Source organism: Salvia splendens, chromosome 15 (genome assembly GCF_004379255.2).
Source record: "Salvia splendens isolate huo1 chromosome 15, SspV2, whole genome shotgun sequence".
In the NCBI taxonomy this organism is placed as follows: Eukaryota; Viridiplantae; Streptophyta; class Magnoliopsida; order Lamiales; family Lamiaceae; genus Salvia; species Salvia splendens.
Window position 1 is genome coordinate 26,954,881 of NC_056046.1, and position 144,179 is coordinate 27,099,059.

Here is a 144,179-nt window from a genome sequence, read left to right on the forward strand (position 1 = left end):
GTGCGGGGTCAGATCACAAATGAATCTGTGATTATTTTTTTAATAACATGAGGGTGCATATCAGACAGATAATCAGATCACCCATGAGGGTGCATATCAGACAGATCAGATGATAGATAATAGACGATCCTCGCTTCGGTTATCCAGAAGACGAGCGATCACAAATAATGTAGTGTTGTTGTCCTATGGCATGCCAATTGTACCCACAGAACACACTCAAACACGGAGCATAACACATCAACACATACATATCACACATAGATCAGACATCGTCATCTCGCTCATTTCCACATTTATCTCATCAAATTTACATCCACAATCATTTTCATTTTCTTATCAAATTTATATACTAATTTATCACACAAACATGTATATTATTACCTTTCATAACAAATTATTTCTAATCTCATCATATACTCATACTTATACCATTTCTCGACAGAACATCCATATTGGATTAATGAATATCATATCAGTCAAACCATTCACATTACAGTTATGATTAAACATAGGTGAATTCATATTTATTCACAATTTAACATACATTATCTCAACTAAAAAGGCTAAAGGCTATAGAGAGGGTACGCTACCTCATTAGCTTATAAACATAAGCCTATTTCATCTTTCGATGCTTCGCTATCTTCTAGCTCCATTCCTTTCTGCACGACTCGCACTACAAGCTTCTCTACCTTATACTATAAATATAGTAAAAATATCAGTAACTTATACTACTTATTTAGTCAATTTCATTCTACTATAGCTTTTCTTTCTTTGAGTCTTTTATTTCTCATTCTTTAATTCTCTACCTTCCGATAATCACTCGATAATCCCCTTTATACTCAATTAGCATTATGCAATTAAGGATTTAATCCCAAATATCTAACTTGACTCATAATTTATATAAGCTGTTACTATTCACAACTTATAATTATCATCTTTATAATTTCATTAGAAATGCTAAATGACCATAATTAATTCCCAAATTAATCATATGCCGCCCTTATACTATTGTTTACTTCATATATTTATTTCTTGCCAATTTTAGCTCATTGAGTCTTCCAAATAAAATCACTACTAAAGTATTCTGATACTGTTCACGGAATACTATTCACGGAATACTATTCACAGAGACTATATACTCATTTAATTAGTGTATTAAAATTGCTAATCTTACTTAGAGAGTTCCCAACAATTTACATCTAACACTCATATTCATTCCAAATCACAAATCCATGATCAAACATTTAAAATAAATTCATTAGCCGTATGAATTCAACCTCCCGTTCGACTATAACTTATTACTAATTATCAAATTATACTTGAGTTATCATTTCTAATCTTATTTATTTCCATGCTTAACAACATCCTAATATCACGTATTAACCAAAATAGCAAGAATCAATCACATGCATAACTCACCCTCATAAGCTTCAAAAATTCCAACATATATAGCTCAACATTTAATCTTTTTTTTAGCTATAAAAAAAAATAGTATAGGATTCTAGAGCTACCTCGATAACCCTTCAATTACGCAATTACTGTTGGTTTCTCGGGATTACAAGAGATAAAAAGCGGGCGTAATACAACCCAAAAGAAGGAATACAGAATGGAAACTGAACTAAATGAAATTACAACTGAAATTCGAAACAGATTAACCGTGAAACAGTTGTTTAGCCGAGTCGAGGAGGCCTCTTCCCGCAAGACAAGATACGCCCCGGTAGTGCTCTCGGTTTGGCGTGTCGTCCCCAAAGGTAAAACGGCTACGTCTCTTTTGATGCAGCACCGCAATCAACAGAGCTTCGGCGAACGGGATGGAGGAGAGGGCATAGCTTCGACAGAAAGACAATGCAGAGAGGGAGAGAGCTTATGATACAGATGCTTGTGAATGTTGTAGTCTAGATGCATGGAGTGGCTAGTCTATTTATAGGCTCAGTCCACTGCTGTGGGTCAACAGCCATGAAGGCTCATCATGGCAGAGTCGTAACCGCCGACGGTTACGAGCGTGTGGCAGGAGTGTGCCTTTCGCGTGCGGAGCGTGTGCTTTTCTCACGTGGCAGCTCTGACTGTGCCATGCTTGACGACGTGTCAAGCCACTTGGATTGCTGACTCTGCGGTGGTATAAAAAGATTAAGTTTGGGCTAGGGACAAGCCCAAGCACCAAGCCCAAAGACCACCCAAAGACCAATTGCCAAGATCCAAGTCCAACTCCAAGTCCAAGATCAAGATCAAGATCAAGATCGAGATCGAGATCGGGATCGGGACCGGGACCGGGCCCTAGGCCCGCGGCCCGCGACCGCGACCACGTGCACGTGCACTGGCTCGGGCTCGGGCGGGCGGGCGGCAGCAGCGGCACGCGCGTGTGGGCTCTTTCACCCATCTTGGTCCACTATAATTATTAAGTAACATAAAGTCACTTAATTTAAACACATTAAAAGATGTGTTAATCCTCCAATGTGGGATAATTAACACTAGTTAATTATTCCCTAAGCTCCAACTCCAAGCTTTAATTAAAAGCTAATTATGCCCAACTTTAATCCACTATTTCTCACTCACCGGAAATCGGATTTGAGAAAGTGAATATACTACATTTATCTACGTAAAATTTAGATCGACGCTATGTCATTTAATTTCACAAAATTAAATGTCTCGTCACATTTATTATTTGATCAAAATCCATTGACCGGGCATATTTAATCCATGATTTTTACAATCCCCCACATGAGTGGAAATAGCCGAATGCATATGCATGCATACACAAGCTCAACCCTCGAGAGGTATATAAGCATAAGGATAGGTAGTTTTTGGCTTTGAACCTTCCATAGTCGACACCATCGGATACACAGGCGGCTTAGTAGCGCGATGCTTTGAACTAATCCCCCACGGTGTGCACCGAGACAATGGTGTTAACGCTTAAACACCTCAACCTCATCCGTTCTCACGTTTTGTGTCCTTGGACACCACTTTGGATTCATAAGTGTATTTTATGAAGCGACCACACTTCGCACTTACATAGGTGATTCTTAGTCAAGTACCTTGCCATACTTGGTCTCTTTGAGAACTCCATCTCTTTGAGATCCTTAAGAACCATTAAAAGTCATAGACTTAGCCTTTACTACTAGGCAAGTTCTCCAACACTCTATTGCTCTCTAGGGAATAGATATAGTTGAGTGTTTCTCATGAACTCTCATAGCTTAGTTGTCCCTTTTGAACCAAGTTCTTGGGATCTCCAGTCATCATGGTTGGGTTACCACTATGATAATTCTTTAGTTTGTGGATTTCAAACTCATTCCCTCTAGCAACTTGTTCATTTGATCACGGTTTAACCCTTTGGTTAGCGGATCCGCTAGATTATCTATTGACTTCACATAGTCAATTGTAATCACCCCTGTTGTGATCAAATGTCTCACGGTGTTATGTCGTCGACGTATATGTCGAGACTTACCATTATAGAAGCCATTGTTTGCCCTTCCAATACCAACATGGAATATCTTCAAGGAAGTTCTTAAGCCACTCGGCTTCCTCTCCCGCCTTATCTAAGGCAATGAACTCCGATTCCATTATTGATCGGGCTATACATGTCTGATTTGTGGATTTCCACGATACAGCACCACCCCCAATAGTGAAGACGTATCCACTTGTTGAAAGTGAGTCTCTATTATCAGATATCCAGTTCGCATCACAGTACCCTTCAAGTACCGGGGGTATCTCGAGAAGTGTAGCCCAAGATTTTGAGTATGTTTTAAATATCTCAAAACCCTCACAAGAGCTCTCCAATGCTCTTTGCTTGGATTGCTCGTGTAACGACTCAACTTGTTCACGGCACAAGCAATGTCAGGTCGAGTGCAATTAGTCAAGTACATAATGCACCCGATGACCCGTGCATATTCTTCTTGTGCAACGGGCTCGCCTTTGTTTTTGCTCAAGTGAACGTCGAGTTCAATTGGAGTCTTAACCGGCGCGCCTTCATAGGCTTTGAATTTATTCAATATCTTCTCAACATAATGTGATTGTGTTAAGATGATTCCATCGGACGTTCTTAGAATCTTCATTCCAAGAATTACATCGGCTAGACCCATGTCTTTCATGTCAAAGTTTCTCTTTAACATGGCCTTTGTATCGTTAATTACTTGAGTGTTACTACCCAAGATTAACATATCATCAATGTATAGACATACTATAACATGGTCGTTATTAGTGCTCTTGATGTAGACACATTTGTCACACTCGTTGATTTTAAACCCATTTGATAACATCACATTATCAAACTTCAAGTGCCACTGCAATGGCGCTTGTTTCAATCCATATAGAGACTTTACGAGCTTGCATACCTTTTTCTCTTGTCCAGGTACTACAAACCCTTCGGGTTGCTCCATATATATTTCATCTTCTAATTCACCATTTAGAAACGCGGTCTTTACATCCATTTGATGAATCTCAAGATTGTGCAATGCAGCAATAGCGAGAAGCACTCGGATAGATGTAATGCTTGTTACAGGTGAATATGTATCGAAGAAGTCATGTCCTTCCTTTTGTTTAAAGCCCTTTACTACTAATCGGGCTTTATACTTATCAACTGTTCCATCGGCCTTAAACTTTCTTTTAAGGACCCATTTGCATCCTAAAGGTTTAGCACCTTCGGGCAAATCAACCAACACCCACGTGTGGTTTAGCAAAATTGAATCAATTTCGCTTTGAACAGCTTCTCTCCAATGCAGCCCGTCTGGGCCAGCAAAGGCTACTTTTATCGATGTTGGTTCTTCATCCAACATGAAAGCAATGTAGTCAGGACCAAATGTTTTTTGTGTTCTGACTCTATTACCACGTCTTAGTACTGTATCTTTTGGATCGGGCCTTGCACGCTTGCGCGATTCAGGTTCCGCATCCGCTGATTTAGAACTAGTGGCTTCTTCTTCCACTGGTTTAGAACTAGTGGCTTCTTCAATTCTTGTTTCAGAATTGGTTGAGACTTTTTCCTTGTCTTTGCAAGGAAATGTATTTTCTAGAAATACAGCATTCCTCGACTCAATTGTTGTTCCTACTGTGATAGTCGATATTTCAGACTTGTGAACAACAAATCGATATGCACTACTGTTAAGTGCATATCCAATGAAGATGCAATCAACCGTTTTAGGTCCGATTGTAACTTCTTTGGGTGGAGGAACCATCACCTTTGCCAAACACCCTCACACTTTGAGGTATTTGTAGGATGGCTTGCTTCCTTTCCACCGCTCATAAGGAGTAACATCTTTTCCTTTGAGAGGAATCTTATTCAAGATATAGTTGGCCGTCAAAACAGCTTCTCCCCACATGTTATGTGGTAATCCTGAAGTCAGAAGCAGTGCATTCATCATCTCTTTTAGAGTTTGATTTTTGCGTTCTGCTACACCATTAGATTGTAGTGAATATGGTGCAGTCGTTTGATGGATTATACCACTTGCGTTGCATAATTCCTCAAACGGGGCTACATATTCGCCTCCTCTATCGCTTCGAATCGATTTGATTTTACAACCAAGTTGATTCTCAACTTCGTTCTTATAATTTTTGAACGCTTCTATTGCTTCATCTTTACTTCTTAAAAGATAAATGTAACAATACCTTGTGCAATCATCTATGAAAGTGATAAAGTACTTTTTACCACCTCTAGTTTGCACCATCTTTAAATCACATACGTCCGTGTTAATTAATTCAAGGGGTTTTGTGCTTCGTTCAACCGAGTGAAACGGCAACTTAGTCATTTTTGCTTCAAGACAAATTTCACATTTATCTTGGATATCCAATTCATTAGCTTTTAGTAAATCTAAATTTACTAATCTTTTAATGGCTTTTGAATTTACATGTCCCAATCTACAATGCCACAAATTTGAACACTCAGTCAAGTAAGAGGAAGTAGATGTTTTATTCTTATTAGCCAAAGGCTTAGCAACACTGCGAGTCGTCACACTAAGTTTGAAAAGCCCATCGGTTACATAACATTTTCCGAGGGATTTTCCAAACTTATACAAAGCAAACCTATCAGACTCAAATACAAGTTTAAACCCCTTATTAACTAGTATTGATCCTGACACTAGGTTCTTGCGGATGTGCGGGACATGCATGAGGATCACATTTCTGATGCCAAGGACTTCGGAGGATGCTTGATTCCCCATGTTGATCTTCCTTCCTTCAACAGCAGTGTAGGAGGCAAACTTGCTCCTATCTGAGCAGACATGAGCAGTAGCGCCGGTGTCGATGTACCAGCCACCCTTGTTATCAACAAGGTTAACCTCTTCAGTGACCACAACAATGAGGTCGTTCTCGTCCCAGTCTTTGAACTCCTTCTCAACGACGTGGGCAGCCGGCTTCTTCTTCTTGTTGCGGCAGTCTTTAGCAAAGTGGCCTTGTTTGCCACATTTGTAGCAGTCGCCTTCGAACTTCTTTGAAGGCTGCTTTCCCTTCCCTTTTTCACTTGGACGGTTTGGGCGAGGGCGTTTGTTGGAGGGACCGCCCCGCTCCAACAGATTGGCTTTGGCTTCAAGTGGGGTGAACCCCTTAGCCTTTTGGTCACTTTTGCGCACATCAGCCTCAATGCGCAACTTCACGATCAAGTCTTCAAGGGTCATCTGCTTTCGCTTGTGCTTGAGATAGCTCTTGAAGTCCTTCCAACTGGGAGGAAGTTTGTCAATGATCGTGCACCTTAGGAATTTGTCGGGCAAGGTCATCCCTTCAGCCACTAATGCGTGGATGATCATTTGGAGCTCTTGGACTTGCTCCATGATGGGTCGAGAGTCGACCATCTTGTAGTCCATAAATTTGGATGCTACAACTTGTTCAGTCCCTGCAGCATTATCTATGCTATATTTCTTTTCTAGGCTTTCCCACATTTGTTTAGATGTGGTTACATTGGAGTATACATTAAACAAACTATCATCTAAAGCACTTAGAATGAAATTTTTACAAAGATAATCTCCTTTCCTCCAAGCCTCATAGTCCGCCATGACTTCGAGCCTAGTCTCCTGGTCGCTTGGCACGGGCGGCTCGTTCTCCCTGACGAAGTTGGCGACGCCCAATGTTGTCGAGTAGAACATCTTTTGGTACCACCTCTTGAAGTCAGATCCTCCAAACTTGGGTGGTTTCTCGGCAGGTGGCATCATTCTTGGTGCCAAAGGTGCCGAACTTGGTCCATGGAAGGAACCAATTACGTTGCCCCCGAAGGAGCCAACAATGTGGTTGGGCATAGAGCCCCCACCATTCATGTTGGGCATAGAGCCCGCCATGGTCATGTTGGGCATAGAGCCCGCCATGGTCGTACCAGCCCCGAAGGGACTAGCACCCGCATGAGACCCGAAGGCCCCAGCATTCGTGTGAGACCCGAAGGCCCCAACATTCGTGTGAGACCCGAAGGCCCCAGCACTCGATCCATTAAAGGATCCGAAGGAACCACTAAAAGTGGAACCAACCGAACCACCAAAGGTGGAACCAGTGGACGCCCCGAAAGGGTTGTCCCAAACCCATGGGACAGTTGAAGAAGCGGCTGGGAAGCAGGGGTTAGCATCATCGAGGGGATCGATGAAGTGTTGACGGGTCCAGTGGTCGCCATGGTAGAGGAAATGACGGTGGTGGTGGTGGCAGCAGCGGTGTTAGATTCAGTCGACATCTCCAGCAAAGGTGTTTAAAGTTTCGAAAGTTTTAGTTCAGTTTAATGGTCCAAATTCCTTCAAAGGCAAGTTATCTCGTCTTGTGATTGTTGGTTTCTCGGGATTACAAGAGATAAAAAGCGGACATAATTCAACCCAAAAGAAGGAATACAGAATGGAAACTGAACTAAATGAAATTACAACTGAAATTCGGAACAGATTAACCGTGAAACAGTTGTTTAGCCGAGTCGAGGAGGCCTCTTCCCGCAAGACGAGATATGCTCCGGTAGTGCTCTCGGTTTGGCGTGTCGTCCCCAAAGGTAAAACGGCTACGTCTCTTTTGATGCAGCACCGCAATCAGCAAAGCTCCGGCGAACGGGATGGAGGAGAGGGCAGAGCTTCGACAGAAAGACAATGCAGAGATGGAGAGAGCTTATAATGCAGATGCTTGTGAATGTTGTAGTCTAGATGCATGGAGTGGCTAGCCTATTTATAGGCGCAGTCCACTGTTGTGGGTCAACAGCCATGAAGGCTCATCATGGCAGATTCGTAACCGCCGACGGTTACGAGCGTGTGGCAGGAGTGTACCTTTCGCGTGCGGAGCATGTGCTTTTCTCACGTGGCAGCTCTGACTGTGCCACGCTTGACGACGTGTCAAGCCACTTGGATTGCTGACTCTGCGGTGGTATAAAAAGATTAAGTTTGGGTTAGGGACAAGCCCAAAGACCACCCAAAGACCAATTGCCGAGATCGAGATCGGGACCGGGGCCCGCGACCGCGACTGCGAGCACGGGAACGGGCTCGGGCGGGAGGGCGGCAGCGGCGGCGCGCCCGTGTGCGCGCGTGTGGGCTTTTTCACCCATCTTGGTCCACTATAATTATTAAGTAACATAAAGTCACTTAATTTAAACATATTAAAAGATGTGTTAATTCTCCAATGTGGGATAATTAACACTAGTTAATTATTCCCTAAGCTCCAACTCCAAGCTTTAATTAAAAGCTAATTATGCCCAACTTTAATCCACTATTTCTCACTCACCGGAAATCGGATTTGAGAAAGTGAATATACTACATTTATCTACGTAAAATGTAGATCGACGCTATGTCATTTAATTTCACAAAATTAAATGTCTCGTCACATTTATTATTTGGTCAAAATCCATTGACCGGGTATATTTAATCCATGATTTTTACAATTACCAAATTATTCGCCGATGAACTTAAGAAATATTGTAGAAGAAATGGCCATGGAGCCTTTCTAGTGGGGCTGCCGATTTTTTTTGATATACATATTTTCATGCCTTATGTTTTATGGTAGAAAGAATCAAATTTAATTCATGTGGAAAGATGAAAATTCTCATACCGGATTCTTTATGTGAACACCAATTAAATTGAAATTCTCGTTCAATATTACTCAAATTAGACTTGTAATAATTCCAACACTTACTTTTAATAATTTCCTAACTATATACTTAAATATTTTTCTTCGTTTTACGCACGAATTCTAAAAAAATTTGCTCTAAATCGACATATCTTCACATTGGAAATTACTTCCTGATTAAGCTCTATTTTGGGATGTTACAATTTATATATTCAAAAAATATTTATTGGAAACCCTATAATCATAAATAGATATCCATTTAATTTTGATATGCTGTTCAGAACGGAATACCGAAGTTCGGTAAAAAAAAACCGAAATTTTTATACGGTAACGGTATAGATATTATCCATACCAAAATTTCGGTATACTGAAATTTTCGATACGGTAACGATATGAAATTCTTTCATATCAATATTTTTGATACAACAACGATATAGAATTTTTGATACAATATACTGTATCGACCCGACCCTAACTGCAACAACCTAGAACGTTTTTTACCCTTTCTACGGCTTGGCAAGGGATAGTTTGTCCTAAACCAAGTTGACCAATTCTATAAAACCCAAAATATATACTCTATGGCATAGTTTGATAGGTTGATAAAAATGGAGCAGAGGTAGTGCTCCACCGGCTTGGCTCAGGTGGTATTCTCTGTACACTCTGGTACACTCTTCTACCTACTTTCCATAGTCGGCTAAGGGGCGTGAGTATGTCGTCTTACTTAAAAGAGATTGTTAAAGAGTCTTCAGAAATTATGCCATTTTGCATTGATGCCGCAAACACTGACAATCTCGTCAGGTTCATCAACCAATCATAAATAAATATCCATTTAATTTATTTATATATTCAAAAATATTTATTGGAAACCCTATAATCATAAATAGATATCCATTTAATTTTGATATACTGTTCAGAACGGTATACCGAAGTTCAATACAATATACTGAAATGTTTATACCGTAACGGTATAGATATTATCCATATCGAAATTCCGGTATACTGAAACTTTTGATACGGTAACGACATGAAATTCTTTCATATCGATATTTTTGATACGATAACGATATAAAATTTCGATACAATATACCGTATCGACCCAGCCCTAACTGCAACAGCCTAGAACGGTTTTGACTCATTCTACGGCTTGGCTTGTGATAGTTTTTCCTAAACCAAGCTGACCAATTTTATAAAACCCAAAATATGTACTCTATGACATAATTTGATAGGTTAATGAAGATGGAGCAGAGGTGGTACTCCACGGGCTTGGCTCGGGTGATATTCTCAGTACACTCTTCTGCCAACTTTCCATAGTCGGCTAAGGGATGTAAGTGTGTCGTCTTACTTAAAAGAGATTGTTAAAGAGTAGAAACTTAATTATCTCTACTTTACTCCATTTCTCTTACTTTATTCTCTCAACCATTACACAAAATAGAACTTCATAAAATCTCTTGTCACTGAAGGAAGGGTTCATCTTCCTTGGGAGAATACATGTTTATTATTGTGCTACTATTTGGGCTTTATTGATGATAATTATAATTGGGCCAATTTGAAAGAATAAGATGGTCTTATTCAAACTCCGTTGATATGGGCCGATACTATATTCGTCATTGCATACAAAGCCCATATAACTGTCACTCAGTTTTCACCGCCGCTCCCGCCGCCGGCGCCATGGTGGCACTGGCCACCCTCCTCCGTGCTGCCTCATCAACCAGAAAGACCCTCCTTACATTCCCAAAACTCCCCTCCCCTTCGCTTTTCTCCACCGCCTGCAGGAAAACCCAATGTCCACCGCCGCCGGTGGCCAAGAAGGTTCCTTTCTCGGCAACAGTGCACGGAGTGACGTGGAAGGACCCCTACCATTGGATGTCAAACACCAGCGACCCTGATTTTATCCGCTACATCAACCAAGAGAACTCCTACGCCGATGCATTCATGCGAGAAACCCTAGAATTGCAGAACACACTTTATTCCGAGATGCTTTCCAGATTGCCCCCCGATATCACCACCCCTCCCCATCGTTGGGGGCCCTGGTTCGTTAACCTACCTAAATTGATTCGAATTTCAGTTTTTCACGGTTTTAGGGTTCGTCGATTTTACCAAATTTGTTTCTTAATTCGCTTAATCATTATATTTGTAGCCTAATTTAATGTTTAAATGCAGTAATTGTAGCCTAGCCTTAGCTCATACTGTAACTAATTTGAGCAATCATCTGCCTTAAGAGCGACTGACTGTGCGAAGTAAACTTTAAACTAAATTTTAGTTGGATTATTGATTGGATCAAAATTAAATAGGTTGTATTATCAGTGCATTCCAGAGGGGAAGGAGTATCCCATCTTATATAGGAAGCCGGCAGTTGAGAGAAAGGGTTGGGTAGCATCAATTTTCACTTCTTCCGGAGGTGGATTTGGCAGGGAACAAGTGTTGCTCGACTGGAATGATATCGCAGAAAAACACGGCAAGTGCTTCCAACTCATCATTTCCGAATTCCAATCCATCTTTGTCTCTGGAAATTCCATTCTAGCTGCAGTTTGACCTTATGCTGAACTTCTCTATCTTTAGAAGAACCGTTCTTGCTTGGTATAATGAGACTTTCAGATAAAATGAAAGTTTCGATTTTGAATCATCTTCGACTCTCTTTATATGACCATTACCTAGTATTTGCAATGTATGATTTTATTCATCTTGCATTACCAGCAAACAGGGGCGGAGCCAGGATTTCAATTCAACAGGGGCAAAAATATATCTAAGAAGAAATTTTAAAAGTTTGAGGTGGGGCATTTATAAAGGAAATCAAAAAAATTTAAAAATTACTCCATGAAATAATACTACATGAAATATATTGAGGAGGGGCAAATGCCCCTTATCCCCTCCAGCCCCTGCCAGCAAATATTCCCGTATGTATGTAAATGCGACATAAAATTTGAGATTTTATTTTTGTAGGATATGTCCATGTGAATACTTGCAGAGTATCACCAGACCACAGGTTTCTTGCATATACAGTTGACACCAAAGGTGACGAACAATTTCAGCTTCAAATAAAGGACATTGCGGATGATTCTGTTCTTTCCCAACCGAAAGTTACCGGTGTTGTTAGTTTGGCTTGGGCTCAGGATAGCTCTACTCTATTTTATACATTATGCGACCAAAACCTACGGCCTTACAGGCAGATTCTCTAAACCACTTGCATGTTTATTTCCATAGGAAATCCCAAATAGTTTCTCACATGTATACAATCGTATCAGGGTAATGTGCACCAAATTGGGATCACATTCTGGGGATGATGCTGTGATACTTACAGAAGATGATTCCTGCTTCTGTTTAGATATTGCAAGTACGAAAGATGGGAAGTTTATAACAGTGAATTCTAATTCAAGGACATCATCTGAGGAAAGAACTATTGTTTCCATATTCTAGTTCAAGGACATAATCTGAAGATGGATTCCGCTCGTATTTTCATGTTAGTTCTCTGGCTGCACTGCAGGTTTGGTTCATAAATGCTAGCAACCCGCGTGCTGGGCTGCAGAGATTTTGTCATCGTGTCTCTGGAGTTCAGTACTTTTTGGAACATCATCGTGGCATTTTTTACGTCCTTACTAATGCTCCTACATGTAAAGATAAGAAGTTTTCAGGCATTGGATTATATTTAGCCAGATGCAGAGTTGAGGATGCACAGTCAAATAATTTGGAAGTAATCTCTCATCTGTACTAATTTGGTATCTAAAAGTATTTTTCTCTTTCTGGTTACTCGATTATGTAATTACCTCTTGTATCAATTTCAATCTTTGTTATCTACTTGTTTAGTGGCAATTTGTTTTAAGATATTTCTAGAACTACTTTTTACCTATATATGCTTTCTGTTTCGTAGGATTTCTTCATTCCTAGTGATGATATGTGTTTATGGGATATGGATATTTTCAACGAGCATCTGGTCCTCTTCCTTACCAAAAACGGCTCGGCTTCAACATGCTCTATCAACATGCCAATTGATTTTGACAATGAGGTGCAGACATCTTCAATTAATACAGCTTGTTAATGTATTAAGCCTTGTTTGGTTCGAACTGCAGAATGAAATGGAGATTGATAGTCTCGATCCTTGGTTTTTTCCTCTGCCCTCTGACATGTGTATAATCAAACCTGGTCCGAATGAAGACTTCATGAACACTGTATACCATGCTGTCCTGTCATCTCCTGTGGTATGGTTTCGGATAACATCGTTGATAAAATTTGGCTCTTAACGCTAACATGTCTTTGGCATGATGAATTTGCGCTGGAACCTTGGTTATTCATTTGCAGATACCTGATTTTACGGTTGACTATGATATGTCGACTAGAACCTTCTCCATTGCTCACCAGGAAGATGTGAGAAACATTTCAGCAGGTATACTTGAGTATTACTCATAAAATTATGACTATAGCATTGCTAAGCTTCTAGACAATTCGTGCTGTAAACAGATGTCCAGGGCGATAGGAGTGTTGGGTGGAAGGAGTGGAAGGATATCTATGAGAAATATTCTCTTAATGACGAGGAAGTGACGAACACAGATATGCATAAAAATGAAAGTGTTTGGTGGAAGGATTATTCTGAGAAATATTATTGCACAACGAAGGAAGTGATTTCCCACGATGGTGTCAGAATCCCGATGACCATCCTTCACTCTCGGGCTGCATATCGAGAGGGTCAATCTCCTGGGCTTCTTCATGGATATGGTGCCTATGGTGACGATTTGGATAAAAGCTGGTGTCCTGACCAGTTAAGCTTACTTGACCGAGGTTGGCTCTTGGCATTCGCTGATGTAAGGTGTGTTTCGAGTCATCAACCAACTATTAACCTTAATCAAGTATGGAACAATTAATGAGGAATAGTCTAACTAGTATTAATAAATCCTAATTGGGGTACTAAGTTTTTGTGGGATCACAGACAGATGACTTCTTGTAAGTTGACGTGATCTTTGTTCATTTTTGTGATATCTTGTGGGGTTAGGGGTGGTGCTGGTCCAGATTTTTCATGGCATGAACGTGGTCGTGGATTGAACAAATTGAATTCCATACACGATTTTGTCTCATGCGCTCAATCTCTAATCGATGATGGACTAATCCATAAAGACCGGTTGAGTGCTTTGGGTGTGAGTGCTGGGTGTTTACTTGTTGGGGCAGCTGCCAACATGCATCCGCAACTGTTTCGTGCTACCATTTTGAAGGTTTGCAAATTACTCGTCTCTTTGAGAAAACCAATATTTGCATCAAAGAATGATGCTGGAGCTCTTATATGTATGCTACTTTCTTTGTTCGTTTCTCTTTATTATGATGATGATAGGTCCCTTTCCTTGATGTTCTTAACTCACTACTGGATCCAAGTTTACCTCTTACGACACTGGATTACGAAGAATTTGGAAATCCTCAGAATCAATCTTGCTTCGAATACATTCTCAAGTACTCTCCTTATGAAAATATTCCCGAGGGAGCATGCTGTGCTTCAATGCTCGTCTCAGCTGCGTTCAATGATTCCCGGTAATTCTTCCATTCATTTGTTTGATGAGAGTAGCTACAAATAGCAATGCTTATTTTCACAATTGACTAGGGTTGGTGTTTGGGAAGCTGCAAAATGGGTGGCTAAGGTGCGCGACACGACATGTCCGAGCTGCTCGTCTGCGGTCATTCTACGAACAAGCATGGACGAAGGGCATTTTGGCGGGGGTGGCCGTTTCGCTAGTTGCCGGGAAAAAGCGTTTGATTATGCTTTTCTAATTAAGAATACCGATTTGCAGAAATTTTGAACCTTAGCTGAATGAAAGAATTTGCAGAAAGCTCGGATCTTATGTTTTTAATTTAACTATTTAGGCATACTCGTAAATAGCAGTAGCCAAGAAAAAAGCTTACGCCACTTTGATTTATCAATAGGTGCTTCTAGTAACCCGATATCTTGGATAGTGGTAATGAATAAATATCTAAAGATGTTGGAGTCTCCTCTGATAATATTTTCAAGAAGAGTTTAAGAAAATGTTTTATTATTTAAAAATCTGGCATGTTGAAATTATTCTATGAATAATAAATTTTGTTTTGAACTGGACCTCTCTTGGATAGGATATTAATTAATTAAAGTCCACAGTAGATTTAAATTAACTAATGAATATTTTTATCTTAAACACGAGAAATATAGTATTAATTAAAGAGGATGTTCGGATTACTTATAACTTAGGATTGGACAATCAACATTATTTTCTATATTAGTACAAAATTACATTCCCTCCATCTCTGAATAGGAGTACTATTTAGTTATGTCACGAGTTTTAAAAAATGTAAAGAAAAGTGAATTGAATAAGTTAGTAGAATATGAGTTTCACTCATATATATTAGTTTATAACCAAATGTGAGTAGAATAAGTTGGTGGAATATGGGGTCTAACTACCATTTATGGTAAAAATGAAATAGGACTCTTATTGTGAGATAGTCTGAAAGACAAAACATGACTCTTATTGTGAGACAGAGGAAGTATTATGTTCAACTTGAATTAAATTAAGAGCTTCAATTTAATTAGTAAAAGTCTATGCATTATAGATCCAGTCCAACCTCCAGAGATTCTATACTAGCTCATTATAATAATTCTATAAATAGGAGACTAAATGAGATATTACGAAAAGAAGAATCATACATCAGAAACCCATGCCTCCATACACTTAATTTTTGTACCCATAATATTGGGATAAAAAAATTGTTTTCTTCACAAGTCAGATTTATGTCTTATTCTAGATCAAATCTTATAATCTTTGATAAGTTTTGTCCATACAAAATATTGAAATTTGAGTTCGAGAGTAGGTCATAAGATCCGTGGTAAAGTACGAACACAATACATGGAGATGTAGCGAGCCACATGTAGTAATTCATGATGATAGGATTTAATATCCTTTACGTGAACTAAATGCGCGTGCGTTCCATGCAATTTGAGTTCTAAGCACGACCTGAAACATCCTCTAGAATTCATCCCTTCAGAATAAAATGTGAACTTTAATTAGATACTCGTAGAATGAATCTACACCTTTACAAGAAATTGGTTTAGAAACGCGTATAGAAATGACGTTTTGATATGCAATGTTTTTCTCATAAAAGGTGATGTGTGTGTTTTGATGTATCCAAATATTGGTTGGCCAAAAACCATACCAGCTCCAGTTCCATAAGAAAACTCTATCCATTCCTCAATTTTAACATAAACTTGGAAGATAAATAAATAAAATATGATAAAAATACACATTTTAGGTTATTTTTTCTCATATAATTCCAACATAGATGACTTATCTACTTTCCAAGCATGAAACGTTCCCACGGGATTTAAAGAGCTCCTTATGGTCTATAACTTGCGTAGGCTTAAAACAATAGACTCGATCTTGGGTCACGAGTTAAATGTGACAATGCCCCGATTTCAAGAATTAGAGAACCTAGAACCAAACAAATGAAATTAACATCAACATGATATCATGCAAGCACATATTTGAAAGGATTTCTCTAAGGACTGAGGGAGTTTATACCACAATCATATGTGCTTGTTTCTGTTATCTCGTTCTTCACTCACAATTTCATTGGTGTACAATATGAGAAACAATGTAAGTGCAAATGTGTGCAACATAAATTTACTAACATGCTATATAAGTACTATCAACATTAAAGAATAACCTTCTTATTTTAAAAAACATACAGAATTTAAACCATTTGCATGTTCATGATTCATACACTTCTAAACTCAAAGTTGTATTATCCTGAGAAGGTTCACAAATACCATCCTTCAAAGTAATTTCCTCCAATCTATTTCCCCGCTGGAAGATCTATGATTCGATAGCAAATTAGAAAGTAGATATTGTATAGGCATTTAATCATTCAGTACTCCTTTCGTCTCACTCAAGATGACCATATTTTCTTTTTAATTTGTTTTATTCAAGATGTCAACTTTCTATATTTGAAAACAAATCTTTCTATCATCTCTCCTCTCACTTCACTAAAATATTTAACTATTTTTTTCTCTACTTACTCTAAGTCTCTACCTAATAACTTCTAAAATTGTGTGCCATTAAAAAATGTGGACATCTGAAGTGAGACGGAGAGAATAATAAAAAAAAGAGTGAATATATGACGACAACAAATATGGTGTAGAGAAGATAGAATTGGACAAAAATGTCCTAAAACGGAAGGACTAAAATTGTGATTACCTCCATCCGTCCCAACTTAAATGATTGATTTCTTTTTGGCAGTTGTTTTGCGAAGATGATAATAAAGTGTTAAATTAGAGAGAAAGTAAAATAAAAAAGAGAATAATATAGAAGAAAGTCGTATCTACATTATTATCTAACTTACTTTATTTTTTCGCCACTTTAACTACTTACTATTATTTTCTCCAAACACGTACTGAAAATTAGTCAATCACTTAAAATAAAATGGAGAGAATATAAATAAGTGAGATCCTTATTCTACTAAATTTTTTCCATTCACTTTTCTTAAGTATTTATTAAAATTCATATACGGAAGAATTGAGACTCCGACGAAGGGATTAGTTATGAGCCAGTGAGTAACTAGGGATGTCAGTGTAGCTCGCAACCCGCGGGCTGGCCCGAACAGCCCGCCAAATTTATAAGGTTAGGGTTGGAAATTCTAGCCCGATAAAATTAAAACCCGATTAGCCCGCAACCCGTTAGGGCCAAACCCGATGGGCTGGCCCGAAAACCCGATAAAATTTCTATTATTCTATTTTTTACTCATAATTCGACACTTCATTGATTAATTTTATAGTATAGATAACTAAGAAAAATAACTTTCAATTTTATACTCCCTCCATCCCATAAAAATAGCTGCAATGGGTATGACACGGAAATTAAGACATAATTGGTAAAGTAAGAGAGAGAGAAGAATGATATGGTAAAGTAAGAGAGATGGGGAGAATAATAGTTAGGCTTCGTTTGATTGTACAGATAAGATAGTTCAAGAAAACTAGATAGAGATAATGTTTTTGGGCCGAAAATATGATAGTGTCAATATAGTCTTTTTAAAATGTTGTTTGATACACAAAATAGGTTTATTGATATAAAATTGTAACGACAAAAATACCTTCATATATTCAATTTCTTTTATAGATCCTAAATGTATATAATTTTTAATTAATTTAATTATATTATTGGTTAATTAAATAAATTCAATGACTCACGATTGATTGGTAAATATTATTATTAATTACAGCAAAATTGATTTAATTATTCTTCATTAAGGTACATAATTAAAGCTTAATTATATTAATCTTCTTCTTCTCTAAATCCTAATAATTCCATCCTAGATCATATTCAAAATATCATAAAAAAATAAAGAAGATTTGTAAGACAACACAAACCCATAGAATTTTATCGATAGAACACACAACAAATCGAGAGGCTCCCACCCCAATCCACGAGAAATCGATGGGTTGCGAAAAATAAAAAAACTAATGTAGTTAGAAAAATTCTCATCTACGGTGGATGAAGAAATCTTCTACAGGTGGAGGAAGAAATCTGTGGACGGGCTAGAAACTACAATCCAACAGCGGCGAGGCTTTGAAATTGTTTGGTTCTCGTCACTTCTCCCTTAGAAGAACACAAAAGAGGCTCAAATCAACAAAATCGGTCGCGGGGTGGTGGATGTATCTGACAGCAGCTCGCAAAAGCTGTTACTACTACTACTGGGAGAGAAGATGGAAGCACTGTGGTCTTCTTGGTAGAGTAGAGAGAGGGTGAGAGGAAGAGGGAATTGCACAAGAGAGATATGGTAAAGTTGAGTTGCAGAAGAGAGTGAAAGTGGGTGAGAGAAGAATGTTGCAGAGAGAAAGGAGGGCAATTATGACTGTCATGAACAAAAAGCCTACTATCGGAGGATTTAGTGAGAAAGTGTATTCCCAAACTTCTGGTTAGTCCACCGGGCCTAGGCGGGCTTTTTACTTTTTTCGGGCTTAGAGATAGGAATATCACGACAACCAAACAAGATAAACACATGGATACGAGAGACTATCTAACCCTATCATGGCAATCAAACACCAACAATTAGTGTTCGTGGATATTGAGACTTACATTATTAAATTGATATAAATTTTCAAAAATGAAATGCATATATTTTTGTGGGACGAACGAAAAATGGAAAATGCACATATTTTTATGGGACGGAAGGAGTATTAAATATACAAATTATATAGTGAATTTTTATTAATATAAGAATTGATAAATAAATTAAAAACTTTAAATTCACTAAAAAAATATTTAAATTTATAAAACATGCATTAAAATTTCACGGAATATCTCAAACATTAGTATTTGATCATGTTTATGATTAAATTTAAGCATATATCTCAAATTCATCATAATTAAATATTTTACATTTTATGAATATAACTAATTTTCTTCATTATTTATTGGATTGATCGCATGTTAATCTTATCGGTAGCAAGCCGATTAACCTGCTAAGCTAGCCCGAAACCTGAGCTTTTAGGGTTATGATTGAACTTTTATAACCCGAAAGATATCAAAATCTGATTAGCTCGCACCTGATTGAACCGCAATCCGAGTAGACTAGAGATGCCCACCGGTTCCGGTTCCGAACCGGAACCGTGGCCATTTTCCTGAACCGGAACCGTCGGAATTCGGGTCGCGGTCCGGTTCAGGTTCAAAATATTTCGAACCGGAACCGTCACCAAACCGGCGGTTCCGGACGGTTCGGAACCGGCGGTTAACCAGCGGAACCGTCGGTTCGGGCGCGTATATCAAGGCATGGGGATGGGGCCGACGGCGGCAGCTTTTTAGCTGAAAAACCGGCGGTTTTTGGGACGTGAACCGGCGGTTAACCGGCGGTTAACAGTGAAAACCGGCGGTTAACCGGCGGTTCAGTGGTATCCGGTTGCGGCGCGAGACACGAGGAGACATTGCGCAGCTTTTGCAGACGGTTTCGTTGACCGAACCGGCGGTTTTGTCCCGGAAACCAGCGATTTTGCCCGGAAACCGGCGGTTCCGGCGGTTTTCCGCAAAAAACCGCCGGTTTTCCGAAAATTCAAAATTTTTTTTTTTTCAAATTTCAAATTCGAATTCTTCCATTTCCCCCCCTCCCCATTTTTATCTATAAATACCCCCATCTATCCTCATTTACATTCACCCCACTCTTGTGTTAATAAGAGTTTCTCTCTTCAATCTCCCAATTCTCTCTCTTTGTCTCCAATTTCTCATTTGTGCTATTGTGCTTCCATTTAATTACGCAAGTGCTACTCTTATTACGCATTGTTATACACTTATACTTGTTCCCGTAGTTCTATAAGTTGTCTTCCTTTCTCAATTGCTAAAACAAAAAAAAATATATTATTCCATATTTCTACATTTCTACATAGCAATATGTCTTCATCCCGAGAAGGTCGTGTTGATAAGGGAAAGGGAAAGGCCAAGAGGCCATCTCGGAGATCCGTTATTGATGAAATTTCTCAAATGAACATGGATGTGTGGTAGGTTAATATTTATTATCTACTAATTTAATTAATTTTGAATTACATTACATTATTGTTCATAATTTTATTTTGTATTTACAATACAAATATTATTTTGTAGGCTCGAGAAGAGCAAGATGTGGCACATGCTATTGCTCTCTCTCGCTCTCAATACCAAGGCGATGCTTATGTTGGTACCGGTAGTGGTGCTCCCGGTCGCGGTGTCTATTCACAACAAAGTCCAACCCCTGTGAATGTTGATGAAGACGATGATGATGATGACGACGAGGAGGAGGGGGAGGAGGTAGAAGAGGTTCAAGAAATGCCACCCCCACCACCACCAAGGAGTCGGCGTGGTGACCGTGGTCGTAGTCGTGGTCGAGGACAACCTCCTCAACCTCTTAGACCAGCTGAAAGGTCTTTAACCTCAAACATCATGGTGAAACATTTCAAGAAGGTACAAGATAGTAACGATCCTAACACTTATAATGTGTATTGCAACTATTGCGAAAACGTATACACATTCCGAAGGGGTGGAGGATACGGTACATTTACCCATCACATGGAGAAAGCGCATCCGGTCGAGTTTGGTATCACTCCAACCCAAACTCAACTCAACTTTCAACATGGAGTCGGGACCGGGAGTGGGACGGGTTCATCCCAAACATCAGGTACGTGTAGCAATACTCTTTTGAAATATGATCACAAAAATGCTCTTAATGTGATGTCTAGATTTGCCGTTATGAAACATTTTCCATTCATTGCTTTTGATAACGATGCTTTTGAGTCGAGTATGCGGCAAGTTTATAATGCCGCTGCAAGAAAATTGAGTCGAACTTCAATGACTCGAGCCGTTGTTCGACAATGCATGGAAAAGAAGGCGCAATTAGGTACGTTTATTATTAACTTAGGGCATAAAGTTTCTATTTGTTCTGATGTGTGGACTGATTATTTTTGTAAAAATTTGTATATGGGCATCACTGTGCATTTCGTTGATCACAGTTGGACTTTAAACAAACGTTTGATTGCATTTCGGGAATTTCCCGCACCACACACTGCACAAGCAATTGCTCAATTGATCATTCAAGTTTTGAATGAATTTCAATTGATCAATAAAATTTTTTCAATTGGTTTTGACAATGCTAGCGCTAACACTGCTAGCATAGATGAACTAATCAGTGCATGTTCTCCTGTTATTGATGGCAAATATTTTCATGTGCGATGTATTGCCCATATTTTGAATTTGTATGTTCAAGATGCGATCGATTTGTGGCAAAAGTATGTTGATCCTATTAGAACTGCTGTGAAGTTGATTCATAACAAAGCTCCTATTGGTAGAGCTTGGAAGAGATATTGTCATAGTAAGCAATGCAGGTACACCAACTTTCGTTTGGATGTTTCAACTCGTTGGAACTCGACATATGATATGTTGGAGTCTACTTTGAACCACATTGAGTATTTATGTGATTTTTTTAGAAGTTGTCCTCATGTTCCTTCTGATTTGATTTTGATACCCGCTTGTTGGGACCACAGCATGGATTTATTTCGATTATTCCGCGCTTTCAAAAATGCCACTGTTGAGTTATCCGGTGTTTATTATCCTACTTCTGTGCGCGTTTTGGAGCATTGCATGTATGTGGCAATTGGTTTTAAAACTTGTGTGAAAAATACTCAATTCATTGAGTTGAGGGCAATTTTATTTTATATGGTTGAAAAATGGTTAAAATATTTTTCACGTATTCCAAATGTGTTTTTGATTGCAAAATGCTTGGATCCAAAGTGGAAGTTGCATGGTGTTTATAAAATTTTAGACATGTACTATGGTTGTTTGCACGATTTGGATTTTTCTCGACTCCGCGAAATGGGCTTGACAAGAGGAGAATGCTTCGAACTAAGTATTCCGGATGTTGATGAAATCAAACTAAGGTTAGATAGTGCACTTCGTGCTCTCTATGCGGAATATGAAATGCGCTACAACACCGCTCACCAGGTACGTGCTCCTCCTAGTCCTTCCACATTTGATTTTGGTGGCGAGGAGTTTAGCAATGTCATGATTGATCCAGACGTAGTATCACAATTGCAAGATCTATACGGTACTACAACCAATAGGACTAGAGCGACTAGTGAGTTAGATATATATTTGGAATCGCGCTCTATTTTTCAAGATGCAGGTCCTCATACGCAACAAATTGACGTCCTTAATTGGTGGGGAACACATGACAAAGAGTTTCCGATACTATCCATCATGGCTAAGGAGATTTTCGCCGTTCCCGCTTCCACCGTCGCCGTTGAGCAAGCTTTTAGTGTCGGCGGTTGTGTCCTAGACGATAAAAGGAGCAATCTCTCCGCCAAGAACATGGAAGCCACTATGCTACTTGATGATTGGGTAAAGGCGGACATGAGAGCACAAGAGCCGGATTTCGACTTCCGTGTAGAGAGTGATGGTGAAGAATTTTCCTCCGATGGCGATGACGAGGTCAGAAGCGAGAGCACTCAACAATAGCAATGACGGGGGGCGGTGAACGGCGAGCACGGCTGACCAAATAGGTAAGCAAGGTAAGAGAACTACATGGGTTTTGATTCCTCAATAAAATTGTGGATACGTAGGCACCTCAACTTAAATTTGAAAAGTTTAACTTCGAAAGTTTAAGTTGAGCTCAAGCCCTTTTCAATTATTTTTTTCCCCCTCCATTTCATGTTTTTTTATTTACGTTCCGAGTCCGACGACACTTGTAAATTATATTACATTGTTGTATCACTGTATGTATTGTAATTGTAATGTATCGTTGTTGCGGCTAAGTTGTACTTGAAGATCATTAAAATATATTCCCCATTTGATAAGTATCTTATTGGTGAAAAAGTGGCTATCTTTGGGGCAGATGGTACTGGAACACAAATTTATATATGAAATCTGGATGAATGGGGATCAGATTATAGTTTAAAATGGGAAGCTGGGTTAACTGGCCGCCAATGAACCCAGCTTCCCATTTTAAACTATAATCTGATCCTCATTCATTCAGATTCCATATATAAATTTGTGTTCCAGTACCATCTGCTCCAAAGATACCCACTTTTTCACCAATAAGATATTTATCAAATGGGGAATATATTTTAATGATCTTCAAGTACAACTTAGCCACATCCTGAATGATCTATGAAAATTCTTCTCGGAATCAACCCTTTTTTCTTGCAAAATGTTGCCCATTTTCTAAGCAAACACATATCAGCATGCCATATACACATTGTTGCATTTCTAATAGGGGCAATTTGATCTTCCAAAGCAATCAATGCATCTCGAACACACATAGTCAGAACATTATTCAAGCATCTAGCATGGAAAAAATCAGAACAAACTATCTATTAGTGCTAATTTTTTCCATGCTAGATGCTTGAATAATATTCTGACTATGTGTGTTCGAGATGCATTGATTGCTTTGGAAGATCAAATTGCCCCTATTAGAAATGAAGCAATGTGTATATGGCGTGCTGATATGTGTTGGCTTAGAAAATGGGCAACATTTTGCAAGAAAAAAGGGTTGATCCCAAGGTAAGAGAACTACGTGGGCTTTGATTCCTCAATAAAATTGTGGATACGTAGGCAACTCAACTTAAATTTGAAAAGTTTAACTTTGAAAGTTTAAGTTGATCCCAAGCCCTTTTCAATTTTTCCTTTTCCCCCCCATTTCATGTTTTTTTTATTTACCTTCCGAGTCCGACGAGGCGACGACACTTGTAAATTATATTACATTGTTGTATGTTGTTGTATTGTATACTTATGTATTGTAAATTGTAATGTATCGTTGTCCGTTACAACTCAAAATCAATAAAATTTATTTCATTTTCTCCTTATTCGTCTTATTTGTGCTTGAATTATGCATTGTCTTGTTCCGATTTGTTGTATAAAGCCAAATTTCAAATTAAAAAAAAATATTTGAACCGCGAAACCGCCGGTTCGAAAACCGGAACCGCCAAAACCGCCGAAAAACCGGCGGTTTCGAACCGGAACCGGAACCGCCGGTTTTCGAACCGGAACCGGAACCGGAACCGTGAAATAGCCTCACGGTCCGGTTCCGATTCCGCCTCCGCCAAAACCGGAACCGGCGGTTCCGAACTGAAACCGCCGGTTTTCGAACCGTGGGCAACACTAGAGTAGACCCTATTGACATCCCTATGAGTGACCATAGTGAACCGCATAATTGTCCCAATAAACAAGAAAACAAGTGGCATTAAGAAATAAAAAAATAGGAGGATAATTGTGATGGCAAAATCCACACCATAGAATTTCTGTCAACAGATACTTCCAAATTAAACCCCTAATTCTAGAACCCTCCGTCGCTTCCCTTAAACCCATTTTCACACTCCACTTATCTTCTTTGATTCCCCCACGAATTCAATTTTGAATTTCCCCAGAAAAGATGGCGCCTGTGCTTAGCAGAAGTCTAGCTTCCGCGGCGATGGCCGTTACTTCAAATATGCCCTCATTTTCTACCGCCGGCAATGGGGGTTTGCTGAGAAGCGCGTTTCTGCCCAAGACTGGACTAAAGAACACTTTTTTAAGGAGTGGATTGGAGTGGAAGGTGGAGGGCCGGCGGGGCGGGGTGGTGGTGAGATGTGACGCCTCCGCCGTGGCTGAGAAAGAGGCTCCGGAGAGCTCTGGAGAAACATTTGAATACCAAGCTGAGGTCAGTATGTTTTTCTTTTCATTTCCCCTTTTTTGCAGTTAAAAAATGGTGTTTTAGAGCAAATTATTTTGTTTTCAATTGTTTTGATGATGGGAATTTGATGTATCTTGATTTCAGGTTAGTCGATTGATGGACTTGATAGTCCACAGCTTATACAGCCACAAGGAAGTTTTTCTTCGGGAGCTTGTCAGGTAGTTTCGTATTTGAGTATACTCCCTCCATTTCCGAACTTTGAAAACGGTACAAGTTTTAATGCAAAATTGGTAAGTAAGAGCGAAGAAGAGAGAAACGGGTAAAGTATCAAAGAGAATGAGAAAAAGTAGTGGAATTAGTGTTAGTGGAATGTTGGATACATTTATTAAAATGGAGAGTTTCTATTTTTAGAAATGAACTAAAAATAGAAGAATTTCTATTTTTAGGAAAAAGAGGGAGTATATTACGTTTTGTTATAGATTTCCATGTTTAGAAGAATTTGAGCTAAGTTTTAACAATCTTATTTTCTGCAGTAATGCAAGTGATGCTCTTGATAAACTAAGGTTTTTGAGTGTGACTGAGCCCACCTTACTTGGAGATTCCGGTGATCTAGAGATTCGTATCAAACCTGACCCGGACAATGGGACTATTACCATTACGTATGTATTTATTTTATCTCCATTGCAGTGGTGATTGTGAACTAGCTTAATGTTGCTTTGTTCTTTTACAGGGATACTGGTATTGGAATGACAAAGGAGGAGCTGATAGACTGTCTTGGAACCATTGCACAGAGTGGCACTTCTAGATTCCTAAAGGCGTTGAAGGTTGTTATGTCTTGTCATGCTGTGTCCTTCGGCCTTCCATGTTTGAAGAGTTAACTAGCTAAACCATCCATGTGAAATTTGATTTTCACTTCGTGCAGGAGAATCAGGACCTTGGGGCTGACAATAGCTTGATTGGCCAATTTGGTGTTGGGTTCTATTCTGCTTTTCTGATTGCGAATAGGGTACTCTCGGGTTCCCATACCCTCTAATATAAGTTCTTGATAGTTTGTTGAATGTTTTCTGTTTCTTCTGTTAATGCTGGTTTAATTTAAATTTTCACTTTCCATTGTCCAGGTGGTTGTATCGACAAAGAGCCCCCGGTCTGACAAGCAGTATGTTTGGGAATCTGTGGCTGATAGCAGCTCCTACACAATCAGAGAGGAAACTGATCCCAGCAAGCTCATCAGTCGAGGCACCCAGATCACTCTTTATCTGAGGGTATTCGTCATTTTCGCTTGCACATTTGGATTTTTCGCTGTGTTAAAATATCTCATCCTATTCTGTAATAAAAGCTTATCCATTTACTAAGATTCTCATGCGATTTCTTCTTTGAACATGTTAGTAGTGGTTTTTTTCAAGTAAAATCATCTTAGTTAGTTTTGGCTCGCAGGATGATGATAAGTATGAATACACCGAGCCTACAAAGATCCAGAGTTTGGTCAAGAATTATTCTCAATTCATATCATTCCCCATCTATACATGGCAAGAGAAATCAAGGACCATTGAGGTTCGACTTTTATATCATGATTAGTACTAGTTGTCTTTGACTATGCTTGACTGCTGATGACATTGTTAAATGTTGTATGATTAAATATCAATCGTTAGATTTTACTGTTGCGGAGTTTGTGCGGGACAAGCTTAATGCTGATGTTCATCTTTTGATTTTGACAGGTCGAAGAAGAGGAAGAACCAAAAGAGGGAGAAGAAGTACCTGAGGTAATGGAATACATTTGATGATGATTTTGCTTTGTCTCTATTCTCTTTTGAAGGATATTATGATCTTGCTGTTTTTTGCTTTCGGGTGCTCTTCCAGGGAGAGAAGAAAAAGGTGAAGAAGACCAAAACTGAAAAATATTGGGACTGGGAACTGACAAATGAAACAAAACCTATATGGGTACATCTCTGCTTGAATTGATCTCATACTTTTTTTGTCTTGCATTTGGATCTTTATATATGCTTTATGCCCTACTTTTCGTATTTAATGTACAGATGCGCAACCCGAAGGAAGTTGAAAAAGAACAGTATCAAGAATTTTACAAGAAGACATTCAATGAGTTTCTGGACCCACTTACTTATACCCATTTTACTACTGAGGTACGGATGTTCATGTCGAATGGTGAAACTTTCAATATCTCCAATGTGATTTTGATCGAGTGCTTCTGCAGGGTGAGGTGGAGTTCAGAAGTGTGCTCTACATTCCTGGAATGGCACCTCTTAACAATGAAGAAGTTATCAATCCCAAGACAAAAAACATCCGTTTATATGTGAAACGTGTATTTATTTCTGATGATTTTGATGGTGAACTGGTGAGAACCCCCTCTTCTGCCTCGAGACTTGTTGGGGTATTATTGATTTTTTGTGAACACCCAAAAACAATTATTTGATTTTAACGCATCATAAGATGTAGTTCATGAATTTGCCCTTGTGATTGTAGCGACCATATTTTTATCCTTTTTATGCCTGTGTTAATATAAAACCGATCTAATGACCTGCAGTTTCCAAGATACTTGAGCTTTGTGAAGGGCGTGGTCGACTCGGATGACCTTCCCCTAAATGTTTCCAGGGAGATTCTTCAGGAGAGCAGAATTGTAAGGAAGTCCCTTCTTATCGCCAAATCCAAATCAGTATTATAAGCCTCTATTCCTTTTTAAATTAATCGATTAATTTGATTTTCTTGTTTTAGGTGAGGATAATGAGGAAAAGACTTGTTAGGAAAACATTTGACATGATTCAAGATCTTTCTGAGAGTGAGAGCAAAGAGGTTGGTTGGCTGTAAATAAATGAATAAAATAAATAAACATATACTCTTATTATTTTTCATGCAACTTAAACCTATGGTTCTGCTGCAATTTAGGATTATAAAAAATTCTGGGAGAATTTTGGAAAGTTTTTGAAGCTGGGTTGCATCGAGGATACTGGAAACCACAAGAGAATAACACCATTGTTGAGATTTCTATCTTCCAAGAGTGACGAAGACCTGATAAGCTTGGATGATTATATCGAGAACATGGGTGAGAATCAGAAGGCTATCTATTACTTGGCAACAGACAGCTTAAAAAGTGCTAAATCTGCTCCTTTCGTGGAAAAGTTGATACAGAAGGGTATTGAGGTATGTGCACAAATAAGAATCAATGGGTCCTACTTTCTTTTGTGACAAATGAGTAGGTTGTTGAGAGTGATGCATAAACCAATCCATTTGCTTGATCAGTCGAACATACTCCAGCATCTGTCTGAATGATAATCTAAAATGGCGTTGGTCTTAAACCTGGAGTCGCATGTTAAGTTTTGAGTGCAGTTCATGCTTCTGTGTTGTATTATATTTCATGCAAGCTTATCACTTAAATATACAGGTGCTTTACTTGATCGAGCCAATTGATGAAGTCGCGATCCAGAATTTAGAAACATACAAAGAGAAGAAATTCGTTGACATCAGTAAGGAGGATCTGGAGCTTGGTCAGTATCTCTTATACTCTTCAAAACTGACCCCCCTGATTTCCATTGATTTGCTAACTCACCTTGGTTCTACTTGAAACTATAAGTTTGTTTTTTGGTTTGAACTTTTATCGACACTCTCTGCTTACATTTGCATCTTAATGACACAGGTGACGAAGATGAGGTGAGCGAAAGGGAAAATAAGCAAGAGTATAATCTCCTCTGCGATTGGATAAAACAACAGCTTGGCGAAAAGGTAGCAAAAGTGCAAGTTTCGAAACGTTTAGCCTCTTCCCCGTGTGTGCTTGTTTCTGGCAAGTTTGGATGGTCAGCCAACATGGAAAGGTGCCACTTATCTCATACACACATTTGTTGACTTGTAAATGTTTATAATATTATCTTGTTTCTAATAACTATACACCAACCTTTGATCATCGAATAGATTAATGAGAGCACAAACTCTTGGTGACCAATCGAGCCTCGAGTTCATGAGGGGTCGAAGAATACTGGAAATCAATCCAGACCATCCAGTCGTCAAAGACTTAAATGTAAGATAAACATGTTTACCATATTCAAGATCTAATCTTCTCTTTGTACTTCCGATTTAATCGCTCCATTTGCTTTTCGCAGGCTGCCTGCAAGAATGCGCCCGATAATGTAGATGCCAAGAGGGCTGTCGAACTTCTCTATGATACGGCATTAATCTCCAGTGGGTTCACTGTAAGTATCAGAAACTTTTTAGGCAAATCTGTTATTTTCATGTCCTTTGTAGTTGCAGTTCTTTATGGTGTCTCCTCACTTACTGTAATGACAGCCTGATAGCCCGGCTGAGCTCAGCAGCAAGATATACGAGATGATGGCAATGGCCCTCGGAGGAAGATGGGGAAGATCGGAGGATGACGAGGAAGGTGAAGGTGACTCGAATGCCGCCTCAGAGGCTGATGCAGGGGTGGCAGAGGCCGTCGAATCGCAGGTTGTCGAGCCGTCGGAAGTGAGGACAGAGAGTGATCCTTGGAGTGATTAAATTTTTTGGCCATAATTGGAAGAAAGGTTTATGATTAGGCGAGACAGGGTAGAAGCAGGCTTCAGAGGGGAAGGGGAGATGATGGAAAATTTTCTGACATTTTATATCTTGTTTTTATGGTAGAGTTTTTTGAATAATTATATATGCTTCTTACTAATATGCAGGAATTCTGTTATACTTTATTTGATTAGTACGAAATTATTAGTAATAATTAGTTTTTCAATTTCCTAACCGAGTGCAATAAGATGTCTGACACCGACATGAATCATATTGCTTGCTTTGTTAATTAAATAAATGAAAGGATAAAAGATAAAATTATACAGTAACAATAAATTTTATAGAGTTTATAAATAAAAAATACAACTAAATATAGTTTATAATATTTATAGATTACAAATAAAATAGTAGTACAAAATAAAATTATATAAATAATATCACTAACAAAGTCAGATTTTAGTGACCATGCAAATGAAAAATAACTAGTGTCTTATATTATTAATCCTACTTTCTATCTACAGAGGTGAATCCAAATATAAAATTATAAGTATAAACGAATATTTTTCAAATAATAAATATATTTGAAGTCTTTAAAGAACATTAAATCTTGCATAACCGAATGAAACACATGCATCTTAGAAATCTTAATATTTCTACTCATACAACACGAATATTTTAGTTTTTTTATTTTATACAATTCCCCCAATCGTTCTTTATACCAAAAAATACACAACAATAAGAATATATGCATGAAACATCACCAATATTCCGAAATTATGAAAAACAATATGCAAAACAATTTTAGCACAATTTTACAACACAAAAAGCTATATAAATTATTAATTGTGCATCACCGATATCTCAAAATTGTACAAAAATTCTACAAAATAATCTGCAAAAATTATATTAACACAGTTTTATAATGCAAAAAAAAAACATCCAAATGATTAGCATAGTATTAAATTGACAAAAATATGTTGTAATTCAATATAATAAAAGTAAATACAAAAAAAAATTGTCACTGCAACACTTTGCTAAGGATTGCGAAAGCAGGCAAACCGCGACTAATAAGGAGGATTAAAGAAGCGGGGAAAGAAAAAGGGGAAGAACTTGAGAATTTGCACAAAGACCAAGTCGATTGATACCATAGAATAGGAGTCAAGCATGACATTACATGGTCTTAGATATAGAATAAACATCTCATCAATAAATCAAAGTTCGATGGTGAGATTCTACAATTCTCACTTCACGAAAGAACAACGGAATAAGTCCTTACTAAACGACTTCGTATATGAAGACATGAATCGTGGGAAGATCCACTTGATTATTTAATAACATCGACTCCGATTATTACTCCATCCTCTTGACGTTCAACCTGCACATTTATAAATACATGCAGGGCAGAGTACAAGAGTACTTAGTGGACACATGCCGAAAAGCAAAACATACATTATATAGTTTTCATCCATCCACAGTATCACACGAGAGTTTTTCTTAAAAGGCCCGAGCATACTAAATTCTTTTGTGATCTTAAAAGTCCGACTGCAGTCTAAGTTCTTCAAAACCTCATACCATATCCGAGAAACATGTACAGTGAAGGTGGCCACCTTCAGCGGACACCATAGCTGGCCAACCTTGGATGGCTCACAGCCCTCGCGCACATTATTCCGAACAGGATTTGCGGTCCCATTAGGAACCGAGTTCGTTACATAGCTTTGGCGTCGCCAAAACCCAAGGCATATAATCCCAACAGATGATATTTCATAATTTCATGGCATGCCAACAACTTTAAAATAATCACAGCTCCATTTTGAGAAAAGATGATATTTCATAATTTCACAAGTATTTGATTTATATACACACTAATGTACTAGATATTAAAACAAAACCCACCTGATATGCTTATTTCTCAACTCAATTACCCGCTTTGGCCTCCCTTGAGCAATTTATCATTTGAAAATAAAATAGCGTAGCACGCTAATTAGTACTTGATTATTTCTCTTGAGAAAAAAATGCATGCATCCTATTGGATAGCACCTATATCTTAGTTTCGGCTTATATGATTTTTCTTAATTCTACCTCAGGCTTCACAACTTTGAGGAAATTTATTTATTCGCTTTACTAACTTCGGAGAAATTCTATTTTCTCTAAAATAAATATTTGGGCACTTATTGAATAAAATATGGATTCTAGAAAAATCCCTTTTTAAATCCTTTTCTTCGGATTTTTCTTAAGACCGCCCATGGCGTCGCGGGGCGACGCCGGTCGACTTTCGCGTCCCCAACTTCATCACAATCGAGCTCCAAGCTCATCTCCATAATTAATTCTAGTCCAAAGTAATTTACTCGGCCCAACTAAATTAAATTAGTAGACCTAATCTTAGTCCACTAATTAAATTCCAACCCATTTCTTAAAGCAGCCCACTTAGCCAATTATACTCTCCTCTTCCATCGGTTCTCCTCTCCAAATTCCATTTCCTCTCAAAAATGAAATCCCTTAATTAGGAATCAGCGGCGGGTCTCCTCTCACACAATCCCTCCCTTCTCCGGCGAAGTCACCGATAGGGGAAAGGCGTCGCTTCGCGGCTGCCTGTGCTCCTTCCGGCGATTTCACGCTTCTTCCCGGTCAGCGCCGCTGCACCGTTGATCGGCACTCCTTCCGTGCCCCGTCATCGTGCTGCCGCTCCAACGACGCCACCGCGGCTGTCTTCCACAACTCCGTTGGCAATCGAGCATCATTGAGCAGCCCCTCATATGAAGCCTAAGCTAAGTTCCTCATTCAACCCCTTTTATTTAGTTTTGCAGTATAAACTTTGGTGATGGAAGTATGGTGAACTTAAACGTTTAGTGGTTCTATTGATCCTGTATGCTACTGATCGTTGGTGCCATATTTATGTTCTCTAAGTCCTTGTTCTGTCATGGTTGTTGTTCTACATGATGCAAAGTGGGGTGTTGTTGAAATTACCTCACTTTGGTGAATTCCTCTTGCTGGTTGGCTGCCCTCTTGCTTGCTGGCTGCCCTCTTGCTTGCTGACTGCCCTCCTTGCTCCTCCCCCTGCTGCACTCTTTGGTGTTGTATGGAGCTTATGGTGTCTAAGTGGTGGGGAGAGAGGAGGGGGTGATGGCAGTTTATATAGTTCTCATTCTTTGCATCTTGTGCCTGAAATCTTGGGGGCAAAGTCTCCTATCTTTGGCTGCCAGCTCTATCTCTTTTTCGGACTTGGCACAATGCTTCTTTACTTAATTTGTGCAAGTCTTGGGAAGGTATCCTTGACGAGATCATCAGCCCTTGTTACTTTGTTTTCACCTTCCTCTCTTGGTAGGATGGTGATGCAATGCATAGTCTAGCACAACTTGGCATTTTACTATTTTGATGAAGCTCCAAGACTCTACTTTTTTTGTTTGAGAATTTGCTAACCCCCTTTTGGTACTACTTGCTGATGTTGCTGCCCCTTCCCCTTGGAATTTTGTGGCTACAATATCGAGAAGGAAGAGAAAAGAAAAGAAGGAAAGAGAGAAGAAGCTCTTGCTTGATAGTAACCAGTGTTGTTAGGGTCGAGGGTCGCACCGGGTCGATAAGGTGAAAATTCGGGTCGCGGGTCGACGAGTCGACTGGGTCGAGAGACCCACTAATCTAGGCTAATTTTTTTGCCTTTTAATATTAAATCAAATAAATATATTACTCTAATGTTTATAATATATCAAATAATATAAATGTAGACGTAATTCATGTGAATAGAGATAAAGTGGAAAATAGAAATTATCAAAATATCAAAACAATTCATAAGTCATCAGTATAACACAAAATAAATAATTGAAACCATTGTAAGAAAGTTATATATCATCTTCACTTAGATGATAGTCATCTTCTCCTTCATCAAATTCTGCTCCAACCAAGTTTATATCTTCATTCTCTTCATCTTCATCCACAAGAATACGAGTAGACTTGGAGCTTGAGGCATGATCTCGAGTATTTGTGTTGCCTCTAGTATTGTGAGATGGCTCCAACACACCAGAAGCTCTACCAACATCTCTCCATCTGAGCGACTCATTTTGGAAGACAAAATCATCACCCCCCGCATCCTCATCCTCATCCTACCCATTAACCATTCATTACTATCGTCAATGTCACTTAGGAGTATAGGATCAGTGACGTTTTGTATGTTGAATCTTCGCTCAAGATCTCTGTTGTACTTCACAAACACTAAGTTGTTCAATCGTTCTTGTGCCAAACGATTCCTCTTTTTGCTATGAATCTGTAAATGAAAAGGTAAAAATAACATATATTAGCTTCTCACAAATATAAGCACAAATTTCAAGTCTTACATGTTGAAAAGTACTCCAATTCCTCTCACATCCAATAGCACTACAAGTTAGGCTCAAGACTCGAATTGCAAAGTTTTGCAAATTTGGTGCCTTAGACCCATAATGTTTCCACCATTCAGCTGAAGAAAACAAGATAGAGAAATATTTAGTATATCATTTATCAATCAAATAAATAGTTTAATGAAAAATATGATAATATTTACCTGGTGCTATTTGATTTCTATGTCGAATAGCTAAAGGATTTCTGAAACAGGAAACAGCGTCCCGATACAAAGCCGTTTCCTTTTTCATGATCTGATCTTACATATTTATGTCGGGAACCAGTTTTAGAATACACTCGTGCAAGCCTTCGATAACCTCTGAACAAGCCAAAATACCTTTCACATCTTTATAAAAGATTGCCGGATTCAAGTAATGACCCACAACATGCAATGGTTTGTGCAATTGATCATTCCATCTAGAGTCAATTACATCAAATGCTCTCTTATACTTGTCTTCGTTTCCTTTGAATGACTTGGAAATGGTCTCTTTACAACGATCCATAACCTCATAAATATAACCCATCGCGGGCTTGCGCTCAGCATCAACCATTCTCAACACCTCAATAAGAGGAGAACCCAATTTGAGTGCATGGACAATATGTCTCCAATAAGCATCATTCAACACAGTAGTAGTTACCTGTTTTCCGGATTCCTCTTTGTACCACTGACTAGTAGTCCATTCATCACTGGTGAACATTTTTATGAGATTCTGCCGCTGGTTATGGATGGACCTCAAAGTGATGAAGGAAGTAGCAAATCTAGTGACTGTCGGCCTAAGTAACTCTCTCTTATTCGTATATCTTCTCATCATGTTCAGCACGCCCATCTTACTGTAAATATAACCGGTCAAAGCTATTGACTTTCTGATGCAATGTGCTGCACATGGAGACCAAAACAGTGAGGGTATCCTTACTTGCAGCGTCATTCCAGCTTTCTTGTAATTGGAGGCATTATCCGTCACGATTTGGATCACATTCTTCTCTCCAACATAATCAATCATCTATTCGAACATTGCTACCAGAGCGTTTGCATCTTTTACAATGTCAGACACATCGACAGACTTGATGAAAATTGAACCTTTTGGCGAATTCACTAAGAAGTTGATAATTTCTTTATGAGAAACAGAATCACGCCACCCATCAGATATAATTGAACATCCATAAGTTGCCCAATCATCTCTATGTTCTTTTACGAGAGCATTCACACTCTCAACTTCTTTCTTCAGCAAAGGCACTCTCAGTTCATGATAACTCGGTGGCTTCACACCGGGACCATACTGTCCAACAGATTCAATGGCAATCTTAAAGCTTTCGTGCTTAGCAGCATTAAATGGTATTCCGGCTTCATAAAACCATTTAGCCAATTTAGTGCAAGCCTTGTCACGTAACTCTTTTCTCTGAACATCATTTATCGTCTGTTGTTTTCCCTTGCTCAATTTTTGTACTTGGACTCCTTTTGCTGGAACGCGGTCGTAATATACATCCAAAGCACTTTTCGTCCTCGGCTTCTTCGATTTAATTGTTGTATTACCAACATCATCCTCTTCGTCATCTCCAAAGGTTAAATCTTCAAAATCCTGCCTACCTTGTGATGCTGATGGAAGATCTTGATCCAGTTTAGCATCCTCTTTTTTCTTCATGAACTCTATAATCTCATCTCTCACATGTGATGGACATTTAGAGCATGCCGTGACATTTTTAAAACCACCGACCAAGTGTTCCTTGACCCTTCGAACCCCTGATGTTATATTCTTTGAGCAAAAATTACACGCAAGTAAATATCTAGTCTTTGGATTTGGAGTTGCGTATTTTCTTGCAGGATCTTGAGCCATCTTATATTGACCGTGATAAAAAAATAATATACATGTTATGATGTATCGATAAGAAAGCATGCATTTACTACTAAAAATACATTTGGGAGTGGATGAGACATGATCAATGGTGTTGATGAATGCCGATATTCATCGTCACAAACATATGTTACTATGTCTTAGAAACTAAAACTCTCATTTTGACCAAAGAAAAACAACTAGCAAACTGCATTGTACAACAGGCGATTCAGGCTTTAAGAAATTCTACAAGTACAACAGGCGATAGTCATGATGAATCTATATTCCATAATTCAACAAAATATTACATGATCAATGATGTTCAAATAATTTTCGGCTGTTATTAATTATACAATATACATGGATCTACAATTCAATTTAATTATACAGTATGCATGGATCTACAATTCAATTTAATTATACAATATACATGGATCTGCAATTCAATAAAATATTACATGATCTATAGTTCTATACAAAAAGTAGGTAGATAAAGTGGTACAAGTTGCAATCATTTGTAGGGTCCGACCTAAATTTAAAATTAACTCCTGCACACAAAATTAAAAAAGAAGATGAAAGTTAGAACAATACTTTGATTAAACAAAGGAATATATAAAGGGTGGCAGCAAACACGATCGTTGAATTGTTTATGTGTTTAGGAATGCAGAGGAGGCTGAATTATGAAGTGTAGAAAGTAGGGTTTGAGTTTGAAAATTTTGATGTGTGCGTGACTGCGTGCATGTATAGAGAGATTAGAGAATTGAGATTGAGAATGATTAGAAAATCGTGTGAGATATTTGAGATATCAAAGATTTGCAGATTTTTAGGTAAATTTACTTTTATATTAATGTTTAATTTAGTAAAAACAATTCAGCAGCAAAAAGGAAAAGATTTACGTAAGAAAAGATTGGGGAATTACCTTAAAATGTTAACTGCGAAGCATGTATTAGCCGTTAAGGCGACCCACCCGAAACGCTCGACCCCGCCGACCCAGCGCGACCCATGCATCTCGATCAACCCACCCATGTTGGGGCGGTCCTGGTCTCGACCCGGGCGACCCGGGCGACCCGAATGCCAAATTAACAACACTGATAGTAACTTACTTTGTGACCAAGGCCTAAGTGTAGGCTAGTCCAACTGTATTTCTTTTGTAGCATAAGTCAAGGGATCAATACCAAGTATATATGTATATGTATATGCTCACGTGTAGTTTCTAGTAGGCACAACCATTTCTCCCATTTTCACTTCCATGCTTGTGTAGAAAATCCCAAGTATGTATCCAATGTTCCTGTTATTCCATTTCTCACAAGCACTTTACTATTTCCTTAATAGAAGTACCCTCCTTTAATTTTCCAATTTTCTCTAATAAAAGTATTTTCACCACTTTTATCCTTGAAATAATAATTTCCTTGCACTTTATTTTCCCAACGAAAATACTTAAATTACTCCAAAGTCGGAATTACAACGAGAATTCTATGATTACACGTCTTCTGAAGGAAACTAATTATGGTTATAAATCCGATTTATCTCGAAAGAAAGGAACGAAATTCTGGGGCGTCACAATAATCTAGAAGAATATTTAAATTGAATTACAATTTCATGGTAAATTCTAACATTGTAATTCAATACGCAAATAGAACGAAAACCTATTAAAATACTATGGCAAAAAAATACAAATATATATACTCCTAAATTTGACCCACATTATTAACTTCTCTTCCCACATTTATGTGCGGATCTAGAACCCAGAAATGGCGGGAGCGGAAATTAAATATTAAATTTAATAGTAAAATAAATAATATTATATTAATATTTAAATAGCACTAGCTTCGTTAATAAATATAAACATGTACTATAGCTTGCAAATACGTATTATTCATTTTAAAATATAAAATTATTGTAATTATTATATACATGCAAAACCATTGTAAATATTATATACAAAAGAGATATAAGTAGAGTAGTAGATATTTAGATTTCAAAAATATTTAAAATGTTTATTTTGTTACATAGAGAATAAGATGCATGGATCACAAATTATAAGTACTTAAGGACCAAAAAACTTTAACACAAGATTAAAAATGATTTTAACTAAAGAATAAATATAACAACATAATATATGCAAATTAGTAAAAGTTTAGATTTCATAAAGTATTTAAAGGTATTATTTTGATAATAAGAAGAAATATGAATTGGTAAAATAAAAAAACAAAGAATGGAAAACATATGTTCTTATTGAGGATTGAACCCTAGACCTCTAGGTTAAAACCCAACAACTAAACCATTAGGTTACTACATTTTTTATATGGCATTTATTGAAAACAAATAGATTTCTACACTTCACGGAGGGGGCAGATATGCTATTTTTGGCTCGATTCAAGGGAAAGTTTAGGCTCTCCGAACGGCCGGGAGGGGGCGACCGCCCCCTAGATCCGCAAGTGACCAAGATATGGATTGGTATATGTGTATTACCATTTGTTTGATAGCAAATGACCCGTTTGATATTGTAGTAATACCAAGATATGGATTGGTATTTTTGTAGTAATACCAAGATATGGACCCTTAATGAGTTAAACTTTCTATGGTTTACACATTGTGGATCATTAAGTTTATGTTTCTTCTTTCTTTTTTCTTCATTTTTTTCTTTTTTCTTCATTTTCTTCTTTCTTTTTAGTATTTTATCTTCCTTTCTTTCTTCTTTTTTCTCCTTAGTTTATGTTTCCTCTTTTTTCTTTTCTCTTCTTTTTCTTCTTTCTTTTTAGTGTTTTATACATACATCTAATTGCATTCATAATATAAATCAAGAAAAAAAAAATATCTAATTAAATTAATTATTTAAAATAATTAAATCAATTAAATATTTTTAATTAAATTATTTTATACTCATTTTAGGTTGAAGCACCTAACTAAAAATATTCAACTCTTTATATCATTATGAATACAATTCACAATTTTAAATTTTTATTATGACTATATTGATTAGTTATTAATTTAATATAAAATAATAATAATTATAATTATAATAATAATAATTATAATATAATATATATGACTTATATAATTATACTATAATTATTTATTAAATACTACTAGTTTTTAGTAATATAAAAATAATATTTTATAATAATTAAATATAATTATAACTATAATTATAATTAATTATATTTGAATGATATTAAAAAATAAATTAATTATTAATTTATAACATCAAAATAATAATATTAATATTGATTAATAATAATAGCATAACGAGTGAGGAAAATGAGAGAAGATATTATAATATCATTTGTGGTACTCCCTCCGTCCGCCATTACGAGTGTCATTTCTTGATGACACGAGTTTTAATGAAATGTGAGTGGAATGCGTTAGTGGAAGGTGAGACCCTATTACCATTTATAGTAAAAGTGAACCGAGACTCTTATTCGCGGACGGACTAAAATACTTTTAGGAATAAATTAACTTCCTATATTTAATACACAATTGGTGGTTACATAATTTGTTCCATCAATTGGTGGTTCCATGATTTTTTAATCATGTATATGAATTAGATACAAAACAGAGGTACACAAAAATTCCATATTGTAAAATTTTAATAATTATTGAAAATTAATGACCAACGGTTACATCTTTTGCAAGTTATAAAATGCACATATGTTTTGAATAATTTGCCAAAAACTTATAAATATCCAAATTCATACCCAAAACTCTTAAATATTTGAAATTAATGCCAAAATTTGTCTTTTATATATGTATAGATAGATAGATAGATAAGTAGATAAATAGATAGATTGATAGATAGAAAGGTGTAATAATAGATAGAAAGGTGGATAGAAAGATAGAAAGATGTATTTATAAATAGATAGATACGTAGAAAGAAAGGTGTAATAATTGATTATAATTTCCTTTAAACACATGTTAAATATTAGTATTAAAAATATTAAAAGTGTTTTTGCCTAGTATTTTTGGTTTAACATTAGGTTATCAAGATTAGATTGACATTTGAATAGATGAAATCAACTGAAATATAAAAAATTAATTATCAGTTATTATAAAGAGTCAACTTATAAAATAAACTTTAAAAAGTAGTAAGTATTATAAATAGAGCAGTATTTTTTGTCAGTTAGAAGACAGAAAACATAGTAAAAGTATATTTGTTGTAATGATGAAGGGTTTGTTATTCACATTGTGCATGTTGATAATGGTGGCGGCGCAGGTTCATGAAACAACGGCCAGGACGTGTAACGTCAATGAGCTGCAATCATGTTACCCGTCGTTTGTTAGTGGTGGAAAAGTAAAACCGACATCGGAATGTTGTAGTAAGCTAAAGGAGCAAGGATCATGCTTCTGCACATTCCAGAACGATCCATCATTGAAGTCCTTTATTAAAGATCCAACCAATGCCAAGAAGCTTCTTGCCAACTGTGGAGTCCCGCTTCCTGTTTGTCCCTCGCCTTGATTTTTATCATCTTATTCAAATAAATTTATAAGTATTGCACTTTTTCTTGGAATAATGATGTAAATGGTGAGAATTTCTTGAAATAAAATCGATATGTTATTCTACTAATTGATGTTTTTGTTTTTTCCTTCTTTTTTGTAAAGTTTTTAATTCTTCAATATTTAAAAACATGTTTCAAATTTGAATTTATGATATATATATATATATATATACAATGGCGGATCCAGGAACAAATTATCGTGGGGTCGAACAAGATAGTAAATATTTATTTAAAATAATTGTTTAAATTAATTATTTTTATAAATATATTTTATAATATAAATAATTCATGCGAGTATCGATATTCTTAAAACAACATACTCCACTTTCTTCGTCCCGTTATAAGCGAGACGCTTCTTTTGGATACAGAATTTAAGAAAAAGACGTTTATGGAGCTAATTGAAGAAAGAATAAAATATGATCTTAGATAAAACAAAGATGCAAATAAATAATAAAGTAAGAGAGAACAATTATGTTATATTACGTATTTTGACAAAAAAATGACATACACATAGCATAATTTTTCTGTAACATACCAAATTTTTAAAGATTTAAAAAATTGAATATGAATAATAAGGTTGAAAATTTAAATTATAAAACTAAGAGTAGAAGAAATTAAGAAATATTTACTTTATATAAGTAGGTGGTTAATTTAGATAAATTGATTTTGATATACTGTAAAAAAAAATATTACTACTACTACTATTTAACATTAATTGATAAGATGAGAAAATATTTTTAATGGACTTCTAAGAATTAATTCAAATAAAGAAAATATTTCAAAGCCCATTTTACAATTAGATAACATATTTAAGATATTTAATCTTTTAAACTTAGTTAAATTTATTGATGCCGGTTTATTCTATTTCACGAGTGAATATAGGGATGAGAAAACAATAATGACATCTCCAATACCATTCCTCTTTCTGTTCGAAAACAAAAACCGCGGAAGGACTCTTCCCCTCCAACTCCTTCATTCTCGACAACAGTCTACCCATCCGGCTGCCTCACTTCCTTCCTTTCTCTCTGATCAGTCTCCTCATCATCTCACACAGCGTGAGGACGTGAGGTGGGGGCGGAGACGTGAACGCCGTAGGGTCGGAGGCCGAAGAAAGTAGCTTTCCGGTGCACTCCGTGGCAGGTGGTGGGGTCGGCCGACCCCGCCCGACCCCACCTGGATCCGCCAGTGTATATATATATATATATATATATAGGTCAGTGATCAAGGTATAACTAATTTTAAGTGTATAACTAGAGAACAAATCTTAGTCACCCATTATCTTAATCTAATGACTAAAATTCATTTTCTATTAATAAAAATTGCACGGGGATATTTTGGGAAAAAATTGCATGGCCTCGCTCTCTCACCTCCCACCTCCCTCCAATGGCCTCATCGAAGTCCCTAATTTAGGTCCAATCCATGTCTCGAACCACTTCTTCTCTGCCAACATCATCGAAAACGTTGAGGTGCTGCAAGATACAAAGGGTGTTATGATCAACACATTCGCCAGGAGCGGTGGAGGCTGTTCGGGCAAACGGAGTTAAATACCTACTTCCAGTGGGGCCGCTGCCTAGACGAGCAGGCGGCAGAATCAGTGGTGTACATCAGCTGAGGGAGGTGGCGGGTGCAAGTTTTTTTGGGTGGTGAAAGGCAGCAAGGTTGATAAGGAAGACGAAGAGAAAGTAGATGAGATGGTGGGGGAAGCGTTTCTGAGGGTGGTGAAGGGATGGGTGGAGCAGGAGCGGATTCTGGCTCATCCAGCCATCGGAGGATTCGTGAGCCACTGCGGGTGGAATTCGGTGACGGAGGCAGCAGCGCTGGGGGTGCCGGACCAGAGAGTGAACGCGGAGGTGGTGGTGGAGAGGGCGGGGTTTTCTAGTTTGGGTGATCGTAATTGCGTTGGGGGGGAATGGGCAGCGCCGGTCCTGAGGTTCCAAAGACCCGGGGCGAGACTAAAAGTTGAGGCCCTATTTATATATTTTTTCCTTCCATTTTATAATAAGTTTCATCCAGCAAAAAACTAATAGCATATCAAAAGAAATTCACTTCAAATAATTATTACATATTACCTTCAAAAATTTCTTCTAACATTTCTTGATGCGAAGTCGTTGATGATGGTGTTGCTGTCAACCTCGTCTAATAATTTCTTCTCAATACATAAAGTGGCAAGCCCGTTCAGCCGTTGTTGAGACATCGTAGATCTTAAATAATTCTTCAACAGTTTCAACTTTGAAAAGCTTCTTTCTGCCGATGCCACAGTCACAGGCACAGTAAATAATATGCGATAAGCAATTGAGATATTTGGATAAGAATCCATTTTTCTAACATACTAAAAAATGTCCATAGAAGACATTGGCCTTTCCGGCAAACTTAGTTTCAAAACCTTCAACTCAGATATTAATCAATCATCTGGGTTTCTGGACGTGCCTGTACTTGTTCTGTTTGAAAAAAATCTGTCCATAGCTCCTCTTTGCGATTCTATCAATTCATCTACTCGCTTCCTCTTTTTCCTTTTTTCACTACCTGATGCATACTTCCTTGTTGACATGATCTTGCTAAAATTTAGAAGAAAAAAAGAACTGATCAAGATCAATTAATCAATCAATCGGTGTTGAAGCCAAAAGACATGAACATACTAGTACTACATGTCTACTGTCTAGGGAGGGGCCCTGCAAATTTGGGGGCCCAGGGCAGCCGCTCCACTTGCCCCCCTCAGGTCCGGCCCTGGGAATGGGATGCTTCGCTAGTTCTCGTGCTCATTTTGCATGATAATGTTGTAATGCTCTTCAATATTTTTGTATTTTGGGAGATTTATATAGGAATATTTAGGGAGGTGTGATGATAGAAAAGCCAAAAGGCCGTTTGTTTGTGATTTTTGTGAACAAAACACATCACTATTAGCATGATTTTACTTCACTGTTATTAACAAAACACATCACTATTAGCATGATTTTACTTCACCGTTGTTAACAAAACATATCACTATTAGAATGATTTTAATTCACTGTTGTTAACAAAACACATCACTATTAGAATCATTTTACTTCACCGTTGTTAACAAAATGCATCACTATTAGCATGATTTTACTTCACTGTTGTTAATAAAATACATCACTATTAGAATGATTTTACTTCCCTGTTGTTAATAAAACACATCACTAGCTAAGCCATAAGATTAATTTGGAGTATTAAGATGTGTGGCTGAGATTTGTTCTCTAGTTATGTACTTAATGAGCACTTGCCCTAGATCACTACTATATATATATATATAGGATTGTATTCAATGTCGAACTAATTTTAATGACCGAACTAGAGACCAAATCTTGTCCACCTATTTTTATAATCTTGTGGTCATAATTAATTCAATCAAATATTATTAAATATTGCCTAATTATATTATAATATTTCAAAATATATAGCTGGGGGATTCTTTTGTAATTTTAACTTGAGCGGTTATCACATTTTCCATAATTTAAGCCATGTGAATATGGCAAAGATTATACTGTTATTCCATTCCATCGCGATTATTCTGCAATTCCATTCCATCAATTAAATCTCCAATTCCATTCCATCGTGATATTCAACAAGCTCTCCTTCAAATTGCAATATCTGTCTCAATGAAAAAATAGAACAATCCTTCTCCCGCATCTTAATTTTGCCGGATGCAGCAAACGTCCGATCGAACAATCCTTCGCTCACTGCCTCGCTCTCTCTCGTGCCTCTGCCTTCGCCGGCGAGTGGCGGCAGGCCACCGGTCATCCCCCCTCTCTCTCTCGCTCAAAATGAACCAATGTAGTGTGCCACCACTGTCGCTGCTACATTGTCGTCGTTTCAATCACTTCATCTTATAATAACTGTATTTCATCTTATAATGAAATAACTTCACCCGAGAAATGGAAAACTTTCGATTAAAACCTCCCTCATCCATCTTCTACATCTCGCTCACTGCATCTCTCTCCAGTGCCTATCTATGCCTTCGCCAACGAGTGGTGGCTTCATTCCCCCTCTCACTCACGTGTGGCCTCTCTATCTCAAGCCCCTAGCGAAATAGATGTCCATCCTCCCGACATTGTCAAAACCAAGGGTTCAGGAAGACGGCCTCTTACAAGCCTTGAGCAAGCTATGAAGATGAAGGCAAAGCATGGTCGTAAATGTGCCGAATGCGGCGAGGTTGGTAATCATGATGCAAGAAATTGCAAAAAGATTAAGGAGATGCAGAAGAAAAAGTAATACGAGATATCTTTCGTCACGATGTCTTGATGTATTGTCTCAGTTTTTTAACTTCTTTATATTTTTCTTAGATGAATATATTTTCTGTTTCGATGAATATAGTTTCATAATAAATGAAGTAGTTAGGCTATTCAAATTACATTTTGGATGAATGAACTAATCTGATGGTTTGATGAATAAATATCTACACAGAATGAATAATTTTTAATATAGAGTGATCTCTTTATATTATCATTCATATTTTATCGAATTCATAAAATGTTTTTTCATACTATAGTACATTTTCTTCATAGTAAAACCATGTTTCCGCAACCCTCAGTATAAAAATTCCATAATATATTCTTTAATCTAATAAAAATCTCTAACAAGTGTACTACACAATATACCGGTTTTGGTTACTTTAAGCTAATAAAAAAGGAATATTTAGACTATTCGGTTTACAGTTTACGTGGGAAAAATTGTTCCGATTTCAAATATCAAAACATCACTTCTTCTTAAGGTAACATGCTATCATTTTTTCAACATCAATGTCCTTATTTTTGCTTTCCTCTACGTAGTACCTCGTTGTGATGCGCTTGTTGTTGAGGCATTCATGACTGATTATTGCATTCATCAAGGTTGAACAGTATTTGGACCACAATTAAAATTCCTGAATTGTGGATAGCTCGCCAGAACGGTTTTCCAATTGAATACAGTTGTACTAGAATCAGAAAACAAAAAATCAGAAAACAAATTGAGAATTTGAAAACATAAAATCAGGAAATATGAAGGATGAACTACATTACCATATGCACTGAACTTTAAAACGAGGATCAGAAAACATGAAGGATGAACTACATTACCATATGCGCTAAACCTATTTGAAGAAATACGAGAATTTGAAAACACTTCATATATCACACACATAAATCATTCACAAACCACCTACTAACACCAATCAGAAGTAAAAACTCATCTAAAACTGAACACACTTCATATATCGCACACATAAATCATTCACAAACCACCAACTGACACCAATCAGAAGTAAATACTTCATCATATGCAGAAAAAGATTTCATTTTATAATTAAATAAAATTAGCTAAATCATTTTCATTTTCTTCCAATAAATACTTCTGCTTATGTTCAAAATACTTCATCGAACAATTTCATAACTTCAGTTACATCGGAACACTTTACTGAACTAAAATCAAACGACATAGTTTGGACCAAAATTAAAATTCCTGAATTGTTGATAGCTCACCAGAACGGTTTTCCAATTGAATACAGTTGTACTAGAATCAGAAAACACAAAATCAGAAAACAAACCGAGAATTTGAAAACACAAAATCAGGAAATATGAAGGATGAACTAAATTACCATATGCGCTGAACTTATTTGAAAAATACGAGAATTAGAAAACACAAAATCTAAACAAAATAAACAAATGCTTTGAACTCACTGACTCCAGATGAAGTTTTGGAGCGCAACATCCGCTCACCTAAAACCAAAATTTTCGAGTTAAGGTTGTAGGGTTTTCGTAGATTGAGAAAAATGCTTAAGCAAAAAAATACCGTTCAGTTTTGTAGATCTTGTCTCCACCATTGTTGAAATTCCACAGATAATCTATGATGGAGAATGCCGACGGAAGGAATTAATCGGTGAATAAGTGAAGAGAATGGGAGTATGACACACCGCGTTGGGGGAGAAGAGTGTGGGAGGAAGATGAAACGTTGAGCGGGAGACTGAAAGGGTGACTTTTGATTTACCCTAACACAAACTCCCTTGAATTACGCTACATTCAATTTTACCGAATTACAATAATTTACAGAATGACTAAGATGCCCTTTGGATGAACAATTTAATTCATAGGATGAAATACGAATTTAAGAGTTAGGAGCTCTAATCTCAACCACTAATTTAAAATCCATTGGCTAATCTTTAGTCTCTAGTTCTACACTAAGAAGGTGTTGTGGGAATAAGGGGACCCTATATATAGTTGTGATCAATGTCGAACCAATTTTAAAGACCGAACTAGAGACCAAATCTGGGCCATTAGATCTAGTTTTTTGATGAGATGTGCTGCTGTGTAAATTTTTCGGTCTTCATTACAAGCCCATTTTACTTCATTGTATAGGTTTATTACTTCATTCCGTACGTAATACCTTAAAACTACAACATGTTTTTACTTTCTTCCAGTAGGTTTTGAAATGATTAACATATGTTTCATTTGAATTCATTGACCAGAGTTTTTAGTTTATTTACATTAAAAAATGCAATTTATTCAAGTGCGTTTATTACTTCATTCAGAAACGTTATTAATTCATTGGATAAGGTTTTTACTTCATTCCAGTAGGACTTCAAATGCTTCTACACATACTTCATTCCAATAATTTATTACATCATTCCATGTGTTTATTACACCATATCAGCGTTGTGGCGGTGGTGATAGATATTGTAGAGAGAAAAAACGGCACGCGACGGCAAAACCGCATTTACGTACTGGAATGAAGTAATAATCTACTGGAATGAAGTAAAAACCTACTGGAATGAAGTTAAATCTTCGTAACATGTTAGTATGACTTATTTACCTTCGGATAAATTAAAATAGGCTCTTGATTAAGGCAAAAATAATTGATAAATTTGTGTCTCTCATCCACAAAAAACTAGATCTAAAAACCCTAATTTGGTATGGTTCGGTGGTTCGGTCTTTAAGAGTGGATTTGTGAATAATGGGACTATATATATATATATATATATATATATATATATATATATATATATATATATATATATATATAGGGATGCATTATAATGATAACACCAATTTGTATGATAACCCTATAACTAAATCTCCACCACACATTTTAAAAATATGTGGTCTGGATTTAATCTAACAAAACTATCATATTTCAGATATATTAAGGGAAAAATCGTCATTTCGTTATAAAATTGGGCAGGTAAGAAGAAACGTGAATTAAACACTGCATTCAATTTCTCTCACACTCAAACCCTCCGAATCGCATTTCAAACCCTTGCTTCTTCAGTTTCGAAGGAAAAATCATCCAAATTCTGGAATATGTCGAACGAAAATGCTCAAGCATCATCGAAGGAAGGCTGACGAAGTTTATTACTTATTTCACTTTTGTTTTTGCTCGATTTTATCATTTTTCCAGAGATTCTCGTTTTTTTAGATTCTATAGTTTTTTAGTGTAGATTTAGAGTTACATATGACACCATGATGAATTTACTTTGAATTTACTTCATACTTGTTTTTGTATCATCAATTCATACCTTATTCCTTGATGAATTATTGTTTTAAATTATAAAATGTTAGTTTCAGGGGATAAAATGATAGTTTCAAATAATAAAATGATACTAGGGATAGAAATCAGCTGTTTCTACTAATGTATTGAATTTCATACCAATCATTGGCTTCAAAGCATCATCACTAACAGGAATGTACATACCTACAAATCAGTAAAACTATCATTTTATCAACTAAGAGTATCATTCTATCCGGCAAAACTATCATTTTATCAACTCAGAGTATCATTCTATCCGGCAAAACTATCATTTTATCAACTCAGAGTATCATTCTATCCGGCAAAACTATCATTGTATGCAGGAATGTACATACCTACAAATCAGTAAAACTATCATTTTATCAACTCAGAGTATCATTCTATCCGGCAAAACTATCATTTTATCAACTCAGAGTATCATTCTATCCGGCAAAACTATCATTTTATCAACTCAGAGTATCATTCTATCCGGCAAAACTATCATTCTATGCAGTAAACCTAACATTTATAAGCCAAAAGTATCATGTTAACACATAATCGGCAATGCATAATATGTCTTTTTGCCAGGTTAAAGTATCATTTTATCAACTTATATGCAAGTAAATCTAAGTGACATATTTACCCTCTGTGCCTTTTTTATGAAGTAAATCTAAGTGTAACATCCCGAAAAAATAAAGGAGAGAAAAAAAAATCAAATTAATCCTCTTAATTCTAATCTAAGGATATCTATCACTCTTCAATATCAAATCTACGGTAGTTATCTCAAATCTCCCCAACCACCAAATCCATCAATATCTATCAGTTTTGCCTATATATATCCAACCAATTCCACAATTTAAACCATTCTCTCCAAACCCCACAGAACAAAACGTGAGAGAGAGAAAAAGAAGAGAGAAAGAGGGAGAAGATGAGCGACAGTGCTGCCGCCGACAGAGGCGGCGCTGCAAAATCCGCTGCAATGCAAGAGAGAAAAGAGGAAAGGCGAGCGACAACGTCCCGGCGAAGAGAGATAAGTCAGCAGCAGCGAGAATATGCTGCAATTCAGAGCGCGAGACAGCGCGGCTGGAGGAAGACCGCCGGCTGGACGGCGACAGATAGATGAAGCAGCGACGAACAGTAGTCGACGGCTCTGTGCAGACGGTGATGGCGGCGAGCAGCAACGACGACCCTGTGCAGACGGCAATGGCGGCGGTGGCTGGACGCCGAATACGAATCGACGGCGGTGGCTGGCGGAGTTGGAGGAGCGATGGGTTGGGAGATATTCCAGATGTGGTGTCGAGAGATAGATGGAGACGAGAGAGAGAAATAAAGAGAGATAGGGAGAGAAGAAGATAGGCGTGTAGAATGAGGGAAGAAAAAAAAAGGATTTGGGCCTATGGTTATTTTAAAAAGATTGGGCCTCATTAATTGGAATAGGAAGATTTATTTTTTTAGTTGGGCTATTGTACCAAATATTTCATTTGGGCCAAGTTGTTAATGAATTAAGTGGGTTGGAGTATTCATTTTGTTGGGTCAAGCTCGGGCAGCCTCAGCAATAATTGAAAAACGGGAAGCATGGACTTAAGGAAGGGAATTCTCCGCGAATCAATTTGAAGTCGATGTAATGAATCAGAAAATTAAACGAACGAGGTGGGCTTTCTAACTAAGTATTTTGTGGGCTTTCTTTTTAAATAAGGACTATGTCCTAAGCAGTTTATTTCAAGTACGAGTTATGTGATTAAATTCCAAATATATTGTGTCATGCCGTATTTTGTTTTTGAGGATGTGCCTATCTGATCGCTTAGTAGGGAGCGAGTCCCTACTAGAAGTTATGAGTTTAATCGAATTCGGGTTTGCCTAGGGAGCGAGTCCCTATTCAAGCTAGTGTACACAGAGGGGATCGTGCGCTATCTTTCGAGTTGACCGGTCTAGTGATCGAGAATGTGGCCACGTTCTCGTTTCACATATGAGGTTCAGATATGGTACGAGGAGAGAGAAAAATGGGTTGCAACCATACTTTTGAGCGAGGAAATGTTTTGGGTGACTTGGTCTTTTATAAAACCCCGAGTTCACTTTTAAATGCTGACACAATATTTTATGAAAATTATTTTGGCATGTGTTCACTGGGTACATCAAGTACTCAGCCCTGCATTTCTTTTTAAATATTTGCAGGTTGAGCGTGACAGGAGCGGTGGGTGTTGAGCATAAAAGTGAATAATGTCTATTAAATGTCAAGAATATGTTGTGTCTTCATACATAGCATTATTCTCCTCTCGAAATGCTTCCGCTAAATATTGTTTCTTATGAGTTCGTCTATTGTTGAGATATTTTCAGTTGGAGTTGTTGATTGTTGAAAGATACTCTGATTTTATTCGAGCTATTCCCATTTGTTTCGAGCTATGGTCGAGTTGTGTTGATTTTCCCCTTTCTTCCCCGCTTATTTAACCCTCCCCTAGTCACGATCAACTGTGTTTTCTATTCTTAGAAAATGCGGGCGTGACAAAGTGGTATTAGAGCAATTTTTCTTTCCGCTCTGGACCCGAGAGTCTTTTTCAGTCTTAGTCTAGATTCGATTCGCTAGACTAAAATAAGGTTAATTTTGAAGGCTCAACATCCCGACTCGTCACACTCAACCGATAAAAAGGTAACATGTTTTGTTTGAATGTTTTTATGAGAAATTTTGGAGAAAGGAAAATGACAGAATTTTGAGAATGAAAGAGGAGAAAATTTTTATAAGAACGAGGAAGTAAAATCTTTCCGTGAGGGATTGGTTTCAAATTGAGAATAGTATTTTCTGATGTTTAAGAAAAAGAGCATGTTTTGAAGAGAAATTATGAGTTTGATTTCGAGTTTGAGTTTTAAAGTATGAAAGTGTTTTTGCTTTGGGATGTTAAAATGTTGTGTGTTATACTTGGTTATCTTTAAGTATGAATGATGATAAAATATGTTGTGAACTTAGAGAGCTTACATTGTAGGCCTAGCTGACGGCGTGAACCATAGTTTTAAATTGAGATAATCTATCACTTTCCCGAGTGACGAAAACGAACGAGAATCTGAAAGTTTGGGGTGAACCCCTAATTTGTCAAGGCAAAACGAGTCAAGGAGATCGAGAGTGCGAATGGAGGCCGGTGGACCAGGAAACTTTTCTCAGAATTGCGTGAAACTTTGGAGCAAGCTAGGTGCGAACCATTCGAAGGACGTAAGCAAATTTCTGGACGAAATTTTTGTTAAGATGAGTAGATTGTAACATCCCGAAAAAATAAAGGAGAGAAAAAAAAATCAAATTAATCCTCTTAATTCTAATCTAAGGATATCTATCACTCTTCAATATCAAATCTAAGGTAGTTATCTCAAATCTCCCCAACTACCAAATCCATCAATATCTATCAGTTTTGCCTATATATATCCAACCAATTCCACAATTTAAACCATTCTCTCCAAACCCCACAGAACAAAACGTGTGAGAGAGAGAGAGAGAAAGAAGAGAGGAAGAGGGAGAAGATGAGCGACAGTGCTGCCGCCGACGGAGGCGGCGATGCAAAATCCGCTGCAATGCAAGAGAGAAAAGAGGAAAGGCGAGCGACAGTGTCCCGACGAAGAGAGATAAGTCAGCAGCAGTGAGAATACGCTGCAATTCAGAGCGCGAGGCAGCGCGGCCGGAGGAAGACCGCCGGCTGGACGGCGACAGATAGACGAAGCAGCAACGAACAGCAGCCGACGGCTCTGTGCAGACGGTGATGGCGGCGAGCAGCAACGATGACCCCTGTGCAGACCGCAATGGCGGCGGTGGCTGGACGCCGAATACGAATCGACGGCGGTGGCTGGCGGAGTTGGAGGAGCGATGGGTTGGGAGAAATTCCAGACGTGGTGTCGAGAGATAGATGGAGACGAGAGAGAGAAATAAAGAGAGATAGGGAGAGAAGAAGATAGGCGTGTAGAATGAGGGAAGAAAAAAAAAGGATTTGGGCCTATGGTTATTTTAAAAAGATTGGGCCTCATTAATTGGAATAGGAAGATTTATTTTTTTTAGTTGGGCTATTGTACCAAATATTTCATTTGGGCCAAGTTGTTAATGAATTAAGTGGGTTGGAGTATTCATTTTGTTGGGTCAAGCTCGGGCAGCCTCAGCAATAATTGAAAGACGGGAAGCATGGACGGAAGGGAATTCTCCGCGAATCAATTTGAAGTCGAAGTAATGAATCAGAAAACTAAACGAACGAGGTGGGCTTTCTAACTAAGTATTTTGTGGGCTTTCTTTTTAAATAAGGACTATGTCCTAAGCAGTTTATTTCAAGTACGAGTTATGTGATTAAATTCCAAATATATTGTGTCATGCCGTATTTTGTTTTTGAGGATGTGCCTATCTGATCGCCTAGTAGGGAGCGAGTCCCTACTAGAAGTTATGAGTTTAATCGAATTTGGGTTTGCCTAGGGAGCGAGTCCCTATTCAAGCTAGTGTACATAGAGGGGATCGTGCGCTATCTTTCGAGTTGACCGGTCCAGTGATCGAGAATGTGGCCACGTTCTCGTTTCACATATGAGGTTCAGATATGGTACGAGGAGAGAGAAAAATGGGTTGCAACCATACTTTTGAGCGAGGAAATGTTTTGGGTGACTTGGTCTTTTATAAAACTCCGAGTTCACTTTTAAATGCTGACACAATATTTTATGAAAATTATTTTGGCATGTGTTCACTGGGTACATCAAGTACTCAGCCCTGCATTTCTTTTTAAATATTTGCAGGTTGAGCGTGACAGGAGCGGTGGGTGTTGAGCATAAAAGTGAAGAATGTCTATCAAATGTCAAGAATATGTTGTGTCTTCATACATAACATTATTCTCCTTTCGAAATGCTTTCGCTAAATATTGTTTCTTATGAGTTCGTGTATTGTTGAGATATTTTCAGTTGGAGTTGTTGATTGTTGAAAGATACTCTGATTTTATTCGAGCTATTCCCATTTGTTTCGAGCTATGGTCGAGTTGTGTTGATTTTCCCTTTCTTCCCCGCTTATTTGACCCTCCCCTAGTCACGATTAACCGTGTTTTCTATTCTTAGAAAATGCGGGCGTGACACTAAGTTTGAATCTCAGCCACAAGATTAGAAAATATGCGTGGTTCAGATTTGGTTATAGAGTTATTACGTGATTTGGGGGTTATCATATAATCACAACTCTCTCTATCTCTATCTCTCTCTCTATATATATATATATATAATGTGATCAAATACAAACTCCCATTTATAATATAAACTACAAACTTTAATCATACAACATCATTGTAACTAATCTACGACTGTAAAAATTCGATGTCACCGGGTAGTACAATCTATGTCAACGGGGGTGTATATGGAAATCGTATTTTGTGGTCAGTTACATACATATGTGGTTCACTCCAATCTGGTATAATCATAACCAGAATTGTTTGTAACCGTTTATAGATTAGTCAATGATGAAGCCCTAATTTATTTCCACTCTCCCAAACTACCAATATTATCAATTGTTGGAAAGAGATTATATTACTCATTCAACCATAAAATACAACATATCTTAATAATTCAACATTGCGATATCAACCTCGAGCTCCTGTTGAAATTCATATCCCAAATATTCTACAGCGTTCTCCTCTGGCGTAAGGTTAACGTCCACGTTTAAGTTGAAATGGAAATGGCTTACGAAGCTCAAGGTATTTTTCTTGCTAATTTGAATAATAGGTGTATTATAATGTTGAAACCAATGACTATTATGCTCGATGTTTTACGTTCGTTGATGGATGAGGTTGAGTAGTAGGTTATATTTCGAAATGGTTTATGTCCCTATGATGAGTTTGCTGTCGTTTTTTTGGTGAAAAAAATGTTGAATATCTAGTGTAGAAGTTGTTGTGCTTGACCGGAGAAGACAAAACAGGTAGAGTAGAAGACATGAGCATTAGGTTATATTTCGAAATGGTTGATGAATCTGTTTTTGAAATGTAGAATTTGTTCAATACTCTCTACTTTTTGAATCTGCGATGAATCTGTTACGATTTTTTTGGTGAAGAATTAGTTCAATTTTATCTACTTGTTTATGCTTATTCTGATGCTCTATACATAATCTACCAGCAATGTGTTTATCTGATATAGTTTGCGATGATAATCTGCCAATTCGGTCGCTGACATTCCGTGATGATATTTTGACACTTATTTGTTTTGTCTATAGATGCACTTATCCCAGATTGCAGACCCGACATGAAACCTTACATTGATCAGGTGTTTGAAACTTTAGACGAAGGAATTTCATTTTATGAAGCATACGCCAATGAATGCCGTTTTGATACTCGTTGATTCGGACACAAATACTCGAATGGCGTCAAAACCTGGCAGACTATTGTATGCAGCCGGCAAGGTGAAAAGTGGGATGTCGACGAAGAGGCGAGTTCTACCAAACGTAGACGCCGTTCTAGCAGATGTAATTGCAATGCCAAACTTACGTTGAAGTATTCAACCAATCCTGGCAGTCCTTGCTATGTTGTCAGCAACTTTGTAGATCAACACAATCACGAGATGGTTGATAAAAAGCTCGTCCGATACATGAAATCCAACCGCAACCTTGGGGATATCCATTATAAATTCATGCAGGACTGCTCAAAGGCCAACATTGGACCTACAATGACTTTCAATTTATTGAAGGAGTTCTTGGGTGGCTACGATGCGGTGGGTTGCACCGTTACTGACATACGGAATTGCAAGCGCGACATATTGCAAGAAATGAAAGGCGCAGACGTCCAAATGATTTTAAATCAAATGGAGGTGAAGAAGAACACCTGTGATGGTTTCCATTACAAATTCCAGCAAGGTAGTGATGGAAAGTTAATTACCTCTTTTTGGTGTGACGCTGTGTCGCGAAAGAACTACAAGATGTTCGGTTACATTGTATCATTTGACACTACATACTCAACAAACAGGTAATCATACATGTCTAACATTTTCTTTAATCTTTTTATTAGGCTCACAATTAAGGCTTCATATATAGTTCATGTTGACAGTTTGCTAATGTTCGTTGCTTGATATGCTTGTTGAATAGGTATTGCATGGTATTTGGGCCATTCACTGGAAAAGACAACCACGGATGCCCTGTTACATTTGGTGCCGGATTCGTGTCATATGAGGGACCTGACTCATTTTCTTGGTTGCTAAGTGAGTTTGTTGATTGTATGGGTTTCGCGCCTAAGTTGATAATTACCGACCAGGATTGGGGCATGAAACTTGCTATAGAACGGGTTCTAACTAGTACCAGACATCGTTGGTGCATGTGGCACATAATGATGAAGCTTCCTGAAAAGGTTCCCAAAAGAATACTTGCCAACGAAGAGTTGAAGAAGGATTTGGACTCTTGTATATGGTCTGAATTGTTGGAGCCAGAGGAATTTGAAGAAACTTGGCTGACCATTGTGGACCAATATGGTTTACAAAATGAATCTTGGTTCACTACCATGTTCACACATCAAGCGTATTGGATTCCAGCATATTTTAGGGATTTCCCAATGGGGTCGTTGTTGAAGACAACTTCATTCTCTGAGTTCGAGAACAGCTTTTTCAAAAGGTACACAAAACCTCATTTTAATCTCGCTGACTTTGTGATGCACTACAATAGCGCGTTGGATGCTCAACGTAACATAACTGAGAGGCTCGATTTCTCTGATGCTTCAAAAGTCCCCATCCCGTCAACAGAGCTTTTATTCGAGAAACATGCAGCGGCTATGTATACAGATCGCATCTTTCAGCAAGTTCAAGATCAGATCGTCGAGGCGCATCGTCGTTGCAGAATGTTCACTTTGAGTTGGAGGACAATACTGAGATTTACACAATAATGGACAGCCATCGAAACAAAGGTGTCGTCCATCATGAAGTTGGCACCGAATCGTACCACTGCGATTGCAAGTTGTTTCTGCGGCGTGGAATACTATGTTCCCACATTTTTTGGTTGTTCAAAAACCATGACGTGAAAGAAATACCAGGAACATATGTTGGTACAAGGTGGTTGAAGACGCCTTTGTTGAAATCAGTACACAATGACAATAGTGAGGAGGCATCGAAATCAGCAGGTTCGTATTAAACGTTATTCATTTTTTTTTCAATTGCTTCGTTCATATGTAATGTCACCACACTACTGATGTTGGGCTTACGCAGATTCACAAGTTGATGATAAACGTGTTTTAGCAACCAAACTTCATTCCCTATACTTTCGTTTATTTCAACGAGCACAGAGTAATGCCGACGACATTTTTGCATTATTCGACGGAATGGAAGAATTAAGTCTTAAACTCTTCGGTAATACAGTAACTTCCGGGTCTACCATGGGTAAAGCATAGACTATTGAGAATCTGTATGGGCTAGCTCGACCAAATGTTGTTAGCGTGCACCCTCCTAATGTAGTGAGTACAAAGGGATCCGGCAGCACTTTTGGAAGAAGAATTCAATCATCATTAGAGAAGGCTATCATATTACAGAACAAACCTAAGAGGCGATGTGCAAAGTGTCGAGAAATGGGTCATCACGATGCAAGGAATTGTAGCAGGGAGAAAGGAAAGTCCAATATGTAGCTTTAGTGGAATTGCTGTTCATTTGTAACTTGTTTTTTTATTAATATTTATCTTTGATAACAACCGTGCATTTTGATGTAAGCCATTTTTTCAGAATTGAAAGTCAGTACATGTCTACGTATCTAGTTTGGTTTCAGCAGATGAAGTCATGGTGGTATTATGAGCACCATAACCACCCTCGGGGACAGAGTTAAGGAAACCCGTTTGAAGTTGGGATGTACTCCAATGAAATAAGTTATCACTGGAATGAAATACGTTTAGCACCATGACCTTGTTCAGACAAAGTGCCAGAAGCAAGATGTTTAGCAAGATGGCGAGCTATAAACGCACGTTTCCAGTTTTCTGAAGCCATAAAACAACACGGTAAAGAAAAGTAATGATAAATGTTAAACATTCTAACAACTAAGAACATGAACATCATAAAGTTCCAAGTAGAATGAGTTGACAAAGCAAAAGGGATCCATGTCATTAGATATATATGTTGACTAAATGTACTCCCTTAGTGACATCCAAGAAGATTACAAGCATCCAGCTAGAGCTATTGCATGGACTATGTATGCCTTTCCCAAACAGATTTCAGATTGGAACAAAAAGAGTTTGTTTTGTAGATAAATTCTGCTTTTTATTCTCTAATTTCAAACAACTAGGAAACAGGTGGTTGAAGCTGTTAAATATTTGGAACCAAGGTCTCATAAGTTTGAGGTTTACATTAGGACAGAAACTACTTTTTATTGACAATTCATCATTGTAAATTGGTATTCATACTGATTTAAACAGATCAAACATTCATAATCAGTTTAAAGGATAAAGAGACACAAAATACCCATTACCAGTATTGCACAACTAACATTAGCATCTAAAGGTGAATACCAATATCCAAAGAACTACAATTATCATTTAAACAGCAACTAGGGAATTCCAAATCTACTCAAGCTGCCTTGCTTTTCTTCCTTGCCGGCTAGTTGGGTTGCTCGTTGAGGGGCGCCATGTTCAACATTCCATTAACTTGCCTCGCATAATCTGTCTGGAAGTTGGGAGCCATGTTGATGTAATGACTAAGGTAAGACGAGAATCTTTCTCTGCAATCGTTGAACGGTGCAAGGAGCATGTCATTGCAATATCTCCCCCTCAGAATCTGCAGAAGCCTCACACTAACTCTTTGAAGACCCATTGTCATTAAATTGGCCGGGTTTCCCAAGTAAGTCTCCATGTGTCGCATCAGGATTACCCCCGAGTCATTAGTGGCTTGAGTCGTCTTCCATGGCAATTCCAGCAAGCGCATGCTACGCTCCTTGATTATGAGCTCAGACAGTTTGTCGAATCCCCTTGACTTGAGATAAAAAGCAAGACAATGCCTCTGCAAAATAGTGCAGGGGTTAAGTTGGTCATTTATGTCAGCCTTGGCACATTGAAGAATTATGTAAACTTAAATGTCAATGCAATCCAAATGTAAATAGCCAATGACAAAACAAACGTACAAATGTAAACAGATGTAAGCAAATGTCTAAACAGATGTAAACGATGCAGCAGACGATGAATTTTTCCAATGTCAACACATACCAACACATACCACCAAAGTCAACACATACCAACACATACCACCACAGTGCACAAATTTCTCCAATGTCAACAGATGTAAGCAATTGTCTAAACAGATGCAAACAGATGCAGCAGACGATGAATTTTTCCAATGTCAACACATAACACCACATACCACCAATGTCAACACAAACCAACACATACCACCACAGTGCACAGATTTCTCCAATGTCAACACATACCAACACATACCACCACATGTTGTATAGACGATGACTTTCAACAAAAAGGTCAAGATATGCATCCAAGATTCAGTACTTCAACAGTGCTATGTAATTAAACGTCATAGTAAACTTACTAGTAGATCCAAGTCCCTCCCATATTTGGCCCGATCTGGAATACCGTTCTCGGGCACAACCTGGTCTAGCACATCCGCAACCCCAGTCTTCAATGAGAAGCACACCAAATAGTAATGCCTCTTTGAATATATAGGGAAAAAAATCTGTACACAACAATACAATTGATGAGTTTTTCATTTTTCAGTGAGTTCGCTTTTGGTCAAACAAGAGAACAAGTACCAAATCATAATGTGTGATGTCAAAAGTTCCAGCGCCGTTGAATTGACCATCTATTTCATCGCAGAATGTTAATTCAGCTTCAGATTTTTCCCAACTAGAGCTCCGTTCAACCACATTGTATGTCTGCAATCGTTACATATTGTCAGTAGACAAAATCAAAAGTACATTATATTAACAGTACACTAACTGTCGCAGCCGTTATGACAAACAATCTTCTGGGCTTCTGTGTTGGTTTATGCACCTCCATGCCATTCAGATAAGAAGCCCAAACATCGATAACTTCAGCGTGTACAACTTCATGTGGCTTCAACGAGCTAAATTTCTTTTTAGTAACTCCACAACCTCGTCAGCGTAAATAACATGATCCCTACATTTCAACCATAGGTTATTCACGTCGGTCACTTTGATTAAAACAACAAAAGTTAATAAGAATTTTTCTTACGTCCACATGTAAGGTGTCGCAAGAAGGAATTGGTAACAATCCCTCTCTTCTTGAGTCCATGGTGGGCTGATACGCGTTGATGCTGCACACTCTCTTCTCCCGGTAGGGAGTCTGAGTCTCCTTGCTGGAGCAGGTTGTATTTCAGCATACGTGCTCTATTCACAATTCATCTCTGCATCTCGACATACAAGTAATATACATGCATCAGTACCCACCGTATCTATTTGTGTTTCGAAAGCAGCATCACCTAGCTCCAGGACTGCTTCCACGGCAGAGCAAACGGCTACGTCTACGGCGTCGTGCTGCATCATTAAAAACAGGGAAATATACAACGTCACTAATTGTTGGTAAATGTAAATACCCCTAGTTAGAGCCAACATGTTTAATGATATTAAATTTCTTACCTCCGACACAACATCACGCGCAATAGCACTAGCCACGTCGATTGCATTCTCCTCATTCACAACCGTTCCTACTTGCACATTAGCCAAAGGCTCTATGTCAGCAAACTCTCTTTCAATGTCACCGGCAGCAACCAAATCCAGTCCGCAACCTCCCAAATCAGCAGTGTCATCTCTCTCCCCGTCATGGGATACCACATCATCCCCACTGAAAAAAAGGTCAGCTGGCTCCCTAAGCTCGTACTCCAACGCATCGCCCTTCACGGAAAGTAAGATAGGATGATTCTGTAAGCAATTCAATTAAAAGACAAAAAATACAAAAAAAAGGTGGCCATCAAACCTCTTCATCATGTGCTGCATTGTCTATCTCAGGTTGAGGTTCTGTTTCAGGTTGTCTAGCGTCAACATCCTACAATGTACACAACATCACACTTTCATTAAGTATATCAACATATATGTTATCTGGGAAGTGTTTGTATAACAACCATCAATGTATGATATATAGTTAACCTGGCTGGTATCGAACCCAATGCTGAAGCTGGGGTAATCGTCCTTGTTTTCTAGAATTTCCATTTTATCTGCCGCGTCCAACAGAGATTTCAAGGACTCTGACCAGTCTTCCGCTGCACTATAATTGGCAGTCTGCGACTGCGTCATTGACTCCACAGGGTCAAAGTACTTATCGTACAACCTAAACGCCCTCCGGAGAGTGTCACACGTTATTCTAAAGCTGTCCTTCCTGATTTATGGAGGAGCTTTATTTAATTCCTTGGCCAGCATTTCAAACCGTCGCCTATGTGTTTGGTTGCCCCCCAAACACCATCATATACACCACTTCATCCGAAGTATATCTCTCTTCAACAACATCTTCAGTGGACCGCGGTTCACCATGTTCAGTGGCTGGCGGTTCACCAAACTCATCAGTATCTGGCGGATCAGCAACATCTTCATTAGCTGGCCTTTGCAATCCTGTTGTCATTTCTGCACCACCCATTTCATTCTCATCCATCTGTGAAGTCACTCGTCCAAGGCCAAAATCAGCTTCTTTCATTTCATCTTCCTCTCTCTCTTTCAATAGTTCGGTCGTCCACCCCTTTATTCTAGGAATGGCACGTGCCACACATCTCCTGCGATGCACTACTCGATCGACGTAGAAGGCCTGCAGTAAATAACAAAATCAATTCATCAAAAATGGTATCACCATCACCAACAATCAGATAAAAAAACAGAACGTTGAACTCAACCCCAAATGTCAACAACAGATAATTATTCACACACAAAAACCATGTCAACATAATTGCAACAATTCAACGGCATGGATTGAATAGACGAACGACATACCACTAGGAAAACTACTGGCCCGCTGAAAACCTTCGATTTGTTATTCTTCCATAGCTTGTGCGTCCTCAACAGATTGTCTAGTAAATACTTACACCAATTGTGCTTTTCACCTTCTGTAAATCTCCGAGAATGTCAACAATCCGGGGTCTGACATAGCCACAAGGGGAGGTCTCAATGAGAGCCGTTTCCAGCATAGCAAGAATATTTTCTTAAAAAGTGACCCCCCCAATTTCTTGTAGCAGCTTCGTTTCTAGGACCTTGGTCTGCATAGCATTCACATCAGCCTCCTCATCAAGTGGAACGGTTTCCAGGTATTTGATGCTTATGTTCCTATCGCATCGATCAATTGTAATCCCACCATTTGGGAAACCAAAAATGAGCTCAACGTCCTTCGGGTCAACAACTACCTCAACACCATTAGGAAACATAAGACTGCACCGTAGGTGGTCAAAATGCTCTAATAGCCAATAAGCTAATGTTCCCGGAACAGAGGCCACATCATAGTCGAGTAGTCCACCAAAGCCGAGCTGCCTAACAACAGTCTTCTACCTTTCGTTCAATGACTTCAGGATGCGCTGGAAAAAACGAGTGGTCCTCTTGATCCTCAGTTGAGGTCTCTTGACTGGTACAGGGACGCCAACAACAGCTGTTGAAGGCTTTGCAGCCAGTCTTGTCCTCTTCCCATTCGACTCCCCATCGTCTACTGATTTCCCTTTTCGTAGACGTTTCGCTGATCAAATAACAACCGTCAGTTAGTGACGTAAATGAACATATAAAAAATTGAAAATCAATAAAAACATAGCAAGAACGCACATCAACATCCAGACATGTGTATTATCACCATGGACATTACATAAAAACCACTATAAAAGCAAGGTCAAGTGACCATTCCACCAAGCATATACAATATGTCACTCAAACATTAAAACATTTCCAGCAGAACAAGCCTTGATAAACTCAAAAGGATCAGCCAAACAAAGAAAGACTAACTTGATAAACACATTGACGTCGAACAATGTCAGCATCAAATACCAACATCGACATAACAGTCGACACTGTCACCGGAATATTGGGCAGTGTGTTTACTTTCCAAACATGAAATCAGATCCATTTGCTACATATCAGTGATAAATACCAATCATATCTATCTTCATATCACTAAGATTTAAACATTCCGAAAAACACATAAGCAATGTCGTTGAGAACACCTAAAAACAAAAAACAACCACACTGACATCTTCTTATCACCACGAGAAACAATGTAATGTCAGTAACATATTAGTACATTCAACAGAAAAATTCAACAGCAACATATCAGTAATGAACCAATTATCTGTAAATAATCTCAACAACCAATATCAACAAAAATAGTGCAATGTAAACAACTTTTTTCAACCGACATGATGCAAACATTTGTGAAATCCAAAATAACTAAGGTAGAAACAAGAAAGCAAACATTTGCAAAAAATAGTCATCAGCTTGTATAAAATAATATCTTCAGCAGAAGCTCAAAGTTATCAACACGGAGGAAAAACACATTTTCAGGATTTCAATTCGATTTTGAAAGTTAGGTAGAGGATAAGAACATTATCATGTCAGTATCATATTTGTAAATTATGCGTGCAAAGTTCAACAACATACCAGAAATGCACCAATTCTCTATACATAATCTCATTAACCATCATAAAAAAAAATAGTTCAATGTCAGCAGTGGAAAGTGTCGACATAATATTTGGGTAGTGTGTTTACTTTGCAATTATGAAATCAGATTCTTTTGCTACATAGCAGTGAAAAATTCACTAGCAAAAATTTAACAGCCACATATCAGAAAAGCACTCATCCCTATACATCATCTAGACAGCCAAAATCAACCAATTTTAATATGTATCAGTAGAACCACAAAGGCACCACACAAATGTCAACACGAAATTGGGAACATATCCGGAACAGATCAGAGACGGAGATTAATTTATACCAAAAATCAGAATTCAGTGCAAACGAAGTTTAATCTGTTCAATACTTGTAGCATATATAACCATGCAATTCAACACAAAGTAAACCGACATTAGTGACTGTAAAAAATTAAACGAAAAGCCCATGGATACAGAATGTCACCGGTCTTGAAATTTAGGGCATTCAGCCGGAAACCTAACCTCCACCATCAGCCACAACAAAACATTTAAACCTCAGAAGCAAATGCTCTTATACACTTCAGAATGTCAATAACACAATGTCAAACAAAAATTCAGAGTTCAATGAAACGAATTTTAATTTGTTCACTACATGCAGCATATTTAACCACGCAATTTAGAAAAAATAAACCGAAAGATAGTGCCTGAAATAATCTAAACAAAAAACCCAATGATACAGAATGTCACCGGTCTTCACATTTAGGGTTTTCAGCCCGAAACCTTACCTCCAGATGACTCTCCTGCCGCTTGACCCGCTCGCCTCGTAGAACTCATGTCAACTACAAGTAGATTATGTCAACTCGGGGGTATTATCGTCAATAGCATGCACATCAAATGTCAATAGCATGCACATCAAATGTCAACAACTTATAATTGACATTATATATGTATAGTTGATAATCCAAACCCTAAAACTTCCAATTCCATAAACGAATCAATAATTAAGCTTGCAAAAAGTTCAAATCCTATAACAAAAGCAAATTTTAGAAAATCAGTCTCTCAAATCCAATTTTAATATGCATTAACTATCAAATTTTGGCTACTGCACACCCTAGATCAAGAGCTCAATCTATTGGAAAATGCCAAAAATTAGAAACAGAATCACAATTGAAGTCTAGATAATAATAAAGCCGAATCTCGTTTCCAATTCCAGAACTGAGAAAACATGTGTTCCTAACCTGCGAAGCAGAAATCCTCAACAAACCCCTACGAATCCTCGAATCAGCGGCCTCGGAAATCCTCATCTGAATCCTCATCAGCTCTCCAATTGTCACCGGCTTCTTCACCTTCCTCCTGAGCCCAAATTTCCCGAATCGAGGCTCTGCTTCGAGCTGGTGGATCTCATCCCCAGCGCCTTCTTCATTTTCGACGCCGCCGCCGACGTCAGAGACCTCTGCAGATTAGTATTCGAGCCGCCATTGGAGCTGCTGTTGTTGGGGGAATTAGCGTGGCCGATGCTGGCAATGTAGGTGAGTGGTTTGGAGGAGGAGCGGTTGACGGAGACGAAGATCTCGTAGGCGGTGGCTCGGAGGTCGGAATCGGAGAGAGTGAGGGTTAGGTCGCCGATGGGAATCTAGTTCATTTGTTTTCAACTGAAATTACCATTATGCCCTTTCATAATTAATTAATACTTAAATAATTTTATTTGGCAAATTTTGGACCACTCATTTAATAAAAATGAGTGGTTGATAATGCATCTTAGTTCTAAATTAAGCCCAAAAATTTCAATTGATCACAACCAGGATTGTATTCAATGTCGAACTAATTTTAAAACCGAACCAGAGACCAAATCTTAGTCATCAAATTTTATAATCTTGTGGATATAATAAATCAACCAAATTTAATATTTTTAATGTTAAAAATTGGGTGAAGGGTGTAATTGGAACGCATTTATCCATGCGGTTATTAGTTCCCCTTAAATCAAGCCACATAATTATGGAAATCATCTCCAGAATCTTCTCTTATGTAATGTACAATTTTTTTTTATTCTGCTTCTAAGTTACATCGTGAATTATCTAGCGTCTCCAATTTATATTGCATTTGGTCAACTAATGGAGGAAGATTCTCAAAGAACAACCATGTTCTTATATTAATTATTGTATATCAATGTTTGATTAACGAAGAGCTGCGAGAGGTGGAGCCGCCGCGGCCGAGTCGTGGTTGGATAAATTAGGTTTTTCAATAGCTTGATTTTTTCCATGAGAGCGGGAGATCATCGGGAGCTGCTTGATCTGTCGTCTTCATCATCCGGCATTGACAACGACATTTATTGCTTATCTCCTTAGAGAGCGTGGTGATCGGCTTCCAATGCCATGAGGTTTTTGTTTGGATTGCTGAAAACTGCGTATACTTTGAAAGGCCTGCAGAATACAATGGAGAAGAAGATCTGTTGATTCCGAGCTACTCGGGAAAACAGACCTGCAATTAGCGTTGGGGGCGAAGATGAGCACCAGCGTCGGCGCTGCTGATACTCGTATTTAAAATTGCAATTATTTCGGTTCTGTTCTTTGCGTTAGTAATTAACTATGAGATGAACCATTTTTCGTTCATACCACCTAATATTATTTCATGTATAAACTTACAATTTCATCTTATACTTTTATTACTTCATCTTATAACCTAATAACTTCATATTCTAATTTAAAACCTTCCCAAAAAATGGTCCGAAATTGAAATTTGATTCAAATCACTTCATCTAATAAATTAGTAACATCATCTTATACCATAGTCATTTCATCTTATATTGTAACTCATCTCTTCAATAACTTTCATGAAATCCAAAAATTAGAACCAAAACAATAAAAAAAATTTGGGATAGGGTCAGAGAACTAGTTTTCCACGGGGTATTTTTAAGCCTTTAATTATGTAATTTTTAATTTGTAGGATTTTAATTATGTATTTTTTATTTTTTAGGATTTTAATTATTTTTTAGGATTTTAAGTTTGTAATTTTTATTTTTTAGGATTTTAAGTTTGTAATTTTTATTTTTAAGGATTTAATTATGTAATTTATATATTTTTTAAATTTGTAATAGTAGTTCGAGTATTTTTAATGTATTTTTATATTGTAGAAATATTTTTAGTAATTGAAGTATTTAAATTAAATAATGGAATGGTGGGACCCTTGAGTATGTCCTTGAGAAAGAGCATGAATGTAGGTGTTGTGCTCTTGGGGAAGAGCATGGAGTAAAAAATTAATAAAAGTGGGTCCGAGCCCATATCCAGGCCCTTTGGCAAGAGCATGGATGTGGATGCTGTTGGGGTTTGGTGCCCCTTGCACAGCGGAAGTCATGCATAATAAATCATACATATGGATATATTTGACCGAAAATGGGATTAATTGATTCACATGTTAAACATTGAAATGCATACAAGAACGCACAAAAATCATGCTTAAGGAATTAAAATCCTAATTCATGATATTCTACGGTTTAGGATTACCGATCTGATTCTCCAAAGAATCGACGATTGCTTGCGCCTTCTCCACATGATGATCTTTATACTCAACCACGAATCCTCTAATCTGTATCCCGAACTCAGATGATGACCTTTGGGTGGGCAAAGCTTGTCAGAATCGAAAAGGACTTGATTAGAAAGGAGACAGAATATCAGTTTTGTCAAAAACCGATTTTTTCGTCCACTCCCAGAGGGGAGCACGAAAATTAACTCTTAATTATCATTGAATCTCCTTTCTAATCTCCTTTTATATAGAGTTATGATGAGCCAGATTAGGGATCCATGGAGGTTGGACTTGGGCCAAACCTGTTGGACTTTTACTAATTAAATTGAGCCCCAATTTAATACAAGTCCAATAGAATATTATTATCATCCACTATAGTATAATAATATTGACTGCCCGTCCAATCCCCAATTACGAGTAATCCGGGCTTTACCTCTTTAATTTATTATTTCCCGTGTTTAAGATATAAATATCCATTAATTAATTTAAGTCTTCTATTTTACTTTAATTAATTACTATCTTTTTCTAAGAGTTGTCTAGTTCAAAATCTTTATTTATTATTCTGGAATAAATTCCAACCGGTCGGGTTTCTGAATAATAAAACCTTTTTCGATCACCTCTTGAGGATATTATCAAACTGGACTCACCCAGCACACGATTCATTGCAATAACAATACTAGCACCTCTAGACATTGATCACCACTACCCAAGATACTAGGATTCTTGGATTGTGAAAAATCCGCACCATTTGATAAATCAAAGTAGTGCATAATCAATATCGTGTGCTCAATGTTATGTCAACAATGATTAAGAAATAATAATCACCGAGACCTCGTCTTTCAGTAAATAGCAAGAAAGACTTATCTCAACTGTTAGATCCTACAGTGCTATACCACACCAGTGTCGTTTATTTCCTAAGGTAAGGAAACATGCGGACTGACACTGCAACCTTTCACGATAGGTAGCCAAAGCCTATATGGGTTGTGAAATTCTATTTCTCTTCTACAAAGGACCGACTGCGTCACCTTCTGTGAACGTCGTTCACGACCAGTCTACTATGTAGAAGAATTAGACTTATTTGCTTCTTATACATTTAAATATTTTAGATACATCTTATAAATGCACAAGCAAACATCAATGCAATAAAATTACTTCTTCTCGCCTTGAGTTAAAAGTGGATTGTAGAGTTTATTGTATACAAGCAATTCTATCCGTGCAACTTGCTTGAAATATGCTTTTCAGTATACCAATCCTAACAATCTCCCACTTATACTCAAAATCATGCTTTCGAGTATACCCACTGCCAAAACTCTCCCACTTATACTCTAAGCAGGTCTTGGGCCATGATACATCGAACTACCGTACTTTTCATCTCATGTGTAAAACATGTTGCCATATAGGCATTTTGTGAAAAATTCTGCCAGGTTGTTCTCTAATGATATCTTGGAAACCATAACGTCTTGCTGCGCACTTAATCCTTAATTAATTTCATACTTCCTCTCTATATGACTGCTTAGCTTTATCAGATCGTGTTTCCCTCGAGTTAGACATATGACTAGAGTAATTATAACAAAATATAATACTCATAGGCATACTCGGATTCACGGTCAAAGCTATTAGAAAATTACTAAGATGAACAACTACCTTAGTAGTTTCCGATGAAACCACACTTGTAATTTTCATGATGGAGTCTATGATTTGATCAACACTCCTTCATGTCTCAGTATTCAACTCCTAAAGTGAACACATAGTCAGAGGATGACTCGATCACCGATCAATTATAAAATCGAGTCGATGTAACCTAAAGGACATATCATGGATGTCTGGTAAACTAGAGCATACCGTTTAGTCTTTTTCAAGTACTATAGTATATTCTTTACCAATCCAATGTCCCTGGCCATGGTTAAAATGATATCATGCTTTTATGCCAACGGCAAAGCTAATATCTAACTTAATACACATCATAGCATATATGAGACTTCCAATTATAGAACTTGTCTCATTCTTCTTGATCTCATTCAATGTCGAAAAACACTTGACTAGAGACAAAATAATTCCGTCTAGAAAAAGAAAAACCTTTTCTTGGAATTTTCAATGCTAAAGTGTCTAAGTATTATGTAGATGTAGGATTCTTTAAGAAAACATACATTCTTTTTCTAGCAATCTAATAACACAGATGCTTAGAATGTAACTAGATTATCTTAAATCCATCATCCTTAAACTGGGTAGACGACCAGTTTCCTACGCTAGATAACCCTCTTAGTTGTTTATCAACTTTTATAGATGTCATCATCGTAGAGTACCAAGAATACCAAATATAGTGCACTTTCAACTTTCTTGCCCTGTATTACATAACCATTAAGATGTTTCATGCATATGATCTCCTCAAGACTTCTACTTAAAGAAAACTGTCTTGACAATCATAGTACATACATCCTAATTTATGTAGGCTACAATAGACAATATACAGATCGACTTAGGCAAAAATGGCAGGCGAGAATATAATTCTTTCTGGGCATAACCCTTTGTCATTATTCTAGCCTTTTGAGATCCATGCTTACACTTGCAGGTCCACTAGCTCCCACTGACTGAAATAGTCTATGGGTAGTATCGCAAGTCTTGCAAATATTCTTGTCTATTTAAGATTGTTATTCAGAATCTATCATCTTATCAAGAATGATTATCTGAATAAGTCATTGCGTCCTTGTAGTTACAGGGATTATGTTCAAGTTGATCTAAGACCGAGTCTTAAGACTCTTTTAGACCCATGAACTTATTATGTTCGCAAAGAACGCTCCCACTACGACACGACTCTTACAACCTTAGGTACAAACGTTGATTTTCTTAGTGCATAAGTTTCTAATGGTATGACTTCTTGGTTAAGATGGAAAATAGATATTCTCATTATCTTGAGAATTATCATGTTTGTTAGGCTTGTAGTTCTCCTCATAATCTTCATCAAAGAATCTAGTATTCTTGTAAACAAACACATATCTTGCCGTGAAGATTATAGAACATGTACCTTTTTATCATTTGGGACAACTTTAAAACATACCTCAGTACACAACTCTAATTACTTGGATATCTTTTCCAAAATATGTGTTGGAATAATTCCACGCCTTGAGATGTGCTGGACTAAACTTGCCTCTAGTCCACAACTCGTGTGTTGTAGAAGGTACTGATGTTATGGTAGTTTCTTTAAGGTATAACTCGTTGTTTCCAACGTATATCCCATCAATGATAAAATGTTATCGAGTAAAACTGTTCACTTATCGAACCTGTCTTCGAGAGACTTCGATATCTTCTTATATGACTATCTCATTCTTTAGAAGAATGCTTGGAGTAGTCAACTACGATTTAACACCCACTACTGATCTTAACTCATTTGCTCTCTCCTATGGTGTAAACCATTGAGACTTACTAGTCTTTCTATGTTGCATACTATTCTGAATCCTTTGAACCACCAAAGGATTCTAACTTATAGTGCATCAACCAGACTTACTTGACCTTCAAGCTATTTAACAAACAAGTTGTTAAAATCTCGATAGTCACTTGAGTTAGACAAAATCAGTTTGAACAATTACTAAGTACTTTCTTGGCCTTTTGATTAAGTACCATAAATACTTTATCATTCATTGTTTAAGATGTTGAATTGTGGTGTTAAACTCAATCTTTTTGCAATTATATTGTTTAGATACTATGATGTATAATTTGTTTTTTTATGGTACTATGATAGATATTCGATCCACATTTCTCAATAATGCATGCATTATCAAATGACATTGAACATCGTAGAATCATAAATGAGTTTAGAAACTGAATATAAATTCATTATAAACAAGACTGTACCAAAAAAAAATCTCTAACATCAAAACAAAACAATAAAGTGAGCATAAATAAATAGCTCCCACTGCAACAACTGCTCAACTGGATCTAGATCTCTCTTTTAGAAGTTGCATTGTTATCTAAGTCATTGTCCTTCTATAGAAGAGGTCAATCCGACTTACAATGCATCTTCTCCTTGCCTTTTCACGTAATTTATCTTGCCTTTCTTGCTTTCAGCAGACATTGATGACAATTCAACTCTTCCCTCTTTCCATTACTAGTCTTCTGTTCGATTGGACTAAGACATATGAAAGATGCAGCTTTAACGAATCTATCATCTGTCATGTTATCTTCCTCTATTAGTAATAAAGTGAATATCATGTAGAAGGTTTCCAACTTTTAAGTAACAACCTTCATATAATCACTTCCTATTATATTTGGCGATGAACTGAGTGTAGAAACTATTTGAGTGACTGAATGAGAAGATTCCTCAAAACATTCTATCTCTTGTGGATATTCCAATAGAATTTGGACATCGTCCTTATTGGATATTCCTCTTTCATCAATATAAACCAAGACGTGTCTTACTACTTAAAAGAAAGTAGTTTGACCTTTTATCTCAAAGAACTTGTCAGATACATGCATGAAATGCATTCTTAAACTTTCTTTATAGAATTTTGTCAAGGAAATCAAGGACATGAATTGGTGAATACAAACTTTAAGTTTTCAGCAATGAGAATCTTATCCATTTTATATTTCCAGTGTACATAATTTTGGCCTTCTAGTTTGATTTCTTTAAGGCTCGCAGACATTATTAAGAATTTGACTGAGAAGAAATAAAACTATTTATCACATACTATGCTTGATACATAATTGCAAACAACCACAAAACAATGTATGTATCTCGCAATTGTCAAAACCAAAATAAGTACGCCTCTAGGGAGGTCATACAAATTCGGATTCCAATAATTTCCTGGTCACAATACCGACGAATAGTCCAGAGACCACTAAGGTGGCATGGCCGCCAAATATTGCCTAAGCATTAACCATAAATATTAGCATCTAGGAATTTCGTTTCTGTTTTGATACTCCTTCTAGGGAAGGTCGCACGCCACTAACAAAATTCCATAGCTATCTTATAAATATGTTTAAACAGATGAACTTGCAATTTCATAGGATTATGGCTCCCACTAGGGTGGGTCGCGATAATATTAGAAACATGCTTCCAGTTTAAACAATTTACCATTAAGAAGTCTAATCGTATGAACTTGCTATTTCGTAGGATTATTGCTCCCACTAAGGTGGGTCGCGATAATATTAGAAACTGCTTCATATATAGACCAATTTATGGAGACCATATACAACGCATTGTTGTAATTATCGTTTAGTAATTTTAAACATGGTTTTTGCATAATTATCACATAAGTAGATAAGATAGATAACCCACTTAAAACAGATTAATACCAAATAAACATATAAATCCATTTAATCATGGTGATTAATCATTGGATAATTATTTAAATTATTTAATAAATCTAGGGAGATTTAATTAAATAATTAATTCCTTATCTTATCCAAAATAGGAATTTCGGATTTGATACAATTTATTTGGATAATGACTATCCAAATTAATTTAGGATTTATCTAGATAGAATGGAATCTATCTAAATCCTCTTAGGATTATTCTAGATTTTAAAATCAAATCCTAAAATTCAAGATAAAACTGACCTTGGATTATCATTATCTAAATCTTACCAGGATATTTCAGGATAAAAACAAATTTCTCCAAATCCATAAGACGAAGATTAAATCCAATCACTCTAAGATTTAAGATAATCTTAAATTATTTATAATAAGAAACTAGAATATATCATATCTATTAGGATTTATTCTAGATAAAGTTAATTTTATCAAAATCCAATTAGATTAGGATTATCTTGTCTTATCTTTATCCAAATTTATCTAGGATATTTTCTAAATAGAAATAAATCTATTTATATCAATAAAATTAGGATAAACTAGAATTAATATTAATTAATTCAACTAGGATTTAACTAGATAGAACTAAATCTATCTTAAATCCAAAAGATAATTACAATACTGGATTAACAATTATCTAAATCTTCTAAGATATATTCCAGACAGATATAAATCTATCAATATCTATAAGATAAAGATACATTTAATTATCTAAATCTACTAGGATATATATTCTAAATAGAATTAATTCTATAAATATCCACAAGATAAAGATAAACATGGATTTTAATTATCCAAATCTACTAAGATATATTCTAGATAGATATAGATCTATCAATATCTATAAGATATGGATAAACTTAATTAATATTTATCTTAGTCAATCAAGGATTCAACAAGATAGAATAAAATCTATCTAAATCCATATGACAGAAATAAATTTAATTATTCATCCAAAATTTATCTAGGATTTCTCTAGATATAAGTAAATATATCTAAATCCATAAAATAAGGATAAAATCCAAATTAATCCATAATTTAATTTAAAATTAAATTTTAGATAATCCATTTAAAGATATATTCAAATCACATACTAAATAAAATCTTGAAATATATCCAAAACTAATTTTGGAAAAATGGCGTCTTAGAGGCCGAAACTGCTGCAGCACGACTCCACTCAATCCACACCCCTTGAGCAGCTCTCGGCTGAAACGGAACTCCCCAGCCTGTGCTCAAACTGCCCTAGTCCAGATCTTGCCCAGATCGAGGCTGTTACTGCAGCGTTTCTGTAGCCGCCAGCGCTGCTGCGTCGTCATCGCTACTGCTGCGACTTCGTTGTCTTTGCAGCCGCTGCTGCCCGTCGAAGTGCCATCAACGTTGTTCTTGCTGCTGCGTTTGCTGTCCGATCGCCGCCGAGTCGCTGCGTCGTCACACCTGTCGCTGTCGCTGCTGCGTCAACATCGCCTTCGCAGCGGCTGCTGCCCGGTGCACGCAGAGCTCCTACTGCTTCAGCGTTGTCCACCTCGAGACCGGGATACTGCCCACGAAAGGGTCCCACTCGAACCCCACCGCTGATGCAGTTTCTTGGAACAGATTGCAACCGTCAATTGCTGCGTCGTCTCCGTCGCAGCTATGGTGACAGCTCCGATAACTCCCGCGAGCAGCGAATGAAATCCCCTTAAAAGTGTATTGACTCGAATTGATTCACGGTACCAAATCCATTTAGGATTAAAGAAATCATTGACTCAACGCAATGATTACAAAAACAAATCACATTACAAGATTCACCGTAATCAATCTTACAAGTCATGCAATTAGGTGAGATCACGAGTTCACGTAGTACTAGGGTTTTCAAAGTTTACGTGTTGTAACACATAATCAAACAACGAAAACACATCTGGTCATGCATTCAAGCAATTCACATAACATGAAATTAATCCACATAATCAGAGCAAAAAATTGGCTCTGATACCAATTGTTGGGGTTTGGTGCCCTTTGCACAACGGAAGTCATGCATTCACAAATAAATCATACATATGTGGATCTATTTGACCGATTATGGGATTAATTGATTCACATGTTAAACATTGAAATGCATACAAGAACGCACAAAAATCATGCTTAAGGAATTAAAATCCTAATTCATGATATTCTACGGTTTAGGATTACCGATCTGATTCTCCAAAGAATCGATGATTGCTTGCGCCTTCTCCACTGATGATCTTTGTACTCAACCACGAATCTTCTAATCTGTATCCCGATCTCAGATAATGACCTTTGGGTGGGCAAAGCTTGTCAGAATCGAAAAGGACTTGATTAGAAAGGAGACAGAATATCAGTTTTGTCAAAAACCGATTTTTTCGTCCACTCCCAGAGGGGAGCACGAAAATTAACTCTTAATTATCATTGAATCTCCTTTCTAATTTCCTTTTATATAGAGTTATGATGGGCCATATTAGGGATCCATGGAGGTTGGACTTGGGCCAAACCTGTTGGACTTTTACTAATTAAATTGAGCCCCAATTTAATACAAGTGCAATAGAATATTATTATCATCCACTATAGTATAATAATATTGATTGCCCGTCCAATCCCAAATTACGAGTAATCCGGGCTTTACCTCTTTAATTTATTATTTCCCGTGTTTAAGATATAAATATCCATTAATTAATTTAAGTCTGCTATTTTACTTTAATTAATTACTATCTTTTTCCAAGAGTTGTCTAGTTCAAAATCTTTATTTATTATTCTGGAATAAATTCCAACCGGCCGGGTTTCTGAATAATAAAACCTTTTTCGATCATCTCTTGAGGATATTATCAAACTGGACTCACCCAGCACACGATTCATTGCAATAACAATACTAGCACCTCTAGACATTGATCACCACTACCCAAGATACCAGGATTCTTGGATTGCAAAAAATCCGCACCATTTGATAAATCAAAGTAGTGCATAATCAATATCGTATGCTCAATGTTATGTCAACAATGATTAAGAAATAACAATCACCGAGACCTCGTCTTTCAGTAAATAGTAAGAAAGACTTATCTCAACTGTTAGATTCTTCAGTGCTATACCACACCAATGTCGTTTATTTCCTAAGGTAAGGAAACATGTGGACTGACACTGCAACCTTTCACGATAGGTAGCCAAAGCCTATCTGGGTTGTGAAATTCTATTTCTCTTCTACAAAGGACCGACTGCGTCACCTTCTGTGAACGTCGTTCACGACCAGTCTACTATGTAGAAGAATTAGACTTATTTGCTTCTTATACATTTAAATGTTTGAGATATATCTTATAAATGCACAAGCAAACATCAATGCAATAAAATTAATTCTTCTCGCCTTGAGTTAAAAGTGGATTGTAGAGTTTATTGTATACAAACAATTCTATCCGTGCAACTTGCTCGAAATCCGTGGCAATGTAGCTTCACTTTCAAGAGTAAGGTCGTATCTCAACTCCAAAATATTAACGAATAATTACATTACTTCTTCTTTAGGGATTCTGCTATCATCTTTTCAACCTCAAGATCATTGTATTTGTTTGCTTCTTCGTAGTATCTTTTTGTGATGCACTTATTGTTGAGGCATTCATGAATGTTTTCTGAATCAACAATGAAAAATCCAATATACATAACTTCATCCAACGAAATAATTTATTCATCTTGTTCCGAAATCACTTCAATTTATTCAGCAATCAAAATACATTTCAAACTTAAGATGAATTTTTTTTACACCCAGATAAAAACAGTAATCACGACAAGTATAACATGTCCAGATAAAGTATACCAAATTACATCATCTATATATAACTTTGTTCATCATAACACTGAACAAGTTTATTGCAACAAGGAAAGATTTTATGTTCAACTGAATCTATTTGACAAAACCAATATACATAACTTCATCCAACGTAACAATTCATCCATCTTGTCCAGAAATCAGTACAGTTTTACAGCAATGTAATCACATTAGAAACTTATGATGTTTACTTAGGCCTGACAATTTTTGACACGACACGATAACACGACACGAACCGGCACGAAATTAATGGGTTTGGGTCAGAGCTTATTGGGTTCGTGTCCTTATCGGGTCGACCAGTTAATGACACGAAAATTTCATGTTGTGTTCGTGTCATGTTCATGTTATCAGTTAAGAAATAATATTATAATATTATTAATTCTTATTATTTTCATTTTTGTTAAATTTTGTTGGACTTTTGTTGGATTTTGTTGGATTTTTGTTGGATTTTGTTACTAAGAAATTATTCATGTTTTAATGTTTAAATCAGATTTTTTAATTAGCAATTGGATGTTTTTAATAGGTTTAACCGTTATTAGGTCGTGGTGTTATCGAGTCGTTATCGTGTCATCTCATGTACGTGTTGTTATCATGTCGTGTTGACCCGAAGTGGTTCGTGTCGTGTTCGTGTCTGAGGGTAGCGGGTCGTGTTCGTGTTCGTGTTTGAGGTTTTCTTAACGGGTCGTGTTCGTGTTTGTTGTTATCGTGTTCGTGTCGTTATCGTGTCGACATGCTAACGACCCAACACGCACGATTTGCCACCCCTATGTTTACTAGACTTCATCTAATAATTATATAAATTCAGTTACATCAGTCCAAACTAATTCATCCAATAAATTCAACCAATATTGTACTTTCTTCAACTCATGAATTTTCATCTTCTTACGGAACCACTTCGAATCATACATAATTTATAACAACATACAGACCAAGTTTGAATGAAAAACAAAACATTAATCATCTAAACAAAAAACAGTGAACAAAAAATAAATGTCAGGATTGTGGTTAGCTCACCTGAAAGGTCTGGTTCGATTGGTTCGATCGGCTTCGGGGTATAACTCGTTTTGGTTTTAGGATGGCGTCTCAGATAGTTTTTCCAATTGAATGATGGGGAACTAAGTTGAATAAAACGCGAATGAAAATGCATAGAAGTTGAACTAAATTAACATATGCAGTGGACTAATTTGAAAAAATGTGATTTCTGAAAAACTTTTGATGGTCTAAATTAACATATGCACTGAACTCACCAGCACCAGATGCAAGTCAAGAAATTAACATCAGCTTATCTACAACCAAAATTTAAAAGATTAATATAGTTAAATTCGTGGATTGTTAAAGTTGTACAACACAACAAATACCGTTCAACTTGGCCCACCTTGTGCCCACCATGGTGAGAATCAACGGATAGCTAGGGTTGAGAAGGAAAATGGAAAGAATGAATCGATTCTTGAAGATGATTGGAGTACATCGCCGCATTGTGGGAGAAGAAAGTTGGGTTTTTTTTGTTTTACCCTAATTCATACTCCCATTAATTACGCATAATCACTTTTGTTAGATTTAACTCATATACAAAATGACTATACTGTCCCTTGGCTGAACTAATTAATTGACTGGATGAATGACAGAATTAAGATATAGTAGCTTTAATCTTAGCCATCAAAATTTAAATCTAATGATCAATATTTAGTCTCTAGTTCTACACTAAGGAGGTGTTGTGCATGTATATATATATATATATATATATATATATATATATATATATAGGGGAGCGTTATTCTCCTTTTCACATCTTAGATCCTTTTTCCTTCTTAATATTACGCGTTAGATCTAAGGCATCAACAGATCAGATTAATTCTATAAAACTGGTTCCGTGTTGCATTATAGAAGGTGGTTGTATGCATTACAGGGTTATTATTGACATTTGACGGAAAAGTAACTGCCACATTTTGGTATCTGCGAATAATGCACCACATGGTCACGAGTAATGCATATAATTGACTATATAATGCACAATATGTGAACTGCAATGCATACGAATAAGATGTACCATGTTATGATGTTTGGACACATGTTTCTTGTTTCCCCTAAGGGTTTAATAAGCTTAGGGGCTAGGGTATAGTACGTAGACACGTATGTAATCTTCACATGGTAACGAGTAATGGATATAATTGACTATATAATGCACAATTTGTGAACTGCAATGCATACGAACAAGATGTGCTGTGTTATGATGTTTGACACACGTTTCTTGTTTCCCCTAAGGGTTTAATAAGCTTAGGGGCTAGGGTATAGTACGTACGCATTAATAACAAATTATAAAACGATACGAATAATTCACCAAATTGTCACGAGTAATGGATGTTATTAACTATATAATGCACAATATGTGAACTGCAATGCATACGAATAAGATGTACCATGTTATGATGTTTGACACACGTTTCTTGTTTCCCCTAAGGGTTTAATAAGCTTAGGGGCTAGGGTATAGTACGTAGACATTACTAACAAATTGTTGTTATTGGAATATACGTATGTGCATTATTTGGTTTAGGTAGTGCATTATGTAGCTGTTAATTGTCATTATCTCAGTATATTATGCATTATTAGAGGTATTGTGTATATGGGTTTAATCAACGGATTAAAGATTACATACGTGCATTTAGTAATGTCTACGTACTATACCCTAGCCCCTAAGCTTATTAAACCCTTAAGGGAAACAAGAAACGTGTGTCAAACATCATAACATGATACATCTTATTCGTATGCATTGCAGTTCACATATTGTGCATTATATAGTTAATAACATCCATTACTCGTGACAATTTGGTGAATTATTCGTATCGTTTTATAATTTGTTATTAATGCGTACGTACTATACCCTAGCCCCTAAGCTTATTAAACCCTTAGGGGAAACAAGAAACGTGTGTCAAACATCATAATACAGCACATCTTGTTCGTATGCATTGCAGTTCACAAATTGTGCATTATATAGTCAATTATATCCATTACTCGTTACCATGTGAAGATTACATACGTGTCTACGTACTATACCCTAGCCCCTAAGCTTATTAAACCCTTAGGGGAAACAAGAAACGTGTGTCAAACATCATAACACAGCACATCTTGTTCGTATGCATTGCAGTTCACATATTGTGCATTATATAGGCAATTATATGCATTACTCGTGACCATGTGGTGCATTATTCGTAGCGGTTTCCAGCCATTATTAGATTACTATTGTACCCTCATAATGCACAAAATAGGACAAATAATGCAACACGGGATTAATTACTCAATGTTGATCTTGACCGTCCATTTCTCCAATCTAATGGCTGATATTAAGAAGGAAAAAGGAGGAAATATAGGAAAAGGAAATGAATACATCCATATATATATATATATAGGGGAGCATTAAGCTCCTATTACCCTCTTAGTTTAAGTTACAATTAAAAATCCGCTATTAGATTACTAGCATGGACGGACTAGATTATGAGGAGATATCTGATCCCGTGTTACATTATTAGTTCAAATCGATACATTATAAGGGTATAACTATAAAAAAACAAGTGATTGCACACGTTTCAAAACGGAAGGCGCAATAATTCAGCCGGATATTCATTGAAACCGATTGACCTTCCATCTACTCACTCTCTCTCTCTCACACAGTACCTCTCTCATGGCTCAACCCACGATCAAAACCCTTTCTCTCCCATTTCCATCCATTTCTAAACCATAGCTGCTTCAAAATCGGAGAAACTCCACTAGAAGAGTTGATTTCTGCTGTCTTAACACCCTTCAATTGACGCAACAACGTTTTAATCGGTGGAAGATTTGCAATCGACAACAAGGTAGGGTTCCAAAGTTCTGATTTTTGGTAAAGGCCAGTCTCAGAGTTGATTTTAGCAGTAAAATCACCACAAAGTCGACGATACAGAGTTTTCTACTAAACACAGTGACGATTTTGGCAAACTTTTGGTCGATCTTTTTTTAAATCATAACAACTTTTTCATTGATTTTAGGTTTTTGTTCATTACCCTTTTAGTTAATTGGTGCTGAGTATTGGTCGATTTTAGTTGTCTGACTCAATCTTATGATTTACTAAAACATGTTGTCGATTTTTCTATAAATCATGAAATCGTGTTCATTTTTGTTAGGGTTCTGTCCATTATTGAAGTTTGTAGCTAATTACTGCTTTTGAATTATGTTTTAGTCGATTTTGTAGAGGAAATCTTATTGTTTTTTGATTTTTGGTTTGTCTGACAAAACAAGAATGACATAAAGAGGTAGACCTTTCAAAAGCCAACCCACCCAGACTGCAGGTGAGCAATCTCTTGCATTTGCCATTTGTATACATCAATTAGTTGTACATTGTTGTAGGTAGTGGTGTATATGTTTTTGTTTAAGCTACAACAATCTGTTTCATAGTTTGCTTGTAATTGATAGGATGTGTTATTCATCTGTGCATTAATTGATTGATTTTGTACATTATGGTTATACATGCATGTTTACTTTAATTTGGATAACAGTAAAACATTATTTATCAAGTAGTATGCATTACATTAGATTAATGCGATACATTATTGATACCGTCGATAATAATCCTGTACTGATGTTTTCTTTCGGACAGCAGCGAAGCAGCCTAGGTTGGACTTTGAGGAAGCTGTTGATGATGTTATTCCTATTGCAATAGCAAAGAAGTTTCGGCAGAGATTGGCCGAGCAAAAGGCAGAGACGAGTAAAACACAAGAAGAGGTAGAGCAGAGGAAACCTAGAGGGAAGAAAGTCGACCATCTGTACTGCCGACGGATCCCAACAGAGTTTCTGAATTGTTTAAAAAGTCTAACTCCTAGGCAGATAGAAGCCGTTCATGAATTGGGTTTCAGAACTATACTAAATTTCAATATAAAGGAGATTCCCGGATACCTAGCGTATTGGGTTTCTCACCAAATTTAATCTAGCTCGGTGCCAGATTCCATAGTCTGGGGGTGAGAACCTAACCCTGGACGAGGAGGACGTACATCTAACATTAGGCTTTCCAAGAGGTCCGACACCCATTCATCGCCCCACCGAATAAAAACCAACTTTGTGTATAATGACTACGATGGGGGTCCAGACTTCAAGAAATTCTTCATGTTTAAGTTGGAGAATGTCGTTATAGAGACTCCGACCGGCGGCAATTGCAAGCCAAAGATTCTGCATCTCATCGACGATGTGGATGAGATTAGGAACATGAATTGGTGTGGGTACTTGTTATTGGTTCTTGAAGTCACGTATCCCAATTGGACCCAAGGCCTAACTGCATCTTTTACCGGGCCTATCCACTTCTTATTGGTGAGTGAAATAATACAAGCATTATATGCCAATTTATATACATTACTGACACGGTACAATATGCAATAGTGTGTAGCTTTTATTAATGCATTATATATACAATTTGGTATATTATTAATCAGTAATTGCTTCATTATCTATATCTTCCATTCTTGTTGCATCCATAAACTATGACTTATATGGACTTGTTGGTGCATTACTGATTTGCATGAAAAATGTTAATATCTTTTGGTACATTATTGATATGTTTTCTTGCATTATTTGTTATGTGTCATACATTAATGACTTCTTACAATAATTATTATCGTAGTTGAACTGTTACATTATATAGCTATTACACCTGCATTATATACATATTAAGTTACATTATCGAACTGTTACATGAAGGGTGGTTCACTCTGTAAGCAGTGATAATAAGTAAGTCAAGTGTGCACAGAGAAAACTAAAGCAAGTGCTCGGTCAAGACACCACGCTCCTTAAATCAACCGGATCACCAGGTCCAGGAACTCAAGAGAACAACTGTGTTTTTGTCGTTGGACACACTCGACTCCCCTTCAAAAATAAATCCCTCAACCCGAATACTATAAATTAGTATAGAGAAGCGGGGTCGATCCCACGAAGATGGATTCGTGAAGTAGTGCTTAGAGACTCTGGAAACAAGCGGCTGCTGCCACGCAAAAGGGTTGAGAATTTTAACTACCTCTAGACCTAGGCACGAAATGTAAATGCTAGACCTAGGACACGGAAAGGAAAATAGAATCAGACTTCAATACTGAGAGACACATTTTACTTCCTAGATTGAGTAAACGCCTAACTAATTAAGACTAGACAGAGAGAATAAAACGGCGGGGACCATGACTCCAAATATAGCAAGTACGGCCAAAGCTGCAAATAACAAACTTATGCTCCAACTAACAACGAGATGAAATTTCCTAACCGATTCAAGCATGCAAATGGAGAAAGAAGAGCATATATCTGGATTCGAACAGAATATAAAGATTTGGATGCTGGAAACTTACCATGAACCGGAAATACATCAGATCTGTGTAAACTAGATGAAATGAAATGAAAACACGTAAACTAGGCATGAAATTTAATCAATCTTGCTCAGATTCACGTCGGATGCTTAATCCACTCCGGATCCAAGCGATCTGAACCCAACAACAGACAAAATCAACTCTATAACTCCGGTTTTCACAAATCTGTTCCGATCAACTCCGAATTCAAACAATCACAAACATCTCCACAACACCAGCGAACTCAACTCTCCGATTCATCAACAAACAGACTCCGATCACCCAAATCCAACCACAACCTGCATAAATTCAGAAAACAATTGCGAAACGCATCCAAAACAAGTAAACTAACTCAAATTCCAGAAGATCATAGCAGCAAAACCAGAAATCAACATCATCGACATAACTGAAAATAAAACTCGCATAAAATACGAAATAAATGGTAAAAACAACCAGAGGTCCGAGCTTCGAACATCGAAGCTCGGCGAAATCAGCAATGTACGAAAGCGGAAATTAAATTGTTTCTTCGCCCCACAGAAGGACGGTGTTACAACCCAATCGAAAACGTGAAAAAGCTAGATGTGAACCCAAAGTGCGTCACCGTGAATCTCCCCACGAAAAGAACCCAAGTGTGTGAAAAGTGAACTAAGCAACAGGCTGTTAGCGAGGCCTCCAACCGAGAAGATCCCTCCAGCGTGCATGCTTCTCCCTTTTATTGATGCGGTCATAACCTTCTCTCTATTCTACCCTTCAACTCCGAGGTTTCCTCCGTCAAGTAACTTTTCGCACATTGTTCACTTATCCGCCAGTTTCCTCGGGCGTGTGATTACCGCCTTCCCTTCCTGGACCTGGCGGATTCCTTCTACACACCTGGCTTAAAACAAGTGTTAGACCCTGTAAATTCACGAATTTTTCCCCTAGACCTATGCATGAAATTAGCCTTATCAAACTTCTCACACTTAAACCATGCTTGTGCTCAAGTATGAAAGACAAGAAAAAAAGAAATAAGGCGAATTTCAATGCACGGTTCCCAAGAACGACTCTATAAACAAGACACTAACACAAAAACAGACTCCTAGACCTAGACAACTACAGATTCAGAAAAGAAAAATAACACACAAAGAACACAAAACACAACAAATAAGCATGCACTAGTTTAAACTTTTAGGCAACGGTCCCCACAAGCTTAAGTTCTCTCTGATTGTCTACAGTCTTCAAATCCTCCCTCTTCCTTCGTCGACCTAAATAGTCCGTCAGTTTCTCAAGAAGCCTATGGATTTCCTAGCGGTTAGGTTCGCTCGATCGCTCATTCCTCACCAGGGATGTTAGGACCAAAACGCTCCAAAGTTAAAGTTACACCACTGATGCGTTGGGTTACGAGAGTTTCTCCTTTCTATCATCTTTTTTTTTTTAGGTCAGGTAATTTTTATTCTTTTTTCCCTGTACTTCGTCCAGCTTATACCTCCCCCTTTTTTCAATTTTATCCTCCCCTAGACTTCGTCCAGCTTATACCTCATTTTCCTGGACTTCGTCCAGCTTATACCTCCAGAAACCTTTTTTTTTTCCGCCAGACTCTTCTCCCTAAGCATCAAGTGGCTGCCCATTTTTTACATGTTAGCTCAAAGTGTTTAGGCTTATAACTCACTTTTATAGTAGGGCTGCACAGCTAGGTTATCTAAAGCATCCTCTATCGTCCTCACTTCATCCAAACCGCTTTTGGTTTATTAAGGAAAAGGGCATCAAAGTTGACGTGTATCCTTTCTTCAATTGCTCTTACTAAGGGAATTTTTGCCTTATTGTATCCACTAGCTCATGCAACACGCAAAAATAAAATAAAAAAAAACTGAAGACTCTAAGACTCTTATTTACATACTGCACCTATTCCCTCCCCCTCCCACTTCACTCAAGCTTGTCCCCAAGCTATCCTAGTGAAGGGGGGAAACAGGGAAGTATGAACAACACAAAATAGACCACAAAACGAACAAACAACATGCTAAAAACAAAACAAACTTCTCACACTTAGACCGTACACCGGGCTAAGTGGGAGAAAGTTCAACAACTAAAACCAAACATGCAAAAACGGCACAACCCATTCTCACACTTAGACCAAAGAATGGGCTAAGTGTGGGAAATTGCAACACATAAGTAAGGAACAAGCATACTGGCACAGAAAAACAAAAACAGAAAGCAATAAAAGATGAAAAGTAAAAGTTACTTGGGTTGGGGGGAATTAATTCGGGGTCTGGCCCCCTTGGGAGCCAGACTTGGGCGGCACGGCCTGTTGGGTCACTTTAGCCTTCTTTCTTGCCGGCGATTCCGGCTTCTCTGTCCTCTCTTCTGTCTGTCTGGGTACGGTCTCCTTTAAAGTCACGGGTCTAGCAGAAGACAGGATGGTCAGAGGCTTGGTGACTTGTGGCGGCTTCTGGATAGATAAACTTCCTGGACTTGGCGCCGTGGTTCCGCCACTGGATCCAGGAAGTAACTTTGGTGCTTCCGGAAATTTCTCGCGCAACCACTTCATCATCGTCATTATTAATGCGACAACTTCCGTCATCCTCTCAGTACATCTGGATGATGTCTCCACCAGATCAGAAATGCGCCCCTTGAGGGCCACCATTTTCTCCCTAACCTTCCTGACTTCCGTTTTCATTTCGTCGATCTCCGTTCTTACTCCGACAACTTCTTTCCGGACTCCCTCAGCCCCAACACTGTCCTTCCCTTTACCCCGTAGGGCTACGATCTCTTCCCTCACCTTTTGAATTTCGGATCTCATCCATCCGACTTCCTTCCTCATCACTTCCACTTCCACGACTGACTCTCTGGCTGCATCCACATCAGCAATTTCTGTCACCCCCGCCAACTCTTGCTCCTGTTTGATCTGGGCTTCCGACTTACCAACTTCATAAAAACAGACATCCCTCCCGTGCGTGATTCGCAGCCCCTTGTTGAAGAAGTAATCCATGTTGAAAACCTCTGGGGGTAGACACATCTTCACTTCTCGGCAGGACTTGTGGATCTTCATGATCACATTCCGTTGTAGATAAGCCCCGAGAAGATGGCATGTGTATAGATGCCGGGAAGGGTTGGCAGTTACTTGGTGGCAGGCTTGGGCTAACCAGTAGCCTAAGTGGACACGTACACCCGTGGCCATGCACCAGGTAAAGTATAAGTCGGGAGTCGTCAATGCGTTGTTAGCTGTGCCCATCAGATTATAGCTAATGAAGGTTTGGGCGAACCTCAGGATCATGTTCTCGATATGGTGGGCCTTCGAAAAACTAGTTGTAAATTGACCCACCCTCGGGTGGGTCAAGAACTCCCATGCGCTCTGCGCTTTGAAACCTGGCGTGAACTTTGGTGGGCCGACCATTCTCTCGTTCCATAATCCTTCGTCATCTTCTGTGCGCGTCAACAGACCCATCCGTAAGGTCCACTCACGGATGCTCATCACATGTTCTTCGGTGAAGAGCCGGAAGTTAATGGAATCGACATCCAAGTCGGTGGTAGATTTAAACCGAAAAGTGGAGAAAAATTCCCGGGCCAAGTCTATCGGAACCTCAAGGGTGCTATGCTTTAGCAACCAGTCAAAGCCGATTGCCTCTATATACCGCCGAAATTCATCGTTGCTCGAGATCTCCTTTAGTTCCGCCGAGTCATACATCTTCCCGGACTTAGCAACCTTTCCTAAACCACTCTTCTCCGTGTATATTGCTGTGCGTTTTGGGTCCACGAACTTCCTCATCTCGTTCAGCAGCTCTTTAGTAATCCAGATTTCTTTCGGCTCAAAGTTGAGCTCCACCTCTTGTTCTTCTTCGGAGTCACCGGACCCATCAGGGCTTCCGGACTCAGCAGCGTACGGTACCTTAGCAGGTGGAGGGAGAGAGGGTTCAACGGACTTCCCTTTTGCTTTCTTGGTCAAGGAAGGAGCAATCTGTTTTCCTTTCCTCTTCCTCTCGACCGCGTGTCGGCGCTCCTCCTTGTCGCTCTCCCCATCAGTAGGTCTAGGAGAGTTTACCTGGTCAGGAGCTGCAGGCTCTAGATCCAACGACCCTGCTTCTGTCCGCGGGACGTGTTCCTCTATTTCATCATGTAAACCTCGACGAGCTTGCCTCCTTGCTTCCCGTGCGTTAACTGGTGAATCGGTCCCAACGGGGACATCAGTCAGATCTACCATCAAAGTCATCCCGTCGCCGTCGGGTTCTTGTTCAGCATCAGCAACGAGGGCTTCTCCCTTGTCAGACATAAAAGAGGTCGCCCCCTTGAGATAAACAGGGGACTCTACCCCAACCAACTCTTGTTCAACGTGGGCTTCAATACCCACGGACTTCTCAGGGGTTTCCCCCTCTTTGACATCTTCCTCAACAGTTAGGGTTTCGGCGCCCTCAACCACTTCTGGGGTTTCCCCCGCTAATTTTCTATCAGAATTTAGGGCTTCGTCGCCCTCTGGAACATCACTTCCAACAACTGGGGTTTCCCCCCCTCCAATCTTTTCCAAAACAGGGGATTCCCCCTCTGTACGACTATCAGCAACAACAGAAAGATCCACACCCACAGATTCTGGTAGGGTTTCTTTCTCCACAAAATCCACGGCGGCAAACACATGGTTCACCCCCTCAGGAACTCCAACTACTTCATCATTTAAAACAGGGGATTCCCTCTCAGCGACAGAATCTAACCTGGGTTCACTTACAGCCAATAATGCCAGCCCTGCCGCCAGATCTGCTTCTTCTTCGTGCTTTTCTGCGGCGGCTGTCTCCGGGACGGCAGTGTCAGGTTCTGCGACGGCTTCCGGTTGGGATGTTGAAACCCCTGAAGCTTCCGGTGGGGGTGGTACGGCAGATGTTGAAACGGCCGGTACAGATTTTCCCATCAAAGCCGCGAACATAGCAAATGCCTCCAACGCCTTTTCTGGCCCCCCAAATTTTTGTAGGAGGTCAGCCATGAACGCCACCGTATTATAATCGGCGGGTCCTGAAGTACTTCCGACACCCTGTTTGTTGTCCATGAAGAATGCTGCATAATTTTCTTAGAAACTCAGATGGAATTTTCTCGATTAGGGTTAGAGAAAGAAAACCTAAAGAGAAATTTTGGGGATTTTCGAATGTAGAGAGAGAGTGAGTAATGAAAAATAAAAAGCAGCACACGGTTATTAGCTGATGGGTATGGACGAGGACGGTTTTGCAGGCATGACGCTAGCGACCGTACGTCTCCTCATAAAGGTGCCCCTTTAGTTTTTTGAAATCCGACCCGGTGCCAATTCCCTCCAATGTTTTGCTCCTCAACTCCCTGCCCCAGTAGATACTCTCTGCAGAACTACACACATAAAAAAAAAGAATCAAACTAAAAAAATTAAATGCCAGACCCCCCAGGTCTAGGATATGACAATATCAAAAACATTCCCAAGGAGTCTGGTATTTCGAAAATATTTTTGGAAGATTATTTTTTTCTGATTTGTTTGGGTTTTCTTGATTTAAGGAAAACAATTAAATATTTACAAATTGTGTTCAAGTGTTCTCACGATTCTTAGGTCAGGTCATGGTAAAACTTCTTGGATACTGGACCTAGGAAATCCGTAAGAACACTCACTTCCTAGACCGATCAGGCGATATCAAGGAGTGCGCGTAGTGGCATTTCGTCCACTACACACAACTCCGAGTTATCCCTAAATACCTTCACACGATGACCGTTGACAAGAAAAGGAGTTGAGTTTGAAGCACTTCCCTGGATCTCTACTGCTCCATTTGCACAAAGACTCACAATAGTGTATGGTCCAGTCCATTTGGACTTCAGCTTACCAGGCATTAACTTGAGCCGGGATTGGAACATGAGAACTTTCTGCCCAACTTGCAGTTCCTAGGTCCGGAGATTCTTATCATGCCAAAGCTTGGTCTTTTCTTTGTACCACCTCGCTGATTCGTAAGACTCAAGCCTCAATTCTTCCAACTCCTGGAGCTGCAATTTCCTCTCTCCCTCACAGGCTTGAGGATTCATATTAATCTCCTTGACTGCCCAGTACGCCCTATGCTCAATTCCCACCGGCAAGTGACACATCTTGCCGAATACTAACCTGTAAGGAGACATTCCAATGGGCGTTTTATATGCTGTTCTGTATGCCCATAGTGCGTCATCAAGTCTCTTACTCCAGTCCTTCCTTGACGGATTAACCGTCTTTTCCAGAATCGCTTTGATTTCCCTGTTTGATTGAGGATGATATGGTGTGGAAAGGCGATGGTGAACTCCGTACTTTCTCATTAGAGCTTCAATAGTCCGGTTATGGAAATGCGTCCCATTATAGCTCTGGGCACTCCGTACCTGTTAAAGATGTTAGCTCTAAGAAATTTCGCTACCTCTTTGGCTTCACACGATGTGGTCGCCTTGGCCTCTATCCACTTTGAAACATAATCAACTGCCACAAGTATGTATGCGTTCCCGTATGAAGACGGAAATGGACCCATGAAATCCATTCCCCAGACATCAAAGATCTCACACACAATCACTGGAACTTGTGGCATTTCGTCCCTCCTGGAGATTCCCCCTGTCTGTTGACACCTCTCACAGTTCTGACAAAACTCGAAAGCATCCTTATGCAATGTAGGCCAGTAAAGAACACTATCTAACACCTTCCTTGCAGTCTTCCTAGGTCCAAAGTGACCTCCACAAGCTAGGGCATGGCAATGGTTCAGCACATCCCTTTGTTCCCATTCTGGTATGCATCTTCTAATCACTTGGTCAGCTCCCATTTTCCACAAATACGGGTCGTCCCAGAAATAATACTTGGCCTCGCTTTTGAGCTTCATCCTCTGGGCCCGGGAAATTTCCTGCGAACTGGGCACCTCTCCAGTGACCAAGTAGTTTGCCAAGTCTGCGAACCATGGCTCATCGTTTAGACGACATTTTCTTCTCTCAGAATCTCCTGGATCTGTTAACGCCATGATCTTTTCCCAATTGACGGGTCTAGGAAGTTCTCCTAAATAGTACAGATGTTCCTCGGGGAATGCATCTGGAATTGCTTCCTCGGTCTCCCCTTGAAAAATACGACTCAAGTGGTCAGCCACCTTGTTCTCAGTTCCTTTCTTATCCTTGACCTCCCAATCAAATTCTTGTAAAAGTAACACCCAACGGATTAATCTTGGTTTGGACTCTTTTTTCGCCAGTAGGTACTTAATAGCTGCGTGGTCTGTGAAAACAATCACCTTCGACCCCAGTAAGTACGGGCGAAACTTCTCGAATGAGTATACAACAGCCAGCTTCTCCTTTTCAGTGGTGTCATAATTCTTCTGAGCTTGATTCAGTGTCTTGGATGCATAAAAAATCACGTAGCTTTTCCCATCAACTCTTTAACCTAGCACCGCTCCCACGGCGTAGTCGCTTGCGTCGCACATGATCTCAAAGGGTAGATTCCAGTCGGGCGCTCTAATAATGGGAACAGAAACTAACCTATCCTTAAACAACTCAAAAGCTTTTTTGCACTCCTCAACGAAAACAAACTCCACATCGTTATGCAATAAGTGAGTGAGTGGTTGAGCAATTCTCGCAAAATCCTTTATAAACCTCCTATAAAATCCTGCATGCCCTAGGAATCCTCTCACCTCTTTCTGATTGGTCGGGTAAGGCAGTTTTGAGATAACATCGATTTTTGCTTGATCTACCTGTATGCCTCTTTCCGATACCACATGCCCTAGGACAATTCCCTCGGGGACCATAAAGTGGCATTTCTCGAAATTCAAAACCAAGTGCTTCTCCTGACACCTCCTCAGCACTACATCCAAACTTGCCAAACATGAGTCAAATGAATTCCCGTACACAGTGAAGTCATCCATAAAAATCTCGATGCAATCCTCCAGGAGATCCGAGAAGATACTCATCATACACCGCTGAAAGGTGCCTGGCGCATTGCACAGACCAAACGGCATCCGTCTATAAGCATACGTTCCAAAGGGACACGTGAAAGTTGTCTTCTCCTAGTCCTCGGGATCCACATAGATTTGAAAATACCCACTATATCCATCCAGGAAGCAGAAATATTGTTTGCCCGCCAACCTCTCCAACATCTGGTCAATGAAAGGTAACGGGAAGTGATCCTTCTTAGTAGCCTCGTTCAGCTTCCGGTAGTCAATACACATCCTCCACCCAGTAACAAGTCGAGTGGGGACCAACTCATTTTTATCATTCTTAACCACCTGTATTCTTGACTTCTTTGGTACCATATGTACTGGACTAACCCATTCACTGTCTGGTATGGAATATATGATTCCTAGGGATAGCAGCTTCAATACTTCCTTCAGCACTTCTTCCCTCATGTTCGGATTCAACTTGCGTTGCGGGTCCCTGCAGGCTTTTGCTCCTTCTTCTAGACGAATGTGATGCATGCACATATCTGGACTGATTCCAACCAAGTCAGAGAGTGTCCACCCAATAGATTAATCTCCAATTTCCCGAAAATATCCATGAAGTCCACCGGTTCTTCCTTCTTCTTCTTGGCTTCCCCCCGGCTTGGGAAAGGCTTCAGTCGCTTCCCTGCTCCTGTAGAGCTTTCAGCTAAGAATTCTCCAGTTTCCTCCCTTACTGCCTCGTTCTCCAACTCCGGCTCTGGATTGAGGAAAAAAGGCTCAGCTGACCTTGGCAAGGGTTTCTCCAAATCCACTGTCTTAAGGTCATCCTTGACCCAGGAAGTTCCTCCCTCCACGTTCCTAGGCCTACGAATTGTATTCTCGTCCTTGCCTTCCTTGTGGCTTGTCGCTTCTTTCGTTCTTACCACTGGCCCATCATATCCTTTCTCGGATCTCAAGGTAATCTGACTTATATTCGCTCTATCCGGTGGCCTTACGGAGGTGGGAATCTTGGCCAGCATATCCATTGCTACCTTTTGCTCCTATTGAGCATCTTGAAGCATGTGCACTACGTCATTGTTCGATTGCAGGTTGTTTTGCATATGCTGCTGAGAACTGACGAGATCGTGCACCATATCATCGATACTCTTTGGTGATTTCGATGGCTGACTGGGCCCTGGCCCTATGCTCAGAGTCGGCCCACTCACTTGACCCTGATGAGCGTTTCCTTGACCTTCTGAAGAGTTGTTGTATTGATTTCCTTGACCCTGGTAATTGTTCTGAAAATTCCTTTGGTGCGGTGGTACATAAGAGTTCCCTTGACTGTTCTGATTTCTGTTTCCCTAGCTCGAGTGGTCTCCTTGGTTCCGATTGATCCAGCTTCCCTGCCCCTCTTGATTCCTTCCTGACCAGTTACCTTGTCTTTCGGGCTGAGGTGCAAATTGCTGAATTTGTTGTGGTGCCGGCTGATTCTGCTCATTGTCAGTCCATCTGAAATTTGGATGGTTTCTCCAGGGCACATCTCTCTATCTCCCTGGATTCCAGCTCCCATCGGGATTCCAACTTCCCATTGCATTGACCTGGGCCTGATAATCTCCTTCTTGGGTACCGTAATATTGCTGAATTTGATTATCTCCTGGACCAGGAGATTTCTCCTTCCCTTGTGAAGCTTGTGGAATAGTCTTTTCAATCGCGTTCAAAAGAGCTTTCTCGAGCCTATCAATTCTTGCTTCTACTTTGTCATCTTCTTGTTCTCTTACAGCATGCACCGATCCCCTCCTCACTGCATTCCTAGGGTTATCGTATGTTTTTTTAGCGTCGATCAACTTCCCCAGGATTTCTCTTGCCTCACTTCCTCTTTTTCTTATGAAATTCCCTCCACTCGAGGAATTCATTAAGTCCTTTGACTCAGGAGTTGCCCCTTCGTAAAACAGAGAGTAGGTCTCTGCCTCTATCATTCGGTGGTTCGGGCATGCATCCAACAACCCCTTGAATCTCGACCAATACTGACTCAGCGATTCATCGTAATCCTGCTTACACTCTAGTATTTCTTTTTTCAGTGCATTCGTCTTGTTGGATGGAAATAAATAATCTAAGAATTCCAACTTGAAGTCCCTCCATGTGCGGATAGAATCTGGGGGCAACCTCAATAACCACGTATTAGCTTTCCCCTTCAAGGTAAATGGAATTGAACGTAGGCGATAATCCTCCTTTGTTGCATCATTCGGCCTCTTCTGAATACCACACAACTTACTGAATTCATTTAGGAACTCATACGGACACTCATTCCGACGCCCAGAGAACGTTGGCAAGATGCCGAGTACGTTTGTCTTAATCTCAATAGTCCTCTGGCGTGGATTAATCACTATTGCTTGAGCTGGTTCTCCATCTAAATGGGCAGTGAGCGAACCGATCTCTGGATCTACTACTTGCGCCATGACTACTTCCTCTGCTTCCCCTGTCTCTGACTTTGTTTCTGATTCGGGTGGTGACTCTGGATCTTCGCGTCCTGACGACGTCCAAGATTCGTCGCTAGTAAATTCACTCGGAAATGGATCTCCCATGGTCAACCCTGATCTGGTGGTCACAGTAGAGACTGTATCCTTAACCCGCCAGTTAAACTGGCCGTGCTTCCACCCAGATGAGTTGCTCCAGTAGGTAGATCTTGAGCCTCTTCTCATAAACTACAAATAAAAGAGAGAGAAAATAAATCAAAACTATTTACACCACAGGCTCTGAACACTAACACAAAGCACGCCATCCAATCCTCGGCAACGACGCCATTTGAAGGGTGGTTCACTCTGTAAGCAGTGATAGTAAGTAAGTCAAGTGTGCACAGAGAAAACTAATGCAAGTGCTCGGTCAAGACACCACGCTCCTTAAATCCACCGGATCACCAGGTCCAGGAACTCAAGAGAACAATAGTGTTTTTTTCATTGGACACACTCGACTCCCCTTCAAAAATAAATCCCTCAACCCGAATACTATAAATTAGTATAGAGAAGCGGGTCGATCCCACGAAGATGGATTCGTGAAGTAGTGCTTAGAGACTCTGGAAACAAGCGGCTGCTGCCACGCAAAAGGGATGAGAATTTTAACTACCTCTAGACCTAGGCACGAAATGTAAATGCTAGACCTAGGACACATTTTACTTCCTAGATTGAGTAAACGCCTAACTAATTAAGACTAGACAGAGAGAATAAAACGGCGGGGACCTTGACTCCAAATATAGCAAGTACGGCCAAAGCTGCAAATAACAAACTTATGCTCCAACTAACAACGAGATGAAATTTCCTAACCGATTCAAGCATGCAAATGGAGAAAGAAGAGCATATATCTGGATTCGAACAGAATATAAAGATTTGGATGCTGGAAACTTACCATGAACCGGAAATACATCAGATCTGTGTAAACTAGATGAAATGAAATGAAAACACGTAAACTAGGCATGAAATTTAATCAATCTTGCTCAGATTCACGTCGGATGCTTAATCCACTCCGGATCCAAGCGATCTGAACCCAACAACAGACAAAATCAACTCTATAACTCCGGTTTTCACAAATCTGTTCCGATCAACTCCGAATTCAAACAATCACAAACATCTCCACAACACCAGCGAACTCAACTCTCCGATTCATCAACAAACAGACTCCGATCACCCAGATTCAACCACAACCTGCATAAATTCAGAAAACAATTGTGAAACGCATCCAAAACAAGTAAACTAACTCAAATTCCAGAAGATCATAGCAGCAAAACCAGAAATCAACATCATCGACATAACTCAAAATAAAACTCGCATAAAATACGGAATAAATGGTAAAAACAACCAGAGGTCCGAGCTTCAAACAGCGAAGCTCGGCGAAATCAGCAAAGTACGAAAGTGAAAATTAAATTGTTTCTTCGCCCCACAGAAGGACGGTGTTACAACCCAATCGAAAACGTGAAAAAGCTAGATGTGAACCCAAAGTGCGTCACCCTGAATCTCCCCACGAAAAGAACCCATGTGTGTGAAAAGTGAACTAAGCTACAGGCTGTTAGCGAGGCCTCCAACCAAGAAGATCCCTCCAGCGTGCATGCTTCTCCCTTTTATAGATGTGGTCATAACCTTCTAGAGTCTTCGTAGAAATCTCTATTCTACCCTTCAACTCCGAGGTCTCCTCCGTCAAGCAATTTTTCACACATAGTTCACTTATCCGCCAGTTTCCTCGGGCGTGTGATTACCGCCTTCCCTTCCTGGACCTGGCGGATTCCTTCTACACACCTGGCTTAAAACAAGTGTTAGACCCTGTAAATTCACGAATTTTTCCCCTAGACCTATGCATGAAATTAGCCTTATCATTACATTATGTGGCTATATGGTTACATTATTGATCTGTTACATCGTTGATGCTCCCATGTTAAAAATACAAGATTTAATTTAGACATGTGTATCTATTTTGTTGTAAATTAATTTGATACAGTTATGTGGTTGTTGTCAGTGTGCATATGTGGACCGTGTTGTTCACTGCCAACGGCGAGTGATCCGTACCTGGCCCACAATAAAAGGTTGGATGGCTGAGGCGCTTAAGCAAAGGGAGGATGCAGAGCATGACCAGTTTGGATTAGGGAGGTTAGAGGGTCGGATTGACAAGGAGAAGTGTCTTTAGGAGGAGGAACAAAGGAGGTTGGAAGGGTTGAACAGGAGAGAATGAGGAGCACTCAGCATGTACAGAGCTAAGCGAACAGAGATCAGTTTATCGCTTCGAGCTCGCACATGGCGAAGGCAATTTTGACTTGGGTTGATGATTTTAAAAGAATACTTGTTGAGTTGCTTGACGATGAGTGCTTCAGAGTTGGTAGTCAGATTGGAAAAAAATTGTTGGGAGTGGAAGATGAGAATGTGGTGGAAGATGATGAAATTGTGAAAACACTGACGCAGGAAAGGGAGGATGAAGAAGAGTACAATCCTAAATGGATTGAAGAAATGGAGAAGATGATGGCGGCGTACGACAATCAGAAGATGATAAACAGCAGCTTCGCTAGGCTATCGTTTGTTTTAGATGAGTTCAAGTGTCCTGACCCCTTTGCTACACAGTAAACACAAGGGGCAGAGGGTAGTGGTGGTGGAGTGGAAAACAATAATGCTGAGACAGTACATGATGCCCCAGTTGTTGCTCAGCATGCAGATGATCAGCCGGGATATGATGATCAGCCAGGAGACATTCCAATGCACAAGACAAGTGCTGATGATATGCCCGATATCATATCAAACGATGATGGTGGAGCCGAACTTGAAGACCCATCTAAAAAGCATAGTACAGTAGGTGCAAGTGCGACATCATCATATATTGCGGCTGCTGTAGGAGAGCTGACCAGGACTGAGGTATTGACTTAATAAATTTTTATTTTGGTGTTTGTACTGTCGTACATTATTAACGTGTTTTCAAAACATTGCCACCTAATGATGCTTTTGTGTACATGGGTCTGAAAAAATAGTTGATCAATCACCTGATACAAATCTGCCAAAGAAAGATGGAGCTGGTGCAGGGGCTAAGAGTAAAGTCCAGAAAGAGCAAGCCAAGGTTTGTTATATTTAAGCATTTTTTATTCAAATGTACATTAAAACGGTCATTATGCTAAGGGTTTTTCTTTTTTATTACATGTGAATGAACAGAGAAAGGGCAAAGCAGGTGACAGTAGTCATGAAAAGATTGTGACGACAAAAAAGAGTGGAGCCGTAGAGAGTGTCAAGGTATTTACATCTTAAGGGCTTGTTGGATATACTGTTATTGTCTTAGGGTTTAAATAGTATGATATAAGGCACTGTTATACCTGCATTATATACATGTATTGGTACATTATTGCCACTACAGTTGCATACATTATTGTACGTGAATCATATGCATGTATTGCTACATTATATGCTTCCTTGGTACATTATATGCATGATTTGGTACATTATATAAATGTATTTTCACATTAAATAGGTGGTTCCATGCATTAATTTGTTTTGTATTTTTCAATAAGGAACCTGTTGCTCGAAAGGGGAAATGTGTTGAGATTTGTGTTAAAAAACTACAAAACCAACAAAAGATGGAGCTGCAGAGGGTGGGAAGGGAAAAGAGTTGGTCATTGGAAAGGGGGTTGCTGCAGGAAAGGGGAAAGGCAAGCAGATCCAAATAGATGAGCCTGGAGATTTGGTATGAACTAACTTGTTTAATGATTACAGTATATTAGTGCACATGTTACAACAACCCTGTTGGGCTGTTTCTTATTTGTTATAAACATTGTGTGCATTCGTGTAGGAGGGTAAGAATCAAGCAACCGGTCGTTTGAAGAAGGCAAGTTTCGCTGCGTGTTCTCCATTCAACGAATGGGCGGTTCGAATTACAACCAAGCCTAATAATGTGGACAAAGAATTGTACTACTAGGTACTTAACACAGCTGACAAAAATCAGTAAGTATAGCAGTTATGGTTTTGCTTTTGCGTCAACATCGGTTAATTTGTTGAACGGTTTAATGTTGGTCAGGGATTTTGTAGTCTAGGAAGACCACTTTACCAGAACTATGCAGAGTGAGTTCAAGTCTTTGGCTCCGTTCAAGCCAGTGTCGCCTGGTATTATTGCTGATTGGAGCTCGTACCTTAACAATATGGAAAAGCTCAAGGCTCTAGAGACTGTTTCCAGGATTTTCTTCTCAACACGTCCTTGCGTGAGTACAAAATTTTATTATGTTGTACAACAATTACTCTCATAATTAAAGATAATTAACTAATTAACCCAAAATAATTGTAGAAACACACGGTGGTGGACGCACCACCTGATTGGGAAGAAAAAAGGCTGTTCGAGGCATTCTGGACTTTTCTTTTTGATGAAGCGCTGGATACAGGTGACTTTCAGTGGGAGAACTATGACTTGGTGAGTGATGTAGGAATAATGTATATGATGTTGCTAATGATGTGCAATATAATGTAGAAAATAATTTACTTTTTTGCTTGTGCAGTTTTTCTTCCCAATTTGGGGTAGCAGCCTCCAATACGTAGTATGTTTCGACCTGTCTAATGGTAAAATGAATATCATTGACAATAGCCTGGCTGAATTACATTCCTTATTCAATGCCAAATATGGAAAAACACCATCAATGCTAGTATATAATTCATCTTCTGTTTTGATGTCTATATTATGTTACGTTGAATTTTATTGCTGGTAACTTACATTATTTGGAGTTAATCGCACATTATCTGTTTATGTAGAAAAAATTCCTAGCTGATGCACTTACCAAGTGCCAGGTTCCAAAAATGGCGACTCAAATCAGAAAATGCACTACCCACGTGGTAACAATGCTGTGGAGGAACAATATAGTCTCAATGGAGACATGGGTGTGTGTGATGCGCCATATGGAGACCTACTTTGGCGAAAGGGAGAAAGAATGGGAGTGCGGGTTCAGTGCAAAAGGGGGAAAGAGCTTGGACATGTTGCGAATCAAGTTTGCGAAGACACTACTTACATGTGCACACAACACCCGAGGTGCCATCAACCAAGCTGCCGCCACCAGGCATTGGAAGGGAAAGCCAACAAAGTTCAACTTTGATAAGTTGGTCGACGAATATGGGCTGGAGTGACCTTCTGGATGCCAAATGGATACTTTGTTTTTATACACTTGAAATCTATTTTGTGATAACTTATGTTGAAAACAAGCATGAATGACTTGGTACTAGTTTTGTTTTGGACCAAAGCAACTTTGGTAAACTTGTTGGATTTAGAATCACATTTTGGTATTAATTTATGAGATCATTATCTCTCAAAATATACTGGATATTATTATACCTCATTTCTGTTAGTGATACAGTTTGAAGGTGTCGAATGACTTAAATAATGTACCAAAATCTTCGTAATATAGGATAATGGAATAATAATGTACATGATGGATATAATAATGTAGTTTAAACTACTTGATTATTAATTAAAATGACTGTAATGTATAATATTAGAAGAATGATGTTAAAAAAATGTTACTCTATTGTATAATAATGTACTATAACTAAGTAATAATGTACCAGATGTACCATATACTGTAATGTATAATAATAGAAGAATGATGTTAAAAAATTAATAATGTAACGTAAGTGGATAATAATGTACTGTAAATGAGTAATAATGTACCCGATGTCAAAATCAATCATAAATGTATTATTGGAAACCAATCTGAAACCCAAGCTAATGGAATGTATTGAATAATAAAAACAATGTGAAAATCAAAACAAATAACGTAGATTGTTAAAATAATTCAACATTTCCTCTTTCGCTTGAGCAGTTCTTTCTCGTTCACATCTCTTTAAGCATTGGACAGTTTCTAGAGTCATGATGGCCCATCTCATCGCAAGTCTTACACCATCAAAGGGGCCTAGTAGCCTCCTTTATAGCCTTTTCTCTCTACGAAATCAGACGGCTCGCGGAGCTTCTAGCGTGGCCCTTTTTTTAACAATATCTGGAGGATGGACCTCAACTACTTCAGGTCCTACCATTCCATAAAACTCTTCATTCATTCTCCTCTTTTCAGAGGCAGATGGTGTAGGAGTCCCAGATTGAAGAGAATTACCAAGTTCTTCAACACCACCTACGAAAGCACAAAGCACATCAATATCCGTCTCAAATCGTCGAAGAAAACCATAGGACATCCAAATCCCTTGATTTGAAACAATTTGCATGTCGTCAATGATGGATCTGGTAGGTAAAGTGTCATCAAACTAACCATGGACAACCTTGGCTAACGAAGTCTTCATCCATCTACTTTCGCAGTATTTATCAGGAATTTTTTTCACTTCATTGTTCTCGAACAAAAAAAAGATATGGCTGCACAAATATCCCTGCCTACCGAAGAGTTTGCAATCGCACGAGTATGACCCATCAGTCTTATCATGTCTCACAAAGTACGAATTGCGATTGTTGTCTCTAAGTTTGTAGGTGTCAACCATATCTATAGATGAAAAACCCAGAACGCGACATCTATCATTACCCTCAATAATTTCTTCTTGTATTTTCTTGAACATACTATCGGTGTACATCGTTGAAGCTTGTTTCTCGAATAATAAGGTATTGGCCAATATGGGCAGGGCAGTTGCATCGTGGTAGTCCAACATTGCTCTACTATTCCGCTGAAATTCCAAAGCATTGTTGAAATTCAAGTAGAATTCGGCAATGTTGGTGTGTGGCTTCAAAAAGTTTTTATAGAAGCTATTCTCCGATTTAGATATGGAGTTAGTCCTAATCATCGACTCAAGTGGAAAATCTCAGAAGTACGCAGGTATCCAGAAATGCCTATATTTGTACAAGGTGTTGAACCAGTCAACGTCTTCCAGGCCATGACGTTCCACTACTCCATTCCACTCTTCTTCGAATTCGTTCGGTTCAAGTAGGTCCGACCAAACACAGGCATTGAATTCTTTCTTGAAATCTTCATCCCTCAGTAACATGTTCGGAACCTTGGTGGCCAACTTATGCATAATATGCCCCATACACCATATTTGGCAAGTCCCGACAAGAACCTCTTCAATAGCTTATCTCATCCCCAAATCTTGATCTGTTACGATCATCTTTGGTGCAACACCACGCATTCATGAAATGTTTGAATAACCAAGCAAAAGCCCCTGTTTTCTCATTGCACACCAACCCAGCGGCAAAAGTTACAGGTCTTCCATGATTGTCCTTTACCGTGAATGGCGTGAAGATCATACAATACCTGCGTATCACAAGCACATAAATGCATCATTAGCTACGAATAATGTACATGAGACGCGTAGTAATGCAGATAAGAATGTACATATCCCAGCGTTGTAATGTAACCGTTAGTAATGCAGTTTAATATGTAAATAATGTATACCTATTTGTGTTGTAGGTGGAATCAAACGCCATAATATCACCAAACATATGGTACTTCCTCTTCATCAAACCATCATACCAAAAGCGAGCAACCAACTGGTTATTAGCATTAACCTCATAGTGATATGTGAACGCCTCATAAAGTTCCTTCTTCTTAGCCATATCACCCAACACCATTTGTACGTCGAACCCATATGCGTATGCTTTTATATCTCGAGAAGCGTTCCTGATATTCCCGACAGTGCAACCAACAAGGTCAAATCCACCGAGAATTTCCTTCAACACCTTGAAGGTAAGTGTGAGGCCTATATTAGCCTTCGAACAATCAAGAATGAATGTGTGATGTACATCATCCAACTTTCGATTAAGTTCCATAAACTGCTGATGCTGAACCTCAACCATATAATGGTTATGAACCTGGTTGACCTCCTGAATAATATAACCTGGAAATCCTCCTTCGGAGAGGAACTTGAACGATACGCTTGCTTTACAACCACAACGCTTTCTTTACAACCACAACGCTTGGATAACGGTCTGCGTTTCATAGAAAAACCAGAACGTGCATTCAATTGGTCATCCTCCTTTGTCTTCTTACTGCCTTCCCTATTGCATACAATATAATACCAAGTATTAACACCGTCCGTCTTTTTTATTCCTTGTTTGCGCGTATCAAATCCAACAACGCGAGCATACACATCGTAAAATACAAAAGTGAAATCTAATGATTGGAACTTTTGACCGACGACGTGCTTTAATTCTGGAGAACACTCAGGTACAACCAACACTGTACAAAATCATGAAACGATTGGTTTTCTCAGGGTGCTTAGGTGTCGTTCAAGCAAGGATATATCCTACTGGTCAGGATAGAGATCCTAACTAAGCCTAGACCCTGGTTTCAAAAATTCCTCAACCCACTTCTACTGATCAGTATAGTGGTGGTAAGGGTCGAATCCCACAGAGATGATGCGTTAAAACTATTGTGGTGATATTCTGGATGGTTTGGTTAGCTACCACGCTCGGGTTGAGTCTCTACCTAGGCAAGAACTTAAAGGTAATTTCCTACTGACTAGAATGGGGAAAGGAGTGTAGGGGTGCAGCTGTGTACGTGGAAATAGGGAGACATTTTTGTAACAGGAAATATTTGGAAGGTACGGGATTCTACTTTGGGCTAGACAGAATATTCAGAGGGTAGTGGTAGTCAAGGTGACTGGGCTGACAGATCTGCAGGTTATAACGAAAAGCAAAGGACAAAAAGTAAAAAAAAACAAAAAGCATCTAAAAAGCAAGTGGTCCCCAACATTTGACAGGGACATCATCTTCTTCAGCAACTCAATCTGAAATCAGAAAACAATTCCAGATTCAACACGGAAACACAGTTTATCAATTCGCGAACACAAATCCACAAATACGAACACCAAATCTTAAATAAAAAAAACACAGAAACTGCAACTCCGCGTACTGGTCAACAGGAAGCGAAACACACTCAAACTAAACTTCACATGCAGCGTTTCACTCACGATCGAACAGTTCCACGTTTAACTAAGGAAATTGCGACGGAAAAAAGATTCAGCACTTAAAACACCAAGGAACCTTAGATCTAAGCTAACTAGGCGAAATAGGAAGGAAAATAAATCAACACAATAACCGAAACGGAAATCAACTTCATAGCATAAACACGTTCAGATCTTCAACAAGTACTTCAAAAGCAGAAAATATCCAAAAGCAACAAAGATCCAACGTAAAGAAAGCAAGTAAATTAAACTACGAAAGCGAATAAAAGTGTTTCGCCACTCCGGGCGATGAAATCTCTAAGCTACGGTCTTGCTGGCTGGAACGGACGATTTGGAACTCCGGGAACATCTAGATCTTCAAGTGACCATGGCAGTGGCGAGAAACGAGATTCTGGACTGGGCTGAAGGACTGAACTCCCAGAGAATTCTACCTAAGAGTGATGATGATGATTCGATTTTCTCTTCTCTCTCCAAGTGGCTTCCTTTTATAGGGAGGCTTACCCTTGATTTTTAGGGTAAGACCTTGCGGTGAGATGACTTCTTTGCCCTTAATTGTGATTGAGCAGTCCCAGCTATCCTCCTTCTCCATCTCGAGCCATATTTGCATGTATACTGGTCAGTACGTAATCGTCCTGACGCCCTTTTCACTTGAAGTGTCTGAAACTCTGCCTACTGGCTAGAATGCTTACCCTGCATGCTTAAGCAACTAGTTTTTTTGCAGATATAATTCAATTACGCACATCATACTGACCAGTAACCTAGGCCTAGAATACGACTTATCAAACTGCTCACACTTACCACATGTTTGTCCTCAAGCGTGAAGAACAAACAAAAACGAATAAGTCGAATTCTAGCCTGGTTACTCCCCTGACCGACTCTACCTAAACTAGACTCGACGCAAAGAAAAACACTTGGGCAAACACAGAAAAAGACACACAAACACACAAACACAAATAAAACCGAAACACAAAGATTTGGGCTATATTTTCAACCATCCCTTACCTCGGGATCTGGTGCAATCCGGCCTTAGACAGCCTTGAACTCCTGCCACCCCCCCTTCCTTCCTGGTCAGTACATCCGTTTGTCAAGATCGCCCAAACTCTCGGCCAAACACTAGATTCACTCGGTCTCTCATACCTCACCAGGAATGTTAGGACCGCATTCTCTCAATATGCTCAACCACACTTGCTTCGGACTTAGATCTCACGTGCAGCTACTGAAGGACTTAAAGGCTTGTAATGGGGCTATTGGGTTGCAGCGTTTTGGGGTAGATGTTCCTAAGGCTCTAAGTTTTCAAAATTTCTATTTTATTAATGCGGGAGAACTGTGTGTTGTAGGCTTTTGATCAGTTGCTTTTTAGCTGGCGCTTCTGGCTTGGGTCTCCAACTGTTCAGTATCATCTTGTGGCTTTGCCACCCTTATTCCTTCTCTTTTTTTGTGGTCAAGTTTCTGACCATTTTTCTCCACAATCTTCTCTCTCTTTTTTTTTTTGTGGCTTCGCCACTCTTATTCCTTCTTCTTCTCCCTTTTTTTTTCTTTTTGTGGACCCGGGATAACTCCCTGGTCGATTTTCTTCCGAACCTTTTGCCCAGCTGGAGTCTGCTTTCTTGTACATCTTTCTGGCCAGTAGGCTTCATTCGCCTCACGCTTTGCACACACACAGTCCCAGTGGCTAGGGGTATTTATCTGGGTAAAAGAGTTAGGAAAAAAAGGTTCTAAGGGTGGTTTTTTTTTTCAGATGGGGGGTTTCCTAGTGCCTTCAGTCTTTGCTACCCGTGGTCACCTCATCCTAGGCAATTTGTGGCAGCCTCTCTTTCTTTTCCATATATGTGGAAAGTGGTTCCACTTAAAGCTTATAACTCACATTTTAAGAGGGCTTTCGCGCTTGGCTCTAAGTATGGGCTTTTCTCTCATACTCACATCATCTATCCTGACTAGGAGGTACTAGGGAGGGTGGTTTCGGTTTTCCAGCACGTCTTATCTCCCTCAGTTCCCTTCACCGTCAGCTCAAGACGGTTGAGTTTTAAGCCCAATCAACACACAAAATAAAAAAAACTAAACCTAACAGGACACTAACACAAGCACGAACACAAAAACTACACATATACACATACTCATCATACTGGTCATTGCGTCCCCCTCCCACTTCACAAGTGTCTGCCCTCAGATAGGGCTGTGAAGTGGAAAAGGTAATGGCCAGTATGATGGACACATAGACAAACAGACAAAAACAACAAATTAAAACTAAAACTTCTCACACTTAGACTATGGAATAGGCTAAGTGTGAGATTTTGAAAACCTAAACAGCAACCAACAAAACACATATATATACAAAACTCCTCACACTTAGGCCGTGCAACGGACTAAGTGTGCGTCAATCATGCTTACGAAAAACAGAAAACACAACACATGCGTCAAAAGACAAACCTTTAACTTCTCACACTTAGACTATAGAATAGGCTAAGTGTTATGAACGGGGTTTGCGCACAAACAGAAATTATACTACCTAGACACACAAAACACAATTAAAACAAACGAAGAGCTAAAAACGAGAAAATAAAAAGAGAAAAAACTAACTGGTCAGATGGGGGTGGTCTTAGCGAAGTCTCCTGCTCCTCCGTGGGGCAGGTGGTGTAGGCTGCTTTTCCAGGGGTTCCTCTTCCGTTCCAGTGTGATCCTCACTCTCCTTCGCCGGTTCCTCGGCTGCTGCCGGCACCTCGGCGTTTTCTTCCTCGGGCTCGTCTATCATTGTCTCTGGTGGGTGGGTCTCATCGTCCTGGCCTCCATGGCCGCTTGTTCCTGTAGCTTGTTCTTTCTTCCGGCTGGTCACTTCTTCCAACAACACATCTATCACGGATGCCATCCGGCCCATCTCCGTGATCAATCGATGGTTTTCCTCTCCCAAAGTAGTCACTAACGTCTCCATAGCGTCTTGCTTTTGAGCCAATGTCTTCTGCTCTGCAGATCTCTCCAACATCCTTTCCATCACTGCCGCTAGCTTGACCATCTCTGCTTTCAATTGCTTATTCTCCTCTCTAACTTCATCCATTTCCTTCTCCATTCTGGCTTGACGCTGTTCCTGGTCCGATTAGGTCAGACAAGGTGGTCGACAAGCCAGAACGAGTGGTTACGAGTATAGACCCTCACTGAAGTATCTTCGGTCTCCCCTGGTCAGGAGCCGAACTGCTTCTCATAAACTGAAATGGAAAGAAAAGGAAAAGAAGATTATGCACAATATATACGCCAAAGTATCACACACAAAAGTAACTAGTAACGCCATCCATCCCCGGCAACGGCGCCATTTGAAACGATTGGTTTTCTCAGGGTGCTTAGGTGTCGTTCAAGCAAGGATATATCCTACTGGTCAGGATAGAGATCCTAACTAAGCCTAGACCCTGGTTTCAAAAATTCCTCAACCCACTTCTACTGATCAGTATAGTGGTGGTAAGGGTCGAATCCCACAGAGATGGTGCGTTAAAACAATTGTGGTGATATTCTGGATGGTTTGGTTAGCTACCACGCTCGGGTTGAGTCTCTACCTAGGCAAGAACTTAAAGGTAATTTCCTACTGACTAGAATGGGGAAAGGAGTGTAGGGGTGCAGCTGTGTACGTGGAAATAGGGAGACATTTTTGTAACAGGAAATATTTGGAAGGTACGGGATTCTACTTTGGGCTAGACAGAATATTCAGAGGGTAGTGGTAGTCAAGGTGACTGGGCTGACAGATCTGCAGGTTATAACGAAAAGCAAAGGACAAAAAGTAAAAAAAAGCAAAAAGCATCTAAAAAGCAAGTGGTCCCCAACATTTGACAGGGACATCATCTTCTTCAGCAACTCAATCTGAAATCAGAAAACAATTCCAGATTCAACACGGAAACACAGTTTATCAATTCGCGAACACAGATCCACAAATACGAACACCAAATCTTAAATAAAAAAAACACAGAAACTGCAACTCCGCGTACTGGTCAACAGGAAGCGAAACGCACTCAAACTAAACTTCACATGCAGCGTTTCACTCACGATCGAACAGTTCCACGTTTAACTAAGGAAATTGCGACGGAAAAAAGATTCAGCATTTAAAACACCAAGGAACCTTAGATCTAAGCTAACTAGGCGAAATAGGAAGGAAAATAAATCAACACAATAACCGAAACGGAAATCAACTTCATAGCATAAACACGTTCAGATCTTCAACAAGTACTTCAAAAGCAGAAAATATCCAAAAGCAACAAAGATCCAACGTAAAGAAAGCAAGTAAATTAAACTACGAAAGCGAATAAAAGTGTTTCGCCACTCCGGGCGATGAAATCTCTAAGCTACGGTCTTGCTGGCTGGAACGGACGATTTGGAACTCCGGGAACATCTAGATCTTCAAGTGACCATGGCAGTGGCGAGAAACGAGATTCTAGACTGGGCTGAAGGACTGAACTCCCAGAGAATTCTACCTAAGAGTGATGATGATGATTCGATTTTCTCTTCTCTCTCCAAGTGGCTTCCTTTTATAGGGAGGCTTACCCTTGATTTTTAGGGTAAGACCTTTGCGGTGAGATGAGTTCTTTGCCCTTAATTGTGATTGAGCAGTCCCAGCTATCCTCCTTCTCCATCTCGAGCCATATTTGCATGTATACTGGTCAGTACGTAATCGTCCTGACGCCCTTTTCACTTGAAGTGTCTGAAACTCTACCTACTGGCTAGAATGCTTACCCTGCACGCTTAAGCAACTAGTTTTTTTGCATATATAATTCAATTACGCACATCATACTGACCAGTAACCTAGGCCTAGAATACGACTTATCAAATCACAACAACAACAACTCAGAAAAATACATTACACTGAAATATTTGTACATTATATTTATAGAAATGACTGAAACTCGTGGACTTTGGCGATGTTGTGTTACTTTCTCCATACTACCCCCTAGCCCCAAGGATTTCTAAACCCTAGGGGAATATATTAAAACTTGCGACATACGATCAAACACTGCCATTCTTAAACACGACTCAGAAAAATATACATTACAATACAGACATCGTCCATTACTAAGTAAATAAAATACATTACACCAAAATATTGTACATTATATTTATCAGTTAAAACTACTCGCTAGCCGAGATGCTATCTAAACACTAGAGGAATGACTGAAACTCATAGACTTTGACGACGTTGTGTTACTTACTCCATACTACACCCTAAACCCTGGGGGAATAAATTAAAACTTGCGACATACAATCAAACACTGCCAATCTTAAACTACTCATAGAATTGTATAACACAACCAAACAAAAGATACAATACGTTTTTTCAATGAACGATTACTCCAACAAATCGGTATTTAAGTGAACAAATCAGTTATATAATCAGTAAAGGAACAAATTAAAATAACTTCTTCCATTATTGAAGAAAATGAAAATAATGCACGAGTGCTCCTACACACCGATTTTTTACGATGAAAAAAAAATGAAACGAGAATAAAGAGACTGGATTTAGAAGCGTTTGTCTCAACGAAGAATGTCTTCAACACAGAAAAAAGGATGAAAGTTTAGAGAGAGGAAAGATTGTATCGTGTAATTTGATAGAGATAATCAAGGAAGTTACCATAACCAACTGATTTGTGTATACCAACAACACCCTTTTCATTTTTGTTAATTTTTTAATTAAATACAAGTGGCCCTATTTTTGGCCATTAGATCTTCAAATTGTGGGGCTGAGATTTAAGGAGAAGGTTGAACAATAATTAGAAAAAACGATATGAATACATCCCTATATATATATATATATATATATATATATATATATATATATATAGGGTTGTATTAAGGTCCTTACACCCATTCAGTGTTACACACAACACAAATCACGGCCATAGGATAGCTGGATTGGATGTATGTGATTTAAATTACACGAACTACATTATTCGACCATTTTCGTACATTATCGTGGAAAAATTGGTATCACACAAAAATCTGTAGCAGTTTCAAAACTACAGTTCCGAGATTTCAGCGAAATTAATTTTAGCGACGATTTCACAACACAATCTCTCTCCTCTCTCTCTGTCAATTCTAGGGTAATTCCAGTCTCTCTTCCCCCCAATTCAACCCTCCCCCAAACCCTAGACGCCGCCAAATCTCACCACGAAACCGAAATCACGCCCTTTTTTCGCCGTCAACAAGATTGAAACTGTACATTATTTCAATAGCAGACCAACTTAAGAGTTCTTCGAGTGTAGTGTGATGATTTCAGTTTAGGTGAACCTTTATTCGAGGGTTGTATAAAAGGGTAGGATTTCTGGTAAATTTCAACTCTAAAATATCTAGGTTTTACAATTACAAGTTTGTTCTTCAGTGATGTTGTTGATTTCTGTACATTGTGTATTTCTTCGGTTCTTTCATCAAATTTTAATGCTTTGATGATAAATCTCCATTAGAAACTACTCAATTGTGCTTCATATTGAATCGTGTGTTCTTGATGTCTCTTGATGATAAATCTGCACTGGTAATCATCTTATTGTTGGTCTGAGTTTGTACATTACAAAATTTATTCTTGAAACGATAAATTGGTGGCATAACACTGAGTATTCATTTGTAATGGTGCATCAATACAAAATAAAATTTTGTACATTATACGTTTGTTAAGTGTACATTATCTTATTATATTATACTCCGTATGTGATACATTATCTAGGCTATTATGTACATTATTCTAATAAGATTTCATTTTTTATGTCTGTGTTGGATTTCATACAGTAAATAATGTACGAAAATTGACTTTTAATGTACATATGTAATGCTAATGATGTACCTGTGCAAGGATTTAATGTTTAGGGAGAGTTGAATCCATACCCTTTGGGTTTAGCAATTCATGGGGCTAGGTTATAGTACCCACTCACAAAACGAAACTATCACCAAGGGTAGGGAGTTTGAATCATTCCTCTATGGTTTAACAATACATAGGGCTAGGGTATAGTACCACCACATGCATTGAGTTTCATATTTTTATGTGTGTTTTGGATTGCTTATAGTAAACACTGTATAAAAAGTGGCATTTAATGTACATGCGTAATAGTATGTAATGTACCGGTGCAAGGATTTAATGTGTACATTGATTACTTATGCATTGATACATTATTCAGTTTTATGTGTACATCAAGTCTTGTAATTTGAAGCATCATATTTCATCGATTATTTCGATCTGTACAATCCTTATTCTGCATTGATGCGTTGTGTTAAAAGATATTCAATTTACATCTAGACTAATAAATGTACGCTTGTAATATAAGAATCAAAGTGGACATCGGCCGACTTCGATGATGACTTTGATTAAGACATTCCACTTTAATTTATACACCAATTTAGGAAGGAAATGGCTGTGGATAGGGAGACTGAGAGTGCTGCCGCGCCAAAGCGTTTACATTGTTTATAATATTTATGTTTACATTGTTTATAATATTTATGTTTTAATGTATAATTTGACTTTTGTACATTAATGATAGCTTTGTGTGCATTGTATAATTATACATTACTTACTGTATGATTAGTACATTAATTATATTAAAATGTTTACATTTATTAAGTATGTTGGCAATGTACATATAGGGAACAATAATGTAACGCATCTTGAATAGTAATGTACCATTGTAATAGAATAATTGGAAGATGTACATACAAATCATAACTAATGTAGTCATTCACTAATAAATAATGTACGAAAACTCATAACGTAGTCAATCAATAGTAAATAATGTGGTCATTCACAGCGTAAACGAATGATGTACATAAAATACATACCTAATGTAGTAATTCACTAGTGAATAATGTAAGAAAACTCATTAATAATGTAATCATTCAGTACTAAATAATGTAGATGTCAAATCAGCAGTTAGAAACAAATTTCATGTGGTGGTACTATACCCTAGCCCATGGATTGATAAAATCTAGGGGAATGAATCAAACTTCATGCCCTTGGTGATGGTTTCGTTTGTGAGTTGGTACTACAACCTAGCCTCATGGATTGCTAAACCCAAAGGGCATGAATTCAAGTTCCTTTCAACATTATTCTCTTGAATCAGTACATTATTCATCGATACAAATGTACATTATTAGATACTATTGGTACATTATTCACTGTACCAAATCTAAAACACATTAAAAATGAAATTTAATTCATGTGGTGGTACTATACCATAGCCTCATGTGTTGCTAAACCCAAGGGGAATGTTTCAACTCCCCACCCTTGGTGATGGTTTCGTTTGTGAGTGGGTACTACAACCTAGCCCCATGGATTGCTAAACCCAAAGGGCATGAATTCAAGTTCCTTTCAACATTATTCTCTTCAATCTGTACAATATTCATTGTTACGAATGTACATTATTAGATACTATTGGTACATTATTTACCGTACCAAATCTAAAACACCCATTAAAAATGATATTTAATTCTTGTGATGATACTATACCCTATCCCCATGGGTTGCTAAACCCAAGGGGAATGATTCAACTCCCTGCCCTTGGTGATGTTTTCGTTTGTGAGTGGGTACTACAACCTAGCCCCATATATTGCTAAACCTAAAGGGCATGAATTCAAGTTCCTTTCAACATTATTCTCTTCAATTTGTACATTACTCACTGTTACGAATGTACATTTTTAGATACTATTGGTACATTATTTACTGTACTAAATCTAAAACACATTAAAAAAATTTAATTTATGTGGTGGTACTATATCCTAGCCCCATGGGTTGCTAAACCCAATGGTAATTATTCAACCTCCCTGCCCTTGGTGTTGGTTTCGTTTGTGAGTGGGTACTCAACCTAGCCCCATGGATTGCCAAACCGAAAGGATATGGATTCAACTTTCGCCAAACATTAAATACTTACATAGGTACATTATTTAGTATTACCCATGTACATTAAAGGCTACTTATCGTATATTATTTAGTTCTACTTAGCCTAAACATTATTCCTTGAAACACGTACATTATTTAAATTTGGACTGTACATTATTAGACATTACGCGTACATTATTTCATGTACATTAAAAATTGTCAATCATGTAAAATAATAAAGGAAAATAAATCAGGGCAGCTATTTTATAGAAGAGAATAACCGTGTATGTTGTGCAAAACACCTAAAATGGGCTTTTCAATTTTTTATTATTTGTTTAATAGTTCCACATGGCATCATTATTGACGTTAGATTTATATATCCAAGGGTTTAAATTAGTGTTGTGTTTTTCAAATATTTAGGGTAAGGATGTGAATACATCCCTATATATATATATAGCGGAGTGTTCAATTGTTAACTAATTAACAATCACAAATTAAGACTAAATCTTAGCCATTAGATTAGGAGATCTATTGGTTGAAATAATGTATTATATTTTAAATTAAAAAAATTATTAAATAAACTTAAAGGGTATTAATGTCAATTGTCTTTCATAAAAATCATCTTAAAAATTTAAATTTACGTAACTCTCTCGATTTAAATTATTTTTTTGCAAAAAATATATCAAATTAAAGATAATTTTATAAGGATTCCAACGAGATCTCAATTGCATATGTTCCGACGATGTTCGGGTGATGAAATTTGATAAATTATATTTCAATTTTCGTACATGTTGATAAGCAGCTTTTATCAACAAATGCAAAAAAAATCTCAATATACTGTATGCAAAATCTCAATATAATGTAGGTAAAATATCAATAAAACTGTGTTCATATTTTCTTGAACTTGTGTTGATATTCTCATGTCATATTGTTGATATTTGTAATACACTATGTTGATATAAAAAACACCCACGAAAATTATCATATGACAACATAATGGCGATATTATCCTTTTGTTGATATTTTGTCTACTATTTATTGATATTTTTTTATTCAATCTCAACCTTTGATTTTTGGATCAAATGGTCCATATTCAGTCTCAATTTGGGATTAAGGTGATAGACTCAGCAGAAGACTGACCATATACATATTGTGATCAAGATAGAACCATTCTTAAACGTAGAACCATTCTTAAACGTAGAACAAATGCCAAACGGAGGTCGTTAGATCTTTTAATCCAATGGTGTTGATTTGCACATCAACTTCCCATTACAACCAAAACTATTATTAATGGGTGAATGCAGAGAAGTGAAAAGATAAAGCATGCATGGACTCTTCTTCGTTTCATTCATTCTTCCATCAACATGTGAGTTTTTTCACATGTTAAGTCCGGAATGTCGTGAAAACATAGTCTAATATGTATGATTTTTAATCTTGACCGTCATTTTTAAACTCATCCAATGAATAAAATATGTAGAGTTCTAGGTTCTACACTTAAGAATGGTTCTATCTTTAACGCAACCCTATATATATATATATATATAGGGTTCCCTTATTCCCACAACCCCTTCTTAGTGTAGAACTAGAGACTAAATATTAGCCAATAGATTTTAATTTAGTGACTGAGATTAAAGATCCTACTTCTTAAATCCGAAATTCATCCCGTGAATTAAATTGTTCAGCCAAGGGCATCTTAGTCTTTTATTAATGTGGTCAAATATGGTAAAATTGAGGGGCTTTAATGACAGTAATGTGAATTAGGGTAAAAAAATCACCCATTCAACTTCCCGCTCTAATCTCGGCCTCTTCATCTTTACCCCCACTCTCTTCTCCGCCGTTTCACTACACCATCCCTCAACCGTAGCGCTCTCCCTGCCTCTCCTCAACACTAGACTTCTACAGATACTCACCATGGTGGACACGAGGCGGAGCAAATTGAAGGGTATACATTGTCGTTAATAAAGGTTACATTCTACCAAAACGATTTGAACTAATCTCGTTCTTTTTTGTTGTAGATGAGCGGTCGTTGCGTTCAAACACTGGATCCGGTCGCGGTGAGTTTAGTTCGTGCTTTAATTTAACCCAGAATCTGGGGTTTACAAATCGCGGGCCAAAACTTCAAATTAGTTCATTGCATGTGTTAATTTAGTTCAGATGCTGAGTAGCTTTTTTCTTATAATTAGTACCAAGCCATTCCTCTGGAAAAACTACACCGCCACGCCCGGCAAGAGCCAAACCCAGGACTAGCCCACGCCGGATTGAACCAAACGTTTCGGGTGAGCTTACCCAAATTCTGGAATTTATATTTTTTCCACGGTTTCACTTGTATTTAGTTCACTAAAGTGCTTGTTTTTAAGTGAAACGTGGATGAATTTGTTGGTTGAAGTATGTTGGACTAATGTATTGAACCTATCAACCTATAAGATGAAATATGCTCTGATTCGTCTGAAGTATGTCCAAAATTGTTATGTTGGGTAAAGGCTTTATAGTTGTTGGGTGAAGGTTTTATTGATGTGTTATGAAGTATCTTCAGAAACGGCTGAATTCTGTCCAAAATTGGTGAGTTGGGTGAAGTTTGTAAAGTTGTGATCTGAACGTTTACAATTATAAGATGAAGTCTTGACGACACTAGCTGAAGTTGTATGTATGTATATCTGAAGGTACAATTATAAGATGAAATCCTATCTGCATCTGATGAAGTATTTACTTCTGATTTGTGTCACTTGGGGGTGTGTGTATGATTTATGTGTGTGGTATATGAAGTGTGTTCATTTTAAGGTGAACTTGTTCTAATCACTGTATTGTGTAAAGCTCACTACAAATATGTGAATAAGATGAGTACATGTGGTTGTATGATGAAATGAAATGATTATTTTATCTCTTTGATGGTGTTGGTATGATCCTTTTCTTGCAGATGGAAACATAGGAAAAACTCCGGCTAGTGCAAAGTCAGCGCCATCTTCTAGCCGATTAGCCAAGTTACCACCACTCAACAAAATGCCGGATGTTATTCTAAAAGCACAAGGTAATATTAATATGTTATGAATTTGTTGGATGAAGTATGTTAAACTGCTGTAAATGAACCTAACAACGTATAAGATGAAGTATCTTTAGATTCAGCTGAATTATGTCCAAAATTGTTGAGTTGGATGAAGGTTTTAAAGATGTGATCTGAACGTATACAATTGTAAGATGAAATCTTGACTACACCAGCTCAAGTAGTATGTATGTATATCTGAAGGTTTACAATCATAAGATGAAATCTTTTCTGCATCTGATGAAGTATTTACTTCCAATTTGTGTCAGTTGGGGGCTTGTGAATGATTTATGTGTGCGGTATATGAACTGTGTTCATTTTAAGATGAACTTGTTCTAATCTCTGAATTGTGTCAAGGTCATTAAAAATATATGAATAAGCTGAATACATGTGGGTGTAGGATGTAATGAAATGATTATTTTATCTCTTTGATGGTGTTGGTATGATCCTTTTCTTGCAGATGGAAACATAGGAAAAACTCATGCTATTGCAAAGTCAACGCAATCTTCCAGTCGATTAGCCAACCTACCACCACGCAACAAAATGCCGGATGTTATTCTTAAAGCACAAGGTAAAAGTAATATGGTTTGGAAAAATATTGACAGGATGTGTATATGACACGACTTCTAAGTGCAATCCATTCTAGGAATTTGATTCATCGTGTATGATTTGTCTATTTGAACTTGGTGTGCATAGAGAAAATGATAGCTGAATCTAGAAAGGATATCGGTGCTGACACAAATAAAGGCGACACTGTAAATGATCAACAAGAGACAGTTCAGAAATTACTTGATGCTTGTACGCCGGTCAGCGTGCTGAAAGGTTTGAATTACGAGTCATTTACTGTTTGTTTGTTAAGTACAAAATGTGATGCTTGTGCATCGAATTGAATAATTTATTTTTGTGTGGTAGAAATGATGAAAACTGGTGGGTTGACATTAGTATGTGGTGGAAATGATACAGCTGGGAGGAATCAGCAAATGATATTTACACCACAATTAGAAGGTTAGTCAGGCAATCGGTCGGGAGACCAAATTTTAGGTTCGCATAGTCTATAATGATGAATTAATTATTCAATAGGCTGAAGTTTCTCATAAAATGCATGTATGCAGTTTGGGAATAAAGTGGTTATACGTTTTCATTTATTATCTGATACTTTTAGGAGCTTCAAAAGTTGCTGCAGAACGAGCTAAAAAAGAAAGAAGGTCAAAACAGAACAACGACAGAGTACAGAAAGGCAAGTGCAGTAAAAACAATGATGAGAACAAAGTTTCTACTTCAGAAGCGAACAACGTTAGTGGCAACAATGATACTACTTCGGGAGCCGATAATGCCAAAGGTGTGTTTTATTAAATTGTAATCGTAGTACATTATGTATGGTTGTCCAGACTAACAATTAATCCTTATTTTAGGATCAAAGAGAAACAGAGCAATGGATGAAGAGTTTGTTGGGGAAGCTGATAAAGACTCCACAAAAGTTGGAGGAAAAGGGAAGAAACAGAGAAAAGAAGCTGCTAAGCAGTCTATGCCTAAAGAGAGTCGAGAGTCGAGAGTCTATGCCTAAAGAGAGGCCCCAGACAGTTCGTCAAAATGATGGGGATGCTAAACGCTGAGCAGATGGCAGCCGTAGAAGAAATGGGGTTCAACCACCTAGTACACTACAAGGTGACATCAATTCCACATAAACTCGCGTATGAAATAATTGATGCCTTTGATCAAGACAGTTGCGGGGTGAAGTATCAACGTGGCATACTTCATCTCTGTCATGAAGACGTGCATGCGACATTTGGGTTGCCTAAAGGTCCAAATAGGATCAGAACTAATGGCCATCAAAAGAAAGGGAAGTTCATTGATGAGCTTGCAGCTGCAGTGAAAAGGACACGAAAAAACCTGGGTCCAACGATTCTAATTGAAAAAATGCTAGGTGATACAGCAGGAGGGGAGTTTTTCAGGAAGAACTATATCTTTCTTTTTGATTCTATCTTAGTCAACCCCGCGGCAGATGGTTATTGTAGCTCGCAAATCATGGATTGCATTGATGATATATGGAATGTGCAGGAGTACAACTGGTGTGGGTATGTCTTGGACATGGCTGTAGCAGCTCATAAGAATTGGGCTACTGATAAGAGCAAGGCATTCACTGGCCCGATTTCTTTTCTTGTGGTATGTTGAATATCTATTCATATTGGTTAAATTATTCAATTGTATGACGTATTAAGTACCTCCTAGTGAAATATTCTGACCAAAAGTTTGTTGTTGTAGCCTTGCTATGTGGATAGGATCGTTTTGAGGACACGTCTCGTTCCACGTGCGTTCCCAACGATCAGGGGCTGGACGTCACAACTTCTGAACGAACGGCAGAAGATGGAGCTCAACCCAGGTCCGTTTGGTAGAGGTCACAAGGAGCCAATCCTTGATGTGAAGAACTGGGGGTCAAGTGAACAGGTGAATAAAGTTTCCAACGGGGTGAAGTCCAGCGACAATATTGGTAATGCACGTGAAAAACGTAGGCGTGCTTTTATGGATACCATGGACAAGACTGCAGATGCCATTGCCGAACTGATGAGAATGATGGAAGAGGTCTCTATTGATGTGGAGGATGACCAGTGCTCCAAAATTGCAGCAAAAGCTTCATTGAAGATGATTGGCGTGCACGCGATGGACCCAAAAGATGATTCGAATCAAGTAGAAAAGATGACGCAAGCTATGGAGGAAGAAGAAATTGTGAATCCTGACTTTATTTCTGTCTTGGAGAAGGTGATGCGCGTGGCTGAGGCAAGGAATAGATTGGCTACTGATGGATCATCATTTGATCTTGGTTTTGACGTTGGTGGTAAACAGGTAGGTTGAAGACTGACTTTTCATATGTTTTGGTGATGTGAACTTGATTTTTTTGGTAATTGTTAACGGGAATGTAATTCGTAGACATCTAGCCTTGGTATGTAATGAATTAAATATGGCCCCTGTGTGCGAACCAAATTAATATGTATTTTGTATAATATTTCAACTCCCTAGCACCTGATGTACTTACTTTTTGTGTGGTGTGCTTGATTAGGGATGTCTTTAGTTTTTTTAATCTTTAACAATTGGCAGGATCGTACTACACCACCAAGTTGCGTTAATTTAAAACACTGCTTCCCAAATGAGTCTCGTTCTTCAAAACAAAACTGGGAAACATGCATTCTGGATAAGGTAAATAAATCACACTGAACTACAGTTAACCTATTGTTGATTAGTTAATGATAGATTACATATTCAGAACAAAATTATTCAGAATATGTAACAAAGTTGTTTAGGGATGTAGACATTTAGCCATTTACTGAATTCGGTGAATACAATTGACAGGCTGAGCATATGACACCAACCGGTATCCACGTCGACCAAAACACAACGTCCGTTGACATACTACAGCAAGAAAAGGAGCCAAATTATAATGGGGTACATGTTTTAATTTATGTGAACCAATTCTTCATTGCGTAATGGATGATCATATATGATGAACCAAATAGTCTGTAATATGAAACAATATTTGGATTGGCTGAAGTATTTCAACCAAACACTGAAATCTTGCTCTCCAAATGTTAGGGGACGACGACAACAGCTGACCATTATGTACAAAACACAACTAGCAATTCCAGGCTACATCAAGATAAGCAGCAAAGTGATGTTGGAGTGCAGGTACAAATACTAATTAAAAGTATGACTTTTTGTTTATTGATAATAGTTGAAACAAAACGTTTACATATACGTTTCCGAATAGAATTTTAGTGTGGAGGCGGAAATACAGTCTGTATTGGATGCGTTTCAAGAAATAGATGTCGATGATGATTTCGTGAATGAGGGTTTGAATGCCAAATCAAATGATGGCGTGCCTGTCTCAGCAACTCCAGTGCAAACAACAACGCTAGTAGTTTATGACAAAAACAAGGTAAGGATTAACTGAACTTGGTTAGAAATGGCATTATTTTGAAACGAATGTTGCACTTTCTTGAAGTGCTTTTATTACTACGAAATGTAGAGCAAAAATGTGATGGAGAAGATGGATGTACGTAAGCGAACGCAGAGGAAAGTTTCCAACGCGTTACGATCTCCATACGCCGTACGACCAGTCAAGCTCACAAATAAGCTATCGCAAGAGGAGAGTGAAGCGTATTATTGGATTCTTACAACCAACAAAACAGACGAGTATGATTTCTTATTTTGTTATAAGTTGAAGTAAAGTGATTATAGGGTGAACAATATATAATTACAACACAAACTATACTTATGGATACTAATGTGCTGGTTTATTATATATGAAGAAGCCACTACAACACGTGTTTAAAAATGCGCAGGAATAGGCTTGTTTACGATGACGATGTTGTCAAATTAACAAAACTTGAATTATGTTCGTTAATGCCTCGGAAGTTAGTAGGGGTTGGAGTTATCGATGCATGGGCTTCCTACCTGAATAACATGGAAGAGGGGCGACAACCGTACTCTTCAAGACGACTGTTCTTCACAACGTACCCGTGTGTAAGTACAAATGGTTAATATGCATGACTTCTACGTGCAGTGTGGTGCCTGACTTTGTTAATGTACAGCTGTACACCATTGTGACAAGGCCTCAAAATGTGGACACCAACACCATATGTGCTAAGTTTTGTAACTACTTAGAAGCCGAAGTGAAGGGAATTCCTAATTACAATTGGGTAGACGTGCAAACGGTAAAATACATGGATAATGGAACTTCTGGCATGTCTAAGATTTGAATAGGTTTTCTTCTCAATATTTACTATGTCATTTCATGCTGCATACTGTTTCATTGAATAGGTCTTCTTCCCGATATGTGCAAATGAACACTACTATGCTGTATGTTTTTGCTTTCAAAGAAGAGCTGTCACTGTTATAGACAATTCAAAAAATGGGGACGACAACGATATTGCAAAGAACTACTGAGACATTCCAGAGACACTGGTCAGTGTTCTTTGCTTCTATAGTGAACGTTCTTCCTAAATAACAAAATAATAAATCTCTGAACTCAGATTTACTGTGTCTGCAGAGGTTGTTTTTCTGTCATTATTTGACACAGATTGGCCTTGTACAACAATGCAAAACCATTTCCTCTGCAAGAATAGAGAGGATGGCAATGCCATGGAGGACAACAACGAACGGTGAAGATTGTGGTGTCTTTCTGATGAGACACATGGAAACGTACAAGGATGAGCGCGTTGAATATTGGAATTGTGGGCTAAAAAAAACTAGCAAAGGATTACTGCAAAGCTTGAGGGCCAAATACTGTTCAACTTTGATGAATGCAATAATCAGTCATGAATGCCTCAACAACAAGCGCATCACAACGAGATACTACGTAGAGGAAAGCAAATACAAGGACATTGATGTTGAAAAGATGATAGCATGTTACCTTAAGAATAAGTGATGTTTTGTTATTTGAAATCGGAACAATTTTCCCACGTAAACTGTAAACCAAATAGTCTAAATCTTCCTGTGTTTTATGCTTAATGTAACCAACACTGGTATATTGAGACCGTTTCAGTTTTTAGTCATTTTTATTAGCTTAAATAATATATTATGGAATGTTTATACTGAGGGCTGCGGAAACATGGTTTTACTATGAATTACGTTGACTACAATATGGAAAAACATTTTATGAGTTCAATAAAACATAGTTGGTAATATATAGAGATCACAGAATATTAAAAATTATTCATACTGTGTAGGTATTTATTCATCACACCAGCAATTAGTTCATCCAGGTAGAACGTAGTTTGAATGGCGTAACTACTTCATTTGTTATGAAACTATATTCATCGCAACAGAAAATATATTAATCTACGAAAAATATAAAAAAGTTATAAAACAGCGGAAACACTTCAACGCATCGTGATGAAATTGATCTAGTATTACTTTATCTTCTGCTTCTCCTTAATCTTTTTGCAATTTCTTGCATCATGATTACCAACCTCGCCGCATTCGGCACATTTACGACCAGGCTTGGCCTTCATCTTCATAGCTTGCTCAAGGCGTGTAAGAGGCCGTCTTCCTGAACCCTTGGTTTTGACAACGTCGGGAGGATGGACATCTATTTCGCTAGGGGCTTGAGACCCATAGAAATTCTCAATCATCTGCCTCTTATCACTAATAGACAATACAATCCCTTCACCGAATATCGCTTTCTTCCCTTCAGCAATAATTTGCCTGAATGCACGAATTTGGTCAACGTTTCCCTTAATAGTCTGTGCGACCTCAAAAAAATCACCATGCATATCCCTCCATTCTTGTGTTGCCACATCGATAATGAGAGCCTTTTCAATATCGTCAACAAAACCACAATGAACAGGCTTGACAAAATTAGACTTCAACCAACGTCCCCCATGTAAGTGATCAGGAACCAGCTTCAATTTTCTGTTCCGTAAGACCCAAAAAATATGGCTGCATACGAGTCCAAGTCTTTGAAATAGTTTACACCCACATACGTATGAATCTCCAGAGACGGAATAAGACACGGACCAGTCCTTAGAGCACTTGTCATTGATCACATATATTTCAGTGTCATCCTCGATTGAAGTCTTTACCATGGTGCAACAATCAATTGCTTCCTCAATCTCTCCCTGAATTGCCTTAAACCCACCGTCACTGTAGATTGTTGACGCATGCCTCTCAAGTGCAGAATTTGTTTTCAACATTGGGGTAGTGTTGGAGTCATGATATTCAAATCTGTTGCTATTGCTCCTTTGGGCATCCAACGCATTGTTGTAATGCATAAGAAACTCGACTAGATTACATCGATACTTAGTGTACCTCTTGAAGAAACTGTTCTGAGACTCGGATACAGATGTGGTCTTAATCAATGAACTCATTGGAAAATCCCTGAAGTAGGCTGGAACCTGTTTATCGTCGCATATGCAGATAGATTCATTATTACATCAAATTAGATCATAACTAAGCAACATTTGTATAGCACAGTATGGTGTGGACATACCCAGAATTTTCGATTGGCAAACATTGTCGAAAACCACTCGTTGTTTGTAAGGCCGTATTTTCCCATAATTTTGTGCCAAGTTTCTTCGAATTCTTCTGGATCTGTCAACTCCGACCACACACATTTATTTAACTCCTTCTTTAAATCCTCATTGTGGAGCTGATTCTTGGGCAATTTTTCAACGACCTTAAACATGATGTGCCACATGCACCATCGATGTCTTGTATCAACTAGAACACTTTCAACAGCCACCTTCATTCCCAAATCCTGATCAGTAATGATCAATTTGGGAGCAGCGCCCATGCATTTAACAAACTTTTCGAACAACCATTCGAAAGAAGGAGCATTCTCTTTCGATAACAATCCTGCACCAAATGTAACGGGTCTGCCCTGATTGTCTTTGCCCGTGAATGGTGCAAAAATCATACAATACCTACATTCCATCAAAAAGGAACACGCATCATAGTGGATAAAAAAGTTCATACCGTACTTATGTTATATCACCTGGAACCATAAATAATTCATCATTCAAACATAAACAAATATAACTAATCAAGCAAAATGGAGCAATCTAAAACAGTGACTACTTATTGTCGTACCTATTTGTTGAGTAGGTTGTGTCGAAAGAGACAATGTCACCGTACAAATGGTAATTGTGCTTGGCAATAGGATCACACCAGAAAAGACGTGTAAGCCTACCCTTAGAGTTTACCTCAAAGTCGTAGGTGAACGACGGACATATCTCCTTCTTCCGCTTCATATCATTCAATACCATTTGTGCATCAGCACCATCCACATATGATCTAAGATCACGCCTATAGTTGCGAACCTCGACAAGGGTGCATCCGACGTAATCCAAACCACCTAAGACCTCGCTAAGCAGACTAAAAGTCAATGTGGGACCGATATTTGCACTTGCGCAATCTGCTATGAATTTCTGATGCACTGGGTCGATATTGCGATTGAGCCTCATAAATCGCTTGTGACGTAATTGAACCATATCGTGATTATGTCGCTCTTCAAACTGTTTAACAACATAACCAGTACCCTTGCAAAACTTAAAAGCAACTCTAGCCTTACAAAGACACTTTCTAGATGAACGTCTACGTTTAGTCTCAGGCTGTTTATAATTCACTCGCTTCTCACCTTCTCTACTACACACAACGTATAGCCATGTGACCAGATCTCCAACCCTTTTAGATCCATGTTTACGGGTGTCAAACCCTACCTGCCGTGCATATTTATTATAGAAGACTGTAGCATCATCCAAGGTATGAAAAAACTGGCCAATATGTGGCTTTATTTGGGAAGGACATTCAGGGATGTATGACACTGAGATGAAATAAAGAGTTCATTCATTAAGAAGTTTATTTCAGCTAATACGGAACATATTTCACTTAACGAACAAAAGTATACATCAGTATGTTTTATATGACAAATATTAACTGCGATAAACATAAGAAGTATTCCTAGTACCTGGCTCTAGTTCTTCATCCTCGGATGAATCGGAGTCAGAATCAAAAAGTGAGCCGCCAACCGGAGATTGTAACTCATCGAAAATAGCCCCGTGATTGTCGTTAATAGTTTCTGTAGAAGTAGTTCCATGTATTTTTCCTGCTTCGGGAGACAATTCAGTTGTGTGAGAAGGATTGCTCGAGTCGTCCATTGATGAACTAGTAAAGTCCGTTTCATTCGTAAAGATGTTTGACGAATTCATACAGCCAAATAAGACGAAGAAGTAGAGATGCGATAGCTGCAGATTGCGAATGAATGGAATTGGTTCTAGTTTATATAGAGAGAATGAACTCTGCAAATTAGCACATTCAATGGAACATGCAGAGTGTCTTAGAATCGTGTGAGTATCAGTATCATATCAACATGAAGATTGCAAATGAATGGAATTGGATTGAGTTTATGTAGAGATATTGGAATCTGAAAATTAGCAGATAGAATCGGATGAAATTATGCAATCATATTAACATGTGTTAATATATTTCAAGATTGAATTAACTTGTGAAGGTGGCATTAAAATCGTGTGAAATGCCTTCCAAAATTAACTAGTCACAAATCAAGGAAATGTCAATTACTGCAAAAAGTTAAAATTACAAAATCATCCCACACGTTTATTTTATAATATTATATTCACTATATTCAATATTTAATAATATTTGAGAGAATTAATTATGACCATAAGATTAACAATTTGGGTGGACATGATTTGTTCTCTAGTTCGGTCATTAACATTGGTTCGCTATTGAATATAATTCTATATATATATATATATAGGGTAGTGATCTATGGCAAACACCTCTTAACCAAATAACTAGAGAACAAATAATAGCCACAAGATCAAAAAAATCAAGGGCTGGTATTAATTTTTGAATTTAAGGAAAAATTAGTTCCCTCAATCACAAATTTAGTCCATAATAACAAGGCGGGGGTATTATGGTCATTGCATAGAAAAAAATAGGTTCCCTAAATTCTTATCTCTCGATCTCTTCTGTAAATTCAGCGGCCTAGAGCAATCCGAAAACAACATAGACGCATTGGGCGGCGGAATCCGGGAGGATAACCGACAACAGAGCCGCGACCGCAGCGTAGCCGGAGGAGACGATCAGATGGTGCGCGAGGCGGTGGAGAGGGGGGAAACTGAGCGCAGCGGCGCATCCGAGGTAGTGCAGGGCGGAGGTGGCGACGGCAACGCGATTTGCGATTGGTTGCGTGGCGAATGGGGACTGGCTGGGATCGTGAATCCACTGGTATTTGAGCTGGAGGAATGCTTGGAGCTGTTGGGCTGGGGTGATCGGAGATGTAGCATTGTGCGGCGAGAAATGCGGCGGCGAATTTGCCGGAGATGGAGACGTAGAAGGCTTGGAGCTATTGGAATAATCTAAATAGCGTCGGTGAATTTGTTATTAACAAAAAATGGTGATGGTGAATTAATATGGAGTAGTTAGTGAGTAATTATAAATATAAAACAATTCTTAAAGTGTAATTTTTATTAGGAGTGATGTGTTTTGTGAACAAGAGTGAAGTAAAATCGTAATAAAAGTGATGTATTTTGTAAACAAGAGTGAAGTAAAATCATATTAAGAGTGATGTATTTTGTAAACAAGAGTGAAGTAAAATCGTAATAAGAGTGATGTGTTTTGTAAACAAGAGTGAAGTAAAATCGTAATAAGAGTGATGTGTTTTGTAAACAAGAGTGAAGTAAATTCATAATAAGAGTGATGTGTTTTGGAAACAAGAGTGAAGTAAAATCATAATAAGAGTGATGTGTTTTGCAAACAAGAGTGAAATAAAATCGTAATAAGAGTGATGTGTTTTGTAAACAAGAGTGAAGTAAAATCTTAATAAGAGTGATGTGTTTTGTAAACAAGAGTGAAGTAAAATCTTAATAAGAGTGATGTGTTTTATAAACAAGAGAGAAGTAAAATCGTAATAAGAGTGATGTGTTTTGTAAACAAGAGTGAAGTAAAATCAAAATAAGAGTGATGTGTTTTGTGAACAAGAGTGAAGTAAAATCTGAATAAGAGTGAAGTAAAATCCGAATAAGAGTGATGTGATTTGTGAACAAGAGTGAAGTAAAATCCGAATAAGAGTGAAGTGCTTTGTGAACAAGAGTGAAGTAAAATCCGAATAAGAGTGAAGTGTTTTGTGAACAAGAGTGAAGTAAAATCAGAATAAGAGTGATGTGTGTTTGTGAACAAGAGTGAAGTAAAATCAGAATAAGAGTGAAGTGTTTTGTGAACAAGAGTGAAGTAAAATCCGAATAAGAGTGATGTGTTTTGTGAACAGGAGTGAAGTAAAATCATGCTAAGAGTGATGTGTTTTGTAAACAAGAGTTAAGTAAAATCTTAATAAGGGTTATGTGTTTTGTAAACAAGAGTGAAGTAAAATCATGCTAAGAGTGTTGTATTTTGTAAAGAAGAGTGAAGTAAAATCGTAATAACAGTGATGTGTTTTGTAAACAAGAGTGAAGTAAAATTGCAATAAGAGTGATTGTGTTTTGTAAACAAGAGTGAAGTAAAATCATAATAAAAGTGATGTGTTTTGTAAACAAGAGTGAAGTAAAATCATGCTAAGAGTGATGTGTTTTATAAATAAGAGTGAAGTAAAATCATAATAAGAGTGATGTGTTTTGTAAACAAGAGTGAAGTAAATAGCAGTATTGATATATTGAGCAACAAATAATGAACTCACTATGACATTTCATCAAACACATACTGTGCTCATATTAATATACATCTATTCTTCTTTATCTTACAATGAATCTAACCAAAAGATTTATAGGAAAAAAAACAATAACAAAATTCACTTATATTTACAAAGTCTTCTTCTCTAATCGATTCTCATTTCCTCAACTTCAGTGGCAGCAACACACCGCTACCTCGGCGGCTCAGCCAGACTCTCCATGTCGGAGTTCGCCGATCAATTCGAATAGATGCTATTTAGATTAGATGAATAAACGTGGTACCCAACGACGGCAAGCAAGCAAAGAATAGTTGCACCAGATGAAAATCCAACCTAAAAACCGTTAAACAAACTCAAAATCAGCTCAATCAATAAACAAAATAGTCATGAAAGAGATCGGCGGTGAAAGCCTCTAGAATTGTCTGATTCGCCGTGAAATACAGAATTTGTTAGAAATCGCGCTTTGAATTTGGGAGAGATCAGCGTTGAATTCCGAAAATGCCCTTGGGCTATTATTTTTTATAAAAATCTGCAAGATTATGTAAGCCATAAGATTAATTTGAAGTATTAAGATGTGTGGCTGTGATTTATTCTCTAGTTATACACTTAAGATTAGTTATATCTTGATCACTACCATATATATATATATATATATATATATGGGGTTGTAATCAATTGAGATTTTTTAGCCTAATTGAGAATTGAGATGCATTATCAGCCACTCATTTTTATTAAATAAGTGGTCCAGAATTTGCCACATAGAAAATATTTTTAGACTAATTAATTATGAAATGGCAGAATGGTAATTGCAGGGAGGAGACGATTTAGAACCCCAATCTTCCAATCTAGATTCTTCCGAAGACGAAACCGAGGCTGGTTCCTTCTCCGCTGCAATGTCTCATTCACCACCGCCTGCAGGTAAGGCATATTGTCGATCTGCGCTTCCTCGAATATGTTGCCTTCTCCGATGACGAGGCGGAGCTCTTCCGTCGCCGCCGCCATCGCCGTCGGGTGGCGTAGGAGCTCTACCATCGCCCACTCGATCGTGCTGCTCGTCGTCTCTGATCCGGCGAGAAACACCTCCTGCGGTAAATTGAATCTCAAATTTGATGAATTTGGAGTTTAATTAATCGTTTAATTCGATCAATTACCATGATGATAATGTGGAGTTGATGATCTTCATGATTAGAAGCAACTAAATCCATCTAACTATATCTCTATTTTATCAGCAACAGTTGTTCTCAATTTCAGATTTGTCTCACTGATTTTGATTTTTGAAGGTATCCTATGTTTTCGATTGAATACTTCTATAGTAAAGAGAGGTTTTGTTTCTGCATAAATATCCTATATCTGAGGCTTCTTTATTCGTTTGGATATACCAGTTGTTGTCTCTTTGATCTTTCTGCAAATTCCTTCTTCTTTGTTTATTAATTTTTGTTTGGCTGAATTGAATTTTTTATGCAGTTGTTCAGATTTTGAGAAATTTATTTGCGTTTGCCTATGAGTGAAGGTTCAATTCGTAGGAGAAATCATTAGTTTATTGTTTCTTTCTCTAGAAATTCCATTTCCTGCGCTATATTAATCGTCAGCATCTGTTGATTCAGCTCAATTTCATTCGATTTGTAGACCGAGAAATCGTTGATTGCACGCCAATGGAAGTCGTCATCGGTGAAGAGAAGTTGTTGACATTTTGCTATAAGTTATTGACATTTGATATGTATGCTATTGACATGGGACATGTGTTGTATGATCATGATGCCAAAACTTGTGTCAAATAAAAAAATTAAGATAAAATAGTTGTTATTTTTTAATTACAAGAATTGTTTTTGAGTTGTTGACACTATATACAAGTTGTTGACAAGCTGTTGACATTTGATATACAAGTTGTTGACATTTTGCTATATGTTGTTGACATATGATATAGCTGTTGATATTTTGCTATAAGTTGTTGACATTTGATATGAAAGCTATTGGCATTTTAACGTTTGTGGTTGACATCATAGTTTACATAATGTCTCCGTAGTTGACATCGCGTGAAAATGACAATTATGCCCCCTAGTTGACTTAACATCGCGCGAAAATTGTGAATGAGTGGCTGAAAATGCATCTTAGTTCTCAATTAGGCCAAAAAATCTCAACCTAACAAGACCATATATATATATATATAGGATTGTATTCAATGTCGAACTAATTTTAAATACCGAACTAGAGAACAAATCTCATCCACCCGTTTGTGGAATCTAACGGTCCAATACTATCAATTAAATCTGATTTTTAATTCAATTAATCTTACAAAAGGGTTGTTTAGGAACTCCACTAGTCACGCAGTTATTTTGGTAACTTAATTCATGCAACTTAATTATGGAAAATATATCTGCACCTTTTTTATTTGAATCACGATCATTTAGAATTGAATCGCCAATCTCTCTACATAAATTAAATCTGCAATTCCACCCAGTCACAATATTCAACTACAGTCTCTACTGCTTCTTCTTATTTGTTATAGATTGATTTGGTTGTATGGATTCTTCAAACACCATTACGCCTAGGATGCAAATCACCAGAACATCAATGGACGACTCGAGCAATCATTCTCCCACAATTGAATTTTCTCCGAAGCAGCAAACATACTTGGAACTACTTCTACAGAAAATATTAACGACAATCATGAGACAATATTCGATGAGTTACAATCTCCAGTTGGTGGCTCGCTTTTTGATTCTGATTCCGAAACTCCCGAGGATGAAGAAGGCGATCCAGTTCAGTTACATCGATTTTAATCAAGTTTGTTATGATATCCTGTTTTTGAATGCTTATTTTAGTGATTGGTGTATTAATTTATTATTTTGTTCGTAGCAATGAATTATTTTTCATACCGAATGAAACTTTTTATCGTCGTAATGAACTAGTTTTAATTTTATATAAAGTGTGTTATTCTATGCAAAATCTGTTTATCATCTCTGATTTATTATTATTTTTCGCTTAGTTTCAATTAATCTGTTTTTTTATGCTGTTGGGATGAAACCTTTTAGCTATTTTATGTTAATAAAATCATTATTATGTGTTAGTCTTATGAAAGCTTTTAGTTAATAATGTGAATATTTATTCTGTGTTTTTATATATTGATAAACTGAAAATTTTTTAATTTTTCTTTTTTTTGTTTTTATCTCAGTGTCATATATCCCTGAATGTCCTCCCTAAATGGTTCAGGAAGACGGCCTCTCACACGCCTTGAGCAAGCTATGAAGTTGAAGGCGAAGCCAGGTCGTCAATGTGCCGAATGCTGCGAGGTTGGTAACCATGATGCCAGAAATTACAAAAAGATTAAGAAGGAGTAGCACACAAAAAAGTAGTTCATGATCCATTTTGTTACTATGTCTTGATGTAATGTCTCAGTTTTTGAACTTCTTTATTTTTACTTAGATGATTCTATTTTTTAGTTTCAATGAAACTGATTTCAAAATAAATGAAATATTTAGGCTATTCTTTTTATGGTTTAGGTGGATGAACGAATCTAGCTGTATGATGAATATTGTTTTATACAAAATGATCTCTTTATGTTGTTTATTTATATTTTATTTATCTCATAAAATATTTTGTTCATATTATAGTAAATTTAATTCATCTTATAACCATATTTATGCATCCAGCAGCATAATAATCCCATAATATAATCTACTCATTATGTATTGTAATCTTTTCATCATGTAATCACAGTACTTTATCTTATAAAATTCTAATAACTGCACTTGACAATATACTAGTATTGATTAGTTTGAGCTAATAATAAAATCCATGGAAAAAATTGTGCCATTCCCAAATTATTACATCACTTCTTCTTTAGGTAAATTGCTATCATTTTTTCTAACATCAATGTCCATGTTTCTGCTTGCCTCTGCGTAGTATCCTGTTGTTATGCACTTGTTGTTAAGGCATTCTGACTGGATATTAATTCATCAAAGCTTAATAGTATTTGGCCCTCAAGCTTTGCAGTACTCATTTGCTTGTTTTTTAGCCCACAATTCCAATATTCCTCGCGCTCGCCCCTGTACGTTTCCATATGTCTCATCGGAAAGACACCACAATCTTCAGCATTAGTTGTTGTCCTCCATGGCATTGCCATCCTCTCTTTTTTGGCACCTTCCCCAACAAACTTTTCATCCGTTCCCCTATTTCTCTTCGATCCTAAAATAAAAACTTATGGTCAGTATGGATAATCATACATAATGTATTACAATTATACGTTAATAAAACACACCTTTGTTCCCATCATTGTTTATATTGTCCTTGCCTTTCTGTACTCTGTCGTTGTTCCGTTTAAACCTCCCTTCTTCATTAGCTCATTCTTGATCAAATTTTGAAGCTCCTAAACGTATCAGATAATAAACATTAATGTAAAACCACTTCATTTAAACATTAATGTAAAACCACTTCATTCCCAAACCACATATGTGCATTTTATCACACTAACAATTTTTCAGTTTTAAATGAAATTAATTCGGTTAAATAATCAGAGTAGGAAATTATCTAATCTAATAACCATCTTACGTCATTATATAAAGAAATCATTTCACCCCAAAAATTTATCAAATTTCATACAACAAATTACTTACAAGAATTACTTCATGTTATGGTATAATTTATTCATCTTTATACAAGATCACTTCGAACTAAACTTCACTACATATTTGACCAATATCACTCACATGTCTACCTCTCTATGTTTGATCAAACAATTGTGGCAGATTTTCAAGACAGCCGGAAAATAGTGAAGAGGGTTAAATTAAAAGACTGGAAAATGGCTTTTAGGGTTAAACTAAAAGACTAAACTTTGTACAAGACTTCAGCTGTTGTTAACAAGACTTCATCTTATAATTTCATAATACTTCAGCTGTTGTTGACAAGACTTCATCTTATAGTTGTATACATTCAGTTCCATCTTTAAAACCTTCATTCAATAAATATCACCACTAACTTGAATGAGTGAACTTTCTTTATCTCATGAGTTCCAAAATTCCAGTACGAAGGAGTGAAAACAAAGAGAATTCAGTTACATGAGTACATATTTAATCCAATATTGAGCACTTCATTATATGCTTTACTAGATTCACCTTCACACGTCACTTGATTACACATTGTGATAAATCCAGAGCATCATACAGTCAAAATCAACTCACCAACTCAAGTTTATAATGAATGCAGAACTGATAAGGATACATACATTACACAATACAACAATTTCACTTGATTGAGGAAAAAAATACTTCACCGGATTATGAACATATTTCATCTTATAATTTGATAAGTTCAGTTACATCAGACAAACATATTTGATCAAACAAATTCAACCAAATTTGAAGGAAAAACAAGAACTTTAATCAACTAAATTAAACAAAAATTAGTGAATAAAGAAGTAAATTCCAGAATTGGGATTAGCTTACCTGGAAGGTTTGGTTCAATCGGGTTTGGGGCGGACCTTGTTTTAGGATGGCGTCGCGGTTTACTTGTTCCAATTGAAGGTCGTGGTTGTACTAATTAGAAGAAAAATGAGAATCTGAAAACAAAAAAGCTGAAGTAAATTACTGTAGTTTGTAAGATTTGGCAGACTGTAACAATTGTGAAGACAACAAATACCATTCAATTTTCCCCGCCTCATGTCCACCATGGTAATAATAGGCGCACGGCTAGGGTTGAGAAGGAAGTTGGAAGGAGGGAAGGCGACTGAAATTTTGCGCCGCCGCGTTGGGGGAGAAGAGAGTGGGGGAAGCTGAGGGGAGGTTTTTTTACCCTAATTCATTTACCCGTGATTTAAGCAGAATCAATTTACCGTTTTTGACTTAAGTTATCAAATGACTATGCTACCCTTTGGCTGAACTATTTCAATAACGGGATGAATATTGCTTAAAGATGAAGTGAGTTAAATCTCTGCCATCAAAATTTAGATCTAATGGTCAGTATTTAGTCTCTAGTTCTACATTAAAGAGGTATTATGCATATAAGGGGACACTATATATGTAGATATATATATTCTATAATACAACAAATTCACTGGCGACTTCGCCGTGATACCGCTAGCTGTGCAATCCGACCTAAAACACCCCGGATCCCCTCAGTTTGTATCCATTTTTTAGACTATGAGTTTCAAGCTCAAAATAACAACTTCAAAATTTTTTTGGAATTAAGGTTAGAATCTTCTCCTATTTAGTTAATTGCATCCTAGTTCCACGGCCCTCCCCAGCTAGCTCAAGATGGGTGGGGTCCGCGATTGGGGTTGGGAGATAAGAAGCGGGGAAAGAAGAAACGGGGGTGAACCATAAAATAAATGGCAGTATTTAACTTGACTCAGTAATAAATGAAGAAAAGAAGTGTATTTAATAATACTAATCAAAAGTGTCTAATGTCATCAATACGACTAAAAAAAGAAATAATTGTCTTGGGGTAAATAGTGTATATGGCAGCGGAAAAGAGTAATATGGCAGCGGAAAAAATAGATCGATGAGAGTCATGAGTGTCGCCCATGTATGAAGACATGATGCGCTCGGGTTCTAACAGCTTCTACTCAACATCCGTTGCGACCATCACCACTCAATCTGCACATAAAGAAAATATATGCAGGGCTAATTACTTGATATACTCAGTGAATTGTGCCAAAAACGTTTTAACGATTATGTCTCCATACCATAGTGAAACTCATATTTTACCTTAAGAAAAATATCAATGAGATCACAAAATCAATAAAGTAGACTGACAAGTCAAATAATCTCCCATTTTCACAATAATCCAACAATCACAATACCTTACCAATGTGCGACGATAGTGTGGCCATACTATTCACCCACGAGACCGGCTGACTAGCAAGGAAGGCTCACGATCACACCTGTGTACACTAGCCTGGTAGGGTTTACGGCCACTACTCAGACCAAAATTCGTATTTCACATAGCTCTTAGCCCAATGAAGCGTACTCCAAACTAGGCATCAAACAATCATCTCACAATCGCAAAAACAAAAGAGTTCAATGACATGACATAATATAGAAACCACCCTTATATCACCATAATATTTATTACAAAGCATAAGAGTTTTGAAGATTTTAGCCCACACAGAATGTAGGATAGAATAGCCCACCTTTCTTACTTAAAAAGCAAGTCACAACAATAATCACAACTCGTGCCTCCTCGCAAGTCACGTTTGTTAGGATTGGTATACTGGAAAGCATGTTTCGAGCAAGTTGCACGGATAGAATTGCTTGTATACAATAAACTCTACAATCCACTTTTAACCCAAGGCGAGAAGAAGTAATTTTATCGCATTGGTGTTTGTTTATGCATTTATAAGATGTTTTTCAAACATTTCAATGTATAAGAAGCAAACAAGTCTAATTCTTCTACATAGTAAACTAGTCGTGAACGATGTTCACAGAAGGTGACACAGTCGGTTCTTTGTAGTAGAGAAATAGAATTTCACAACCTAGATAGACTTTGGCTACCTATCGTGAAAGGTTGCAGTGTCATTCCGCATGTTTCCTTACCTTAGGAAATAAACGATACTGGTGTGGTATAGCACTAAAGGATCTAACAGTTGAGATAAGTCTTTCTTGCTATATACTAAAAGACGAGGTCTCGGTGATTGTTATTTCTTAATCATTGTTGACATAACATTGAGCATAAGATATTGATTATGCACTACTTTAATTTATCAAATGGTGCGGATTTTTCGCAATCCAAAAATCCTGATATCTTGGGTAGTGGTGATTAATGTCTAGAGGTGCTAGTATTGTTATTGCAATGAATCGTGAGTTGGGTGAGTCCAGTTTGATAATATTCTCAAGATGTGTTAAAAAAAGGTTTTATTTTTCAGAAACCCGGCCGGTTGGAATTTATTCCAAAATAATAAATAAAGATTTGAACTAGACAACTCTTGGAAAAAGATATTAATTAATTAAAGTCAAATAGCAGACTTAAATTAATTAATAGATATTTATATCTTAAACACGGGAAATAATAAATTAAAGAGGTAAAGCCCGTATTACTCGTAATTTGGGATTGGACGGGCAATCAATATTATTTTACAGTAGTAGCTGATAATAATATTCCGTCGGACTTGTATTAAATTGGGGCTCAATTTAATTAGTAAAAGTCCAACAGGTTTGGCCCAAGTCCAACCTCTATGGATCCCTAATCTGGCCCATCATAACTCTATATAAAGGAGATTAGGGAGAAGACAAAATAATTAATTTTAATTCAATCATTTTAACTGTTCCTCTCTCCCATATTGAAATCGTTTTTCAGTTCTCTCCAGAAATGAACTTGTTATCTTCTTCTCTAATTAAGTCCTTTTGATTCTGACAAGCTTTGTTCACCCAAAGGTCAGATTTTGAGTTCGAGATACAGATTAGAAGATTTGTGATTGAGTACAAAGATCATCACGTGGAGAAGGCGCAAGCAATCGACGATTCTTTGTAGAATCAGATCGGTAATTCTAAACCGTAGAAATTCATGGATTAGGGTTTAAATTCCTTTTACATGAATTATTTGCATTCTACCATGCAATTGATTGTTTAATATGTAGTTAATTAATCCCATAATCGGTCAAATAGATCTGTAGATCTGATTTATTTGTGTATGCATGACTTACGCTGTGCCAGGGACACCAAACCCCAACAATTGGTATCAGAGCCAATTTTTTGCTCTGATTATGTGAATTAATTTCATGTTATGTGAATTGCTTGAATGCATAATTGTTGTTTATATGTATTGTGAGTGTAAACAATGCTCGTTTTTGCGCGATGAAACCCTCGGAGAAGAAATAAATTAAACGCTGCAATTTTTTTTTGTCGATGGTTTAATCATTACATGATGGTATAATCATTCCTTAAAGTAATGATTACATGCTATGTTTTGTTTCTTATAGAAATTCATGGGTTCCATCTTAAAACCAATTGGTGATAAGAGGAGAGGTCATGCTATGTTTTGTTTCTTATAGAAATTCATGGGTTCCATCTTAAAACCAATTGGTGATAAGAGGAGAGGTCCATGAGACTTATATAGCGGATTAAGCTCTTTGTGTACACCGATGTGGGATATTATTATATTCATTTTTATGTTTCAATTGCCAACACTCCCCCTTAAACCCTTCAAGGTGAATCCTTGAAGGGGTTGGACTTCATTTTTATGTTTCAATTGCCAACACCCTGCCTCAAACCCTTCAAGGTTATATTCATTTTTATGTTTCAATTGCCAACACCCTCTCTCAAACGCTTCAAGGTGAATCTTGGAGGGGTTGGACTTTTTTATGATCGATTGGAAAATCGGTCCAATCTTTTTTTCAATCGGTTGGACCACTGGCCCAAATTTTCAGCCCAGTTATACTGGTGGGTCAGTCATTTTTTCAATTTCAGCCCAGATATACTGCTGGGTCAGTTAAATATGACCCACAGTCGGCGACCCGCTCTGATACTATGATAGAAATCCATGGGTTCCATCTTAAAACTAATTGGTGATAAGAAGAGAGGCTCATGAGACTTATATAGTGGATTAAGCTCTTTGTGTACACCGATGTGAGATATTATTATATTCATTTTTATGTTTCAATTGTCAACACTCTCCCTTATATTCATTTTTATGTTTCAATTGCGAACAGTTTCAATCTCTTATATCAATCGTAAGTTCAACAGTTTCGATTGAACTAAATTAATTGATTGAATTTCAATCTCGTAATGATGATCAGGTATTTAGGTGCATTTAAGTTCGTATCTGTTAATCATTATTATATTATTTAATACCTATTTACTTTTCTTCTTCCTCCTCCTCAGACCATTACCACCATTGTTGCTTTCTTCACCTATTTTCAGAATTTCAGATTCAGCCCCACTCATTCCAATGATTTAGTCTTCATAGGTACTGGTTTTGTAAGGGCTAAGTAGATAATATTCAAAAATTTCAAAAAAATTACAAAATAAAAACATAAAAAAAATTTATTGGGTAAGGGCTTAAGCCCCACCCTCTTCTCACGTGTGTCCGCCCCTGATCAGGTGCACTATTGGATTTTATTATTATTCAAATCGAAATGCTCAAATGGAATTCGCAACGTGAAATTCACGCCATGGTCGTGGATCGCGATGAGCGACGGAGAGGGCATTCCAGCAGGCTGCTACAGCAGCGGCTTCAGGCAAGAGCAGCAAGGCTGTTGGACGGGCTGGCAAGCTGTGACGCCGGCAATCAATGCTGCTAGGCAGGCGATCAGCGAGCAGAAACAGCGCCGGCAACTGCAGAGACGTCGCCGCCGCAGTGGCTACAGAGACTGAGTGGTAGCCCGTCAGTGGAGGTTCTCGGGCTTGTGTGGCGCCGCAGATTTCCAAAATTAGTTACGGTTTCCCTAATCCTAGGAACTAACTTTGGAGAAATATTCAAAATTAGTTAGGGTTTTTAATAATCCTTGAATTAGTTTTGAATATATTTCAAGATATAATTTAGAATAAGATTTGAATATATCAATTTAATTGGATTATCTAAAAAATTATTATTTTTATTAAATTATGGATTAATGGGATTTTTATCCTTATTTTATGGATTTAGATTGATTAATTCTATCTATAGAAATCCTAGATAAATTAGGATAATATTTAATTTTATTTTGTCTTATGGATTTATATAGATTTAATTCTATTTGAATAAATCCTAGATAGACTAGATAAATAATTAATTATATTTAGATTTTTATCACGACCACCCTTACTAAGGATAGTGAAGACGGGGAAAACGTGACGAGGGGAGGGACTAAGGAGCAGGGAAGAAGAAGGGGAAAGCAATGAAAGACAACAATAAATGACGACATTTAATATTAAAACTCAAATAAACTTCCAAAAGAAATAATAATAAGCAGCGGGTTAATATCCCAAGGTAAATAATGTCATAACATAGTGTGGGGAAAAATGAAAGACTTTATCAAGAACGGTTCGAAACAAGGCAGCGGAAAAACAAGTATCAAAGGAGAGTCATAAGATGACACCCATGTATGAAGACACGACGCATCCGGGAATTCCTAAAGCTCACTCAACATCCGCTGCAACATCCCGCTCAACCTGCACATAGGGAAAACATATGCAAGGCTGAGTACTTGTTGTTCTCAATGGGCTCATGCCGAAAACATTTTATAACAGTTATGTCATCCATACCAGTGAACTCGAGTTTTACATGTAGTTAAGAAAATATCACGAGAACACAAAAACATTTTCATAGTCTGGCCAGACAAAACAATCTCTCCACTTTCTCATCAATCAATCAAACAATCATATCCTCTTACCATATTGCGACGAACGTGTGGCCACACTATTCGCCCACGAGACCGGCCGACTTGCAAGGACGGCTCCCGATCCCACCTGTGTACACAGCCTGATAGAGTTTGCGACCCTACTCAGACCCGAATTCGTTTATCATAGCCCTATAGCCTAATGGAGCGAACTCACAAACTAGGCATCAAGCACAATCTCAACATAGCCCTATAGCCTAACGGAGCAAGCTCAAACGAACTAGGCTTCAGGCAACAATCTCAACATCAAAACAATCACGGCATGACATAACACTTTAAACCACCCTTATAGCTCCACAATCATACTTTGGAAAAATAAAAGAGTTTAGTTAAAGAGAGCCCACCTCGATTGCTTACAAACACGGTTAACAACTTTATTGAAATCCTTGCTCTTCGTACCCACGTAAGCACAACAACCCTTATCAACATCATAATCACATAATATAACACAATCAGCCTTCCATCAATACAATTTATCATGCATGTCCTATCGTTCCTTACATCGTTTTCTTAAATTGCACATCCCAAACGTTCACCAACATAAGGAAACACCCCATAGTATACCTCAACGTATAACACATAACCACTCCATAAGATACGTTCCTTAATCACACATGCATCATGTAATTCATTCAAACTTGACAACATGTATTATTTTAACATCACAGAAATCTGGCAGAACTGCGCAGTCGTTTTGTAAAAATCATTAAAATTCCATCCGACCTCCGATGGGGCTTAAATTTTACCACAACATGGTAGACACATCAAAGATCATCCAGTTAAAATTTCACATCAAAATCACATATTTAGGTCGGTAAAATAAAAAACGAAACTCACTGGACGAGAATACAAATTCTGACAGAACTGCACAGTTAACTTCAAAAATTCATTAAAAATTCATCTTTCGTCAAAATAGGCTAATATTTATTAAAAACACAGAAGACATCTCAAAAATTTTACTCAGTTAAAAATTCGTGCCAAAATAAGATTGTTTGGTCGGTCAAACACACGTCGGAATCTACTATTTGAACACCACAGTTTTCATGCTTCACAAATTCGAATTAGGGTTTATCTATCATTCATCTAAACCCATTTTTTCATGCTTCCAACACATAATCATGCTTCAAAAAGATCTCACAACCATGTTCTCATATGTTCACATATCATTCACCAACGATCATCCACAAGTTCATTCATACACATCAATAAAAGCTTACACATATATTTTCTCATGTAACCATCAATCCCACCCGATTAATTCTTAGATCTTCTACACTCACTATATGCATGAGGGAATCAAGAACAAGGATTCAATGGTAAGAAGGAGAAAGATGAATCAAAGTATACCTTTCTCTTGAAAAACAATCGGTAGAGGCAACGAATGGCTCGATTCTTCAACGATTATTGAGTTTCCAACTCCAAAACGAAGCAAGATTGAAGAATTTATGAAGGATTGGTGGGGAAGAGGGAAAAAGGCGTGTGGGAGGGAGAAGAGGGAGAGAAAAAAGCGTTGAAATAATGGGGCTAGGGTTTGGGTTTCTCCCTTTTTATATTCTAGGATTAATTCCCCACTTAAATAAACAAAAATAAAAATAAAAAAATTGTGGAGTAAAAATAGGGAAAAGGGACGTGTACTAGGGGAGTATTTTAAAAAAATATTTAAATCCTCAATTAAATAGGAATAGGATTTAAATTGGTAATTTCTTGTAGGAAAAGTCTCCCGCAAAATAGGTAACAAATAAATTAATCCCACAAGTAATTGAAAGGCATATGGGCAAAAATTATGTAGAATAGCATAGGGATAATTTGGTTTGGATTTAATTTGGATAAATATCCCAAAGCAATTAATTAAATCCAAGAAAGAAAGTATTATTTCCAATGGATAGGAGGGCCAAAAATTCCAAATAATATGACTAGAAATATATGCATGATCCCACTTAATTAAATCCCCCCAAATGGAAAACATATCATATTATTCAACATAACTCTTAACCATTAATTTCACATCGTTAAAACAACCACATAGAAATCAATTCCCAAAAATGCATTTCCAAATCAACATTCACATTAATAAAACGAAAATAAGCCATCAAATAAAAAATAATAATTAAAAAAAAGTCAAAATTTTCCGGGGTGCTACAATTTTATCCTTATTTTATGGATTTAGATATATTTAATTATATCTAGAGAAATGCTAGATAAATTTGGATGATAGTAATTAAATTTATTTATGCCATGTGGATTAAGATAGAGTTTATTCTATCTTAATGAATCCTAGATAGAATAAAATAAATAATAATTAAGTTTATTCATATCTTGTAGATATTAATAGATTTATATCTATATAAAATATATCTTAGTAGATTTGAATAATTAAAATCAATCCATGTTTATCTTTATCTTTTGGATATTTATAGAATTAATTCTATTTAGAAAATATCCTAGAAGATTTAGATAATTAAGTTTATCTGTATCTTATAGATATTGATAGATTTATATCTATTGAGAATATATCTTAGAAGATTTAGATAATTGTTAATCAAGTATTGTAATTATCTTTTAGATTTAAGATAGATTTAGTTCTATCTAGTTAAATCCTAGTTGAATTAATTAATATTAATTCTAGTTTATCGTAAGTTTATGGATATGAATAGATTAATTTCTATTTAGAAAATATCCTATATAAATTTGCATAAAGATAATACAAGATAATCCTTATCTTATTGGATTTTGATAAAATTAATTTTATCTAGAATAAATCCTAATAGATATGATATATTCTAGTTTCTTATTCTAAATAATCTAAGATTTTTTAAATCTTGGAATAATTGGATTTTATCTCTATCTTATGGATTTGGAGAAATTTGTTTTTATCCTGAAATATCCTAGTATAATTTAGATAATGATAATCCAAGGTCGGTCTTATCTTGAGTTTTAGGATTTGATTTTATCCTTGTAAAATCAAGAATAAACCTAAGAGGATTTAGATAGATTCAACTCTATCTAGATAAATCCTAAATTAATTTGGATAATCATTATCCAAGAAATAATCTTATCAAATTCGAAATTCCTATTTTGGATAAGATAAGAATTACTTATTTAATTAAATCTTCCTAGATTTATTAAATAATTTAAATAATTATTCAGTGTGATTAATTACCATGAAGTATAGACTTATCTGTTTATTTGGTGTTAATCTGTTTTAAGTGGATTATCTGTCTTATCTACTTATGTGATAATTATGTGAAAACCATTTTCAAAGTGACTAAGCGATAATTACAGCAGTGTGTTGTATATAGTCTCCATATATTAGTCTATATATGAAGCAGTTTCTAATATTATCGTGACTCACCTTAGTGGGAGCAATAATCCTAACAAATAGCAAGTTCGTAAGATTAGACTTCTTAATACTAAATTGTTTAAACTTGAAGCGTGTTTCTAATATTATCGCGACCCACCCTAGTGGGATCCATAATCCTGTGAAATTGCAAGTTGATATGTTTAAACGTATTTATAAGATGGCTATGGAATTTTGTTAGTGGCGTACGACCTTCCCTAGAAGGAGTATCAAAATAGAAACAAAATTTCTAGATGCTAATATTTATCTTAAAAGCTTAGGCAATATTTGGCGGCCATGCCACGTTAGTGGTCTCTGGACTATTCGTCGTTATTGTGACTAGGAAATTGTTGGAATCCGAATTTGTATGACCTCCCTAGAGGCGTACTTTTTTGGTTTTGGCAGTTGCGAGATACATAAATTGTTTTGTGGTTGTTTGCAATTATGTATGAAGCATAGTATGTGATAAATAGTTTTATTCTTCTCAGCTAAATTCTTAATAATGTCTGCGAACCTTAAAGAAATCAAACTCGAAGGCTAAAATTATGTAGACTGGAAATGTAAATAGATAAGATTCTCATTGCTGAAAACTTAAAGTTTCTATTCACCAATTCATGTCCTCCATTTCCTTGACAAAATTCTATAAAGAAAGTTCAAGAATGCATTTCATGCATGTACTTGACAAGTTCTTTGAGATAGAAGGTCAAACTACTTTCTTTTAAATATTAAGACACATCTTGGTTTATATTGATGAAAGAGGAATATCCAATAAGGACGATGTCCAGATTCTATTGGAATCTCCACAAGGGATAGAATGTTTAAAGGAATCTTCTGATTCAGTTACTCAAATAGTTTCTACACTCAGTTCATCGCCAAATGTAATAGGAAGTGATTATATGAATGTTGTTCCTTAAAAGTTGGAAACCTTCTACATGATATTCACTTTATTACTAATAATAGAGGAAGATAACATGATAGATGGCAAATTCGTTAAAGCTGCATCTTTCCTATGTCTTAGTTCAATCGAACAAAAGACTAGTAATGGAAAGAGGGAAGAGTTGAATTGTCATCAATGTCTGCTGAAAGCAAGAAAGACAAGAAATATTTTGGTGAAAATGCAAAGAGAAGATACATTGTAAGTTGGATTGACATCTTTTAAAGAAGGACAATGACTTAGATAACAATGCAACTTTTAAAGGAGAGATCTTAATCTAGTTGGGCAGTTGTTGTAGTGGGAGCTATTTATTTATGCTCACTTTATTGTTTTGTTTTGATGTTAGAGATTTTGTTTTATTGGTACAGTCTTGTTTAGAATGAATTTATATTCAGTTTCTAAACTTGTTTACGATTAAGCGATGTTCGATGTCATTTTATAATGGGTGCATTATTAAGAAATGTGATTCAAATATCTATCATAGTACCATAGAAAAATAAATTATACATCATAGTATCTAAACAATATAAATGCAACAAGATTAAGTTTCAAACAACAGTTCAACTTCTTAAACAATGAATGATAAAGTATTTACAGCACTCAGACATAAGGCCAAGAAAGTACTTAATTATTGTTCAAGCTGATTTTTATCTAACTCAATTGACAATCGAGATTTTAACAACTTGCTTGTTAAATGGCTTGAAAGTCAAGTAAGTCTGGTTGATGCACTTTAAGTTAGAATCCTTTGGTGGTTCAAGTGATTCAGAATACTTATAGGGATGCAACATATAAAGACTAGCAAGTCTCAATGGTCTACACCATAGGAGACGAGCAATGAGTTAAGATCAGTAGTGGGAGTGAAATCCTAGTTGACTACTCCAAGCATGCTTCTAAAGAATGGGATAGTCTTATAAGAAGATATCGAAGTCCCTCTAAGACGAGTTCAATAAGTGAACAGTTGTACTCAATAACACCTTATCGTTGATGGGATATACGTTGGAAACAACAAGTTATACCTTAAAGAAACTACCATAATATCAGTACCTTCTACAACACACGAGTTATTAACTAGAGACAAGTCTAGTCCAGCACATCTCAAGGTGTGGAGTTATTCCAACACATGTTTTGAAAAAAGTATCCAAGTAATTGGAGTTGTGTACTGAGGTATGTTTTAAGGTTTTCCCGAATGACAGAAAAGGTAAAAGTTCTATAATCTTCACGGCAAGATAGGTGTTTGTTTACACGAATACTAGATTCTTGGATGAAAATTATGAGTAAAACTTCCAGCCTAATGAAAGTTGCTCCTTTCGTTCTCTCTCTTCATGTTCTTGTGTTATCGTTGTGGCTTACTCAAGTTGGATCGTCAAACTAATCCAGCCAGCCTATATATGCATGTTACCTGCAAACGGCAGGTGAGTAGATCCAGTAAAAGCTCAGGCTGATCAACTCGACACCGATTCGACTTGAGTGAGATGAACAAAATTGCTAAAAAGGAGCGTGTTTTCAAAACCTTAACCCACAATACTATTAATTAGTATAGGGAAGTAAGGATCGATCCCACAGAGATGAGGCGTTCGACATTTGTTTGCAAGACACGACTTAAGGATGGCTGCTGCCACGCTTTCTAGGTGGTGGGTTAAGTTAAATACTTGTTAGTATGCCTTGAATCTATTAAGATCATGTTTCCTAATTGGGATAGGATTATATGATCTCATGTGTGCCTATTTATATGGGAGTAGAACACATAATTCTGTGATCTTAGGTCCAATCTGAAATTTGTTCTTGCCCATGGATGTAGCCAACTAGCAAACCACGTAAATTATGTGTCTCCTTACGTTTTTTCGTTTGTCGATTACACAATTACTCTATTCTGTCACAACAAACTGGTATCAGAGCCTGGTTTTCGGACTAGGGTTTTGAATTCTGCATCTGTTAGGGTTTCTGTATTGATCGATCAAGATGTCTGCTCTGAACGTGAAGGTCGACAAATTCACTGGAAGTGGCTGGTTTTCGGACTAGGGAAAATCTAAGGCAAGAAATGAGAAGTCTGGTTTTCGGACTAGGGCAAATTTGAGGCAAGAATAGAGAAGTTTGTTCGTCTGACATTGTAATGATGCATCTGCAGAGAGAATTCAAGTCAAGGTGGAGATTTGTTAGTATGCCTTGAATCTGTTCAGATCATGTTTCCTAATTGGGATAGGATTATTTTTCCGAATTAGGATAGGATCTCATGTGTGCCTATTTATATGGGAGTAGAGCACATAATTCTGTGATCTTAGATCCAATCTGAAATTGTAGTCATAATCTGAATAAAATTTGTTCTCCGTTCTTGCCCGTGGATGTAGCCAACTGGCGAACCACGTAAATTCTGTGTCTCCTTACGTTCTTTCGTTTGTCGATTACACAATTACTCTATTCTGTCACAACAATACTGGACTTGAGAAAACTAAGTTAACGGAACTGATCAACTTGCAGGACAAAGCTAAAACTACTTGATCAACTTAACTAAACTTTCCATAAATGGACAAACAGAATAAACGGGGATTGTCAGTCCCCTGCAAAAAGCACAGTAAAGTAAAAACTTTCTAACAACTTCATCTTCTTCACCAAATAAACATAGAAAACAGAACAAAGAACAGATCTGAAAAGCTACGGAAGATGAAATATCATAATAACTCATAAAATTAAATCTACTCAGATCTCAGCTACGATCATGTAAACGAATCATGCAGAAACGAAACATAAACTGCTAGATCTAAACATCCTAAAAGCTCTCAAACATGAAATATCAGATCTGACCAAATCAAAACAGAACAAGACACCTTTAAGCTAAGACATGCGACATAAGAAGGAACCGAGACACAGATCAGCAACATCATGCATGGAAACAGAACACATCAATTAAAAATGAAAACATAACTTCAAATTTTACTAAATCAAAACATCAAGAGTCATTAACATTAAAAGTAAACTGAAAATAAATAAGGAAAGCAGTAAAATGTTTCATCATCCCTTCTCGGAGAGGAATAACAGAACAGAAAGATAAAAGTGCAGGAAACTACCATCAAACTACCAGCTAAACTAAACTAGAACAAGACCAAGTGCGTGTGTGTGACGAAATCAAGAAGATGAAGTGTAAGAGCTCCGATTTCATCCCTAGAAAAGAGTTGAATTCCTAAAGATATTCTAACCAAAAAAGCTTATGAGACCCCTTCCCCTTTCACCACTGGCTGGGACTCTCCTCTTTTCTTGTGTCAGGCTTCCCTAGGGTACCATCCTCTCTGGAATGTCATTCCTGCCCTTCACAATTGGTGGTGGGGTCTTTAGCTCTATCTCCCAATGCAGAACTCCTGCTGGATCCGTTTGATTTTTGACTTGATCAACTCAATGCTGCAGCTTTTTTGCCTTCTTTTCTTGATCCGTTCGTCCACCTTACTGATTTGTTCCTTCCTCTCAATATGGCGGTTTTCACACACCTAGCTCAAAATTGGTTGTTAGTTTACAGAATTTGATGCAGTTTTACTATAAAACACATGCATGAAACGAGCCTCATCACCTAACAAGCATAATATTTCTCAAGATAAATGAGAGATACCAATTTTTCCATCTTTTGCACTAAGAAACTTGTGCACTTAGAAACTTGTGCACTAAGAAAATCAACATTGTACCTAAGATTGTTAGAGTCATGTCGTAGTGGGAGCGTTCTTTGAGAACATAATAAGTTCATGGGCCTGAGAGAGTCTTTAGACTCAGTCTTAGATTGACTTGAACCTAACCCCTATAACTACAAGGACACGTTGGCTCATTCAGATAATCGTTTTTGAAAAGACGATAGATTCTGAATAATAATTTAAGATACACGAGAATGTTTACAAGACTTGCAATACTACGCATAGAATATTTCAGCCAGTGGGAGCTAGTGGATCTGCAAGTGTAAACATGGATCTTAAAAGGCTAGAATAAAGGCTAAGGGTTATACCCAAAGAGAATGATATTCTCGCCTGCCATTATGTCTAAGACGATTTGTATCATATTGTCTATTGTAGCTTACATATATTAGGATGTATGTATTATAATTGTCAAGACAGTTCTCTTTAGTAGGACTCTTGAGAAGCTCATCTGCATGGAACATCTTAATGGTTGATACGCTCGGATTTTGCACGGTTTTAAGGCCATTATTTGGTCCGTTTTGAATGTCAAAGTTGCATTACATGTCCATTATTTGCATATTTCATACATTTTGGTATTTTATCATGTTTTGTGAGAAATGTGCATATTTGAGCTTAACTAGGAAATCTGGAGTTTCTGGGAGCGACCAGCGACCGCCGCAACATTACTGGCGCCCGCCGGGACTCAGCGACCGCCATATCTGTAGCGGTCTGTTTCAGAAAGTTTATGCATAGAATGAAGACACGCCCAGCGACCACTGGGCAATGCGTGGCGATTTCTCTCCAAGATATACCATATTTTGCAACCTTTTATTCGTATTTGAGAATATGCGATTCCTCCCCTATAAATAGCCCCTCAAGCTTCATCAAAGGATCCTCTTTTTGCAACATATATTCTATATATTAAAAGTTAGAGTGCTTCATTGTGCAAGTAATTGAAGAAGGATTCAAGAGCATCAAAGCTACAAGGATTCAACCTTTGGGTTTTATTTGCTTTAGTTTTATGTTCCAATTGTTTTCCCTTCAATCTATGTTTTTAGATTATTCTACTATGTGTAATTGAATTCATAGGATTCTATGGATGTGTTAGTAACGACTTTGGTTATACAATTCCTTTTCTATTTAATATTTGTTTTGTTCTTACTTTGTTTCTTTCTTAAGTTGTTGGATAATGCTTCACGTTTGAGTGACACATTCTATGATGAATTAATATAACTTGCTACATAATCGTGAGAGGAGGTTGGCGAGTTAGATCCACTTAATAGACACTACAATTAGCTTCCTTTAAAATGGCACTGTTAATTGAGAGTGAGGACTTTTCAAGGGTCTTGGGAGCTTTTAGGAGTTACGTATTTAGGATTGACAACCCTAATGTTTGTAACCAACGTTTGCATCGCATGAGCATAAACTAGGTGAT

General features: G+C 37.7%; 7 protein-coding genes across 10 annotated transcripts; 3 read left to right on the plus strand and 4 right to left on the minus strand.

The window, feature by feature from the left end:
- The first annotated feature begins 10,594 nt into the window (after window positions 1-10,594).
- On the plus strand, window positions 10,595-14,946 carry LOC121766357 (protease 2). Its single transcript, XM_042162630.1, has 12 exons — window positions 10,595-11,024; window positions 11,286-11,449; window positions 11,935-12,157; window positions 12,237-12,381; window positions 12,476-12,682; window positions 12,860-12,994; window positions 13,059-13,187; window positions 13,288-13,372; window positions 13,447-13,792; window positions 13,976-14,192; window positions 14,309-14,502; window positions 14,573-14,946. Exons 1-12 carry the CDS (start codon window positions 10,663-10,665, stop codon window positions 14,766-14,768), a joined length of 2,403 nt encoding a protein of 800 aa, XP_042018564.1. The 5' UTR covers window positions 10,595-10,662; the 3' UTR covers window positions 14,769-14,946.
- Window positions 14,947-24,774: 9,828 nt separating this feature from the next.
- On the plus strand, window positions 24,775-29,847 carry LOC121769093 (heat shock protein 90-5, chloroplastic-like). Its single transcript, XM_042165780.1, has 19 exons — window positions 24,775-25,143; window positions 25,261-25,334; window positions 25,650-25,775; window positions 25,847-25,940; window positions 26,039-26,122; window positions 26,235-26,378; window positions 26,551-26,667; window positions 26,832-26,876; window positions 26,974-27,054; window positions 27,150-27,254; window positions 27,326-27,466; window positions 27,656-27,748; window positions 27,844-27,921; window positions 28,015-28,269; window positions 28,511-28,613; window positions 28,763-28,937; window positions 29,035-29,140; window positions 29,223-29,312; window positions 29,407-29,847. Exons 1-19 carry the CDS (start codon window positions 24,877-24,879, stop codon window positions 29,614-29,616), a joined length of 2,388 nt encoding a protein of 795 aa, XP_042021714.1. The 5' UTR covers window positions 24,775-24,876; the 3' UTR covers window positions 29,617-29,847.
- A 3,599-nt stretch (window positions 29,848-33,446) lies between these two features.
- LOC121766939 lies at window positions 33,447-34,979 on the minus strand. The gene is made up of 3 exons (XM_042163167.1): window positions 34,316-34,979; window positions 33,939-34,057; window positions 33,447-33,707 (listed from the first exon to the last, which is right to left on the minus strand). The coding sequence occupies exons 1-3, from the start codon at window positions 34,977-34,979 to the stop codon at window positions 33,447-33,449; spliced, it is 1,044 nt and encodes a 347-aa protein (XP_042019101.1).
- Window positions 34,980-35,810, minus strand: LOC121766940. The gene has a single exon (XM_042163168.1). It carries the CDS (start codon window positions 35,808-35,810, stop codon window positions 34,980-34,982), a length of 831 nt encoding a protein of 276 aa, XP_042019102.1.
- Window positions 35,811-54,089: 18,279 nt separating this feature from the next.
- On the plus strand, window positions 54,090-55,641 carry LOC121766941 (protein FAR1-RELATED SEQUENCE 5-like). The gene is made up of 3 exons (XM_042163169.1): window positions 54,090-54,176; window positions 54,269-54,735; window positions 54,855-55,641. The coding sequence occupies exons 1-3, from the start codon at window positions 54,090-54,092 to the stop codon at window positions 55,639-55,641; spliced, it is 1,341 nt and encodes a 446-aa protein (XP_042019103.1).
- A 1,477-nt stretch (window positions 55,642-57,118) lies between these two features.
- On the minus strand, window positions 57,119-63,927 carry LOC121768776. 4 transcript variants are annotated; one of them, XM_042165321.1, is made up of 12 exons: window positions 63,544-63,927; window positions 63,091-63,144; window positions 60,675-61,404; window positions 59,844-60,492; window positions 59,674-59,742; window positions 59,337-59,591; window positions 59,148-59,234; window positions 58,933-59,056; window positions 58,732-58,857; window positions 58,491-58,613; window positions 58,271-58,414; window positions 57,119-57,730 (listed from the first exon to the last, which is right to left on the minus strand). In XM_042165321.1, the coding sequence occupies exons 4-9, from the start codon at window positions 59,988-59,990 to the stop codon at window positions 58,817-58,819; spliced, it is 723 nt and encodes a 240-aa protein (XP_042021255.1). In that variant the 5' UTR covers window positions 59,991-60,492; window positions 60,675-61,404; window positions 63,091-63,144; window positions 63,544-63,927; the 3' UTR covers window positions 57,119-57,730; window positions 58,271-58,414; window positions 58,491-58,613; window positions 58,732-58,816. The 4 variants fall into 4 exon arrangements, with proteins under 4 accessions (XP_042021255.1, XP_042021254.1, XP_042021256.1 ...); XM_042165320.1 differs by having other exon boundaries at window positions 58,491-58,857; XM_042165322.1 differs by lacking the exon at window positions 63,091-63,144 and having other exon boundaries at window positions 58,491-58,857.
- A 54,315-nt stretch (window positions 63,928-118,242) lies between these two features.
- Window positions 118,243-120,987, minus strand: LOC121766942 (protein FAR1-RELATED SEQUENCE 5-like). The gene is made up of 4 exons (XM_042163170.1): window positions 120,798-120,987; window positions 119,921-120,653; window positions 119,322-119,754; window positions 118,243-119,226 (listed from the first exon to the last, which is right to left on the minus strand). Exons 1-4 carry the CDS (start codon window positions 120,985-120,987, stop codon window positions 118,243-118,245), a joined length of 2,340 nt encoding a protein of 779 aa, XP_042019104.1.
- Window positions 120,988-144,179: the final 23,192 nt, after the last annotated feature.

Excerpts from the sequence above, each read along its gene's own strand:
- LOC121766939 (XM_042163167.1), bottom strand. The coding sequence starts at position 34,979 with ATGATTGATTATGTTGGAGAGAAGAATGTGATCCAAATCGTGACGGAT. Across the intron at positions 34,058-34,315 it reads CTTTTATAAAGATGTGAAAG|CTGAATGGTGGAAACATTAT; the intron begins GTATTTTGGCTT and ends TGTTTTCTTCAG. Across the intron at positions 33,708-33,938 it reads ATTGGAGTACTTTTCAACAT|GATGAGGATGAGGATGCGGG; the intron begins GTAAGACTTGAA and ends GTTAATGGGTAG.
- LOC121769093 (XM_042165780.1), top strand. The coding sequence starts at position 24,877 with ATGGCGCCTGTGCTTAGCAGAAGTCTAGCTTCCGCGGCGATGGCCGTT. Across the intron at positions 29,141-29,222 it reads CAGTCGTCAAAGACTTAAAT|GCTGCCTGCAAGAATGCGCC; the intron begins GTAAGATAAACA and ends TGCTTTTCGCAG. Across the intron at positions 29,313-29,406 it reads TAATCTCCAGTGGGTTCACT|CCTGATAGCCCGGCTGAGCT; the intron begins GTAAGTATCAGA and ends CTGTAATGACAG.
- LOC121768776 (XM_042165322.1), bottom strand. The coding sequence starts at position 59,990 with ATGACGCAGTCGCAGACTGCCAATTATAGTGCAGCGGAAGACTGGTCA. Across the intron at positions 59,743-59,843 it reads TTGGGTTCGATACCAGCCAG|GATGTTGACGCTAGACAACC; the intron begins GTTAACTATATA and ends TGTACATTGTAG. Across the intron at positions 58,858-58,932 it reads GCGACACCTTACATGTGGAC|GGATCATGTTATTTACGCTG; the intron begins GTAAGAAAAATT and ends GTTGAAATGTAG.
- LOC121766942 (XM_042163170.1), bottom strand. The coding sequence starts at position 120,987 with ATGGACGACTCGAGCAATCCTTCTCACACAACTGAATTGTCTCCCGAA. Across the intron at positions 120,654-120,797 it reads GGATGAAGAACTAGAGCCAG|TGTCATACATCCCTGAATGT; the intron begins GTACTAGGAATA and ends ATTTCATCTCAG. Across the intron at positions 119,755-119,920 it reads ACAACCTACTCAACAAATAG|GTATTGTATGATTTTTGCAC; the intron begins GTACGACAATAA and ends GATGGAATGTAG.
- LOC121766357 (XM_042162630.1), top strand. The coding sequence starts at position 10,663 with ATGGTGGCACTGGCCACCCTCCTCCGTGCTGCCTCATCAACCAGAAAG. Across the intron at positions 12,683-12,859 it reads CACAGTCAAATAATTTGGAA|GATTTCTTCATTCCTAGTGA; the intron begins GTAATCTCTCAT and ends TCTGTTTCGTAG. Across the intron at positions 13,793-13,975 it reads TTGGCATTCGCTGATGTAAG|GGGTGGTGCTGGTCCAGATT; the intron begins GTGTGTTTCGAG and ends TTGTGGGGTTAG.
- LOC121766940 (XM_042163168.1), bottom strand. The coding sequence starts at position 35,810 with ATGGCTCAAGATCCTGCAAGAAAATACGCAACTCCAAATCCAAAGACT.
- LOC121766941 (XM_042163169.1), top strand. The coding sequence starts at position 54,090 with ATGAATGCCGTTTTGATACTCGTTGATTCGGACACAAATACTCGAATG. Across the intron at positions 54,177-54,268 it reads TATTGTATGCAGCCGGCAAG|TATTCAACCAATCCTGGCAG; the intron begins GTGAAAAGTGGG and ends CTTACGTTGAAG. Across the intron at positions 54,736-54,854 it reads ACTACATACTCAACAAACAG|GTATTGCATGGTATTTGGGC; the intron begins GTAATCATACAT and ends CTTGTTGAATAG.